We start from the raw sequence: 110,725 nt of genomic DNA, 5'->3' as shown, positions 1-110,725 counted from the left end.
CTATAATATTGTAAATGCGCTGATTCTGGTAATCTATGTTATGTCATATGTAAGCTCTCAATAAGAAATACAATGGAGAAATGTCATATTAGGAGTATGTTTGATGTTACTTTAAAAAAAAAAGTATGTTTATAATTTTTTAAAAAATAGGTTCTCTAAATATATATATATATATATGTGGTAAATTATCTAGAACTTGCTTTTATTAAAAAAAGATTAAAAAATATTTAGACGGCTACTTTTACAAGGAAAGAAAAAACTTTTTTTTTGCTGAAGCCAGAAAGAAAGAAAAAACTTTAAAAATCAAATTTGGGGGGGGGGGCGCTCTTAACTTTAGCGTGGGATTTCATAAATAAAAAAAAAACTTTGATGTGAGATTTGTATGTTATTTTATTTGACCCCTTCATAATCCATTCCACTCCTGTGGTTTGATTAGGTTATTTTTATTTTTTAAATTATATTAATAAGTGAATAAAATATAGCTCTAAAGAGTGGACCACCAACTCACTATTTTATATTTAAATCCGGTCAATTTTTACATATCTCTAGTTTGTCTTGTACCTACTTAGATAACACCAATAGGCTATCATAGCGAACTTTGTACTTGTTCATCCATCTCAACCTACTTTGATCTATAAAAATATATATTTTCTACAAATATTCTTTTATTCCTTGATTTAAGCATATGACCAATAAAAAAAATAACATATAATTAAGTTAAAAAAATGCTAACACAGCATGATTATTAAGGATCCCATCAAAAATATAATAGAAATTGCATCGAACATTAAAGCTACGCTAGATACATGGAGTTACAAGCACGCAAATGTTTAGATCTAATCAATTTTGTTCCCGTGTACAAAAATAATAGTTATTAGTTTCGTGATAGTTCAAACTCCGGCCAACTCATGCCCATCTCTAAGTCCAAGTTGAAGCTTGTAAAAAATATAATAAAAATTTCATCGAATATTAAAGCTAGTCTAGATACATGGAGTTGCAATCACACAAATGTTTAGATCTTATCAATTTTGATCTTGTGTGCATAAATAATAGTTATTAGTTTCGTGATAGTTCAGTTAAACTCAGAACTTCGGCCAACTCATGCCCATTCTTAGGTCCACGTCGAAGCTTGTGAAAAATATAATAGAAATTGCATCGTATGTTAAAACTAGTCTAGATGCATGAAGTTGCAAGCACATAAATGTTTAGATCTAATCAATTTTGATCCGGTGTGCATAAATAATAGGTATTAGTTTCGTGATGGTTCTGGTAAACTCGGAACTCCAAGCCAACTCATGCCCATGCTTAGGTCCAAGTTGATGCTGGTGACAATGATTGAATCATGACATTCCAAGCTAGGGATGGAGTATCAAACAAAAAAAGTGATATCTGAGAGGATAGGACCATGTTATGAAGAATAAAAGGAAAAGGAGACCATTCTCTGCCACAAAAGGAAAAAAATAGGACCACGTACCATGGTTTTCCTCGATGGTCTTTTTCATGCAGGCCCTTCGCGGCACCATCGGTCTCTCCCACCAAGGAAAAGTCCAAAGACTTTAATTAAACTAATGCGACGGGTGCAAAAATGATTTGCGTTCATTCACTACCATGGGAAGCTACCAAGAAACTTCTCATCCTATTTAAGTCGACAGCTCTGGTGGCTAAATTAGCCGCCGGAGAGCTCATGCTTTTCTCGTTTGTTCTCATCCAAACGAGGGCGGAGTCACGGCGAAGCTGGGTTCGGATGTCCGTTGGGTATACCGGAGCTGGTCTCGTCTGGACAGCGTAACGGGCCAGTTTTTGTCGTAGCAGTCAGGCTGGACGTAAGGTGGGGCCCGTGACAGAGGAGTAAGGTTCCACGAAGGCTGCAATATAGGATAACAAAGAAATCTCTCTCGTAGCCGAGCTAGTGAGCACTTCAGCTGATACGTCATCTAGAAATGACAGAGATATTTGGGGTTCTTTTTTGGCTCGTATAGCAATTAACTAGGTATGCGATGATATCGATAGTACCCTGGCAGCCTCACCCCCAATTTTTTTAAGGTGATTTTCGACGGCAATATATCAGATGGCGGCAGTAAAGGTGGCGTGGATTTTGTGATTAGAGACCAGGACTTCAAACTGATTATGACCGGAGGTCGGCATACATTTGGAGGATCCATTCCTGTGGCATAGCTGCACGCGGCGTGGGAAGATCTCGTTTGTGCTAGAGTGCACCTAGGCGCTCGGCGTATACTCCTATAGGGCGACTCGGCCATAGTGGTCGATTGAATCTGGTGCCGGCAGGCCGAGCCGGACCTACACCCTCTACTTCGGGATATTTGGCGCATAGTGGAGGAGCTCGAGTTATTTCGGATCTCGCATGTATTTCGGAAGGCGAACAGTACTGCAAACTGGGTCGCCTTCTATGCAACCCACCACTCCGGGTTTGTATCATGGGGTATGTCCGATTGTGTGCCGTAGGCATTTGATCGCGTTTTGTCTTATGATTGCTCTGAGCCTTCTCACGGTCATATGTAGTGAAACGCCGATTTACCAAAAAAAAAGAAAAAAGAAAAATGAAATCTCTCTCTATCTCTCTCACTCACTGCGCTGCTCTCTCTTAAATGAAAGGTAACAACAAAAAAAAAATCTCACACAGACAAGTTAGAAGGACAAGCTGTAGCTTTCCAATTTCTTCTCCTGTTGATAATCTGTACTGGATGTGGTATAGCTTTCATTGTAAGGGAAATGGAGAGAGATGCATTTATATTACAATAATTCAAATTTAATTTTTCGAGGATGCACTGGTTGCTAAGTAGAGAGGCGTAATTATTAGGACAGATTCTAATCTATCCGGATATGATGTAATTTAATTTTTAAGCAAACTGCGTATCTAATTTTAATTAAAATGTTCATTTTTTTATAATTGCTGCATAACCTTGATGAATTGGGATCGATCTTGCCTAATCTTTTTCAACAAATAAAGGGAGGAAAGAAAGTTGATAGTGAAAATTGGAGCGGGAAAGTTAGCTATACGGCTTTGTTCTGGTGTGAAATTTCTAGCACCGCTCAATTTGCAATTATCTTGGGGTTTAAACTTTACCGATCTTTTTTTATCATCAAGCAAAAGAACAAAAAACTTTATCCAATTTATTGAGATAAAGAAAGATGGAAAAAAAAGAAGAAATATTTTCTAATAAAGAAAAATAAAGGAACAAAGAGAGAATATACATCCTTGACTTCCTTAATTGAAAAAAAAGGACTCGGCTTTTCTGCAGTTTAAAGTTCTATCCTCTAAGAAAAGATGAAGCAATAGAAAAATAAAAGATAAAATTTATTTGATAATACTAAACTTGTTCAAGAAGATTCACTAGTTCATAATCTAATTCAAGATATAGGAACAATTATGGTATAATTTGATTAATATCTACAAAATATGAATTCTAAACAAGCTATTTTAAGTGTAGGAACAATGAAAAACTGAAGTAATGGGCATAATTTCTTTTATTTTCAGCTATGACCGGGGGCACCCTACTCTTCATCTCCCCATCTCTCACCACTCTTGTCATCTCATTGTACATTCCCCATGGCCTTTTGCTCTCACTCTGTGTTTTGATTCACTTCATCCTTCCATCAAAAAAAAAGACAAAAAGATTGGGGGCCCCCAAGATGGTTATAGCTGTTGTCATTTTAAATCAGGCCCAGGGACGTAGCTCTCTGGAATGGGGAGGTAGCTCTCAGCCTTAAAGCAGATAACCTAGATGGAGTTGATCTCAAGCTTTCGAAATAATATCGCTCTTCCATCTCAACTTTCTACTGATCTTAGAGTGCTCGGAGGTCAATTTGGTGGCATCATCTTTATCTGAAAAAAATGATGGCATCATCAAGCCACTGGTGTCACTGCCTGGACTCTTTGCTTCGTAGACTTTTGATGGTCGCTTGCTCTTGGGTGCGACCAAACAATCACAGAAAATGTAGCCAAGTATGTGAGCTTGCTCGGCCAACTATTTACTTAACAATTAACATGAGGTATGAGAGGATCAGTGTATGAGACCACTGGTGCCTCCATGTCCTCATGTTGGCATGAGAGGATCGGTGTAACTTGCAAGAGTGATGAAATATGTAGGAGATAGTTGAGTGTTGAATTGCCAAGCCAAGGTTTGATCAAACTTATTGTAAGGATCCGTGCGGACGTGTGTTTAGTCTCATGTCAGTTATTCGCTGGGTAGATCTTAGATACTTATACAGGATTAAGAAATCCAAATAATACCTTCCAGCTAGCCATTTTGGATAAGGTCCTGAGTTGTTACAAATGGTATCAGAGCGAACCTAGCCCATAACCTATGTGGATTAGGGGACACTGCAGCACGGATCTATTGGGGCTGACCATGGGCCGATCATGGTGTTTGTGATTAGATTTGAATAGATTTTGAACCCTTAACCTGACGAGGACGTCAGGGCTTGAACGGATAAAGTATGTGAGAACCCGTGCGGACGTGTGTTTAGTCCCACATCGGTTATTCACTAGATAGATCTTGGATACTTATACAGGATCAAAAAACTCAAATAATATCTTCCGAATAGCTATTTTGGATGAGGTCCTCGGTTGTTACACTTACATGCGTACTAACAAATGCCCAAAGCAAGTCTTTAATGTGCATTTTTTTTACTTTTCTAAGAACTAAAATAGAAGAAATTTGGGCAGAGATCGGGTGATGAAAGGATCAAACTTAGGTTACTTGGTTAGGGCAGATATGGTATATTGTTTGTGTGGGGAGATTTCATACGTACTACTTTCAAAAAAAATTCCATGGAGAGTCATGTGTTAAAAAAAAAAAAGTTAATATCTCCAACCAATTAGTCTCTTATATAATGTCAAGGCAATACTAGGATCTATCCTGGTTAATTTTTAGGTTGGTTCATGTTGTTGTCAGGTTGTAACTACGAAGTAACGTAGTACTGAGATAACATATATTAAAGTTTTTCTCAGATGGAAAACTCATCTCTAGCAAGAAGTAATGCAGCTAGTTCTCAATGAAATGGTAATGGAGACAATCAAGAGCGTGTTTGTCTTAGAAGACTGCCATCTCTAGCCCATCTTTATATAACAGTCAGATTCCTTTCTCTAGCTATGGTTGGTTCATCACACTATTAATAAAAACATATGGACTTAAAAAGGGCACTTGGATTCTTTTAGGGACAGCCACCACTGATAAAAACTGGGGCAAGTCTTCTTTCAGTCTCTTTCAGCGCTCAGATAAAAGCAACTGTCATTTATTGCTGTAGACCAATTTCATTGATCAATTCCTAGAAGAATATTTCTGCAACATATGAACCGACCCAAGTACTTGGACGTGAGACATATTCTTGGTGATAAGGCCAATCAGCTTTGTCTCAACTGATTTGTATGTCTATTCACCTGAGGAAGATCTAGAGTTTGAACTATGATTCTGCCACCCCCACCATATTTCTCAACTTTCTTTTTCAAAAAAAAAAAAATCTTGGATACAAGTAAACAGCCAAAGGTGGTTTACTTTCCTTGACATTGACCAAAACCCAAACACCAATTAGATTTGTGTTATATTTTTTTTTCTCATCCATGTATCATGTGATCTGGAAAAGCCCTAACATGCCATCAATCAACAATTACATAATGCAAAAATCACTATTTAAATAAATTATGGCAGCATGAACTATTAATAAATCTCTAACCTAGACAACCTCTGAAAGCAAGTGACAGAGTTGGATGGATGCTAACTTAATTAGGTGAATGACAGAGGTTTAGTTGTAAGTCCGGCATGTACCTATTTCAAGATTAGATAACCTTCTCTTTTGAGCAAAGATTTAGTTAATCTTTTCCTCGGATAACCCTATTTCACACCAAAATCATCTTAGTAAACAAATTAGTACGTACTGCTTTCACAAGAATTGAAACCTATTGATGTAGACTAAAACCTTTCTTCTTACAACGCAAGGCTGCTATACTCGTCTAATTTTCACAAAAAAAAACAAAGAAAGTAAAGGAAACAAAATACCGGGGGCAACCAAGTTATACATGACAAAGTTAATTGCGTGCAAGGCAGTGTCTCCCTCGTCAAAAAGCCTGAAATGGACTGATGGCTGATGCCCACTTGGAGAATTATACACCAAGTTCTTGTATGATGAAGTGTCCCTTTGCTCTCCCTTCTCCACCTCAGGAAGCCTTCAACAATCGCCCACTGATATAATTACTCCAAGCCTATTCATTACATGATCGTTATATTTAAACAGATAGGATGGATGTTGAATTATGATATACCATCAGGCAAATTTATTAACGTTTGACAAATCATTAAGATTCACACAGCGTGTCCTCTGTCTATATATACCTTAGGCTATTGTTTCAAGAGGTAGGAGGGTGGGGATCATCTGGTCCCCTTGGAAGATTTTAAGGAGTAGGTACACATGACATCTTGTCTTAATTAAGCCCTGTTAGGTGGCATTCAAGTTTGCTTGATATCTAATTGGCTTGGAAATTGAAATAGTACAGCTTCAGCCCAATCATGGCAGCCATGGTAAACTATTTTAGCTCTAATTTCGTTGACTGAATTCTCCCTCTCCATATATGTCTGTTTCATGTAGTATTTATTAGTATTTGGCCATCAAGCCAACATTTAGAATTCTATGACGCACTTTGAACAATCATGAATAGCTCAGCTAATGAACGTAAATTCTTTTTTCCCGTACATTTTTTGGAGTTAACGAATGAATGTAAATTCAAATACAAAATGGTGTGAAAATAATATTATAACATCTATAACTCCAACATTTTTTGGAGTTAACGAATTCTATAATATTTTTGTGGAGAGTCTACACGCAGCTAATATTGGGTATCTCTTCAATTAATGATGTGGAAAATTAGAGTTCTGTGTGCCCCTTGCGTTATGCCAAATGGTTCAAGCACATGGGCTGCGAGCAACTGGATTTAGCCGACAAGGAGCCATGGCGGCCGTGTGTTCCCTTGGGCCTTATCCATCTACCGTCCTATTAACCCAAGAATACGGCATCCACCGCAGCCCACCCTCTGATTCAAGCACATGGGCTGCAAGCAACTGGATTCAGCCGACAAGGAGCCATGGCGTCCGTGCGTTCTCTTGGACCTCATCCATCTGCCGCCCCATTAACCCAAGAACACGGCATCCACCGCACGTCTGATCGGTTGGTCTATTAGTTGGGCCCCTGAGCATGTCGTACGTGGTCCAATATTAGGATACATGTTCGCCCGCCAAAAGAGACGAAGAGCTCATGGTTGCACGAATTTTGAGTTGTCTTCCATCAGCCCGACATCATGTGGAAGTTGATAAGGATTTACATAAATTAGAGTATCCTTAGTCTACACACACACACACACACCCCGACCGTTTAAATCAGACATGAAGTAGGAATGAACCCAATTTTCTTCATCGCTTTGGATCTTTAATGTCTTAATATTGAACTGTAACAACTCGGAACCTCACCTAAAGATATTATTTGGGTTCCTTGATCCTATATAAGTACCCAAGATCTACCTAGCAAATAACCGATGTGGAAATAAATGCAAGCCCGCATGGATCTTCACATACTCCTTCCATTCAAGCTCTGACGTCCTCGTCAGGCTAAGGGTTCAAATCTAATCACAAACACCACGATCGGTTCGTGGTCAGCCTCAATAGATCTATGCTGCAGTGTCCTCTAGCCCACATAGATAATGGGTCAGATCCCTTTTAATACCATTTGTGACAACTCAAGACCTCACCCAAAGTGGCTAACCGAAAGGTGTTATTTGGGTTCTTTGATCCTGTATAAGTTTCCAAGATCTACCAAGCAAATAACCAATGTGAGACTAAATACGCGTCCACACGGATCTTCACACGAACAGTCTCTCCATATGCTTCCATATGTATATACATATGTACATACATACATACATACATATATATACATACATATATATCCATACATACATATATACATACATACATATATATACACTACTGGCTCTCCTTATTGCCTCCAAATGCCAAAGGCCTTATTGTATGGATAATTGAAGCCAAGGTTAAGCTCTCAAACCTCTTTCTATCCTGTCCCCAAATCTAGCCATTACTCATTAAGAGTCATTCGTATCTTGCTCTTCTTTTGCTTCCTATCTTTCGTCCTGAAGTCAAGGTGATAGCAGAATGTTTTAGTTAATTTGAGGATATGAAAATTGCCATTAGTTTCAAGCTTCTGAGTCCTTTTTGTTTTAAACTAATTCGGTGAGTTAGTTTGTTGGATGCAGAAGAAAGTTTGTCTGGAAGCCTCAGAGAACTAGCAGGCCCTCCATCAGATGCAGAATCACAAACTGGACAGCCATCTCAATAAGAGTCTAGCACAGTAGATAGAATGAAGTGATACTGATATTTAGAGCCACTTCATGCTTATTGTTCTTCTATTGAAAGTCACCGAAGTTTGTATTTGTAGATGAATGCTCCCTTTGCACATCACACGCACACAAAACCAGATACAATGCCATGCCCATGAAGTGTTATAATTAAGTAAACACAGTAGTCATAGAACAACCAATTTAAGCAAACAAGGAGAATGTAATAATAGAAAAACTTACAATATTTGTCTGATCTATAGTACAAACAAAGACATAATAGAAAAGAAATGACAGTTCAAATTGTATAGCAATATAGTCGATTCATTTGTTTTAGTTTTGATAAGCATTATTGATAGTTTCCAATAGCTTATTACTTTTTAGTGGCTTTGTCAAATGGAAATCCATTCCAGCGGAAATTGATTTCCTTTCTTCCTCAGGTGTCGCATGAGCAGTCAAAGCAATTATTGGGATGTGGAAACCATAATATTTTTCCTCTTCCCTTATTTTCCTTGTTGCTTCATAACCATTCATAATAGGCATCTGAGAGAAAAAGAATAAGATATCAGAAAACTGATTTAGTTAAATAAGACAATTATTGTGAAGGTACTGCAACATAACCATCATCCATTTTATATGAAATAAGAGAGTACAATGCACGATGAGATGCTTATGTGCAAGGTAAGTAGTAATAGCATTTTTAAATGGCTTGCAAGCATAGTGACAAATAAATACATCAATAGACATAATAACAAAAAGAAGATAACATAAAACAGAAATACAAGTCGATGCTTAACATGGTATTTAGTGCAAAACATTATAATATGTTATATATGCATGTGTGTGCATTCTAGCAGATAAGAACTATAAACATTAAGAAAAAAAACTGAAGGGACAAAAATCATCACAAACTTTGTTATTTTATTTTCAGAAAGACTTACCATAACAGGTGGAATTTAATGTACTTTCTATCTGAAAATCAATAAATAGATCCATATGAGCACTTATGTATTGATATTCGGTTACTCTAACGATGATTTCATATGCTGCTACTCAATATACTAAAACAATTTTATTTATTTGAGCAATGGAGTGGTAATGTGTTACCACCAAGGTTTAAATCCTAGACCTAGCCTAGGATCAAGCCCTTCGGAAAGGGGTATCAACATTGGACTCGAGCCCAGTTGACCAATACAGTCAAAAAGTTTTGTCATTCAAAGTCAGCCACTTAGATCCTTATTTTAACTTGGAGTTCTTTATAGAATTTCAAATCCAAGTAGTTACCTTCCTTTTGGACGACAATGATTATTACTAGTATAAATACATAATTGCTAAATTTTACCTCACAATCCATTAGAATAATATCATAAGGTAAAGGCTTTAAATCTCCTTGTGGTTGGGCAGTTCCATTGTGCTTATCAGATGTTCCTCGCAAAGCCTTTGTAACCAAGTCCACAGCATCCCGCCCATTTTCAGCATGTTCAACAGTTGCACCAAGTCTTGAAAGTGTGTGTTTAGCAACCTTAGATAAAATGGGCATATCCTCCGCAAGTAAGATGTTCATGCCACTTAAGGGTGTGTCATCATCCATACTGTATCTCGATCCAGATGTTTTGTTGGTATGTTGGCTTGATTGCGAAGCAAAAGAATTGGACAATAAAGTTTTATCATCCATAGAAGAACCAAGCTCGATAGATTGTTGTCGTGCTTGCATTGTATTCATAATCTGTATTCCTTGTGGATCATCTACATTTGTTCCTCCGAACTCTTGTAAAAGTTTCAGGAGTGCATATAAACGAGAACCATGTAATGGTTTTTGCAAAACAAGATCACATTTCTCCTGATTAGAACTACTTAAATCAGCGGCCGGAGTATTGAAACTGGCCAACCAAACAATCTTGCACTGGATATTATGAATGCTGCTAGTAAAATTCTTCAAAATCGAGCATATTTCTGACATATTTCCACTGCTCAAATCAATGACAATCAAAATGTAAGTTGGCAAACCACTAAAACTTAGCTTCTTCAGACGTTCCTTAGTGGTAAGAGGCAAAGTTTGATCAGCCACATCTACAGAGCTAGAACACCCCTCATTTTCTTTGTTATAATTGAGAGATGTGGTTCTGGACAAGGAATTGCTACGTGACACTGAATCGGGCTTTGCAGAGGCACAAAGGCTATTCTTGATCTTTTCGAGTGAAGGATAAAGAAGCTTGTGGTGGTCGATTGCCCATACCTTTACTCCAAGGCTTTCCATCCATCTTTGCATAATTTCTTTTGTTTCACCTTGAATCAAAAGTAGAGAGTGAATTCCTTCCATTTGAAGACCTCTTTTGAATGTCATGGCACGAATTTTTGATTGGGCAATCACATTTTTCCCAGCAAGTTGAGTACGAGCAACAGATGTATTTCTTGGATGCAACTGAGAATTGGTATTCTCTTCACCATCCAAAGATGCATCACTTGACTTGAGAAAAATGTTAAACCTAAAACATGTTCCTCTTTCACCAGGATCTTTCTCCTTAATGCAAATCTCACCACCCATCAGTCGCACCTAATAATAGTAAACGAAAGTAGGATATCAATTCAACGAACAGAGATATAATCAAGGTAAAGCATAGAAAATTTGCAACAAATTTGTAGGCAAAAAACACAGGAAAAAAACTTGAATATACGTTACAAAGAAGCAACAGATGTTATTTTTACTTACAAATGATTGAACTATTCCAAGTCCCAAACCAGTGCCCTCATGTCCTCCAGTAGTTGTTTCTTTGACTTGCACATAGTTCTCAAAGACAGAAGCTCTCTTTTCCTTGGGTATTCCCTTACCAGTGTCCTCTACCTCAAAAATAAATTCAACAGAATCTGGGCCATGCTGAACAGGATTAAGAATTTCCATATTAGTTTCATTCTTCCAAAGGCACCTTGTCAGATGGCTTAATATGCTAGGAAAGCGGAACTCATGGTTCGAAGAAAGTTTAAAATTTTCTAAGCTAGGCTTCTTAGCCCAAGCACGCACAACCACGTGTCCCTCGGATGTGAACTTCACTGCATTGCCAAGTAGGTTATCGAGAATCTGTTTAAGCCGTCGACAATCTCCTTTGACATTTGAACATCTAAGAATTGAGCAATCACAAGGATCCCAAATCACCTCTAGGCCTTTCTTAAGAGCGACAACATGGAATATATCTGCTGACTCCTCAAGCACTTGAGCCATATCAAATTCAACCTCTTCTAGTTGCATCTTTCCTGCTTCTACTTTACTTGTATCGAGAACTGAATTTACTATCCCTGTCAAAAAGGTTTCATCAAAAGAAATCAGTAATTTGTCTGTAGAATGTTTTCTTTCTGAATGTTACTAGAGTAACATGATAAATTACTAACAACATGAACTCCATCAGCACAACCCTTTAAGCTTGAATCAGTTGGGTATCGATAGAAAATTTTGATTTGAAGAGGAAGCTAACAAAGTTTTCCAAGATCAAGCATGAAAGAAACTAACAATGGACTACGAGCAAACATAAATGTTTTCTTTTTTTTTTAGGGGAAACAAAAATAATTTCTATACATGCATTTAGATTTATATGTATGTACATTTGTATGATGTTGAAAGTGGTTCTGTATTAAATACGCGTGTCGTATCATGAAGAACCAGATAAGGAAACTATATACCTAGAAGTTGTGATGCACAAGTACTCATCTGCTCCAAGTGCCTATCCAATTTGGAATTTGGGGTGGCATCAAGACGACAAAGTTCTACTAAGCCAGTGATGCCTGCGAGAGAAGTACGCACGTCATGGCTGGCACTAGCAAATGCCAAGCTCTTATTCATACTCTTCCGCTCTGCCTGTTGAATCGCCTCCTTTTGCTTGATGAGGCTCGCATATAGAAATGCTTCCTGTATTCGCAATCTCCTCAACAGTTGCAGCATGATGGAACTTCCGACAATCACACCGAGAATCATAAGTGACAGCAGTGAGACAACAACTATCTTCATCTTATGAACGAGGGGAATTACTTCCTTACAGGGAAAAGCAATTACATATACCTAGTAAATAACCAAAATTCGATCAATTTAGAGCAAGGCAAGGCATAACTATTAATGAAAAGGACTGAACTGAAAATGACATCATTTCATAAGAAGAAAGCATCAAAAAGCTTTAATTCCAGGACCAATATCCAATGCATTACCATTCTGATTCCAGAAACATCAAGATGAGCACAACCAAAATTGTATCTCTTGCCCCAAATGCTCAAATAGTTAGTATGAGATGGATCACTGCCTGTACCTTCAGGGTTATCAAGCTGGCATGAAAAATTATCATGCTTTTCAAGTGGTAAGGTATCACTCTTATCCATTACATGGATTGAAACTGTATTATTACCAAGCACATAGCGAGTATGCGGTGGTCCAGTCTCTGCTATGACATGCCCATCTTCTGTAGCTACATACAAGTGCCCGCCCCAAAGGTTGACACGAAAAATATTATCAACGAGATCTTTCATGGCAATTCCGATGGAAATAACTCCTGATCTGGCCACTGGAGCAGTGAAAAAGAGCATCTGATCCCTAGCTTTGTTCCAGCCAACTCCCCATGAAGCATACCTGCTCTTACCATTTAATGCATCTTGAAACCATTGGGAACCAATTTGTTGTGGAGAGCAAGGAATCACATCTCCATACACCATCCCAGTATCTCGATCTACTGATTGGCTGTACCATTTATGTGCAGCAGAATAAATGGAAGAATCTAAAATATTCGAAAACATCGTGCGCGCCTGGTTCTCATCATTGTAATAGGAGAGAAGCATTCCACCATGTATACCAACATAAGATATCTGTGATATCCATGGCATTGTTGCAAATGCCAGGAACAAATTTGGCGCCACCTGCAAATCGAAAACATCAATTCAGTACCAACCTACTCTGCTAATGGCATATTGCACTCTAATATCTACCTTGTCTGCGATGTTGGAGAATGCGGACAAGTCTCCAATGGAGCTTAGCACCCTAGTGACATGAAATACAGTGGCATTCGCCTGCATCAGGAGATCCGCACGGTCATGGACGTGCGCCAGCAACAACTTGACAGGATCATAAGGATCATCCCGCATGGCGGGCTTAATTTGCTGGGTCATGAGTACCATCACCGAGATCGCACTGACGCCCAGTGCCACTAGAACCTGCATGTGTTAATGATCACAGTAGCATCTAATTCCATTTTCACCTTATTCCATCTTCCAATCCAACAAGGACGAAGGTTATTTTTATAAGCATAGATTAATGGAATAAGACAGTATAGGGAATGCAACCACATGGCCAACTAATCCTATACAGAACCCTCTCCTAAGAGTATCTCATGAAAAAAAAAAGGAAAAATAATAAAGAAGAGAGATGGGAAAAAAGAATGATGAACAAAAAGAAGGGATTAAAAAACAATGAAGAAAATGATATTCATGAAAAAGAGAATGACATGAAAAAAAAAGAAAACAAAAAAGAAACACGATAAAGAGAGAAAGAATGATGAAGAACGAGAAGCGATCAAAAGAAAACAACGAAGAAAACGATATAGAAAAATCGAAAGAGAAGGATTACCAGAGGGAATATGATCCAGTAATGAAGAAAAGCGTTCATTTTCGCACTCATTCTTGCCTGCATGTCAAAAAGATCAAGAAGAAGAAGAGTAAGAGGATAACGCTGAAAGAAAACTAGATACGCAGCAAAGAAGATAAAGAGTTTTAACTCTCTTCCTTACGAGCGAAGGATTATGGATGCATTACCTCTTCTTGAAATCTTCTCTCTCTGCTCTTTTTTTTTTTTTCATGCACCTCTTATTTTTTTCCCTTCCTGCTTGTTTTGGAAATGTATAAATGCTTTATATAAAATTGATCACCAAAAACAACTCAAAGTGAGAATCTTCCCAGATTTTCTTTTTTTAGGTAACAACAGCGATAAGGCCAAAAACGATATTCACCTTCTTAAATATGTAAATTAAATAGGATACAGAAGCAAAACCCTAAGCAATGAGCATGAAATCGTTTAACCCTAGCGCATAGCAAGAAGTCGGTCCTTGGACTCCCGTTTAATTTTCCCCTTGACTCGTGTAGACCGGCAGCGAAAATATTTCTATTCATGCTTGACTCTGAGACGCTGCCACGCGACATGGAGCCCGAGCCCCCCAAACCGTGGGCCCCCACCGATTCGGTTGGAATCTTCGAGCGGCCCCCGAAACTAACGGACGCGCCGCGCGGCCTCCACCGGTTCGGTTGGAATCTTCGAGCGGCCCCCGAAACTAACGGACGCGCTGCGCGGCCTCCACCGTTGTTTTGGGCTTATCGAAAGCTATCCTTTCGCGCCTTCCCACCTCCGATCGGCGCCGGCCGGGGCACGGCGGCGGCCTCCGCGACGCGCGGAGCGTGTTCAGTGAAATGCCCGAGAACGCGCTACTCGCTGGCTGAGCCGAACAGAGCGGCTTCGCCGGTACGGTCTCGCCGGGTCTTCCGGGCCTAAGAGATTTTGAAGGCGCATATGCTCTCCTTCATGCATGATTGGATGATGCGAAGTCCAAGGGCGATGGTTTCTCTCTGCACATCAGAGGTAAGGAGTCATTGATACGATTCAGTCAATTTAAATTATAATAACTATATTAGTTCTTCATTTGAAATGTTTTATGACACATGGCAAGTTTGTAGGTTGGATCTTGCTGTGCAAATCATTTCATATCTTACCAGTCTTAAATTCTGTATGCTTTCTGTTTTTGCTCTTGCGTCTAGGTGCTTGTTTCTCAAATTTTGATGTTGGCTTTAGAAAATAGCATGATCCAGCTTAATTATTTTGAAATGTGCATAATTTTGCTTCCCTCACTTTGTGTACCTGGAAGAATTAAAAATTAATTTGGTGGGAAAATACAACTCATCATTCCATGCTGATGCTTCTATGTGTTTGAATTAGATTTTTTTATTAAAAAAAACTTGAGGAGACAAGGAGGATGCGCAATACTCCTCCCAAATGATCTTGACATCAATTGATGGTCAATCTCTAGGATTCAATGTCTGAGGAGGACTTAGTGATTTGTAATGAAAACTAAGTACTTAGGAGAGACAAGTGCGTCACGAATTGAATTTTTTTGTGTGTGTGTTTGTGTTTGTTGTATGATGATGAAAGCTTCAATAAATAAGCTTGCCCTTCTACTCTTGCATCAAATATGCATGTCTTCAACCTCGCAATTGGGCAACATGCCGTGTTTTGCGGTAAATAAGCACCTCATTAAGATGCAATGACCCCTCCATGCCTATATTTTCGCACATGAACTAATCGCTAATCAATTCTACGTTCCCATCATATGCCATATTGAGAATATTAATTTTTCATGGAAAGGATGCAGTATTTCTTTTTATTATAGCTTAAACAAAATTCACATGTTTGGATTCTATGTTAGTTCTATAATATATACCTTCATAAATGTGCGATAATTATCTATCAATGGGGGTGCAATAAAAATCATGCATGCTTGTGCACTAAATGCAGTATAATAATGCTGCAGGTTTCAACTCTTTCATATGATATCCATCATAATGCTAGCTTGTGCGCATTTACGACAATTACAAAAAAGTAGAAGTGTTGACTAGTTGGCTAGAGAGAGAACTTTGCATCTAACGACTTATATTTAGCTTCTCATTACCGAGTTCCTTAACTTGTGGATGGCTAATATAAGAAAATAAAAAATATTCAAATTTTTCAAATATCTATTTTAGAATTCTCATATCGAAGTTTTTTATCTTAGAATTGAAGAGAGGGGATTATATCTTATATTGATATCATGCACTTATAAATATGATATATCTAGAATATTGGTCCTCGTGCTTATCAATCTAATATATCTAAAATTATCATTTTTTATTATCTAGGTCAGTATAAACAAGTATATCTTAGAACATTCACTAATATATTTTTAATAAAAGTCGATCAAAATTTTTCAATCATATTCTTTTTACTATCTTAAATTAACTTTGACAAAAATATATAAAAAAAATAAATGTCCAATGATTGAAATATCAATTTTTGGTTTCCATCTAATGCTAGGATCTACAATTATCTTGTTTCTTTTTAAAATTTCTCCACCTTCCAACTTTCATCTCAGCCAATATATTCGTGATATATCTTGATATTGATCACTATATATAATGAGAAAACCTGGGCTCCCAAGGAGTGTAACCGCCTGAAAAGTATAGAATTTTTGGTAATAGAGTGAGGCCCATATAAGAGAGAGCATAATTGAAAGAAAGCAAAGAGAGCGCAAATTCTCTCTGCCAATAACAAAAACATGATTAAAACCCAAATCCGAATAATTTTTATCACCGGAGAAATCATCTTATAGGACTTGGGACATCTTTTATTTATATTTATAGAAATACTCATGAAAATAAAATCAACAAAATGGAAGACCATCTTTTTTAATAGAAGAACTCTCTTTTTATTTATTAAAATCTAAAAAATTTTGGAATCGTATACAAAAAAAGAAAAGAGAACTTTGGAAAGCCACCCTTTTTATCAATCTATTTGGCACATTCAATGCACCTGTCAAGATCCAGATCTCAACCTTTAAAAACCCTAGCCCTTGCTCTCTCATCTTGTTCTCCTGTAAAATCTCAAGCCCTTTCTCCTAAAATGACCTAAGGTAAGTCTCTCTAAGCAGGCAGGCCTCATCATCGTAAGTTCAACTAAGCTTAGTGTTTTTGGTCCTCATTCTTATCTTTATTTTTGCATACTTCGTGCTCATAAAACTTATGTATTCAAGCCAAGGTTAGCCTACCTTTTGTGTTCCTGCATTTAGCTTATGCATCATTATTTTATTTTAAGGAATAATATGGCGGATTCTGCTTTGCATTTCCAATATGGTGACAAAAGATTGAAAATTTACCTAGGCAAATAGATTGTTGTGGGAGTACCCTAGGCATTGAGAGGTTCTTGTTTGCTTGGCAATAAAGAGTGGTAGATCCCTGCTCTAATTTACGATTGTTTGGGTATTTTCGTAAGAATAACTTGCAGGAATCAAACCTATTAGACTTCCCAGCCTGCAATCTTTTTAAGTGCCCACCTAGGTCCCAGCCTAAGTCCCAACCTGTGGAACTATTTGGTTTACAACAAGAAAAGAAAACCTACGGAGGTCATTTTATTCCTTCTACAAAATTTGCTTAAAGAAAAACATTCGATTTGCTTAAAGAAGAATCTAAAACTAAATATTCTTTAGAATAATAATAATTAATTGCTACTTTGGCCTCCTTTGGATTTTTTTTTCTTATTATCTTTCTATTTTCATAAAGAAAAATTTATCCTGTCCCCTTTCGTTCAATTTTCCTCCATTGAGAAAACTATCAAGAATGGATGGGCATTTAAGTGACTCCCATCTATCCATAAACAAGAAGGAAAATAATAGAAGATGACATGACCCATACCAAGAAAAAAATGTTTCACATACTAATGAAAGGGGAAGTATCATAGTTGCACAGTCTGTCAACTTGAATAAAATAAAATTCACCGACATTTTCCTCAAGTTTTACAAATAGAAGTTCGCGGCATTCACTTTTCTCATTTCATTTTGAAAATAAGACATTGAATTCTTTATTTGAACTTTTGTTCAAAAGGAATTATTCTCACTCAAACCTCTTTTTCATGGAAGAGTTGTTCATAAAATCCCTTCAACGCACTTGACTTACCCCCTAACCCCAACTAATGCTCTTTTAATAAAAGATCCATACTTCACCATATCCTTAGACCTCAGGTATGAAAAAGATCCATTTTTTTGATTATGTTTATCGTTATGCGACCGAAACCTATCATCATGATGCAGCTAAACTATGGTGATTGAGGAGACTCTTCACTTCTATCCTCCTACTGCATTTGTGTTACGAGAAGCTTTCCAAGATATGAAGCTTGAAGACATTTGCATTCTAAGAAGGCATCACTCATAAATCTTCTATGTGTTACGAAACTGGTTTTTGCTGCATCCAACATAACTCATAAATCTTCTATGTGATTTAAATAAATGCACTGTGGATCAAGAACTTTGAGATCCATGAATGAGAGATCAGTGAGTCTGCATCTCCCCATGGAGTTATGATAAAGTATCCTATGTTTTTCTTTTGTTTTTAGGAAAAGTTAATCTTTTAAGCGAAACAACAGCAAGCCACCTAATACTTATTGATAAATGAGATCGAGCAAGAGAAACATACCAAAGGGGGATTTTAAAAAAAAACGAAAAGAAAAGGAAAAGAAAAAGAAAATGAAGAAGAAAGAAATGAAAAGAAAAAGAACATACCTTGCATGAATACTAAAAGTTCGGTCCAACAAAAGATGAACTTATAGATTAATCAAACTTGTCCATAATTTAGCATATCTCAGATTATCATAAAAGACCGGTTACATCCTAATTGATGACCTAACCATATTTCGAAATTTGAAATCTGAATTTAAAATTTTGAAATTTGAAATTGAAAGATTTGTCCACCGAGCAACCTATATATCAATTGGATTCATCCAAGATGAGAGGAACATGCAAAAGGAGAATTAGAAAAAGAAAAAAAAAAGGACAAGGGCAACATGGAAAAGGAGAATTAGAGAAAAAAAGAAAAAAAAAGAAGGAAGAATTGAAAGGGGCAAAGATGATATCTAGCCTAAATACTAAATATTCAGTCCAACAAAAGATGAATCCATAGATCAATTGGACTCATCCATGATTTAGTATATCTCAGTTGATCATAAGACCGGCTAGATCCCAATTAATGACCCAACTACATTTCAAAATTTAAAATTGGAAGACTTAGTCCACTAAACTTTGATTCTCCGAAACTATACACCATATAGCAAAAGATCGGCCTATAGATCAATTGGTTTCGTCCATAAGAAGAAAAGAGCAACATGCAAAAAGAAAATTAAAAAAACAAAAAAGCAAAAAGCAAAAAGCAAAAAGAAAACAAAGAAGGAAGAAATTAAAAGGGAAAAGATGTTACCTAGCCTAAATACTAAATTTTTGGTCTAACAAAAGATGAATCTATAAATCAGTTGCACTTATCCATAATTTAGTATATCTGAGCTGATCATAAGATCGACTAGATGCCAATTAATGACCCAAATACATTTTGAAATTTGAAATCTGAATTTAAAATTTTGAAATTTGAAATTGGAAGACTTGTCTGATTCACCGACTATGGACACCAATATATTAAATTTGGTTTAGAAAAGGCCAACCTATAGATCATTTGAATTCATCCATAGTGCAAGTCTATCCTAGCTTATTCTAAGATCGGACAGATCGCAATGTAACAACCCAACCATGCTCCAAATTTAAAACTTAAAATTTGAAAACATGTTTGGCATTACCCTAATTGAATTTTACCACCAACACACTAAAGTTTGGTCCAACAAAAAAACCAACCTATAGACCAATTGGATTCGTATATAATTTAATTCTATCGATCCTATTGCAGGACCAACTAGATCCAAATCTAACAACTCACCTATATTCCAAATCTAAAATTGAAATCTAAAATTTTGAAATATGAAAACCTATCGCTAAGCTCCAATTATGTAATCCTTTCACTCTAGCGTCACCATGTCACCCCAATGACCCTATTACATTCCACATAAACACAAGGCGCTGCCTAAATGAGTTTTCATTAATAAAAATATCATGCCCTAAATTCGACGCTTGGGTCTTCTGTATGATAGCCATATTACCTATAGGGTATAACCTTATAAGTATGTAAGACCTGACACTTAATAATAGAAGATAAGAAAATAAGATAAATTAAATATTATTATTAATTACAGATAATTGAAGTTGTCCATAATACAAGGTCAGATATATTTAATATGAGATATAGAATTTGATTGATATTTTCTAACCAGAAGTTCCAAATCAAACTCGTGAAACTAGGCATCCTATGGCTCTAAAAAGGAGAAATAATGGCATGACAAGAATAAACACCCACATATTCAAGTTCGGGCTAATGAAAAATCAACCTATAGATCAATTGAGGTCATACATAATTCAAGCCGATCGGAACTCGGTTCAAGACTGGCCTAATCACACTCCAAATTCAAAATCTAGATTTGAAATTTGAAATTTAAAAACTTGTTTGGCCACCTTTGAATTTGAAATTTTAAAAGGTAAGTTTCTTCGACATTACCACCTCGATATCCTCGTGTCACTCCAAAGGCACTACCTAACTAAGGGCGTGTTTAGATATTTCTACAGGATTGGGCTAAAAATCCTTTAGGATTTGTCAATTGGACTGTCCATTTAAATATGGCCCTGTATCAACTAAATACCACCTAATCTAAATTCTATGGGAAGAAAAAAAATCTCCATAGATCTTATTTGTTTTGTAGTCCAAAGCCTCGAATCTGAGCTGGATTTGGATAGGCTATTAGCAAATACAAAATGGATGATCTAATGGATTCAATTTCTACAAAATTTTTAGTTTAATTCTGTAAAAATATTCAAATAGATCTTGCGTAAATATACTCTATTATCTCTCCTTTATCTCCTTCTACTTAAATTAAATGCCAAAAGCGGAGAATAAGCTCGTCCTTTCTTGGATATATGGATAACTATTTTAATAAAATTAACTTAAACAATGAAACAAAAGACAACCATCTCTTTCAAACAATTATAGAATTTAGTATATATTAAATACATATATTTATCCTTTATATTTATCTCTTCAATGAAATATATAAAATTTTAATTCTGTAAAATTAATTTTATTTATTCAAACTTATTTAGATAACTTTTTTATGTCCTTTCATAATTTATTTTGCAATGGAACTCTAAAAAAAACATTGAACATATTAAATGTTAGTACTATATTTACCTCTTCAATAGAATATATAAAATTTGAATTCTATAAAATAAATTTTATTGATTCAGACTTATTTAGATCACCCTTTTTTTGTCCCTTCACAATCTAATTTGCAACGGAACTCTATATAAAATATATGTTGAATGCTAGTATTATATTTAGCTCTTCAATATAATATATAAAATTTTAATTTAATAAAATAAATTTTATTGATTCAGACTTATCCACATAATTTTTTTTCTTCACAATCTAATTTACAATCGAACTCTACATAAAACATTTGTTGAATGCTAGTATTTTATTTATATTTTCAATAAAATTTTAATATTATAAATAATTTTTATTTTTTATATTTATCTGGATATTTTTTTATCTTTTTATAATCTATTTTGCAATGGAACCCTACGAAAGACAATGCTCGTATTAAATGCTAGTATTATTACAGATAATGATTACGACAATTTTTTTTTACTAAAATAGATGTATCATACATTAACCCATCCCTTTCAAACAATTATAGAATTTAGTATATATTAAATACATATGTTTATCCTTTATATTTATCTCTTCAATGAAATATATAAAATTTTAATTCTATAAAATTAATTTTATTTATTCAGACTTATTTAGATAACTTTTTTATGTCCTCTCATAATTTATTTTGCAACGGAACTCTAAAAAAAAATATTGAACATATCAAATGCTAGCACAATATTTACCTATTCAATAGAATATATAAAATTTGAATTCTATAAAATAAATTTTATTGATTCAGACTTATTTAGACAACCTTTTGTTTGTCCCTTCACAATCTAATTTGCAACGGAACTCTACATAAAATATGTGTTGAATGCTAGCATTATATTTACCTCTTCAATAGAATATATAAAATTTTAATTTAATAAAATAAATTTTATTCATTCAGACTTATCCACATAACATTTTTTCCTTCACAATCTAATTTGCAACCGAACTCTACATAAAACGTTTGTTGAATGCCAGTAATTTATTTATGTTTTCAACAAAATATATAAAATTTTAATAATATAAATAAGTTTTATTTTTTATATTTATTTGGATATTTTTTTGTCTTTTTATAATCTATTTTGCAATGGAACCCTACGAAAGACAATGCTCGTATTAAATGCTAGTGTTATTACCGATAATGATTACGACAGTTTTTTTTTACTAAAATAGATGTACCATGCATTAACCCATCCCTTTCAAACAATTATAGAATTTAGTATATATTAAATACATATGTTTATCGTTTATATTTATCTCTTCAATGAAATATATAAAATTTTAATTCTATAAAATTAATTTTATTTATTCAGACTTATTTAGATAACTTTTTTATGTCCTCTCATAATTTATTTTGCTACGGAACTCTAAAAAAAAACATTGAGCATATCAAATGCTAGTACATTATTTACCTATTTAATAAAATATATAACATTTGAATTTTATAAAATAAATTTTATTGATTCAGACTTATTTAGACAATCTTTATTTTGTCCCTTCATAATCTAATTTGCAACGGAACTCTACATAAAATATATGTTGAATGCTAGTATTATATTTACCTCTTTAATAGAATATATATAATTTTAATTTAATAAAATATTTTTATTGATTCAGACTTATCCACATAACTTCTTTTTTCCTTCACCATCCAATTTGCAACCGAACTCTACACAAAACATTTGTTGAAGGCCAGTATTTTATCCATGTTTTCAATAAAATATATAAAATTTTAATATTATAAATAATTTTTTATTTGACATATCTATATACTTTTTTGTTTTTTTATAATCTATTTTGCAACGGAATTCTTAAAAAAAATCTTGACCATATTAGATGCTAGTATTTTATTTACCTCTTCAATAGAATACATAAAATTTTAATTTAATAAAATAAATTTCATTGATATGTGTTGAATGCCAGTATTATATTTATATTTCTAATAAAATCTATTTTTTAATATTATAAATAATTTTTATTTTTTTCACATTTTTTTTGTTTTTTTTATCTTTTTATAATCTATTCGTAATGGAACTCTCCAAAAGACAATGCACGTATTATAATATTTTTTCTAAAATAAATGTATCATACGTTACAGATATGAATACAACTAAAAAAATTAAAAAATAATAGATTTTGGAGTCAGGTAACCCTCTCGCCTCCACCCAAAGGTTATGGATCAGAGATATGAGATTCCCTTGCTTCCTTCATCTGCTGCCAACCGTGCAGAATGGAGCCTTTCGCTTGTATAGCCCTGCACCCCCATTGTCGGGTATATAAAGCTTATAGATCAGAGAGAACATAAAGAGCTGAGGAGGAAAAAGGAGAGGAAGAAGATGGAAGGTGCTCAGTGGGACACTTTGCTCCCATTCTTTGTTGCAGGATTTGTGAGCTTCGCTGTGTTCTACCTCTCTAACATCCTCTGGCTAAGGCCAGAAAAGATCAGAAACAAACTGAGGAGCCAAGGGATAAAGGGTCCTTCCCCTTCCCTCCTCTACGGGAACATATTAGATATGAGGAGGATCGTCAAGGAGGAGAAGGAGACCCAAAAGGGTGGCAGTCGGCATGTATCAGCCAGTTATACCTCTGCTCTGTTTCCTTACTTCATTACGTGGAGGAAGGAATATGGTATGGTGAAAAACTTGGAATAAATTGCATGATATCTCTTTTTTTTGGGTAAAAATTGCATGGTATCTTTTGATTTGCTCAAGTATGTATCTTTCTAAAAAAGAAATAATTAAGTTTTTTTTCAAGAATTCTGGTTCTACTTTTCTATTTGGAAGATTTAGCAAGGGAAAATTAGATGTTATGATTAGGGGAATAACCCATTAGATCATCTTCTATAAAAGATATCTTCTTTTTTTTAAGTAAATGATCCATTAGATTTGTTGTTTTTCCTGGAATAAGAAATAATATCTGTGTAATTTCATCGTTTATCTTGAGTACAAATGGAATAAGATCATGCTATTCATTCCACTAAGAGGTTGAAATGATCCTATAGTGTTTCTTTGTTGCATTCTTTTATAACACTGTGGAAAACTCAGGCAGCTCCTTAGTCACTGCTATTTGCTTTTCAAATCTTGCCTGAATAAGAAGTTTGGAATTGGTAGGTCCAATATTTATGTACTCAACGGGAAGCATACAACTATTGCATGTAAGTCACCCTGATATCGTGAAGGAGATAAGCCTCTGCAAGTCTTTAGATTTAGGGAGGCCTTCATACATACAGAAAGAACGCGGAGCTCTTTTTGGTCGGGGCATTATAGCATCAAATGGTGCTGTTTGGGCTCACCAGAGGAAAATTATAGCACCAGAGTTCTTCATGGACAAGGTTAAGGTAAGTTCAGCTCTTATTGGTATTTTCAAACCTTATTTGTGTTTTTGCACAGTTCATGCTCACAAAACTTTGGGTAATTTGGAGCCAAGGTTAACCTACTTCTTTAAGCCCTGACTTTAGATACTGTGGCATGGCACTGAAGCTGAATTTTCGGGCTTTTAGACATACACTGCTAATTGATCATGTGCCTAGGCTTAGAAGAGCGGCGGATTCCTGATAAAATTAAACATGTTAAGAAAACCACTAAATTGTTTGGAAAATTAGTTTGAAATTTTTCTCATAAGCTATTACCTTGTTATGCTTATACTATATTATATTGGTTGGCTATGATAATGTCAGACATTCAAAGTAGGGATTGGTAAATAATGGTGCCAAACCTTATCCATGAGATGTGCACTATCTCCGATCACTATGCAAATATATACTGTGAGCAGCGCAAATTCAGTTTTTCCTTTGATCCCCTCTTGTTTACACTCCATGTCCTGCTGCTCCCAGCCTCTAAGTGGTGGGCACATATAAACGCTTGCGCTCTTTCTCAAAACCTTATAAAGTCCTATTAACCAACCATTTCATGAATAGTGTCATAAAAATCACTTACATTTTGTTTATTTACTACAGCTGTATGCTTGTAATCCCTTTTCATATTGCTAGTATAGATATGTCTTCAGTCCTTTATGTTGACAGATTCCAACTCTGGTTAGCAACAATGTCAACCCCCACACAAGAGCCATATGAAACTCATGTATTCATGTATTATAAATGTAATATGAGATGTGGACAAGCAGAAGTTTAATATGAAATTGATTGTGAGAGAACAACTGTGATGACTAGCTATGAGTCCCCCCTCCCCCCCCCTCTGTCATCTTTCTTCCCGAGCTCTAACCATTTTTAAACCACATATATGTCATCACAATGTAGAGTGCACATATTTGCAGCACATGGTGGACTTAATTGTGGAGGCCACAATTCCATTTTTGGAGTCATGGGAGAGCCTGCTTGAGAGTGAGGGAGGCACTAGAGAAATTGTAGTGGATGAAGATTTAAGAAGCTTTTCAGCAGATGTAATCTCCAGAGCTTCTTTCGGAAGTAGCTATGCTAAAGGTGAAGAAATATTTTTTAGACTTAGGCAACTTCAGAAGGCAATGTCCAAGTCAAGCATACTTATCGGGATTCCTGGCTTAAGGTAATTTGGACCCTTCTGTTAAACTTCTTTTTAAATGCTTAAGCATGCTGAGAAGGGAGGGTCCGAGGGAGGGTCCGAGGATGACCTCGGCCGTGAAGGGAGGGTCCGAGGATGACCTCGGTTTGGGGCCCAAACAGAAAAAAAACATCATGAAATAAAGGGCCAAAAGAGGCTTACCGGTGCTCGACGGAGGCGGCAGGAGGGAGGTCTCGGCTGCAGCTGCTCGATCCGGTGGTCACACGGCGGTGGCAGCGGCGCTTTTCCGGAGAGGAAGAAGATTTCAAAACAGGGGAGACTCGCGACAGGGTTTCGGACAGCACTCGGCCGGGAGGGCACGCCGATCACCAAGGAGAGGAGGAAGAGGGAAGGAGGGAGGAGGAGGAGGAGCTTGGAGGTGCCCTAGGGAGGAGGGCTTGGGGGGTTTTATCACCCCCTTGTATCGGCTCTCCGCCGCGTGAATCGCGGCGGATTGATCGAAGGGGGGGGGGTGCCGCGGGATCCCTGCGGCGCCCTTGCCTCGTTTGTCCCCGGAGGAGCCGGAGAGGATCGCAATCGCGATCCTCTGTTCCGGCTCTTCCCAAAAGAAGACGCGGCTGAAGTCGGCTGGGGCTGCCGACTTCAGCCCGTATCTCACATGGGGGTCGAACAATACATGCGACAATAAAACCAATTAAGGATCCTGATATTGTAGCCATAATGACATTGACAGGAATATACCACCTGCATTTCCAACTTTGTTAGTTAGTTCCATGCTAGTATATAATTTATATTTTCAATTCAAAAATAAAGAAGCTATTTTACAAATTTATCATACCAAAACACCATCACTGGAAACACATCAAATAAAAGAGGAGAAATGACAATATCATAAAATCTATAAATCACCTGCTGTTACAATGTTAGGCATTGCATATTTTTGAAAAAAAAAACAGAGCATTAGGCAGGAACAGAAAAAAGGAGCATTCACCATCAATATAAAGATTATAAATAACTTTATGTAGGCTGAGAAAACACCTAAGTCCAGAAAATTGAAAGGGATGAAACTCAGAAAAGTAAGAACAAGCCCTCAATGCTAGAAAATAATTTCTTGGCCAATAGAAGTTACAACAAAAATTTACAAGAAAATACCTAGAAACATCGTGTCATGTCAAATGCTTTATGTCCAAAAGTAATTCCTTAACATCAACTTTCCCTCTTGAACCTCCCCATCCCAAAAATTCCACCCCCAGGAAAGAAGGAAAAAAAAATACTAGCATGCTTCTACAGAGGGATGGGTTTTTATTCCTGCTAATGGTCTTTTATATATCCTAAATTACCTTCGCCATGACTTCACACTAGTTCAAACTGGGATGACACCAATTTTAAGAGCAGAAAAGGTTCTAGAAATGTTATAAAGCATTCAGTGCCCTATGTAGCCGACCACCTAATGACTGCTTAAGACTTACCATTCTACCTTAAGATTGAGATATATTTCTAAATTTGTGATATTTGGCATCATCCTCTCTCACTTACTCTAGCACACGTGTGTATGCACGCAGTTATTAGAAGATCCATAAAAAGGCCTACTAAGAAACTTAATATTTCACCAACAAATCAAGAAAGATGTTAAAGGACAATATCACATACTATCACAGTTTGCTTTTCAAACTTAAATATATTAACCAAAAATAAGTCAAGAAGCATTCTTACCACTCCAACAAATTTTCTAGAGTAATTGCTCTTCCAAGTTGAGAAAATATTAGACAAGGAAGGAGGAGAGAGAAGACTAGCTGCACAAATATCAAAACAGGCTGTTAACAACCCCACTGGAGAACTTGGAAAGAGATCAAAAGTAATTGACAAATTAACACGATTCCTTTTTTTATTTCCAATTGCTCAAAAACAACAGTCTAATCAGCATGAATTATGAAGCAGAAAAATAACACCTGCAATAAATTCGGCACTATTTGTGAAAATCAAAGCACTAAAATGATCTCATACGCTTTAACCAGACTTGCTACACGTGCCAGTGCACTTCTCATATGGCCTTAAACTAACCACGGTCACGTTTTCAGCCCGTGACGGGGCAACCAATATCTCATAGTTAGTTTAGAGCACCACATCCATCAGTCCAATTATGTAGGTGTAAGTTATGCGCATGCATGCATCCATCATAATACCAACCACAAGCGAATACGATCATAATATCAACCACAAGCCAACACGATCAAAATATAATTTAATATAAAACTATTTTTGATTTATCTGGATTATAGCATATCATACATATCTAAGTATAAAAATATTATATCATGCAGGATTGGCGTACAAGGATCTTTACCCTTTATTGAAAACTCAGACAACTAATCACCCGCCCTCACGGCGATCTATGAACCGGAATGCACAGGACTCTGCTCAGCGTCCTCTCGTCCGATAGATTGTTCCCCTACAGAACCAAATCATCATTAAAATTTATCAAAGATATATGACGTTCTAGGACTCCAGTTTAATCCTCTAAAGGGTCTTCTAAAATCTAGCATCCCAAAACTATCTAGAGTCCTCAAAGCCATGATCTCCCCGGATCCATGTGTAAGGAGAGAACCCAATAACAAATATTATAATAAGAGGAAAGTATAATGAGAGAAAGGAAGTGGAAGGACCCTCTCTCTTTCTCTCTTCTTCTTTCTTCCCGACGGAAAGGGGAGAAGGGGGCTCGGCCGTAGGTGGCCCACGGCCGGCGACGTTCCCTGGTCGTCGGCCTGTGTGGTGGTGCCGGCGGTGCCACGCCCGGCGATGGCCGGCCGGAACGAGAGAGGAGAAGGCCGAACAAGGCATCGGCTTCTCCATCAACCCGGCGGCTTCCCGGCTACATTCCCAAGGAAACAGGGGCCAAAAGCGATGGAGGAGGAGGAGGAGATGCTTACCTTGCCTCCGGCGAGGTCCTCCCGACCGGATCGACGGCGAAAGCTCCGATCCTTCCCGCGGCAAGGTAGAACCCCGATCTCTTTTCCCCTTTTTTTTTTTTTTGTGTGTGTGTGGACGGCTCTCGACGGAAGCCCTAGAAAGAGGAGGAGGTCTCGGCCCGAGATTGCTAGGGTTTTTATCACCCTAGGATCCTCCTCTCCGGTGGATTCGGGAGGAGAGGGAGGATTTTCCGGAACAGGGGAGGGAGAAACTCCCTCCCCCTTTTCAGGCGTTGGGCCGTCCTTTCTCAGATGCCGGCCCAACCCAACGTGGGCCTTCACAGAATCTCTCAACCCAGAGGCACAAATCTTTACGCATACACCGCAGCAGCTCCCAAATCACCAACAGAATCGTGAAAAGTTGTGGAATTCAGCATTCCACGAAAAAAACTCCTCCAAACCCGTAGCTTTAATAGAACCTATTGTAATGCTTATTCCTGCAACGAACAAGAAGAGCAGGCAAAGTTCACTCTTTTGTGAAACATTTTTTTTTTAAAAAAAAGCACTTTTTTAACTAATAACAAGTTTAGCACGACATATTAGAGAAAAAAATAATACATTGAAAACTTACGTAAAGCTCAAGAACGTAGATAAAATAAAGATAATTCTATTAATGCAAGACGATTTCCAGTAACATATTCCTATTTCGTTAGAAATTCACGAAGAAAGGGGTAGAAAACCGCAGAAAGAAACCTCAAATCCTCCAAAGAAATCTCGAAAACCCCAAACAGAACCCTTCATTCATTCTCGAAAGGATTTTATCCTCTTCTTTTTTATTCTCTCTCTATCTCCTTTTCAGAGCAAAAACCTAAATATCAACCCCACCGCCAAAAAAAGAACAAGAAGATAAGCAGACCACCAAACAAAGAATAAATAAATTGGGTCCATTCTCGAGAATTCTCAGTAAAAAACGTCATTGCCGGACATAAATCCTTCACTAATCAGACGCGGAGAAAAACTAATAAAATACCAAAATTTCATAACTCTTCTCCAATTCTTGAGTTCCAAACCCATTCCTCTCCCAAAAAAAATACCTGGATTCTTCCAAACAAGAATTCAAACCAGAGCACAAAAATCCTCTTCCAAGTCCAAGATTTAAAGAATGCTCGAATATTTAATCCACTCCAAAGCCCTTAAGATTTGGGAGGAAACTTCGAAGAGGCGGGAGGAAGGGAGAGAAGAACGAGAACTCTTTCGAAGATTCGAAGATTCGCCTGCTGGCTTCCGGCGAGTTCCGTCCAACGGCCTACGACTCTGCGACTCTTTAAACCCGAGGATCGTTCCGTATATAAAACAAATACGGATCCGGTCAAAAGTTCTGGATTGCCCCCGACGTTTGGGAGAATAACGATGATACCATTCCGTACGAGAACAACCGGCCGCCCGCATAATTCTTCACTTCTTTGAAAGTACGAGCCGTGGGACCATGCAATCTCTCTCTTACTCCGGCCTGCCTGCTTGCCTCGCTGACTTTAGGAAGCTCTCCCTTCAAAGTTGGGAAGATTTTTTTTATTTATGATATCCTAAATTTCATACCATTTTGTGCAAGTGTAACTTGAAAATCTTACTTAAAATAGTCGTGTTACTGCATTTAATCGAGAATCTTCTTTGTAAGGACGTAAATTCAGTTTTAAATGTGACACATAGGGGATTTTGTAGTTTAATGTGGGTTGAAATTACCAACTCCATTTTTTAATGATTTGCGGCTTGTTTAGAAACTTTTCTTGAGAAAACAAAGCTTTTTATAAAACTATAATATTGTAAATGCACTGATTCTGATAATCTATGTTATGTCATATGTAAGCTCTCAATAAGAAATACAATGGAGAAATGTCATATTAGGAGTATGTTTGATGTTACTTAAAAAAAAAAAAGTATGTTTATAATTTTTTAAAAAATAGGTTCTCTAAATATATATATGTGTGGTAAATTATCTAAAACTTGCTTTTATTAAAAAAGATTAAAAAATATTTAGACGGCTACTTTTACAAGGAAAGAAAAAACTTTAAAAATCAAATTTGGCCTCCATTGCCAAGATCACCACCGGTCTCCTTGGCCTCGAGCTGGAGCCCCAGTTCGACAACCCCTTAGGCGCCTCCTCCCTTCAGGACTTCTGGGGCCGCCGCTGGAACCTCATGGTCTCTTCCATCCTCCGCCCCTCCGTCTACGACCCCGTTCAAGCCCGCTGGGGGCTCGACGCCGGCATCCTCGCCACCTTCTTCGTCTCCGGCCTCATGCACGAGCTCATGTTCTACTACCTCACCTTGGCACTTCCCATCGGGGAGGTTACCGCGTTCTTCGTCCTCCACGGGCTGCTCACGGTGGCGGAGAGGGAGGCCCGGAAGGCCGGCTGGTGGCGGCCGCACCCCGTCGTGGCGGCGCCGCTTGCACTCGGGTTGATCGTCGGCACCGGGTACTGGCTCTTCTTCCCGCCCCTCCTGAGAGGTGGGGCCGACGCGGTGGGGCTGGCGGAGTTTTCTGCTGTGATGGGAGTTTTCCAAACCCCCTCCAATATCCCATGTACTTTTTGCTGATGACATGCAAGTAGCAAGGGCGATAGTAAAGGATAGAATTCTACTTAAAATTCCTTGTTGATGCTTGTTAATTATAGCCGGCCAAGCTATTAATACATCTAAATCCCATCTTATCTTCAGCCCAAGAACCCCAAGAGCAATTAAGTCTAATATATGCAAGGTTTTTTCCATGCAGGAGAGCAGGGGGTGTGGAAATATGTAGGGGTTCCTCTATTAGGTATGCCTCTGGCCTCTTTGAATTTTAATTTTCTATTGGATAAGGTGGCAACGGAGATTGCAAGTTGGAAATGGAAGGCTTTATCTCTGGCTGGTAGAACAACCTCACTCCAACTTGTGCTTTCATCTATTCCTATCTGTTGTATATCCTGTGTCAGTGTGCCTTTATCTATCAATACAAGACTTGACAAGGAGCTTTCGGGCTTTGTTTTATGGGGACATACTTCTGATAGGAGGGGTCTTCATCTAGTTTCTTGAGCAAATGTTTGTATACCAAAAGACCATGGTGGTCTGAGTTTGTGTTTATTGGCGCAAATGAGGTATGCTTTCTTATGTAAGATGGCTGTGCATGTAGTCTTGAAACCTGACTCTTTATGGGCGAAAGTGAAACCTGACTCTTTTTTTTTTACTAGTTTTTGTTCTATCATTGCATCTCCAGAGTCTTTCAGAATATTTCGTCTAAATCATTACATTTTTTTTCATAATCTATAAAATTTGGATTTATAGCTGTACGTTGTCTATTTTGTGTTAATGCTTTTTGGTGGATAGCTATATTCTTCCTTAATTCCTGGGATTTTCTTCATTTACTTGCTGTTATCACTAGAATCCGAGGATAAAGTATGGGCTTGGATGTCTCACATCTAATTCTATGTAATTCTCTTTTTCTTGGAGTTAACCTTTTCTTTTGTTGCTTTTTATTGACCGAAATTGGTCCATTGTATTGTTATTGCTTGAAGGTCTTTCCTCTGCTCTTTTGGTGTGCTTTTGAGGTTTAATTATTTTGGGTGGGAAAAATTATGTTACAAGCTCATGATTAATAGATAACAAGATTGTTCTCTTGTATTTCCCTCCTTCCCACCATTTGTGTTACTCGATCTATTGTTCTGCTTCTTTGTTTAGCTGACTGAGCTCTTTTTGCTTATTTTTCACTGAAATTGTGCCTCCCGTTATTATCTTGTTTAAAGCATTACTGAATGTTTTGAACTCTGATTTGATAACTCACTGGTGATATGGAACATTGAATGGAGATTTGTAGGAGATTTTTGGCCCAACACATACTCGTATGTTGACAGGGCTTTACACATATGGTGTCTTTTTATCCTTATGTTTGCACCAATAATGTGGCTTACATGTTCTTCATGTGATCTAAGAACTAGATCAGTTTCATATCATCTCCAACATGGCAATCATGATTGTCATGCAGAACAGCTTTACAAGCTGATTCATTACATTCAATGCTACTGTGCCTTTTCCTTGTCTTCTTTTTTTCAAGGAAATTGCTTCTTAGTACTATGACTTTATCTATAATCATATGTTTACATGTGTTCTCTTATGTTTATTGATCACTTCAATTGGACTCTATCATCTAGGTACCCATCATACTGTCGACCAAATATATGGCCTTCCATTTCTTTGCCTGAGCTTGAACAAGGTACATGGGCATCTCTCGTCTGAATCCATATATGTGAATAATACTGGAGAAGGTTCTTCAGTCTGTTGGGTAAATTGTATATTATCATCTTCATGAGATTCCTAAGAGGAAGTTATATCCATCACTGTGAGAACTTTGAGAATATGGTCCCTTCCTTCTTTTTTGCAAACCTACTTGCTTTGGAGCAAAGTTGCAGGAGACACGAGATGGATGTCACTGAATATACCAAGTTTCTGGATGCCATCATCAACACCTCAAGAGATGTGGAGTTGCTTCACCGGGAAGGGATCATTCAACCGCATATTGGAGATGACCAGGACATTGCATAGTGGAAGTACATTGCAAATGTAAATTGACAGTATGAATGTAATTTGACAATATGAATGTAATTTGACAATATGAATGTTTTGATAAATATGTTTGATTGTGCTATGAGTATAATCTCGTTTAGTGTGAATGCCTTTGATTTTGTAAACAGAGTTTTAAAAAAAAATTAATTTTTTTTTAAAAAAAATCATACTCTAACGACGCTTTAAAGCGTCGTTAAAATCCCGGTGTTTTAACTATTACCGACGCTTTAAAGCGTCGGTAGGTTTGACTTTAGCTAAAAAGCGTCGCTAGTTACCGACGCTAAAAAGCGTCGCTAATGACCGACGCTTTTGAAAGCGTTGGAAAATGTTTTATCCACTGTAGCATAGGCGACGCTTTACCGACGCGTGGGATAGCGTCAGGATGGTTTTTACCGACGCTTAAAAGCGTCGCTAATGGCCAAAAAAAGCGTTGCTAATGCCCAATTTTCTTGTAGTGTTGAGTTCTATTAATGTGAAATTTATTCCCATGATAGAACTGTTTATAAAATTATTTCATGAATAAATCAATGAATTCATTGTTCAGAAAATCCATAGACACCGCTTACTGTTGTTAAAGTACAAAAAGATCCATTGTTTGATGGTTTTTCTTCTCATGCAAACTAGAATTGTCACTGAAAATGCAGTTGACTATGGTGATCAGAGAGACTCTTCGCCTCTATCCTCCAGCAGCGCTTCTGGTACGAGAGGCTTTTCAAGACATGAAGCTTGGAGGCATCTATATTCCAAAAGGCATCACTCTATCAGTCCTGATATCAGTCCTGCACCATGACCCAGAGTTCTGGGAACCCGATGCTGATGAGTTCAACCCCGAGAGGTTTGCGCATGGCATCAGCAGTGCTTGCAAATCTGCTCATGCATACATACCATTTGGTATCGGGATTCGCACGTGTGCAGGTCAGAACTTTGCTATGCTAGAACTGAAGATTGTCCTCTCTCTTCTTCTGTCAAAGTTTAGCTTCTCTCCATCGCCAAAATATATCCATTCTCCAGCATTTAGATTGACTGTAGAGCCTGAGTTTGGTGTACCACTTATTGTAAAGAAGTTGTAACTGTCATAATGGTATGGTGTTCGAAGGTCATGACTCTTTAGCGAGCCTGTTTCGCTGATGATTTCGGGTATATATTTCATGAACATTTTGGTCTTGATTTGATAATCAACTGAGTTGATAGAAATAGTCAACTATTTAGCTTACAGAAAAGAAAAGGTAAATTGCTGATTTATATAGCTAAAGCAAGCTTGTGTTTCTTGTAACAAAATCTAGTATCATTTGTCACATGCATAACCCAAAACTTGGGCCTAAAGTATCATTCATATTTACTGGGAAATTTTTTCATTTATTCAGTTGACGCATAGCATGGCAGATATAAGTGATTGTTGTTGTACTGTAAGCAAACTTTATAACTTTGATTAAGCTAAGGTAATTGGAGATCAGTGTCACTCGAGTAATATTTTGCTGCTTGATGAATTACAGACCTTCCGTCATTGCTGTGCTTTTATTTGCAGAAACGATAGGTCTCTAACCATTTCAAGCCAGCAAATTTTAAGATCTGAATATGGTTCTCTGAAAGATTTTTCAGTACATCACTGAACATATGATTTTATTTACAAATCTCAAACTCTGCTATATATGGTAAGAAGGCCAAAGTGGGAACTTAATTTCCCCTCTGTAGAGGACCCAAACTGCACTTTTCATCAAGAATTGATCATTAATGCATTATGAAAGGATGCTTGCTAAATCAGGATTTCTATCACAAGAGATTCAGTGAGATCCACCGAATGAGCCAGGGTGGCCTGAAAGGCTCAGAGACACAACTCATGAGCCTAAGCTAGACTTTAAAGCTCCAAAATCTGATTGAATATGAAAGACAGGAAGTGCTTCCAACATCTGGCTCGTAGCCGGCTTGGAAAACTGAAAGCAGCCTTCCTACAGATTTTTCAATGCCCTGCATAATGTTACACTCATTCAAAATGTTCGCAAGGGTGAATTCATCCAAGCCAATCCGATCTCAACGCATCTCCTGAATAGCTAATACATGCACGACTCATGCATCCTAAATTACGAAGAAGAATAGTGCAACAAAATATTCCAAGACATTTTCCATGGCAAGAAGGCAAGTTAGGTGGATATACCTCGTAACTCATTTTTTGACTGCATCTTGGGCTGGAGTAGCTTTTCCAAGTAATAGGGCCTAGGTACTGATCTCATCTTCTGTTCTACTGACCTTGGGTATGATAGCAACAGCTAGTTCTTCAGGTTGATCACTATGATGTGGGCTCCCATGTTTTGACACTTGGTCCGCCTTCAGAGATGGCTGTTTGTGAATAATTTTGGATTCCATTTTTGGAGGTTGGGTGTACTAGTACACACTGTTCACGTTGCATTGTATGTAGATCTTTCTTTGGTTTCCACACTGGTGGGTTTGGTGGTTTGTACCCGAATTTTGTGGGGTTACGTGCTCTGCTTTTGCCAATATCTTATTCTTAAAGGGAGACTCTTGTTCTTTGGTGTTGCATTCCATTTCCTCGACGCTGAGGAGGCCTAATATATTTTTAAGTAAATTACAAAAGTTCTTCTGAAGTTTACGTTTATTGTACATACACCTAATAGTTTGAGCAAATTTATAGCGAAAAGATGGAAAGTTCCTGCTTTCATTTATTTACAAGTAAGAGAAATATGAACCCAATGCACCAATTTAATGCCAGGGATGGTACACCATTCCAATACAAAAGTAAGCTCAAGCAGAACCAGAAAGAGGAGTGAAGAGAGGAGATGGAAGGAGCCTCCAGGGAGCTCCTGCTTCTGCTCCTTGTTTCCAAACTGGTGGGCTTGGCTCTGTTCTACGTATAACATTCTCTGGAGGGCCGGAAAAGAACAAGAGAAGCGGAGGAGCCACGGCATAAAAGGCCCTCGGCCTTCCTTTCTCTAAGGGAACATAGTGGAGACGAGGAGTCTCCTTGAAAGAGAAGACGACCAGAAGAGAAGGCACTGGGCACATCATCACCGGCCAACCATTCCTCAACTCTGTTTCCTTTCATTAAATGGAGGAAAGAATATTGTACGTGAGAATGTGTGTTTCACGCACTACATATTAATGTGAGTCATTTGTTTTGCTAAAACTCCACCTAATTTTCTACATTTTGGGAACCTTTCTTTTCATCCAAGTTTAACCCAATTGTTTTCTATATAAGCATCTAAGATTTACCCATATATCCGATATTGTATTAGATGGAATTAGGTCAACAGAGTTCATTTCATTCTTTCGATGAAATCAAACATGAGATTTAAACTCATTTCTGTTCACAGAAAAATCCAAATAATACCTTCTTTTTGAGTAAGGTCTTAGATTATTAGAAATAGTATTAGAGCAAATCTGATCTATAAACTATATGGACCAGAGAACACTGCAACATGGGTCTATTTAGAATGACCACAAGTTAATCATGGTAGTCATGATAGGGTTTATAGTACTTGTAATTGAATTTAAATGGATTTGTATTCTTAGCCTGGTGAAAATGTTAATGCTTAAATGGAGGATCATATGAGGATCCGTGCGGACATGTGTTGAGTCCTATATGGGCTACATATTATATAGATCTTGTATAATTATACAGGTCAAAAAAAATTAAATAACATCTTACTAGTTTTTTTGAATGAACCCTTATATTGTTACAATAACTAAGGGACAAATGCAACTCTCACCTACTTCATCCACAAGGGATCTAATACAATCCATCATCAGAAATGCCTCTTGTCAACAATGGCTATCGTGGCCCGAGCGATGACTTCATTGTTGATAATTGCAAGAACAACTACTTTGCAGGGCGCAATTCAACTGCAATCACTGCTACATGGTGCTTGATGCCTCTGTATTCACACAAAGAATGGCAAACTCATGACCGTGATGTAAGTATTGGAGGTCTGTCAGGGAGGACCACCCAATGCTGACCTGCTTTATAGGCTGAAAACGGTATGTAAAGGGGGACATGGCCTTTTCACCCTCCCTAAATTATCCCCAGGTTCTTAGATGAACTACTGGCTTTAATGGGAATTGGATCATCTCATGTTATTTCACTGAAGTTTGAAAAGAAATGGGGTCTTGCTATAGAACAATCATTTATTTTTACATTATTCCTTCTTTTTGATTTTGTTTCCTCTTATGTTCCTCCCTTTTTTTTTTCCCTTGTACCCTGTCTGTAAAGAAAGATTTGCCTGTCTCTGTTTATTTCGTCTCATATTTATGTTTCCTTGACAAAATTGTTCACAGAGTTACTCAATAAGAGTCAAAGTATAGATCATCCAGAAGCAAGCTAGAAGCAACGATCCCAGAGTTAGTCAATGTAGTCCAAATGTTATTAACCACATAAGCCGCCACCCTATCAGCTTCATTGTTGATTTTTTTATAAACATATGTCATCTCAAAAGAACGAAAAAATAGCAGCCGTACATCAATAATCCTCTACAAGAGGATAAGAACTAGCAGTCTCTTGATGTCGTGCCAGTAGCCACCGTCTCTTATTTGATAGCAAGGAAATAAATAGAAAAGTTCAGAAAAAGATAAACCCACTAAAAAATTAAAGAAGCAAAAATAAGCTTACCAAATTTATTGATTTTTCAATTGAAACAAACAAATGGAAAGCTAATTTTTCCATGAAAATAGGTTTTCCAATTACTTTTCCATACAAGAATATACATATAGAGCATGATTAGGAATAAAATTGAAAAGCAAAGAATATTGTTTCGGAGGCTATAATTAGGGGAAAGAATTCAAGAAGCAAGTTCTTCCATAATTGGAGTCCAGCTATAGAAAGTTTTTTGAGTTATAAAAGAAAAATTGTCATAGAAAGCTCCTCTCCTATTTTGGTAGACCTGATGTTGGCTGGTGCTTCTTTGGGATTACTTTCCTTCCAGACTAATCTGGTTCTAATTTGACTCTGTTTCTTGCTTGTACACAGTTAGTACTAGCTGTGTATTCGCATTATGGAAGGAACACAATTCTAGAGTAATCCTAAAGAAGAAGACAACTCCTTTGAGGCTCGGCGTGTTTTTGTTGGGCTAGAGTTTCTGATAGCCATGTTCTCATTGTAATCTCTTTAAAGACTATTTCCTTGATCTAGGATGATACATCTTTTTTCCTTCTTTGCTTACGCTCAATAAGTTAAGGGGGGTATTTTACCCCTCTGCTCTCCTTAAAAAAAAAAAAAAAAAGAAAAAAAAGAAACTTCTCAAATTAAAGACATAAAATAAAATTAAAAAGATAGATATTTATAGTGAGAATTCCAATCTACCATTCTTCTATTATATTGGTTCTACACCACCTTAAGCATTGTTTATAGCTCTTTGATTGTCACATCATGCAGCATCCATTTTAGTTTTCCATGGTCCAGGTTCTATAGTCTTTAGAATTCAAAATCTCCATCTTACATATTAATCCAAGTCAGGATGTGACAACTTTCTACCCATCAGGCTCACTTTATGGGTGTTTACTAGCTGGCATGACCATGCTAATGCAAGCATTCCAAACCAATCCTCTCTCTCTCTCTCTCTCTCTCTCTCTCTCTCTCTCTCTCTCTATATATATATATATATATATATATATATATATATAAGCTACAACCTGAGGAGATTCAGAGCTTATTTACAATCGCCCTGCCCTGGTTACTAGCTTTTGTAGATGAAAGGTTATTTCATGAACGATTAGGTGCTATGGTAGACGGCTACAAAAATGAAAGCTGTAGCTTACGTACATGTCCTTCTAGGGGTAAATTGTGCAATGGATTGGTCCCACCAAGACTCTTTGACCTCAAGGGATGTGATCATTAAACCACCGTTGGTCCGTGATTGTTAGATCAAAAGGGAGACAACCTGCGTCTCCCTCTGTAAGGGGAGGTGATTAGATTGTTTGTCATGTCGTAAGGTCCTTAATATCTATGTACAGCTGATATGACAATCCATATCTAAAATATATGCTTATGTTCCATGTCAATTCGCTTTCAAACAATGAATCCTGTCGATTCTAATGAATCATATTAATCCACACGTCACACGGGATGATAAAACTTTTTACGCGACTAACGCCCAACTCCCAGCATTGGTTAGCTCTACAACCAAACAAAAATTTCATCCTAAGTTCAGCATCAGCCATCTTGGTACCAAGGTTCATGCAATGCCAGCCATTATGTGGCCCATCGGAGCTTGATTGTAAAAATTTATGTAGACTTATATTTAGTCCCATATCGATTATTTGTTAGATAGATTTTGAGTACTTATACAAGATCAAAAAATCCAAATAATACCTTTCGACTAACTATTTTGGATGAATTTATGAATTGTTACAAATGATATTAGAGCGACGGCACAGATTTAATGGGATTGAGCACGGCCTATTAATCTGACGAGGACGCCATCAAAATTATTATTTACACCTAGAAGTCAATAATCATAGTCGCAATAATAATAATAATTTTTTCACTACTATTCCTATTATAAAGAAAGGCCGTCATCGAATAGCCTAATATTATAACACAAACGGGGGGCTTTGGAAAATTATTAAAACAGCCTTTTCAAAATAAACAAAGGTTGATATCGCCGCGCCTGGGAACCAGGATTTTTTTTTCTCATGCTTGTTATCCCTCCCGTCAACTGCAGGCTAACCAGCAAACGCCTCGAGCCCAGGATTTGTGCATAAAAGCAAGAGAAAGGGAGAGAGGAAAGGAAGAGATGGACATCACGATACAGTACTTCTACTTTGTGGTCTTGATAGGTTCTTGCAGTTTGGCTGCATATTTGTATACTACCGCATGGCTGAGATTCTATGGTATCCAGAAGCAGCTCAGGAGGCAAGGGATTGTAGGCCCTCCCCCCTCGTTTTTCTTGGGAAATATCTCGGAGATGAAGAAGATGGAGGTGCCGGCAAAGATGGCTCCAAGAGATCATGGTTCCTTGCTTGAAGACTGCACCAAGACTCTCTTTCCTTATTTCGATCAGTGGAGAAAAGATTATGGTATGTTTCTTCTTCTTCTTTTTCCGTATCATAAATGACTCAGCTTTTTCTATTTTCATGTCCCACATTCTTAATTCTTAAAGTAAAGGGGGGCACAGTAATACAAGAATTACTTGCATCGAATATGCGAGAATTAAAACACCTTTCAAGATTCAAATACGAAATCTCCTTGGTTTGGAGGATAGGCGCCGCAGCCATCAGGCTGTAGCTCAATTCGTTTTAGATAAAAGTTTGAAGTCACGAATAACAACACATGCAGGTGATTAGAGATACAAAACCCATATCACAATTCCCAGCAACAATAATCCTAAGCATTCCTCCCCTTCTTTTTAAGAAATTTTAGTTGTTCTTGGAAATCCAAGCCCTTTCCTTCTCGTGTTAATCCAATGTTTTAAATCTCAAAATTTGGAACTGGTACTTGGATTTCAATTAATCATATGTACAATCGGATTCACAAGTCAATGAGATAATTTGCAGGTCAGTATCAAAACATGTAAATTAAACAAGTAAGATAATATAGTACATATATTAAATATTCCGAAAACATTGAATCAAAGATTTGACCTTTTTTTTTGATAAAACAACATGGAACTATTATAAAAAAAAAAAAAAACAGAAATGTATTCTGCTACGTGCTGAGCTTTGTGTTGCTGTTTGCATCACCAAGGGGAAGCCGAGCATATCTAGCGTCCAATCCAGCCAAGATTTGAACCAATTTAGTTTGATACGGCAGTCCCCAGGCCGGTTAGTCTTGATGCAGCACTACCTAGGTTGGACCACCGAGTTCTGCCATGCATGGTACATAATAGCTGACAACAGTCGGGAGCCGACCGTTGCCACAAAACTCGTACCTGCATGCTTGCTGACGGGGAAGCGTTCTAAGTTGTAATATATTCTTCTCCGGATCTTTTGTGGTGCACATTTTGCACCACATCATCCGATCATAGAGATAGATAGCTATCGCATAGAATATGATGTACAGTATACATAATGCGTCATGTATGACACGCAATGTCCATCTCGTTTGATAACCATCCATCAATCGGCTGATATCTGAGGTTGCGCTCAGATCGTAGAGAGTCCAAACTCGTATATGTCTACCACATTATATATATATATATATATATATATATATATATATATATATATATATATATATATATATATATATATATATATATATATATGCAGATACAAACATTGGAGATAAGATAGGAGGATTTGGATATAGCACTGATCTCCATTTGAATCTAGGAACTAGGATAACAAATAGGAGGCAGGGGATCTTTTTTTTTATGAGGGATATTGTATAGTTTAATGGAGTGCGTTGGTATTTAGCTTTTACATATAAATAAGGCAAACCCTGCTAGAGTTTTGCTAGTGGCCGTTCTTCAATGGACTTTTCTCTCTTTCATGGTATCAAAGCTTGTCTCGGGTGACCAAGAAATAAAAATAAAAATGGACCTTTTTTTTATACTAAATAAGACCTCTTTATATTGCATGCTAATTCCTTTCACTTTAACATTCCCAAAGTCAGAGTCCATTTAATTAACTTGTAGTGCTCCTAATTTCGTCTCCCATCTTGATGAAAGAGAGTGGATTGCCGCTGAATTCATGGAGGACTGTCTACAAGATTGGCGATCTATGGAGTTTACTAAATAGTGTAGTTATTTAGTCAAAATCTTCTAGTTATAAGCTTACCAATACGTCGAAGTCTTGGGAGGGGGTGTTAATCTTTTTTTTTTAAAAAAAAAAGAAGAAGTTAGATACTTCATATCTATTTTCCAAGTTGACAGCATTAGAATAACATACACTGAATTTTGTGAGTTAGGTATCCCCCTCACTTGGGAGTGAAAGATTCAAGTTATATTACCTATGAGATAAACTTACTGGGTTTCAATCCAATAATGAAGACAACTATTTATGCTGACATACCATGAGAGCATTGGTGCAATTCAATGTTGTTAGGCAATTCAAGAAGAGGTAGCCAAATCAAGATGATCAAGCAAAAACCTACAACACTTTGGTTTCTAATACGTGAGCAATTTTGGTGAGTTCTATTTTACGATCTCACCAATCATGAAGCAACCACATGCAAGGTCAAACTCCTAGGTTGGTCAGGCATATTCAAGGATTGACCTTTGGTTCGATCTTATGAAGGCAGCGGCCATTCTAAATATGTTATGTATTAATGAAATTAGACATAGTACTAACTGGTGTAAAATATTTATGGCATATTTGGTTAAAGGAAATTGGGCTTTGGAATAGGAATGGAAATAAGTGACTCCCATTAGGAGGAGTCTCATTCTCATTTCGAATTCCCGGGAGAATGGAAATACCTCAATCCTCCAAAATCTAATATGGATTCTCACCTCGTATTCAAATCTCATTCTGATTCCAATTTCAGTCACGAACCAAACATGTCAGAGAATATGACCATTCCAATCTATTCTGATTCCAATTCTAGTCGCGAACCAAACACACCTTTGAGAGAAATGAGCATTTGATCAATGATTTGCATTCCCATCAACCATTCAAGTCTAAGGCATATTTATCTAGAGTTTAAATCCTTGATCTCTAGTTGAGGATTGAAAGGGAGTGATCTAGTTCTAAATCACATTTTGTCCTTACTTTGCAGAACCAGAAGAGTAGATGATTAATTAGGAGTTGCAGTCCATGTATTGCAGAATAAATTGATCTGATTCAATCACAAACCATTCTGCAATACATATAAAATCTATAATACAAAACTTGACCTCGCCAATTCAACCACAAATTTGAACATAAATAACAACTCAAGAAGCCACTTGTTACACTACATGCAAACATAACATGGCTGGCAAATAGCAGCTGTTTCAAGAACTCTAAACAATCATTGCTATCTAGCGATTCTCTTGTTACATCAGTCATCAAATGACATAAATAAAGATCATCATCTGCCCATCTTGGTTCATGAATACAAATTAATATTTAAAAAATTCAAATTTCATGCCAGCTGAAGAAACTTAATCGTTCAGCAATGATTTGAACAAGCAACAATATTGTAGCTTGCTCAAGATATTAGTTTTCAGCAAAGAAAAAAAGCTAAAAAGTCGAGTTCAACATTCATGTGCAATTTTTTGTCTATATATATATATATAAATGTTTGTTTGATACAGGTCCAACATATCTGTATTGGATGAGAAGGAGACCAGCATTGTATGTGACCGATCCTGATCTAGTGAAAGACATAGGCATCTGCGTATCGTTAGATTTCGGGAAGCCCAAACATCTTCAGAAGGTGCAAGAACCTTTATTTGGCAGTGGCATTCTCAAGTCAAATGGGTTAATTTGGGCTCATCAGAGGAAAATCATAGCTCCAGAGTTTTTCATGGACAAGGTCAAGGTAAAACCTCCTTAAAATCTCTCTCTCTCCCTCCCTCCCTCCCTCCCTCCCTCCCTCCCACGCACACGCATATACATACACGCATTTAAACTTGTATTTAAGGGGTAAAATTAAGTTTGATGATTACTGATTTCAGTCTCAATGTTTGTAGGGCATGGTGGATTTGATGATAAAGTCTGCTGCCCCACTCCTGAACTCATGGGAAAGTATGATTGATAGTGAAGGTGGCATCGCAGATATAGTCGTTGATGATGACTTTCGGAGTTTCTCTGCAGATGTGATATCAAGAGCTAGCTTTGGAAGTGATTATTCCAGAGGCAGGGAGATGTTTCTAAAGCTTAGGGCCCTCTCAAAGCTAATATCAAAGCCAAGTCTGCTATTCGAAATTCCCTACTTGAGGTAAGTTTGATAGCATCTCTAGCCCCACACATTCCAGATTGCGGTTGAACACCACTGAGCGCTAGCTCGGATTGTATTACCTCTTTCCCAAGTCTCGAGTTCGGACGGAGGATGTCGGCCTCATTTCAATCCTAGATTAGCAAAGTCTTGCTTTTACAAGTTTTGGCTTGGTCCACTGGAGGAGAAATTATACCCTACGTCGTATGCACTATATAGCCATGCACCACGTCAATCACCTCGTCTCCTTTTAGTGGGTTCCATTCATCATGCACTTGTTTCAGTGATTGGCCCATATGAAGGAGACGAGCTGATTGGCATGGTGTAGAGCCACATTAATGCATGCAATGTAGGGTATAACTTGCTCTACCTCGGAGCCTAGACTCTATTCCGATATAGCATGGGATGGGTACGAGATATAGGGTAGGGTTAGAGCCCCTCCAAGTTTTGGATACTTTAGAAGAAAGAGAAGAAAAAAAGCGAATACAAACCAGTAGGGAATCAACAACTTAACACTAGATTTCAATGTGTTTGCCATTCATACTATTTGATTTGCCCATTGAAATCACTAAATATATTTATGTCGGTTTCTTGGTTGTTAAGGAACCCATGCAAAACATTATTTGCGGCGAAACATACTCAAGCATGCTCTTAGGAACGACAAGGACCTAACATAGAGTTTCCAGACAACTTCGTTTTCTTATACTCATCATTGTGTTTTTTCCCTGTGCTGCCTATATAGTTTTCAACATTACATCACATCATTTTCGATTGGGACAACTATGCTTTCAATCAAGAAAATTATACAGCTAACTAGGGTTATGAGCCAGATTTTTGCCAACAAAGAGCAATCAGAAGATACGAAGACTGGAGCGGGAGATTCGATCATCGATACTAGATCTAGTCAAGGAACGCAAAGAAAAATCCAAGGTTTTAATGGAGAAAGATCTATTACAATCCATCCTAGAGAGCGGCAACATCACTCAGGCCAGCTCCGATTGCTTCGTAGTGGATAACTGCAAGAATATCTACTTTGCAGGGCATGAGACCACTGCGGTCACAGCCACTTGGTGCTTGATGCTACTTGCCTTGCATCAAGAATGGCAGGACCGTGCTCGAGCCGAGGTGATGGAGGTTTGTGGGAGAAGACTGCCCGATTTTGACATGATCAACAAGATGAGAACAGTATGTGTGCCTCTTCTTCTATTGCTTCAATTACTCAACCTTTAGTGTTTGTTAAGGATCTCGTTGTTTCTCTCATGACCAGGTCCTTTGACATCCCTGATGCTTATTGGTTGGGTTGACACCAACGCCTCTAGGAATGGGCTTTTTCACAATAAATAGAATGGGCCTAGTAATTTTGGGGCTAGATTGGGACTATTAAATATGTGGAGTACTAAACAAAAGCCCACGAAGATTTAACCATCTGGGCCCAATTCTTAACTTCTAACATGGGAAGAGAGAAAAAGAAAGATATTAAGAATTGGATAAATTAAATTTCTAGAAATTAGAAATTAAATTCTTTGATGCAGGGAGTTGAAGTCCACGCCCCTCTCCTTTTCTTTTGGATTTTTTTATCCTTTTTCTTTTCACACGTTTGCTTTGAATGTCCTTTGCTTGTTGCAGCCTATTTTTTGACATTGTTAGCTTGGATATTTAGTCCAAGCCTATCAAATATCCTGCCAAATCCTCTGTATAGTTCGTTAGTTACGGCACCTTTTCTTGTTTTGATCGACGTTCTTTCACCAACCATGCTTGAATTCTTGTACAAAAGACATTTTTAAAAAAAAAAAAAGACTTACCTAACAACTCTACATGAAGCTTTCACATGTAGTATTCTTTAGTCCTAAAGTACTTCATTAAAATGATGAAAGAATATTCCATATATACTAGGGAAACATCTTCCAAGGTTTGAACATAAGGTCTCCTCAAACTCGAGGGGTTTCAAATTAGGAAATAGCATGTATCGCAATTTCTCTCTCGAGGGTGTTTTAGGTTTAAACTAGACTACAAGTCAAGTCAAATCCAATTCTAGTTTGGCTCAAATTTGGTTCATGCCGCTCTTTAGACCTACATCTAAGACATCACTTGGTAGGTCCAAACCTCCTTGAGGTTGGGTCCAATTAGATCTTTTCAGGCTTAATCAAGTAAATTCCAATATGACCAAATTCTTAACACTCAATTTATATGTTGCGTCCCAATTTGCAAACATGACTAACCAATACGTACGTTCTAACCATTACGCACCCCACCCAAAAATTAAAAAAAAAAAATCTATCAAATTTTTTGCATTGGCTACTTGTCATCCATGATTTTTTTTTTTTTTTTTTTTTGTGCTTGCAGTTGACAATGGTGATTCAAGAGACTCTCCGGGTCTTTCCACCGGTTACTTTTGTTGTGAGGGAGGCGCTTCGAGACATGAAGTTGGGCAACCTCCACGTGCCCCAAGGGGTCAATCTTTGGATCCCGGTTTGGACCATGCACCGCGATCCAGCCTTGTGGGGACCGGACGCCCACGAGTTCAAACCCGAGAGGTTCGCGCGTGGCATCACAGGTGCATGTGGGAACCCACACGTGTACATGCCATTCGGCATGGGTGCTCGCACGTGTGTGGGACAATATTTCGCCATGGTAGAGCTGAAGATTATCCTCTCTCTGATTCTGTCCAAATTCGCCTTCTCTCTTTCTCCAAGGTATCGTCATTCCCCAACTTTTAGGTTGATCATTGAGCCAGAGTTTTGTCTGCCTCTCATTATGAGGAAAGTGTGACAAATTGGCCTCTCCTGTTTCCTTGAAGGATTGATACAACGCAGTTCTCTGAAAGAGTTCAGATAAATCTTATATGCACTAGTTTCTAATGGCTGATGTTTTTCTTTACACTATGAGAGTCTCTCGTCTCATGAAAATTTAGTAGAAATGCTTGCTTAATTGAATAGTGATGGTATAAGATATCATTTTATTCTATTGTTAGAGGCTTTTTTTTGTGCGAAAAAGTATTAGACGGATTAGGTCCACCATGGACCCCATCAGTATAATCATCCTAGCACATACTGCTATTACACATTTTAAAAAAAAGAGAGAGATTAATTTCATCCTAGGTTTATGATAGGCCTGATTCATCTAATAAATTTTTTATATATACTTAAATATCTGCTATATTTTTTTTAAAAAAAGAAAGTTTTGAGCATGGAACTCTAAAATTTGGGGGCAATATTTTTATAGTCACTACTCCTTTAAAGGAGATTCGATCGTTTCCACTCATGCGCGGTAGCTATAGGCAAAACCGCATATGTATCTCGTCCCTTGCATGCTTTTGTTGGAATTATAATTGTGTCCCATATTTCCTCGTACGATATTAAGAACGCATCGTTTGGTGCAATTTCGTGGTACTCTTCTAGTTCAATAAACACGGCATGTCTTATTTGGCCGTACCAATCAACACTTTAGAAATGACCAAGAATAAAAGGTAAATCAAAATTTTCCAAGTAACACCAGAACTAAATGCCTAATAAGTGAAGTGATTAATTTGTTAATAAGGGACTAAGGAAAATTCTTCTACCACATAGTCAGAATGACCTAAACATCCAAGATTAGATGTATAAAAAAGTATATCACCCTGGTATACATAATTTACTGCCCCTGAACCTCAAACCAAAAAAAAAAGAAAAAGAAAATAACGCTTCCTGAAAATTTAATGCATGGTGTTGATAATGATGATAATAGAAATAGAATATATATATATATATATATATATATATATATATATATATGTTGTAGTGTCCTGGGCTAGGTTGGATGTTTGGGTTGACTTATCGATTTATAGGAATAATAGAATGTAATTTTTTTTTGCTTGGGCTTGTCAACTGTTCGCTTAGGAGAATTTTTGCTTGCTATGCCCTTTCTTATATGTGAAAATATTTTATTAGTTATTATTGTTGAATATAACATAAGTTAGTAATCACAAATAAAGAATAATCACTCTTTGATTTTTGAAAGACCAGAGCATTAAGAAAGTAACCATCATCAAGTCATATCTTGGTCTTGAAATATGGATCCTGCTAGTGCACAACAAACTATGACTATATTCTGACACACCGAGAGCATGTCTGGATATTTTCACAGAAAATTCTATAAGAATCGGGAAAGAAAAGAGGTGTAGAGGAGAGGGAAGAGGAGAGAAGAGAGAGAAGGTGGAGGATTGGTGATCATAAAGAGATAAAATGTCGAAAAATATAGGAAGAAAAAAAGATCCAGGGAAAGGGGTATAAAGTAGATATGGGCCATACTAAATAAGTTGTCCAATAGTTACTGAATTTTCAAAATAGACCGTAAATGTATTGTCACTTGCATGATAATGGACTATAATCTGTCATTAAATTTGGTTTTAAACTCAATAGGTATAATTGTTGAAAAACCATCTTGGGTTCCAATAATTCCTTTATCCCTTTCAATATAATTATCACTTCATTTGACCTGCAATCTCTTACTTTCCGTAACATTATCCAATAATATTCATAGATATATCAACGGCGTTGTGATGGTACAAACATGAAGACCATAAAGACAACAAGCGTTTCAAGGAAAGGGCAATCAAATAGCTCAAGTGGTGAGGGTATTCGAAGCAGCTTTAATATAGTGCACTTATAAATGATAGCATCAAAAAGTTCAGAAAAGTCAGGATGGCCGAGTGGTCTAAGGCGCCAGACTCAAGTTCTGGTTCTCGTGAGAGGGCGTGGGTTCAAATCCCACTTCTGACACGATTTTCCAATTATTTTGTCAAAATAACAATTAGCTGATTTCTTTTCTGACATTTTGTCAAAATGGTCATTAGCTTAAATATTTTTTAATAAAATGTTAATTATGTAACATAATTTTTTTTGTTAAAATGGGAATTAGTTGACTTATCCAAAAACTTCTAATTTTTGCAAATTTATATTGCATTGACTAACCCTTAAAGAAACATATCGTCCCTACTAATTTTTTCAAAGAAAAGCACTTATTTCTATTACTTTATATAAGAAAGGATATTTCAAGAAATGAAATTTATAATTGCTCTTATGCTTAGTATTTTGATTCAAATCCTTCTTTGGACATCATTTTAAACATGATATAACATGGAAATTAAGTGAGGCAAAAGTTTTCAAGTTTGTGGAAATCTTTTACTTTTTTCCAAATTTTATGCAAAAGATCTAGTAAGAGCAAGCATATATACATGTGTGTGTACATATATTATGTGTCTATAGGTATAGATGGATATAGGTATAGACAGAGATCGTACGTTCTAATTGGTTTATCAAAAGTAAAGCACTTTTCTATAATATCATATTTATGTCACTTTTTATAAGAAATGATGTTATAAGAAAATTGAATGTATTTTGAAATTTATTCTTATATTTACATTCCATTTCACAATGCATTGCAGTCCAACTTAGGCTAAAATATTTTGGCCTACTATTTTGCTCTGGTAGATTTCAGCCAAGACATACATTAACTGAAAAAAATCAAATTTTAAATAAAATATATAAATTAGAGAACATGATAGATATGGAAAATACATGCATTAACTTAAAAAAATCAATTTCTAAATAAAATATATAAATTAGAGAACTTGATAGGTATGGAAAATGAAAATTAAATAAAAAATCCAGCTACACATAACCTAGAATGCCAATGGAAAAAAGACAGTAACCCAATGTTTGTTACAATCCAACAAGCAGTTGGAGCATCAATTTGGGACCAAAAGACCAAATTATGCCTATTAATGATTTATTTCTGATTCCAATTTACTATTAATTATTATTACTGATGGGTCATTTCATATTACAAATTAGTCATGTGAAGGGATAAACAAAAGAAGTTAAAGATCTTGCAGATGTTTATTCATAATAATGGTATATATACAAGGGATTCTTTTTTTTTTCTCAATAACTTATTTGCTTGCTACACCACCAACAAGCAACAAGGTCTGCTTTAAAAAACTAGTAGTCAGGTTGAGATTAATGGCTAAAACCAACACTAATATTTAGTCCAGGCCAAGAGTGCACATATTCAAGCAAGCTTATTTTGTACCGGAGAAATTAAACCAAGTGGTGAATCTATCGTTCGTTGTCATAACCACCAAGTGACATTTTACAGTGGACTATTGCAGCGTTTACCGACCCATCCCTCTCCATGACTCTTTTTTCTCTAACACTTGTGTGATATGATGACTGCAAAATTGAGCTTGAGTAGCCCCCAAAATTTGGATTTCTCCTGCCTAAATTTGAACTAAGAGCATTGAAAGCATCTAATTTCTCAGCATCAGAAATCATTAATTTTCTTGCATGTTGGTTGTGGCTGTTGTTAGTTTTGTTATCGGCATTGCTGCCCTTCCAAGGTAGTATCCATTTGTAAAATGGAAGAGCAAGTTTCCAACGCCTAGGACTTCTTTTCTGGTTCATATAGTTGCTCCCTCTCTTAGCAGGGTGGTGGAGAAAACAGTATGACTTCATTGTAGAGATAAAAGATAATCCAAACTTTTCTGGTGGCAATTTGATCAAGAACTTCATTATGCCACCATTGAGAACTGATATGATCTTAGAATGTTTCCTGTAATAATGTCAAAATTAGATTTGCTCATCAGGCCGAGACTGCAAAAGATTAATATATGTAATGACTTTGCTGCATGTGATAACCAAAAGTACAACCATCAAGCTTTCGACTAAAATTTGGGTTGGCAATAACTTCGCTGCATGCATTTGAAAAGAAAAAAATACATATATTTAGAATTCATATAAGTAGGTAAAACGAAACGACTTCATATCATACTTGATAACTTGAAACAGAAGTTCAAGCCATATATATAATCAGCCAAAACAACCCAAAGACAGAGCCCAAGCACATTCTTAACCATGATAAGGATCTATAAAGAACAAAAAAGTGCACACATAAAACCACAAAAAAAAAAAAAAAAAATCACTGGAATATGAATTAAGAGGGGTTTTGACCATTAACCAAGTGCAAGCTAGAAATAGGTTTTGACCATTAATTTTCCTAAGTTATAACTATAGACCTTATCGTTACTTCTTACAAGGGCCAGAATTAATGGGTTGACCAAGCCAAACCGAAACCCCTAGAATTACGGCTTGAAGCTTGACCTAGAAGTTAGAAGGTTTGAGGATGCCACCCAGACCATTGCCCTTCACCAGGCAAGCGTCAAAAGGTGCCCTTCCTGGGTGGGAGCAAACAGAGTCCTGACTGACGAAACTCTGAGAAAGCGCCAACGGCTATCCCGCCGTTGACAGGTTACCGACGTTCACAACGGCTAGTATCCCGCCGGAGCACCTTCCGGCGGTGTGCTAGGCGACGGGGTCTCCCCGGTGTTGCGAGAGGCCAGCCGCCTAAGGTCTTCGGGCGGCGGGGCGAGCGACACGACTGCTCGTCTCTGAGAAAGTGGCCCTGAGACGAGGCCGGCGCAGCGGACCAGGGGCACTGAGAAACCGACGAACCCCTCGGCGGTGTGCTAGGCGACGGGGGTTCTCTGGTGTCGCGGGAGGCCGGCCACCTAAGGTCTTCGGGCGGCGGGGCGAACGACACGAACACCTCGGCGATCCCTGGGCTGCTACTACTTACTCTCCTCTTCCTTGCAGGGCCTCCGATGGATCCGAAGGGGAAGCAACCGGCGGGGACGGCAACGGAAGGACCGGCGAGAGGAAAAGGTAAGGGCCCTAACGCTTGGACGAGGCCGGGGCCGTGGGTGACTCAGTGGCCCACGGCTGCGGAGGTGGAGCGGCTGAGCCGCTGCTTTCCGGAGGTCTTGACTCCTCCGGAGGAACCGATTGCGGCGGCCCGGCTCGAGTGGGAAGGGAGGGCGGCGGTGGCCCGTAGCTTCGGCCGCCGCGTCCCAGCAGAGTGGGTGGCGAAAGATGTCGCCGCCCGCTCAAAGTTGAAGGAGGTGGTGGCCGTCCCGCTTGCGGACGGCTACCTGGCCCTGAGGTTCCAGCGAAGGTGGCACGCCGCCGGTCTCCGCTAGCCGGTGGGGGGGATGGGCTCCCGGCGCTCTCCTTCGGCCCCCTCCAAGCTGACTCGGACGATCTCCTGTCCGAGTTGGGGGACCCGGGGCCGAGTCTGTGTCTCGGCGAAGGCCCGAGTCGGGCCGATCCGGAGTCCAGCCGGGCGGCTGCGGCCCGCGTCCAAACCCAGAAGCGGCCGAGGCCGCTGGCGGGCCTTGGCCCAGCTGGGGAGTCTCGGCAGGGGGCCCAACTGGCCCTTACCGTTGTGGGCCGGGGCCAACAGCACGGGCCAGCCCAGCGCGCCCGGGCCCAGAGGGCCGGGCGTCGGGGCCGGGGCCGTGGGCCGGTGGGGGCGGCCCAGGATGGGGGCCGTGCGCTCGGCGCGGCTGACGCCGTTGGCGCGCCGCGCGCCGCTGTCGCGCCGCGCGCCATCGGCGCGTCCACATCCAGGGACGCACCGCCCGGTGCTGTGGTCGCGGGGGCCCAGGTTCCGCTGGGCCCGCGCGACGTTACGCGCGGCCAGCAGGCCGCGCGGTCTGCTGTGGAACCGCGGGTGGTGGGCCTTCCGACCCAGCCCGCGGTTGCATCCTTGGGCCAAGCTGCTGCTGGCCCAACGGCCCAGCCAGCTTCGGGCCCGGGGAGTTGCGCCGTACTCGCGGTGCAGGGCCTGGGCGAGGAGTCTGCTGGGCCTTTTCGGTACAGCCCCCTCTCTCGAGGAGAGCACGGTGGCCACGCCCCCCTGAGTGAGGTACAGCCATGGGCTGTGCAGGGTGGTACTGGCCCCGATGGAGTCTTCCGGTTTGGCCCTCTGCCCCTGGTTGCGGATGAGCAGGGGGAAGACTCCTCTAGCGGGAGCAGGGCCAGGGATCACCTCAGGCCTTTTCCGGAGGGGTGTCAGGCCGCGCCACCGAGACCAGGAGAGGGTACGGACCACATGACTACCGTGCAGCGTATCAGGGCGGCAGTCATGCCGTCCACTCCTGACGAGCAGGGGATGGGCCCAGGCATCGTACCTGAGGCTGGCCCCGCTTACCAGGGGGAGGACGGGTCTGAGGCCGACTATGTGGACTGTGATCCATGAGGATCCTAGCTTGGAATTGTAGGGGGGCAGCCAAGCCGTCCTTCATGTCTTCCTTCAAACGGTTAGTGCAAATTCATTGCCCAGAGATCTGCGTCCTTAGTGAGACCCGGCTATCTGGTGAGGGGCTTGCACGTCTGAGACGACGTCTGGGGAGGGACTGGGAGACATACGCAGTCGAGTCCCAGGGGTTGTCGGGAGGTATCTTGCTCCTGTGGAGGCGTGGGGTGGCGACTTTTGATGTCTTCCACAACTGCTCTCAGCAGGTAGTTATGGTTGTATCGGCACCTGATGCTCCTCCGTGGGTTTTGTGTGGGGTGTATGCGAGCACGAATCACAGGGTCAGGAGAGTCCTCTGGCAGGAGATTGCGAGTCTCACTGCCCAGGGTGTCCCGACAGTTGTAGTTGGTGACTTCAATTGCATCCTGAGTTCGGGTGATAAGAGGGGAGGGGCAGCCTTCACGGATAGAGTGGACAGGAGGGAGTTCCGGGATTTTGTGTCACGCACGGGCCTGGTGGACTTAGGTTACTCAGGACCTCAGTTTACTTGGTGCAATAATCAGCTTGGCAGTGCTAGGGTTTGGGAGCGTCTGGACAGGGCCTTTGCGTCCCCAGACTGGTTTCTTCTCTTTCCGACCTGCAGGGTTACTCACTTACCTCGGATCGCCTCGGACCACTGCCCCCTGCTGATTTCTACATCACTGGGACCCAGGCATCATAGCCCCTTTCGCTTTGAGAAGGTTTGGCTATCGTACCCCCAGTCCTGGGATATTGTACGTGATGCAGGCGTCTCCCGGTGCGTGGTGACGCTATGCACCGGGTGTCGCGCAAACTAGAGTTGGCCAAGAGGCGTCTCCGGCGATGGAACCGCGAGGTTGTGGGCGATATCTTCTGGAGAGTGGAGGGGGTTGAGACCGCGATCTCCGAGTTGCAGTCGAAAGAAGATTTGGAAGGCACGCTTTCGTCGAGCGATATGGGTGACCTTCGGGGGCTTCTAGCGACGCACCACTCCCTCCTACGACAGCACGAGATCTTCTGGCGTCAGAAATCTCGAGTCCAGTGGGTGCGTGAGGGTGACCGCAATACTAGTTTCTTTCACCGGACTACGATTATTCGGAGGCAGTGGAGCACGATTCACTCGCTGCGAGATGGGTCGGGACATCGGGTGGAAGGTGAGCCCTCCATTCGTCAGACCTTGTTGGATTTCTTCCGCACCAGATGGACGGAGGAGGAGGAGTCCGACGACAGTGATCCCATCCCTCCTCCGCGGGTGGATGTGAGGATCGAGGATGATGAGAACGTAGCCCTGGTCCGACCGGTGTCGGCACAGGAGGTTCAGGAGGCAGTCTGGGCTTTGGCTCCAGACAAGGCTCCGGGACCAGATGGGTTTCCCCCGTTTTTCTTTCGACGTTATTGGGGTATTATTCAGACAGCGGTGGTTGAGGCCATTCAGTGCTTCTTCTCCCAGGCGGTGATGCCGGGGGATTGGAAGGCTACCTTCATCACGCTCATTCCGAAGCGTCAGGAGGCGGCCGAGCCCTGTCACTTCAGACCCATTAGCCTGTGCACTACCTTGTATAAGGTAGTGGCCAGAATTATGGTTTGGAGGATGAAGCCCCTTCTGCCTGGCATCATCAGTTAGAAGCAGGGGGCGTTTATAGCTGGCAGAAACATTTCCCATAATGTTCTGCGGGCTCAGGAGATGATGTGGGACCTTCAGCGAGCATCGAAGCGACATAGCCTGATGGCTATTAAGCTGGATATGGAGAGAGCTTATGACAGGATCAGATGGAGATTTCTTCAGCAGACACTGGAGGCGTACGGATTCCATAGGCAGTGGATCGACTGGGTGCTGGGGTGTGTCAGGGGGCCAAAGTTTTCGATTTTGGTCAATGGCACACCTCCTTTCTTTGAGTCTACGATGGGGCTGCGTCAGGGATGCCCTTTATCTCCTTACTTGTTTATTCTTTGTGCTGATATTTTGTCTCGTGATTTGCAGAGGGTGTGTGCCTGTAGGGAGCTGGAGGCCTATGTTCCCGCCCCGGGGGCTAGTCCTCTTTCCCACTTACTCTTCACTGACGATTGTCTTCTTTTGGCCAGAGCGCGGGTTTCTGATGCACGGGTCCTTCGTAGGGTGGTAGCAGACTACTGTATGGCGTCGGGCCAGAGAGTCAACTTCCAAAAGTCAGCTGTCCGCTTCAGTCCGAGTACGGAGAGCAGGGTCAGACAGGAGATTCGTGGGATTTTGCAGATTCCTGAGCAGGAGGAGACATTGACCTACCTGGGAGTTCCCATCACAGGCCGCAGATTACGAGTGGCAGAGTGCTCCAGCCTGGTGCAGCGGGTGGAGAGCAGGTTGGAGGGATGGAGAGCAGTTTTCCTATCTATGATGGGGAGACTGACTTTGATCAGATCAGTGTTGGGGTCCATGCCAGTTTATCTCATGGCCAACACTGTGGTTCCGAAGACGACCTTACTGAGGATTGAGCGACTGTTGCGGTGCTTCCTGTGGGGGTCACATGGCGGAGGCCGCGGGGTGCATCTGGTAGCCTGGGAGCACGTATGCCGGCCTACCAGCGAGGGCGGTCTCGGGGTGCAGTCCCTGCTGGAGCGTCGCGAGGCCTTCATTGCTCGGCATGCAGCTCGGTTCCTGCTAGAGCCACACGGGTTGTGGAGTCAGGTGATGGCCGCCAGATATGGACGTGACGGCTCAGAGGTGGCATGGAGTGGGCGGCGAGTCTCCTTCATGTGGCGTGAGATTGGGAGGTATGTGCCGACGGTGTCGGCAAATACCAGGTGGATAGTAGGCGATGGGCGGAGTATTGATGTGACTGCGGACCCATGGGTGGACACTGTCCCACTGAGGTGCTGGCCGACCATGATTGATACTGCGGCGGCGGAGGGACTGCGGGTTTTTGATCTTCTGGCCCCAGGAGAGTCAGCATGGGATGTGGCCAGGTTACGTCAGCTGTTCGGGGTACATCTAACTGAGAGGATCCGGTCTCTTCCGGTGCCAGGCTATGGGGGGCCTGATGTTAGGGTTTGGGGCACTTCCTGCCGATCCAGGGTCCGACTGGGAGATCTCGCCGGTGTTATCCAGCAGGAGCATGAGCCAGGGCCGGACTACACTTGGATCTGGAGGTCAGGGCTTCACCCGAGGGCTGCACTTTTCCTATGGAAGGTGGCATGGGACCGTCTCCCGACGAGAGCAGCGCTGAGTAGGCGAGGATGTGAGATCCCTGCGGAGTGCGGGACATGCAGTGTGGAGGAGTCGGTCGACCACGTGCTTTTCCAGTGTTCGTGGGCGAGGTTGGCATGGCAGTGGGCAGGGTTCCCGCAGGAGGTCTGGCATGGGAGGCCTCAGTTTTTACAGACGATGCAGCAGTGGTTGGTCCGCCCTCGGACATGTCAGGAGGCTATTCGAGCGACTTGCACAGCACATCAGATCTGGCTGGCAAGGAACGCTCGTACCCTCGGTGAGCGCAGGGTGTCACCGAGGTTCGTGGTGGAGCTAGCGCGCGTACAGGCATTGGAGATCAGATCCTCTTCAGATGGACCTCTGATAGCTCGGGACACCTGGGGTTCTCTTTCTGCTTCGGCAGCTTCTCAGATGGTGTTCTTCACCTGGGAACCCCCACCCCCGAGTTTCCTCAAGGTCAATTTCGATGGATCGGTTTTGGATGGAGGTGCGCGAGGCGGTGCGGGCTTTGTGATACGGGACCCGCACTCCAAAGTCGTGGCAGCAGGGGGCTGTCAGCTGTTCGGCACGTCGGTCCCCGGGGCAGAGTTACGAGCTGCCTGAGCCGGTCTTCGATATGCGAGGCAGGCTTTGCAGGCTGGCTCGATTGTTTTGGAGGGCGACTCAGCCACAGTCATCAGTTGGATTCAGAAGGGGCTGAGGGGTGAGGGCTCAGACCACCCCTTGGTTCGGGACATAGGGATGATGTGTGGGGTTGGGGTGGCCATTCAGGCGAAGCATGTATTTCGAGAAGCCAATGGGGCAGCCGACTAGGTGGCTGCCTTCGCGGCTCATCATTCAGGATATACCTTGTGGGTGGGGGAGGGGGAGCTGCCTCTGGCTCTCCGTGAGCTAGTATTTTTTGACTTTATTGGGTGTATTCGTACACGTTTTGTATGAAAACCCGCTTTTAGCAAAAAAAAAAAAAAGGTGCCCTTCCTAACCTCCTATCTTTGTCTAATTTGTGTGGTGCTAAAAGATGCCCTTCCTAGCTTTTCTCTGTTTAGAACTTTGAATAGCATTAAAGATGCCCTTCCATGCTTTTCTATATGTATCCATCTTTTTTGTTTTTATGGTGAAATTGAATTTATTAAACTAGCCTATAGTAAATACATCCATGAAAATCAGAAAATAAAATATCCAATAAATTAGAAAGAATATCTATCATAGCAGTCCACAAAATAGTCTTCGTGAGATTGCTCAGTCTATCTATTCGAAGAGTGTTTAATGGTACCCTTCCTAGCTTTTTCTCATAGTCTATTTTCTGCGTCTATTTGTTCAAAAGTCCTACGTAGGGCAAGGTTAGCATAGCATTAGCCTTTGTATTTCCTAATTGACCTTCAAAAATCTGGCACCCTTTCAAATGGTGCATTTGACCTACCAAGGCCATTCTGGCCGAGACCTTGAATCATAGGCCAATGCTGACCGGTCAACGGGAAAGATGGAAAACTAGCAAGCCATGCATCCCTTAATCCAAAAGACTATCAATCAGACTTTCTGGAGGATTCTTCCTTGGGTAAAACTAATACATCATTAATGTTGACACGAAAAGTAACAAGCTGTTCGCATACCTGGTTTGAGCTGTCTCCTCCTCCTTGAACTCGCCGACTAGCCGCTGGTTCTCACCGCCGGCTCCATGGTTATCGGGGCTCAATTCCCTGCATCTAAGAAGCTCGACAGTAAGAATATCCATAGAGCTATAAGCAGTAGAAAATCTAGCCCTAGTATTTGGAGCCTGCGAGCTCTCTTTGTTGACAGTATCCATGTTCTCGAGTGGAACTATTTGCCCGTCAGGGAAGAGCTCATCGGCCGGGCTCTGATAGCAAGATTTAGGTGAATATTGAGATGAGGAAGAGATTTGGAACTCAAACTCATCGGATCCGATGTCTCCCTCAAGATTAGGTCGATGTAAGAGTCTTCCTCATCATCGACGAACTCTATTAGCACAGTGTCTGACTCATGAGAACTACAAGTGATGCCTTCTTTGATACCTTGAGCTTTGTTGAGGTCCATGAGGAGGGTGGGTGGAGAGAGAGAGAGAGAGAGAGAATAAAAAAGAAGGGACGTTTGTTTACTGTCGATGAGAACAAAGGAAGTCAGAGAAGAAGGCGGTGGTTGTTATTATACTTGTTGGTTTCGTCCGCGTCTACATTGTCTAAGCTCAGGGAATCTACACAGTGCCATTAGAAAAATTTGGGACATGAGACGAAACAACATCAGATGCTGATGAATTGATCTCTTGATAAGGCATTCCAATTAGTTGATCAAATGGACTTTTGAATGGATCATCCAAATGGCAACGTCGACCAACCTACCAACCTTTTGGAATGGCTCCATTAATCCATTGAATGGGAGGACAGGCACTCCAAATTAGACGACTTCTTAGCGTCAGTTACTGGAAGTTATACTATTTTCAAAATCTGGATTAGAAATTTTCTTTATTGTTTGGCCTGCTTTGACCCAAAGCCACGCCGGTGGGTGATTTGGTAATCGACAGGTGCGAAGGTGGAAGTTCTCGAATAATTCCACGGCAACGTGATGCGGAAGGTGGCAGTTCTTGAATAATTCCACGGCAACGTGATTGCTTCATGATGCGCGCGTATGTATATATATATATATATATATATATATATATATATGTATATATATATATATGTATATATATATATATATGTATATATATATATATGTATATATATATATATATATGTATATATATATATATATGTATATATATATATATATATGTATATATATATATATATGTATATATATATATATATATATATGTATATATATATATATGTATATATATATATATATATGTATATATATATATATATATATATATATATGCGCATATACTAATTTATTTGAGCAGTGTTGGACCATTGGTGTATAATTTTATGATATTTATGTTTATTTTAAAATTCATTAATTGCTATTTTCTATTTTTAAATTATTTATATTAGCATGGATATGTGTAAATTTTTATTGAGCTCTCATACTATCTCTTGTTTTTTTTCAAAGTTCCAGGATGCTTAATATTTAGCTATGGTTTGGAAACCTAATAAAAGAACGAATATTTAGAACGTCACCGATACTAATCAAATAATTAAAATTTAGAATTAAACAACTTATATTACTTATGAATGATGGATTATTTTATTTTTTTATCAAATAATAATAATATATTGTCTAACGATAGAGAGGTTATGATGATTTTATATGTCTTGCATATTTTTGTGGATCTTACTCAAAAAATTATGTGGTTGCATAAAGAATAGAGCCCGGATGTAGCAGACACTTGAAGCTTATTTTCCCCGTGCAAAAATTGGTGGATGTTATTGGTTAAATTGTCAAATTATTGAGATGTTTCGGAAATAGCAGCCGAGCCAGGTGCATGTGCGTGTGTAGTCACCACCCCACGTAGACATTGTGAAAGAGACTTTCCATTTACGTAAAAAGACTTGCTTCCACGTCTTAGACAAAATTTTAAAACATTTGAAACAATTAACAAATGGGGTAAGATTGGTTTTTTTTTAAAAAAAATCTAAAATTAAAATTCAACCTCTACTCTTGTGTATAAATGTGCAATTTGTGATTTCTAATAACTTGGATGGAGCATTGCCCCCATCTTTATTTTTCTTTTCTACTCTTATGTACAGGTTTTCTTGGGCTTCCAGAAGAAATTAAAAGTTTCTTGTTTTTGTAAAAGTATAAAAAAATAAAAAAAATTTGAGGAAAGATTTATTAGGAGGAATAGGGTGACTCCAACCAATGCAATCACATATGCTCGTATGGAACTTCTTGGGTTCTTCTTTCCTTTTATGCTTCTTCCTTTTTTTTTCTTCATGCTTTTTCAATTTTGTTAAAATTTTTTTATTACTTTCTTTTCTTATAGCATTTTTACTTGCCATTCTTTGTAATTATTTCATTAGCTAAATAAAGTGATAATGCTTATTCCCTATTTTTCGGTTAAAAATAAAATTATTACAATGACACATGTTCTCTCCGGACAAGAATATTTCAATGGCATATGCTCTCTTACATCATAGCCATCAAGCAATCGGCAATCCAAATCAAATAATGCAAATCCACAACAAACGTAATTGCACATGCATATTGAACAGTCAAAAATTTAGTTTTATAAACGCTAGATCTATACAATATAAACCACAAGGAGAAACATACGTCATGAGGACTTGAAATGAAAGCCTTACGCTAGAACCATCTTTAAAGTGCCCTTATCATTACGCGGTCTATGATTCACGCGTTATGGACGACTTTTAGCCCAGACGCGGTAGCAAAACCCCAGTGCTGCTCGTACGATTCGTTATCCGTCCCACTTGTGATAGAAGAAAATAAAATATTCCGACGTCTTCTTTAATTAAATCTTCCGTGTCGGGCTTCGATCACAAAAATTACTTTCTCCTCGGGCGACAATCACTTTAATTTGTTTTCCAAAAATTATAAGCGAGCCAAACCAGCCCAAAATTTTATAAATTTTTTTTATTCCGTACCGCGGTCTTCCCACTTTTTAACCCCATAATTAACTCCCAAAAAACGCTCCAACCACCTTTAAACCCATTTATTAACTCCTAATTAGAGCTATTATATTCTAAATTAGCAACTATCCGTCCACGTCCCCGCCCCCACCCCTGTCCCTTGCCTCTCCTATAAAACTCTCTCCCTCCCCCTCCTCCAACCCTAACGCCCATCTATTGCTTCCAATAACAGAGAGAGAGAGAGAGAGAGATTTTTTTTCTTGTCCTCTCCTCGCGATCCGATCTCGATGGCGAACGCGACGCCCCCGCCGATCTCCGCGCAGCTCGCCCGGCCGTCGCCGTCCTTCCGGCTCCGCACCTCGAACCTCAACAACCTCCGCCTCCGGCGCGTATTCGACCTCTTCGACCGGAACGGCGACGGCGAGATCACCGTCGAGGAGATCTGCCAGGCCCTCGACCGCCTCGGCCTTGGCGCCGACCCCACCGAGCTCGCCTCCACCGTCGCCGCCTACATCCGCCCCGGCGCCGCCGGCCTCGCCTTCGACGACTTCGAGGCCCTCCACCGCGCCCTCGGCGACGCCCTTTTCGGCGCCCCCCCCTCCCCCGCCTGCGAGGCCGCCGAGGAGGAGGACATGCGGGAGGCCTTCAACGTGTTCGACGAGAACGGCGACGGCTTCATCTCCGCCAAGGAGCTCCAGGCCGTGCTCGACAAGCTCGGCCTCCCCGACGGCCGGAGCATCGACCGGGTCCACCAGATGATCTGCTCCGTGGACCGTGATCTCGATGGACAGGTGGATTTCTCCGAGTTCGTGCACATGATGCGCGCCATCACCGTCCAGTCCAGCTGATTGATTAGTATTAATGCAGCCAACTCCTTCTAATTCATCCTCAGCATTAATGCATCATATCTCGCTGCTTTGGGTGCGTGACATGTTATTTAAATATGCTTGCTTGTTTTGATGTTTTGACCAGTTAATGGGACGGGGAAAATATTGTTATGTTATTAATTTTGTGATTAACTCCATTATGTATGGACGAATTGGACAAGTGGCAACGGAGTTTGTTATGTTTTGGATCAAAATGATTGATTTGGATTGGTCAATGTTGCTTCTATTTTGGTTGTTTAAGTTAATCACTTTGTGTTTAAAAAATAAATGTTGTTCATAGATTTAAACGAGGTAAGATGCCAAAGCTTACTCAATTAGTGCAGAAATGGATGAATGGTTATTTTAATATTAGGACTGCCGTTGTACCGATTAGAGAAGGCTTCCATCTATTTGGTATTTTGCACATCTGAGTGCACATGGAGAACATATGGATGGCTGTGATTTACAAAGCACGCCGATCCCTATCCCGGGCAAAGAAGCATGCTTATGCCAATAATAAGGCAGAAACAAGTGCATGTGCCATGGAGAATCTAGATATTAAAATAAAAAATTATAGAGATGTTTCTTCAACTTTGTGCGAGAAACATAATTGCCTCTTTCATTCTCCGGTGATGGAGGGCTCCCACCATTTTAGTCTTTTTTTATTAATATATACTTTTTTGGGGGGTCTCGAGAAAGCAGCCGTCAATAGAATTTTTCTAATTCTTTTGAAAGGAAGAATGTAAAACTATTTTTCCTTTCTGCATGGACAAGAAGATCTGATCTAGCCATAAAAAGAACACTCCGTATAAATAACTATTCATCCTAAAGTTTTAGTTTTTTTTAAATTAGATTTCAAATTAAAATATAGTCCCTCCATCAATAGCAGAGCAAAAAAAAAAAGAAAAAAAATGAAGGCAAGTTTGTTCCAAAGCCAGATTGGAGTTTGAAGACAGAAAAGAGAGAGAGGAAAAGAAATAAAAAAAAGATAGGAAAAGATGATGCCTTTTTTAATTATGATCCCTTATTTTCCACTATACTGGGCAGCTCCTTCTCGTTCTTTTCCCGTGAATATGTAAATGTTTGCACTATTCTTTTTTCTTTTTCTTTTTTTTTATTGAAAAAAAAGAGTAGGGAGGAGGAAGGGACAAGTCCACTCCCGCGTAGCAGCCCCCACTAGGCCCCCGCCCCGCCAAGAGAATGTTCTCTAAACCGGTTTTACGCATGCCTTCCCCATCCTGGGGCCCGGCTCAGCTACCCCTCTGGCTACCATGAGGTTAGAATCCCCGCCCAGTACCACCAAGGTACCACCTTGGTGGTTTTGCACTATTTTTTTCCCTTCAATAAAAAAAGGGTTTTTTGCATGGTTACCCTTCTAAATATCAGATATTTCGTGAATACCTTTCCAAAATTAATATTTGCATGTATACCCTCGTCAAATATTTGTTTTGCTATTCTACCCTTTTTTATTCTTATTTTTGCATATGTACCCATGCCATCTAATGCCGTTAAAAAATTAACGGTTTTAAATTAAAATGACTAAAATACTTTCAATGGGTAGGAGTGCAAATAAAAATTTTTATAAGAGTATACAAGCAAATAGTAATTTTATAATGATATTCATATAATTTTCTATATTTAGAAGGGTATATACGTAAAAAAAATTGATTGTATCTAACTTTACCTCCTGCAATTAATTTAATGATGGGATTAATATCATGGGCAGTGAGTCTACCGACTAAAGGTTTTCAATCATCTTAGTTTTTGTGACTTGACGTGTTGACCAACCCTGAGACTCACCTGTTTTCTGCATGTATCAGATTGCAGCTGATAGTTGAAGAGTTGACAGAAAGGCCATATATATTGATGGCATACATGATTTATTTTTTAATTCATACATCTCCTTAATCAATTCTTCAGAAGTTTTTTTTTTGTTTATCCGAGAATGATTCTGCTTTTAATCTCCTTAGGAGTATCAGAAGAAAAAAAAGGTCATATTTCAATATTCTGAAAAGAGATGATCAGAAATATCCTGTTTTCCAGCCAAAAAACTTAACATTTTATGAACCAGACTATCAGTATTAAGGGCTACATATGGACTAATATGAGAAAAATATCGGTCATCAGAAAGATCAGGCAAGAACAAGGCATTGGTTAAAAAGAAAATAATAGAAAATCGATCGTTTTGGGGTTAAAAGAAAAGTGATCTTTCAACAAATCTTAAAAACTCTAAATCAATCACAACTCTCACAAACACGATGATGGATGGATTAGGATAGAATTCATGTCATAATAAAAATCTACCAATTTGCCCGAGCAATCACATATTACAAGAAATTAAGATACAATAAATCATGAGAATTCAAATACAGAAATCAAAGCAGATCGAGTTCGTATCATGGCATTACAAACCTGGCTGCGTAATTGGAAAATTTGTATGCAACAATCCAACTCTGATGTGCTGAAAATTCCTGCAAAACACACAGTAACACAATATCACGTTTTAAAGATCCATACAAACAGTTCTGATTATTTCAGCAATGGTTGTTCTTTCCTGGGGGGATTGGTTATAAGGGCCAGATTCAGCAAGATTTAAGATTTGAAAAGAGCCTAATAGAAGCGAGCTATCTTTCCAATCAAGGACAGTCTTCTGCAAAACTCCATGATCTTTAAGTTTGTGGAAGATGATTTCATAACTTGTGAATAGTCCAAGAAGCTTGCAGTAGATTCTCTTGGTCCAAAAACAGTAGAAGTCCCTTCATACTAGTTGGCACGCTGTACTCGACACCCAGAATCGGGCCCTTATCCTATCAAGCACAGGTCACTTCATGTTCTGATTCTTTTGAACGCTTGACCCATCCTAAAGCAGTAAAGTGAACACAGTGTGGTTCATTCTTATCAAAAGCATGCTGCTGAAACTGTGATCTTATCTCTAAAAGCATCATTATATGCACTAAACGATGATAAGAATCTCCACTAAGAATCCATGAAGTGAAAGGCGTAGAGCAACCTCCCTCCGTTCTTTCTTAACATCCAAGTAAGAAAAGATCTGCGCACAGGGCACTCGAAAATTTAAAATCCTGTTCAGAATGCTCTGGGCCACGAAAGGGGAAGCATCGTTACAACACCCTACAAAACTAGGAAAGGTGGCCCCTTTTTTTTGAAAAAAAAGAAAAAACGAAACCACATTACCAAGGCAGTCCAATCTCCAAGCTCAAAACAATCTAAAGAAAGAAAAAGAAGTTAATCCCCACTCCCAGACCCAGCAGTCCAAGAAAGAAAGCAAGCAAAGAAGTAAGAACAATACCAACCAGTCTGAGAGAGAGAGAGAGGAAAAAGAGGAGTTGAGATGGCTGTGTACCGATTCAGCAACACGGTGATCGGATACTTGAACCTTTTGACGCTACTGGCGTCGATTCCGATTATCGGAGGGGGGCTGTGGCTGGCGCGGAGCTCGGCGACGTGCGAGTCGTCGCTGCAGACACCGCTGCTGGTGCTGGGTTTCGTGGTGGGGAAGCCGGACGCCAGGGGGAAGCCCGCGGGGGGTGGGGAGGCGCCGGGGGTGGGGAAGCCCGCGGGGGCTGGGGAAGCCGGGTGCCCGGGGGGAGGGGGGGGGGGGGGGGTGGAAGAGAGTGGGTAATAATATCATTTCATATTTTAATTTTGTTTTTAATTAATATAAATACGATTTTTTTAAACATCGTTAGAACATCTGTACAATAATAGAGTTTTACGAGGGTATACATGTAAATATCAATTTTGGAAGGATATTCACACAAAATCTAATATTTAGAAGGGTATCTATGCCAAAAAAATCTATAAAAAAATAAAGAAAGCGACACGAAAGAGGAGGAAGGGATGCTTCTCCAATGAAGAGATGGAGAAGCCCTTCCACTATACTAATGGGATTAATAAAGGAATGGCTCCCATTCCTTGTACTTTTTTCTCTCCCAAGGCAGCCTTGGTTTGGATTTCCACCATCTCCACCGTCCCCACTCCTACTACTCATCGTCATCCTTTTATTATACTTTCTAGCTAATAATTCTGAAGATGGAAGAGAAGGTATAAATTTTTAAATATTTAGAAAGCTTGTTAAGAATCGGTCATTGACATCGAGGCTGCGATCGTCATCCAGGTTGAAGAGTTTGAGGGTGTCGAGAAAGCGGTTGGCGGTGGCGGCATTGGAACGGTGGGCAAGAAGAAGAAAAACTTCTCCATGATCTTGAAGATGAGAGCCTGGTCTAATATGGATCAACATATGACAAAAAAAAAAAAGGTCAAGTTTTAGGATCTAATTGAAAAAAATTAAAGGTTTGGGGTGAATATGTTTCTTGCCCAAAGTTAAAAGGGTGTGGTTGTAAATTTCTCTTAAAATAATTGGTAGGAAGGATATTATAGATATGTCGTGGTCCAGCTATCCGGTACCAGAATTACAAAAGATTCGCATTATGCAAAACTGGAGTGCTGCACTCAGCATCTGGAAAGATAAGTACAATAAAGGTGCATGAAAACAGGATTTCTTATTTTTTTATTTGGGTGGGGTTTTTTTTAGTAAAGCACCAGAATTACACAGTCCGAGAGTAAATACAATCAGAAAAATTGGAGAACAAAGTAACATAGAGAGGTGGAGATGTAAATGCAATAAAATTCCAAATCACAGGGTGAAGCCTTTTTTCAAGGTCTTCCCTTTGAAACTAGTCTTCCTATATATATATACATACACACATATATACATGTATTTATCCATGAGTGTTTTTTTTTTATGAGTATATAACAATAAACCCTGCACTCCAATCAAAATCTTCAGTAGGATAGCAATGCATGAAATGGGTAGACTCAAGTCAAATATGAAATCATATTCAATCACACATTTTATATCAGCGTATGTTTACATTCCATTAATTTTCAGATATAATAAAGATTTAGTAACATAATTCTCAAACAAATAAATAAAAATCTATAACAACTTATATCAGTCAAGAAAAAAAGCAATAGAAAGTTATTCAATTGTCGTGCAAATTCATTTTGTAGGATTTCATGTTAGTAATCAATAGAAAAATATCACAAATGTTCTTTTTTTTTTTGGTACCTCATAAATATTTCTTCAAAAAAAAAAATTTATAAAAAAATTATATTGCAGATGTACCATCTTTCCATTGCTCCTTAAATTAATAGTTTGAATATAGTGACAACTTTATAGGAGAGTTACACATGAAATACTTATGTGAAATTTTTTTAAATCAACGTAGGGTCCATATGATTGCTATAAAAGTGTACATATGTATGCCATATATGGTTTGCAAACCTCTAAGCTAAGCATTAGTATTTTTAATAGAAATCTTTTATTCCATTCCATGTATCAAATTTTAAAATCATTAACTCTTAATATTCTTTGTCCTCATACTTGATAAGTACAAATGCATTTAATAAAATCAGAACTGTCGTCATTTTAATCTCCTGACCGTAGATAAGAAAAATCCAACGGCAGGAAACGGGGTTGCCGATAACTCTTTATCAGCTGTGCGGTATCGCTGAACAGAGTTCTTCTCTTTTCTTTTTGCATTGGAAGCGACTCTGAACACAGTTAATTTCAGAAAACTATTGGTGGACGCGAAACGCGGTAGTTTCCCATTGGCTGAAAGCGACATGAACGGATCCCGAGAGACAGGTTCAGTCTCATCCGTTAGATTAGCAGGCTTTGCCGCGTTGGTGGTCATAAAATCATTGCCACTTCCGCGGTTTTTAGAAGCTCCGCCGTCTTCTCCCGCCATTCCCAAAAGGCCAAAGCCCCATTCTCTCTCTCTCTCCCCCCCTCGCCTCTCCTCCTCCCTCTCTCTCTGTTTCTCTTCAATCTTCATTCTATGCAATTAGCCCTTGTCTAAAGGTACGCTTTCTGCTCTCCAATATTCCTCTTTATAATGCTTTCCGAGGTATTAGAAGTCGAATCGATCTGTCGAGGTTTTTGTGGGGTTGATGTTGTAGAAAGTTAGGTTAGGGATTAGGCTTTTTGCTAAGAAATGGGAATATTAAGGTCCTTTTTTTGGATCAAGATTGGATTTTTTTTTATTCTATGGTTATGTGAGTCTTGTTTGCTGGATTTCGTGATATAGATGTTTTACCAGAAATGTTGGGTTAACAAGGTTTTTGGTTGTTTTTTAAAGATTTCGATCGGTTCGAGTTTAAAAGTTCTATTTTTGAACTGATTCTAGGGTTTCTGGTGGAAAAAAAAAATCATCGGGTTTCCGAGGTTGTTACATTTTATGTGGTTTCTGAGGTGAAAGATTTGTTTTGTTCTTATTCTTAGGGCTTTTCTTGGCGAACGGATATGATTATCTCGTGTTCTGTTGGCTGATTTGATGGGAAGATTGAGAGACTAGGGTTTTGATCTGCTGTTCTTTTGGCTGGAGTATTCTGGAATTGAGGACTGGAGAAGAGAGAAATATAAGTTTCAGCTGCGAAAATAAGGAGAAAGAAGAGCTCAGGAAGAAGTTTTCTTCCTGTATTTCATGTGCAAAGAGAAAGCTATCGTTCCAGAAAAAAAAGCATCATCAAGATTCTAGAGATGGAAACTGAACTGATAGATGGTGTAGCAGACTCCCAGTCTTCCAAGGTCTCCTGCTTGGAGAAAGGTAGGGTTTTGGAAGGCAACGATATTGGGGATGGAAAAATGGGTTCCGGAGTTAAGGTGGAGAAAGAGGAGAATGGAGTTAAGGTGGAGAAAGAGGAGAATGGTGAAATTTTAGTTTCTCGCCAAGCTCCCTGTTCGAAGAAAGTAAGTGATTCAAAAGGTGAAGTTGCTGGGCTCCTCAAACTTAGCAATGGAAAATACCTCGGTCCGGCTACCCCTTTTATGGATAGAGAAATAATAGAGATTTCATCCTCTTCTGATAAAAATGAGGAGGAGGATACTGTTCTGGGCTGTGAAACTCCAACTGAAAGCATATTTGATCCATTTGCTCCCGGCCCAGAAGATTTGATGCTTGCACCGAAAAAGAAGATAATGAGGGAAAGTAAAATCCCTCTTCGCCGGCAGCTAAAATTTGACTCCAGTGAATCCATGGAGACTGCAGAAGCCAATGCCTATGAAGATGCTGCAGAGGAAGAGCGCCTCTTGGAATGTATCTGTAAGTCGTTTATTGATCTGATTGTTTCAAGTGAGGTCAGGGAGATATCTGCTCAGATGTTGCCTGTTGAATGCAATCCTTCAGAAGGTTCCAAGACGCCCACTTCTTTACCTGTCCTAACTGGCGTTGCAGAGACATGTCCAGCTGCACCTATTAGGCCACCTGCTTTGAAGGCAAGGAGGCTTAGCCCGGAAATATGTCAAAAGCTGGACTTTGGAACTAAGTTGGGCGGAACCATGTAGCCTTTCTCATGGATGTCATAGGTGGGGGATGGAAGAAGGATTCTGTTACAGAGTTCTTTTTGCTGTTAATGTAAATAATTTGTTTTAGATACAGGATACTAGTGTCTGGTGAACTTAAGTGTCAGTTCAGTGTTGGTCGATTGTTGCTATACCTGTCTGTTGCAGAGGTTCTGTGCCTGGAGGATTGTCGTTTCCTGGGTGAAGCTTTCAATTTTATCTGCTTTGGAGTATCTGTGTTGGTGGGTTTTATTTTGTCGGCTAATGCCAGGAGCAGCATGTCCGTGATCATGTCCATAGCATTGATCTTGTTGACTTTAACCAGGCTTTGAAGTCATAGATGTGGCATAATGTCTAGTTGAAATTATAGATGTCTTTTGCTTTCACCTGTGAAACATCCAAATGTTACAACTCTTTTCGGTGTTTATAAGTATACTTTTGTGTTTATGATTTGTCTCCTTTTTAAATTATATCTTTACTTTTGAAATTTGTAGCAGAATTGCATATCTTGCTGTGATATGATGATCATCTTTTGTTATCTTTGCCTTTTTTGTTATTCTTTATTATTGGTCTGACTTTAATTAAACGTTGTCTTGTCTCTCTGGATTACCGTTAGGAGGAAAGACACGGACAAAGGTGTTATCTGTCGGGTATCCATTTATTGCTTTTTCATGATGAGTAAATCTAAGAGTTATTATATCAAGGGTGCTGAAATTCCCATGGTGGCAGCTAATGATTTTTAAGTCATGTGGAGAAATTCTGTGCATACATTTCCAGTTATGTTTCTTTTTTAAAAACATATAATAATAAATTATGATGATATTCTATGATCTTGTCCTTTGGCAGTGATCGTGTTTGGTGCACTTTGTCATCTCTGTTTCAGTTCTAGAAGATGGTCTTTTGGTTGCTTGCATGGAAACAAGCACCAGGTGTAGGTATTTTGGCAGGCTGAGTGTAATATCTGCAAGCTTTAGCTACTAAACTCTCAAAGCCGCTCATATAAACTATTTGAGGTTGTTGAAAGCCCTCCATTATTTTTGGTGTAAAGTCTTATGCAATGGGAGATGCTAACAATATCTCAAAGCTTGATTTGTACTGTTGCTTCAACCAACTTGTCATTGTGAGGTGGAAGTTGATTTTTGGATGGCATCTTCTTTGTCTATACCTTGTCACTTTCAGCAATTTATTCAGGAATTTGACCATTGAACATGAATGTTGTTTAGCTGGATTTCTTTATGTTGTTTTCTGGTTTCTTTTATGTATATTTATTTATGGTCTTGCATGAGTGTTTCAGTTGCAATTTACCAGCCTTTAATTTTTGATAATGATTGAATGTATTTGTGAGAATGACATGCATAATTCTACTTTAGCATTCTTGCTGATTAAGTTGAATGTAAAGCAAGACCAATAGCAAGTCCCTAATCAGAATTCCTGTTGCTTGCTAATACTACTTCTTCTGTTGCCAAAGGAAAAAGTTATCTTAATTATGTTATTGATTTTTGGAATTTAGATTCCTGCACCTTTATGATAGTATTAGTATCCTTATTCAAGTGAAATGAATTAGGAATGCTTGCTCATTCTTGTAAATGTTGCTCTCTTTTATACTAGTTTTCAGATGTTTTGATATAGCAGCCTTCCTCATTCCGATTTGCCTGTCTGACTTTAATGATCTCATTACTTTATATTGAAATGTTTGTACTATTTCTTTGGACTTCAGAATTTTTTCTATTCTTTACCAAAATTAGGAATAGCGCAAATAGAACTGCTGAATCTACATGTGTGTTTGTAAAAAGTTTGTAGATTTGCTGTACACCACATCTGCCTTGTTTTTATCTAAGTTCCACACCAAGGGACAGGTAGGTCCATGTATCAAGCTTGCATTTGTTGACAAATGGAACGTATTGCTGGCTTCCATGTCCACGTAGGTTTAGCATTCATACTTATTTGTGGTCAGATGTGCATGTAAATTATATGTGCGTATATATTATTTTTGGAATGTTATACTGATTTAGTGATCTATTAGATCAGTGTAAATGACAAAACTGACTTTAAAGTGGAAATCTGTTTATTAAATATTTAGACTGCTTAAATAGTGCAGAGCTGAATTTTGAAAGGCTTCCACCAGGGTGGGGTACTGCCGGATCTTTTAAAAATGGCAGCATAATGATGTTTTGTATGTTCACCAAAAATTTTCTCCATCTAAGGAATGAGTTGAGAACAATCTAATTGTGGAAGATTAATATCTTTTAGATTATATGTGATTGAAACTCTTTTGTCTAGCTATAAATGTAATAAAACCCTCATTTTCTTTTTGCCTATTTTGTCATTATGTATTTGGCTCAAGTTTCTTCTTTTTGCTTAAATGGATGTTTTATCTTTAAACCATGTTTTGGTAATTCCATGTCTAGCTTCAATAACCTCTTTAATGGATCATGAAATTGAGGGGTTTCACACATCAGCTGGAATTAGGGAGGTCAGCTTCTGTCAAGAGTATACATTATCAGTGCTAAATGAAAAAGAAAACTTTATTGGATAGAAAATAGTACCTGCGAATCCGAACAAATAGGTATCCATCTGTTCCTTTTCTTTTATTGGATAGAAAATAGCATCAGCTGCACATGATCCTACATCCACCTTTCTGATGCAAAATTTGCTCATTATGTTCACTCTAGATCCTCGTCTCTGTCTCTCTATTTCATATTTGTTTTTTTACTGGGATGTGAACCGCTGATGCTTTTATAACTGGTGTTTTTTCACAAAATCCTAATTAGGATAGTTTTGTAGCCTAGAAGTATACTAAATGTTCATTAGCTGTCGTTTGTTACAAAAAAAAAAAAAAACGAGATTTAGCTAACAGTTCCTAATTAGGATAGTTTTGTAGCCTAGAAGTATACTAAATGTTCATTAGCTGTCGTTTGTTACAAAAAAAAAAAAACGAGATTTAGCTAACAGTTGATGCTAATCTTGTTTTTTCTGTGAGAAATGAGTAACATGTCTTGTAGACTGCAACATATTGGATGATCCATATTGACCCTATTTTACGTGCTCAAAGTTTATACTTACATTTATTTTGAATTTGTCTGTTGAATGTTATTGTCTCTATTTACTTGGATACAAAAGTAGTGGTTAAGTGGTTTGTGGTGCATCTTTGTTCCTGGTTCTGAAGGATATAATTTAGGGGTCTACTGTTTTAGAGCAGAAGTTCATGACTACCCGATAATTTTAATGACTATGATCTTTGATATGCTGTCACTCCTTCCAAGCATTATTTAATTCATGCTGTATAGAAACTGTCAAATACTCTGAATTTTTGAACTCATATATCTTCCCATTTGGAGTTGGTGCAATGGCAATCTGTCTTCGATTTTCAGCAAAGTGATACTCATGAAGATTTAGTTTGTATCAGTTAATATCAAGTGATAGATCTTGACAACTCTCATAGATTTTCTTCTGGTTGGAGTTGGACATGCATGATTGTGAAAATGATTTTTATTTATATGGCAGCTGGCTGAAACAGTAATGCAGAATATTGCTTTCAAAAGATGAGGGTCTAGAAATAGTGCATCTTTTGATAAATATTTCTCTACTCTCATATTATTTGCTCTCTCTCTCTCTCTCTGTGTGTGTGTGTGTGTGTGTTGGATGAAAGTCATAACTATTGCTTGACTTTTATGAAAATGGAATATAGTTTGCCAAGGAAAGGAAAAAAAAAATACTACAAGCTGCCTGTAAGGCCACATTTGCAATTGAGTGGCCAAATTTGCATTGGTTATTACATATAAGTATGACTAAGGTCCTATTTGGGGGAGCTGTTGGCAGTAGAGCTTTTATAAAAAGCTGTTTGTTGTTTGGTAACTATATTTCTAAAGTGCTGTGCCACTTTAACATGTGTTTGGTAAACAAACTGAGAAAATACTTTTGTGTAACAAAATTACCATAAAAAATATTGTATAGTATTATATGATATAGTATAATATTACTGTAATGTAATATGATATTATTGTAATATAGTAATATAACATTGCATAATAATAATTTAATATAATATTAAATTATTTAATATAATATATCAATGTATTATGATATAATGTAATATAATATTATATTTATAGTATAATACAATAATAAAGTATAAAATATTATAATTATTAGTGTACATTAATTTTTCATAATATAACATAATATTAAATTACTTAACATAACATATTAATATATTATGATATAATGTAATATAATATTATATTTATAGTATAATACAATAATAGGAAATAAGAATACCTTTTCTTGCACGGAAGGGAGTCTGATCTACGGCTAGGGTTCTTTATTAGGGCTCCAGTAGATTTTTAGGTTTATAAAGAGACAAAGTATGTAATATTTTATTATGGGTATTTTGGTAAAAAAATAGCTTTCCGACAAAGCTCAAAATAGCTTTTTCGGAAAGCTCCAAAATGGAGCTTCTCCCAAAAAGCTGTTTTTAGCTTTCTGGAAAAACTAAAATAGCTTTTTAAAATTTTTACCAAATACCCTTTTTCATCCAAAAGTGCTTTTGGAGGGTCAGAAAGTACTTTTTGGCCCTCTACAAGCTCCCCTAAATGGGGCCTAAATTATCTGCACAAACCTGTAGATTTGGACTGATTTTACGGTTGCAAAGTCAACCCCAACTGGCTTCTGACAGTTGAACTTCTACAAAGGTTGCTGTGCTGGAGAGCAAGAAAGGCCGAGGAGTTGGTATGTCTGGAGGACAGTGATATGTTCCATCTGGGTGAACTGAAACTTTCAGGCTATCCATCTCAACTGCAGTAACATAGTGATCTATGACCTGTGTATTGCCTCCAAATTAGCCTGTTAAATTTTTCCATTTTGCACAATTATTGGATGAGGATCCAATGAGCTCAATGTTTCTTTCTTTATTGTCTTAGGTGGTCCAGCTTGCTAATAGCGAGGGTATCCCCTTAGAGTGGGGAGAAGGCATATTGAATCCCCTGCATAAGATATGTTGAGATCATCCAGGTTATCAATTCAGCAGATTCAAGACGGTATCTGTTGCAGAATGCTGATGAGATGGCCATTGGAGGAGGCTACTACATCGTGTATTGGAGAGGTCTAGTCTTGCAATCATGGCTCTTTGCATAATGTGCGACGGTTGTGATTGATTATGCCAGCTCCATATATCATATAATGTGGTCTTATTTACGACTTGTAACTCTTTGTACACTGTGCGATGGTTGTGATTATGCGAGCTTCATGATATCATGATGTGATCTTATTTACTATATGGATTTCATGCAATCATGACTATAACATCTGTTATGGCATATATGAATAATTGAGCTGTAATTGTAGAGGATTGGATCAGAGACTCTAAGAAAGTTGCTTGCAATTCCCTCCACGTGTAACAGCCACCAACATCTCTTCCCTGAAAAAATAAGTCTTGACTTGACCATTAGATCATCAGATTATGCATTCCTATCCGTCCGATGGGCGTACCATAAAGGAACCTCGCCTTTGCTGGGTTTAGCTTCAGTTTCAGGCTTTGAGAGCAAATGAGAAGGCTTTGGTTGATGGATTCTTTATCGGTAAGATCTCCATATTTTTTTTCCAATTCTTTTTCAGTGATATAATTTTGCTTCTACTTTATATTTTATCAGTTATAACAAAGTTTGGTTGATCTATCCTTCTCCTTTCTTTTCCATTTGACTCCACTTTGTTCTGCAATTCTTTAGCATTCCTTTTAAAATTTAGAAGATCTTTAGGGAAGAATGGCAGAATCTACAGCTGAGGAGACGATCATTGTGTACAAAGATTCATCGTCTTCTGATTCTGAAAGCGAGAAGGCCCTATTCCCGGTTTTTAAAAAGAAACGGTTGTTTGGGAGGAAGGAACCGGGTGCATACCATCCTCGGAGGAGGAAAATGTAATGCCTTTTCGGAATTCTCGTATCAATTTCTTTACTTGTAGTCCTATTGGTGTAAAAATATTTTTTACAAGAAGAGTCTCGGAATAGCTACTCTGAATTTTGATTGTGTTATATTTGTAGGTTTTTCTTTTTATGCTAAGAAATCCAATCTCCAAATCTAATATTCTTCTCTTTTTTTTTTTGAGAATATTTTTCTATGATTGGATATTTAATAACTAAATATTAAACATGCAACTGTAGCATATATTGAGCATCTTTTAAGCTATATGGGAAATATTATATAAGCACTGCTAAATGTCCCTTCTCTTTTATTTGTTAATAGCTTTTTTCTTGGGAATTTCTGATTTAGCTCATAGTATTTATGAAGATTTCTGTTTCATTTAATCAATGTATTGTAGTTAACCTGGCTCGACCTTATGTTCTCCCTTGTATCTGAATTGCTAATCATCATCTTGTTGGATGAAGCTTCCCCCCACCTCAGATAATAAATAAATAAGCAATTATCAGCACCTGTTCTGTTTAAATACAATTTCTGAATTTGTAATGAGGCTATCCGGAAGCTTAGCTTATGTGACTTGACTATATCTGGTTATTTGGGCATGTAAGCAGTACAAGTTCATTCTCCATCCAGAAGAGGGTGGTTGCAATGGAGTAGGGATGTGAGGGAAGGGTAAAGGGAAAAGCAGAGTGAATATGGTTCACTGTGAAGTGTGAACCGAATAAGAGGTTCTTACTGCCTTCTCTTACAGCATTTGGTTGTATTTAGTGGATTCTCTCGATGAATTGGATGGGTTTCCCTCCCTTGTTATCAAAAAAGGAAGAAGAAGAAGAAGAACCAGGGAGGAGAGCATTGACAGCGGAATAGGTGGAAAAGAAGGTGGGGTTTGTTTTTTGTGGGATGTCATTAGAGAGTATTGAAGCAGCAGCAAAATTTTGGAAAGCCGAAATGGATGACAGTTACTGATCTGGAAAGACAGCTTGATTTGGTAAGTGACAGTTGTGAATTTCAAAAGAAAATGTTTGGACATCTATGCTGAGCTTAGAAAACCATTTTGTAATACATAATATGATGAGAGATGCTCATGTCTTCATTGCTGGTTCAGCTGTCTATATAAAACAACACATGAACCTAGTGAGTGATCTATTACAGATACAGCTGGACATGAGGGCCCTGTTGTCCTAGCCTTGCCCATATGCCGCTTTACTCATGTTCTCCAGTCATGATCTAAAGTCCGTATTTGTTGTGCCTGAACTTTCCGTGCGATGATGATTAATCCATGCACATTCAAATCTAAAAAAGATGATGTAAGTTCTTCTGACATATTAACTTGTGATCCACATGTGTAATAACAAATTTACTTGCCCAAGATGGCATTAGGCATTTGCTTCTGTATCTTGTTTTTTCAGAACTAGGACAGGAGAAAACTCGGCCTCAATTAGGTGCAGGAGAGATTTGAACCATCTCACTGGTGTCCGACAACCAGTGACTTTGCCTGAACTTTCTGCATGATGATGATTCCGTGAAAATTCAAATCTATAAAAAATGATGTAAGTTATTTTGAAGTATTAACTTTCTGATCCGCATATGTCATAACAAATATTACTTGCCTAAGATGCCATTAGACATTTGCTTCTATATGTTGTTTTTTCAATAACTAGGATAGGAGAGCTTTGAGGAAATCAGGTGGGGGGGAGATTTGAGACATGTCAGTATGTCACTGGTGTCCAACCGCCGCTGACTTTACCAACTGAACCAGTTGGCACCTTCCATTTGCTTCTATGTTCATCATATCTCATGTATCCTTCACTGCCACTATGAGAGCAAGATTTAATAATGACGATTGGGTAAATGTAGACAAATGATGTCTAATCTGTATAGTTTGTATGGCATTTTTCTTTGTTCCTAAAAATATATTATTAAGAATACAATTTATGCACTCATTTGGATGTTTTTCATCAACTGAAGCTTGTGATGGGCCTTATTGAAATTTTTTGCACAAAGCATTATTTTTAATTTATATTTGATTTTTTTTTAACAAAAATTCCTTTTTCTTGGCTTTGATCAATATAATGTACAACGTACCATTTATATTTGGCAGATGTTGGAAAGAAATCTCCACCATTTTGCTTTAAAAATAGAAAGATGTTGGGAAGGCAGACAAATGCTCAATGAGTTGCTTAAGTTTCTTAAGTTCTCTACTCCATTTTAGTATCTATTTTGTTGCTTGTAGCATACTTTGGACTGGTCGCTTAAATTGATAAATTGACATAATCTTTGCAGTTTATTTACCATATATCAAGTCTCATGTGATCTTTAAATCTTTCATATACCAATGCTGTTGCTTGAATTTATAATTCTTTTAACCCCAAATTTCTATAATAATGTATGAGAATGCTTTTGCTACGTTAAAACAACATCTAGTCGCTGATTTGTTTGTTCTGATTTCAGCTGCCGATATCATATTATGGAGAAACAAGCAAATGTCAGCGAGTATTCTTGCTGCTGTTACTGTTCTCTGGCTTCTCTTTGAATGCATGGGCTATCACTTTCTCACTTTTATCTGTCACTCTGTTATATTTTTACTGGTAGTATTGTTTTGATATTAATTTGATATATTACTAAATAGTCAGTTTGAGAGAATTGGATATTAATTTAACAGATTAGTAAATATTTGCCATAAATAATTCATCTACCTTCTTTTTACCTACTTATTCATAAAAGCTACATTACTTTGAAACAACATGAACGTAACACATTCTCTTCATTGTTGCCCCCTAGTTTACTAGCTGATGGAAAGAAAGTTGATGTAAGCAATGCAGTTTTCTGGTTGCCATGCAGCAAGCTTACATACATGTATATCAATTTACAATGATACAGTTTCCAGTTTATCATCTACAGTGCATAAATTAATTCCACTATTTTACTTATAAAATTCAGGTCCCCTCCAAATTTTTTGGAGGTTATCTTGCCCAAGGACGTGTTCCTAACAATAGTTCATTCAGTGAGCCATAAAATCAATGAAACTTTTGCGATTTTCAGATTTGTTGCTTCAGGAAAGGATTTGAAGAAATTCCACACAGTAAAGCTCCAACAATTGATCCTTGTTTTGTGTAATCTATGTTCAGTTCTCAGCAGGGAAAATTGTCATGCAGGTGATCACTGGCTTGTGGGTTCTTTCTGTAATTGGCAGTTGGTTCAGTTTTTTTACTCTTTTCTACATTGGTCGGTTCCATTTCATCCCTCCCTGCTTTGATGTTTTATGTTTTGTTTCATCTAGGATCCTTTGTTTCCTCCAATGCATACCTCATCTGTCCGTAGCTTGGAGGTCTAGATAGTTCCATCCATGGCATCTGTTTGAGAGGCAGGGTTGTTAGATAGCGATGTCCTTGGTTATTGATATTTATCATTCAATGAAATTAATACATGAATGGAGTTAGCTACATGTATGGTATATGAATATATCATCTTCTAATTATAGAGAAAACATGATCACAGGTGTTCATCAAGCCAGCACAGGTGCTTATCTATTTGTTGTTTGCAATTATATTATGCGTGCCTTTTTTTTGATTACCAGGATATCTCTACTTGACAGAAGTAGAAGTTTCAAAAATGCATTGACAGCTGCAAAGATACAAATACTTGTGGGATTCTTCACTTATTTCCACCAAACAAAGAACCAATTTTATAGGAATTAATTGAACTATTTTAAATGAATGTTATCAGAAGATTGTACTGAATTCAAGGTGGAAGCCTTTTTAACATGCCTTTTGCTATTCCTGTATATATATTTACTACTGCCTGTTCCTGCTCAGCTGTCAATTATTTGGGGCCCTCATACGCTCACTGGCTTTGGAACACACTGGCAATGAGGTTTGGTCAAAAGAATGATGATGCAGTATCAGTGTTCAGAGAAGCTGATACCTGTACCTCTTCTTATTATTTTCCTAATTGCAACCCCTAGATTACTAACACATACTGAAGAAACATGACACATAATGATGAAAGGTCAAGAGTTCTGTAGATATGAACATGGATGCTAGTTGGAATTCTTTTGAATTTCTTTTTGGTTGATTGATTTAATCTACAAGGAATTTTCCATTTGTGGTTGACCAATTTCAAGACTGTCTTCATGGTAACTATTTGACTGATGAATGTTATTTTCTATCTAGTAGTCCTTTTATATCAATATAACAACCAGTATCTTTCTCGGATAAGCATAAATTCAAAAAAAATACACATCGCCAAGAACTGTCAACTCTGTTTGGTGGCGCCTCTTCCCTAAGAAGTTGCCATTGCAGGATATCCAGGGGTTCAAAACCTGGTTATTGCTGGAAAAAAGAAAGATAACTATGTTTCTAAATCCTATATATGAGTTTGAATAATCTGAAATCTTATAAATCCATGCTGGTATGCAAGACAGTGGATATCTTCTTGACCATCAACTAGCACTAGAAACGCTCAAAACAATAGGGAAGTATTCAATTTTAGGTTCCATGGATATATTTCTCAGACTGCACTTGGCCTATAACATGTTGTCCACTCAACTGATGGACATTATGCATTAACCATATAATTATGACATACAGACAAATAGATATGGATCAACATTTTGGCCATGCTTGCTTGCATAGTTTTGGACATCTCCTAATGTAAATGGTGAGTCATTGCTTTCTTTATCAAAACTGTTTTCAGGAATGCCTATATCTAGAGAAGTATCCCCAGAGATTGACAGGGGGTTGCAGAATTAATTTTTCAGCTTGTTACTTTATTTTATTGCACTTTTTTTTTTGTAACAGATTTCCTTATGATCAGGGTACATTTTTGTGTCCGGAAATTTGTTAGTTGCCAGTAATGCATTACATAAATTTTAACATGTTTATCGCATAATTCTTTGCAGTTTTTGTGCTTCTGTATTCCTTACCTGCACTTTATGAGACAGATGAGGATCAAGTCAGACACAGCTGCTGGGAAGGCAATGATTGAAATGAACAAGCAATATGCTGTTTTAGATAAAGAAACTTTTGTGCAAAATTCCCCGATGCCCATTCTCTGATAAGAAGCAGCAATGAAAAGTGAACTCATTTCCTTGTCCATAGAATTCCAGAGCTTTCCCTCAAGCTTTAGTGTCTTCTTATGCTGATTGTTGGTTGATAATTTTATAAAGGGCATCCAGATAAAAGTTTATGGCTTGAAACGTTTGTAGATGCAAGTCATTGAGGAAGCTAACAATTTTGGGGACCGGTAGGTGGGTATCGTAGCCTTTTTATAACCCGTCCTATAAGAAGAGCTTTCTGGATTATTTACTGATTGGAAATTATGTTGTAGTTGTTTTATCAACAATCTTCTTTTTAATTGGTGTACTAGCTGTAGCTGGATCTGTTTTAATCATAATTTAATATTTAAGCTTCTAATGAGGGCATTTAGAATTCAAGGACCTTCTGTCACGACTCTGTTCTATTCTGTTCCACTCATAAAAACTTTCAGCCTTGGCCTTGTTTTGTCACAAATTTAGTTAGTTTATCCTTGTATTGCCCTAAAACACTTGTAATTAAGGTCACAAAGCTTTAGGTACAGAGTAGAGAAAGGAACGAAACATTGAACTCAACTTTTCTAGCCTTTTGATTCACAAAGATGCTACATACCTCGGAAAGATTATTGCAGCAGTTGCTGCAGGCTTTTACATGCTCTTCTAAGAAGCATTATTTTCATTCCAGACAGCATATTCGGACATCTAAACATATCAACAACTTGCAAGGATAAGAAATCAAACAGTAGGTGAGTTGATCTTTCTCGAACTGGCTGTTGACATTCTTAAATAAATTTCATGTGTTCATGCTTGTGTTGGTACATCCACGGGGATTGTAGGTGAAGAGCCCCCTTTTTCACCCCTTTCACCGACACTGTTATCTGCAAACTTTAAGCTTGCTGAGTGGTAACCTTTCTCTTTCTCTTTCTCATTCCATTCAGCTGAATAATATACTTCTTCTGTTGCATTTGGTTTCGGGCCACAGAACATTCCACCCCACTGTGGGAAATAGATGAGCATGATGGGTAGGGTGCAGCACAGGATCATGATGCCCATGAGGGTGATCCCTGTTTCCTTTGAGTATTTGGAGCCTCTGAAGAATATAAGCTGAGTTATGACTGCTCCCAGACTGCCACCTCCTCCTGTCATCCCAGAGATCAATCCCAAAGACCTGCACAAACATATCTTTTATCATGGTTGCTGGTTTTCATTGTTTTTAAGAAACTAATATCTATTCTTTCGAAAATTTTGAAAACTTGAAACTTGTTAGGGGCGGATATGGCCTCTGGTGAAAGAAATTAACATGTCTGAAACCCAGGACAAAGATTGTGCTAGAAGTTTTAGCCATCCATCCTTACCTTCTGGAGACGAAAGGGACGACACCGAAGGTGAGCCCACAAGCAGCCTGAACAAAGAATGAGAAGAGCACCATGACCACAATGGACGCACTGAGGGTGTCCATCCTCCCTAACATGATACAGAGAAAGCCACCAAAGCTCTGCACCACCCACAAACTCCACAACCTCCCCCTCATCCCAAACCTCTCGGACATCCGATCCGACAGCCACCCGCCACCGGGCCTCGACACGATGTTCGCCAGCCCGAAGCTCGCCGCAATGATCCCGGCAATCTGGAGATTGACACCAAATCTATCATAGAAATACTCTGCTATAATGTTGTCCACCGTCAACTCCACCCCAAAGCAGTACCCGTACGTTAAGGCCAGTATCCATCCCCTATAGTTTGAGACTCCATGGTAGAACACCTTATGGAAGCTGTCCTTGGGCTTGTTTCCGGCCTTCTCCAGATTCCGGTAGTTGCCGTCGGGCATGTCCTGGCCTGAAGCTAGGACGGCGATCGCCGACAAGGTCTGCATGACCCCCGGGATGAAGAATGCGACACGCCACGCAGTGAAACTCGCAGTACCGGTGTCGCGGATGAGGTCGTAGACGAGCGGCATGATGAGCTGGGTGGCGCCGCCGCCGAGGTTGCCCCAACCTCCGGCGAGGCCGTTGGCGACCCCTACTTTTGGCGGGGAGAACATGGAGCTCATCCAGAACTGGCAGGAGACGAAGGTGGCGATGGAGAAGCCGGTGAAGAAACGGACGAGCAGGTAGGAGGAGGCGGAGTTGATGATGGCGGTGAAGTAGACGGCCGGGGTGGTGAGGAGGATGAGGGAGGCGGAAGCGAGGCGGGGGCCGACGAGGTCGCAGGCAGTGCCCATGGCGAGGCGGGCGAAGACCACGCCCGAGACCGAGGCGATCCCGGCGTTGCCGATGTCGGTGGTGGTGAGGCCCAGGCTGTCGCGGATCACCGGGAGTAGTGGCGGGGCGGCGAACGTCGACACGAAGCAGCAGAAGAAGGAAAACCAGGAGAGGTGGAAGGCGCGCATGTGCGGCGCGGCGAAGGACAAAAGCCGGAACTCGGTGGCCTTGTGCTCCGAGTCGACCGGAAGCTTGAAGTGCGTCACCTCGGACTCCGGTAACTCCACTTGGAGCGAGGATGGTTTCTTTGAATCCTCCATGTCTCGCTCCTTGGGCTTCACTCGGTGGTGAATGGTAGCTGATCAGGAACTAAAAGTTGCACTTGTTTTTATGTAACTGGACCAGTCCAGACGAGTGTATTTGGGACTCTTGAGGGAGCATGGCCTCCTTCTCTGCTAGATAATAGACATTTAGGGGTTTGGGAGTTGTTGAGGGAATAGCGGAAAGGCGCATGCAGAAGAAAATTCTGTGTGTCATGGGAGAAAAGGAAGAAAACGAAGAACAAATTGAGGGGAGAAGAAAAGCTTGTGGACTTTTTGGTATGTCTTCCCCCCGCCGCGGTTGTGAAAGGGCAAGGAAAGAGAGAGACGGCAGCGGGCAATCAAAACGCCGCTTGGTCGCGTTTTTGACTTTGGAATCTTCAGCAACTCCAAGGGGACTGGAACTAATTCTTTTCGTGGAGAAAAATATCCTCAATCCTCCCTTTTTAAATTAGTTAATTACGTTAGGACACTATGACCCTTTTAAGTTGTTTTCTAATTGTTTCTAAGGTTCCAGCTTACAAACTCCAGGCTCGAATCATGCCTTCTTAGGGTCTTAGTCTTGCCTTCAATATGGTTGCAGGTGCTAGCTTGGAACAGGGTAATTTAAGTTTGGGTGCAGCAGAAATCCTTTTTAATTTCTTTGAGGACCTACGAGATTTTGCCAAGTATTGGTTGTAGGAATTTTCTATAGTGTGAGCTGCAGGCCTGTGGCTGTGAAGGATCCTGCGGCTGTGACAGCCATTTATGTTAGTGGCAGTCATACCTAATGTACCAAAAAAATAATGGATGTACCATTTTTTTTCAAATGACTAGAGTATCCTCATTTATAGTTCTATAATCCCCAAGGAATGTCAACAGCTATCTAGGTGGGTCAACATTACAGAGGTGATTGCTCCACAAAAGCTGAATTTTGATTTCAAGAGATTTACATTTTTTTTACAGAACCAAGAGGAAAAAAATCAAAGTCAAGTAAGAGAAGGATTCAGGCCATTGGTATTAAGCCTAATAACTTTACCAACCATTAGTATCTTTACAAAATATTTTTTTATAAAAATGTTCCATTTTTTTTTTATCGTAGCAATTAACTTCGATATGTTTGGCCTAAAATTACACTATTGCATAAACACCGGATTTGACGCAATCTGAATAGATAGGAAGAACGACAGAAGCAAGCAGCCTAAAGGGAGAGGGTGATGTCTCCATAGGTAGCAAGAAGCGAATGTCAGTCAAGCGGGCAGGCCTTTGTATCTAAGGGGGCTTGAAGAGAGAAAGGGTGGAACAGTGCAGTCATCTTGGATGAGAAGAAAGAGACCGACTTCATCGACTTCCAATTTTTTTATTATATTATGTGTATGTATTCATCATGCCTAGGTATATAGTCCAAAAGCAGTTAATATAGCTAATTATAATAATTATAAAAATAAAATATTTTTTATATATAACTTTGCCGGATGATGTTTAGTATTGGAGAAATTACATCCTATACTATCAATTATAATTGCTCGTTTATCAGACATGTTTTTTTTTGATGCATTGTTATAGGATTTTTTTTTCCTCCCTTAATAAGAGGCTAGTTTTGTTATTGCACACCGAGTGCTCAGTCTCTGTATCTCAGCAAGCCGGGCCTCAGTTGAATAGACACTCGTCCTGGGGTCTGGGGAACTGGGAAGGTGTCGTTTTCCGAAACATCCAAAGAGTCCAAAGGGCGCTGGTGCCCAACGTTGGCCTTCCAACCCAAGCTTTGGGCGACCACCCTTTCAGGTGAACGCGGGGATTCGATTGCAAGCCCTCCTTTCAACCCAGACGTACGTAGAAGCGCGGGGCTCCGTTCGAAAGCCGGTGCCAAATAATAATAATCATAATTACATGATATCTCTCTAATTTTGGACCAATCCCAATAAAACTTTCTCGGTTGCTAAAAGTTTCAAATGGACCTTAAGCTTTCAAACGGTTTCAAATTGATTTCACCATGCATCTCTATTAACATTAGTGATGTCACATAATCATCACATAGGATCATTCATCGCATAGTGGTGTCAAGACTCATCACGTACATATCTCAAAGTGCTCCAAACTTCTTTATCTATTCATCTGCACATATCTCAAAATAACCAATGCATGACCATAATAGATGATTTAGATTATTCACCTATCTGTACAAATCTCAAAACTAACATCTATAAATATAGCTAAATTTATCATATATATATATATATATATATATATATATATATATATTGGTATCTGCTGACCTCGTCTCTACCCAACAGGCCACTGTGGTGTTGCATGGGAAGCTGTTTAGGGACTTTAAAGAGGCTTGTTGTGGAGTACAGCTTAAACTATTTAAATACCTGTATTCCGTGAACTTCAGATACGATCAAATTAAAGAAGAAAAAGTTTGGTTGCTTCTTTTGTTGGTATCCTCAGTCTCTTTCTTTAATTCCCACAAAACTCGAGTCAAAGTCTTCCTTTTGAACAATTCGGATAAAAAATCCAAGTCAAGGGCCAAAAAAAGTGCACTAGGGGACGGAGCTGATGCTCCTTGAACAAATATATTGATTGTTCTGCATTTTGCGCATCTCATTTATACATAAATATTATCTTGGGTTGCATGCATGACTCAATCGTTTGACCAACCATCCCTTTTATATTGCACCCATTACAGGAGCCAATACTGTTTCCTTTAGACATGACGCTGGTGTGGCAACTCATAGCTCAACCAAATCTCCATATATTGTATTAATTTTCTATGCGAGTCACACCAGTCTTCTCATATCGCATGGTTGTAGAAGCCTACTCACGCAACTAAACTAACAAATACCGACCCAAGCTTTTTCCACACCCCATGGAGGTGGGTTTTTTCTTGTTTTTTTGGCTCTGAAGGAATAATGGAGGAGGTAAGGAACTTCCCCCAACTTTATTAAGAGAAAAACTCCATAGAGCACTTCTTTGGGCATTTGACATGTGGAAAGGTTGGAACCAAAAGGGCCAAGAGGCAATGACTCAAGGTCCACTATAGTTGAATGACATGAGCACTCCACAAGAAAGACATCTCAAATGACGCTCGCGGAGGAGTAGATTGCAAGTGGGGAGGATTGGCAGCTTCCTAACCAAATAGGCTTGGGGTCGGACAATTTCGGATCATGTTAGACCTAAATTTTGAGAAATTATATCCTGCATCGTGCCAATTAGATTGTTTCATTTCTATAGGATTCATTCATGATACGCTCATTTCGGTGATTGATCCACAAAACTAAGATGATATGATACATAATCTTATTGGTGTATATGGTGCTGGATATACTTTACCTTATATTTGAGAGACTATATTGGATTCTTCTTTATAAAATTCATTCGCTTGTATCATCAGGTACAGAAGGATTTGATCAAGCGTCTGCTAGGCTGAATTAAAGATCACACTGTAGTCCATCTGATCTTAAATTATGAGCTCAACTTTAGGTTCGAAATGAACTGCCCCGGCCTACTTGATCCACTTGCTCCTCTTATTTGAAGGTGTGAGGCTCGGGGATGCAATTTGCAGTCCTCGAATCGGTTGGCCACGCCATGAAGTTGTGGCTATTAGATGTCACACACATTGAAGGCTATTTCATAACTTCTTCCATGTACCAATCAAATCTATTAAATTCCAGGTGTTAATGCAGTGATAGCATCTCAAAATGGGCAAGAGGACTTGCACTATCCCTTTGATAAAACGGGCTGCAGATTGTCCAAGTAATAATCAACCAATATTCCACCGAGCTCTGGAGGGCTGCTCTGCTCGGATGAGGACTTCCTGTTGCGCTGCGAAGCAGAGGTCAGACTCTTTCTGGATGTTGGCGTCACAAAAATTCCGATTATCCTTAATCTACTTTTCTATGAAGATGAAGTGATGGAGCCCAGGCCTTTTCTATTAAGCCTCGCGTGTTATATTATGAGGTCAGGGCCATAATCGAGAGCTTATCAACTCTAGGCTTTCATCATATCAAGATTAACTTGTTTTGTCATGGATCGATAGAGAAGGGTTGCTTGGGACTTCTTGCAATGAGATTGTGAAACTAGTGATATGACAAGTAGTTTATGGAACAAATTCCTGTCACTAACGTCTATGGCAAATCAACCCTCCATGGAGAGGTTTTCCATTAGATGCATGGATACAGATGGGGAATGATTATAGTTATGTTCTGTCACAGGATTGCCGGCTACAACTTCAGGAGTCGTTGGAATTAATGCAAACGTACACCTTCGAGAAGGAAAAAGAATTTATGTCAAACATTGTCTATTTATATCAGTCTAGAACACTATATTTTCTCCTCCAATGGTTAGGTGATTTGATAAATATTTGTTTACGTATATTTGATAAATGTGCTATTCGGATATCTGCTTACAGAGAATCAAGAAGTGCAGTTATATTATAAGAAGATGTGACTGTAAGTAATTTAATGCCTTATCCTCCTGCATGACTTTATAAGTATGAAATATGCTTGTAAAGAATGGTAGGTGGGCAATTAAGCATATTTTGTTGCCTGGTTCACAGGCATTTGTGACAACAGTACTTGTCATTATGACTTCACAAGGCCATACGATTTTTTTTTTATTTAGTAAATCAGACAGAATTCAAGCGAGACTTGGGTCAATTATAGATTCCCCTTCTAATATTTTAAAAATATATATTCAACTATTTAACTTTTGCTATGTACATAACACATAACCTCCTACTATTATTTTTCTATTAAATAAGCTAATGGACTTGCTGACATCCTCACTCTCTAACCTATTTGAGTCTTAAGATATTTTATCTTTTTTATTTTTATTATTTTCTTTCTATTCCTTTTGTTATTTGAAATCCTTTTCAAACTTCACATTTTTTATGTTTAGCCAAATTATTCCTAAATGTGGAACTTGTGATGATGATTAGAACTCCACCAAAAAAAGGTATGCTTATTAAAATCCAAGATATTTATATATAATTTACCAGATTTAGACTTTGAGAGCCCAAATATGTTAAGTGACTATACATAGCTACTAGAATTTATAGCTAGAAGCAAGCATAGCCCATCTCAAAGCCTTAATTTGATAAATTATATACAAATATCTTGAGTTTTAAGAAGCATACTCCTTAAGTTGAGTCTTAATCATCGTCACAAGTTCAATATTTGAGAATAATTTCGCCAAACATAAAAAAAATCCAAATTTCAGAAAATTTAAATAATAAATAAATAAAGATTATAAGATATTTAACAGGAAGATAACAGTAAGAAGTTTATATTCCCGAAATGTTGGATAGAAATCTGTAACTGCCCTAAACCTTGAGAGCTTTTTTTTTTTTGAAACATAAGGAAAGTCCAGCCAAAAATGATTACATCATTGAGGTAATGTTACAAAGGTGAAACAAAAGGAAAGAATAACAAAAAACAAAATATTGGTGACGAGAAAGTGGAAGTCAAACAAACAAACCAAAAAAACAAGCTTCTTTCAGGCCCCTACAAGACTTTGTAGCGAGCTTCTGATGCAACAGTTCGGCTTCTTTCTTAGAAGAGAACTATAACAAAAATAGTTTTTTTTTTCTTTCTTTTATTTTCCTTTTCAAAACAATTATTTTGTTACCGAGAATACGCTTCCCAGCAGCACGGAGAAAGAAGATGCCATGCTGCCGAATCCTAGCCGTTCGATTCCATCACAAGGACCACGCACGGACCCAGGACTCCTCGCTGGCTTCCTCCGTCGACGGTCCTGATGAAACCACGTCACCAGACAAGCCCAACCTGGCCTCCAGATCCGCGAGGATCCGCTTGAGCACCACGAGCACCTCCGTCATCTGCGGCCGCTCGTTTTTATACGGGCGCACGCACCGGCACGCAAGCTTGAACGCCGCGCCCACCGAAGCCCGGTCCCACTCCCCCAGCCTCGGGTCAACGATGGACCCCACGCCTCCGTCACCGTCCGATCCGCCACGCGTCGTCGCCTCCTGCGCCTTGTGAACGATCGACTCCGCCCCGCCCGTTGGCGTGGGGACCACCGCCCGCGTCCCCGTCACTAGCTCTAGCAGCACGACGCCGAAGCTGTACACGTCCGACGCCTCGGACACGTGCCCGACGGAAAAGCTATCCGGGTCCACGTACCCCATGGTTCCCCTCACCTCGGTCGACACGTGGGTCCCATCTGTCGGAACGATCCTCGACACGCCGAAGTCGGAGAGCTTGGCGACGCCGGACTCCGTGAGGAGGACGTTGGTCGGCTTCACGTCCCGGTGGACCACGGCCCCCTCGGGGAAATCGTGGAGGTACGCCAATCCCTCGGAGACGTCGACGGCGATCCGTACCCGACGGTGCCACGTGAGCTCGCCGTGGAACAGCGCGCGGGAGAGGTTCCCGCCGGCCATGTACTCGTAGACCAGCGAGTGCTCACGACTCCCGAGGCAGTACCCGACTAACGTCGTTAAATTCCGGTGACGGAGTTTGGCGAGGATCTCGACCTCGCGGTAGAACTCGGGGAGTTTTTTCTCGCGGTAGATGCGTTTGATCGCCACGGGTTGGCCGGAAGGGAGTTTTCCCAGATAGACCCGCCCAGCGCCACCCTCGCCGAGAAGGAGGCGATCGTCGTAGCCGCCCGTCGCCTGGCGGAGCTCTGCCTTGGTGAAGATGTAGAGGCCGTCGGTGGGGAGCGGAGATCCGATCGTGACCGTCCGATCCGCATCGTTGTCGGTGGATCGCCGCCGTCGGGATCGGTGGATCAGGACGGCGAGGAAGACGATGGCGGCGATGGAGGCGACTCCCGCGGCGGCGGATCCGGCCGCGATCTTGATGGATCTGGAGGATGAGGAGGAGGGGGGAATCGGGGAGGCGGAGGAGGACGGCAGCCGCGGAGGGGGAGGGGAGGGGAGGAGGTTGCTGGTGCCGAGACTGCCGACGTTCTCGAGAATTTGGAGCATGCAGAGGGCGTAGGAGCGGAAGCGAGGGAGGGGAGGGGCGGCAGGGGACCAGATGCCGATGGTGGCGGCCATGCCGCAGGGGACAAACTCCTTGCTGTTGGTGATGTTGAGGAGGTCGAAGGTGGCGCCGACGACGGCGTTCTGGCAGTCGGCGCAGGCGGACTGGTTGGTTGAGAGGTCGGATTGGAAGGTGGCGCAGAGGCGGGTGGCGTTAGAGAGGTTGACGGCAGAGCGGATGGCGGAGACGGTGGTGTAGAGGCAGGGGCGTTTGCCGGCGGCCAGGTCGCCAGAGAGGTTGCAGGAGTCGCTGGAGTTGAGGAGGGAAGGGCGGACGAGGCCGCGCCTGATGAGGGAGGCGGAGAAGGCGGAGGCGCAGTCCGAGGCGGCGGGGTCGGGGAGGAAGGCGACGACGGTGTGGTTGGCGTGGCGGATGGCGGCGTAGATGTAAGCAGCGAAGACGAACCAGCAGCATCCGGTGGTGGTGGAGCCGGCGGCGGTGTCGGTGGCGTTGGCGTAGCACGTGGCGGGGATGAGGGGGGTGGCGGAGTCGAGGTCGTAGGGGCACGTGGCGTTGGAGCCGAGGATGGGGAGGAGGAGGAGGAGGAGGGAGAGGTGGTGGCAGTACCGGCGAAGCATTCTAACGGTTGGGGTGGGGGGTGGAAGAAGGGTGGATATGGGAAGGAAGAGACGATCAAAGAACAATTAAAGGGAATTTCTTCGGCTCGTCGCCAAAGATTGGGATGAGGAGAAATACTTTGTTCCCTGGTGGTCGCTGTTGACCGGCGAGACTGAAGGATTTGACTCCGTTTTATCAAAAAAAACCGCGAGACCGAAGGATTTGACTCCGTTTTATCAAAAAAAAAAAAACTCTGGACTAGTATTTTGATATTTTATACTCTCGTAAAGGAACTCAGCTATTTTTAGGTATTATGCCCCTGCCATCTTCAATGATATGTTATTTACCAAAAAAAAATGATGTGTCAACTATGTAATTGCGTATGCAAAATAATTTAACATCATCATGCTTTCCAACTCATATCAAGGGCACTATATTTGATATTTCATAAGTTATGTCAATCCTATGGAGCTCTTATTACGCGCATATAAACAATTCTCTGTAGCAAAAGAAGATTGGTATTTAGGCCGGTTGATCATCGAATTACCAAATCAGTAGTTACAAAATTGATGAACATTTCGTGTGCATACGATAAGAGTTTTGTTTCATGATTTTTGTTGATAGCTTTTACTTGGATAATGGTCAAATAGACTGTTTCAATTAAGCAATCTTAATCATGGTTTTTTTCAATGTCATTAGATTGAATATATGGACTATCATCATTCCGAGTGGTCCTGAAATTGATTTGGTAATGATTGTTGTTTAATACTTATGCATTATAGGTTTTTGCTTCGGATTGGTATATACTCTGGCGCACTAGTAAGCACTAAATGTAGGCTTCTCTACGGTTGTTAATTGGACAAGCTGGTTTAAAATTAACTAATGTTTGTCTCAACATGTTTGACTCGAAAAGGGCTATTAAATAGTGGTACACTTCTATGTAGTGCTTCTATAGTGGTGGATTAGTGAATGTTAAAGCGGGTATAAATTTGTCTCCCCCGATACCAAACACTAGTCCAAATATCTGCAACTTAAAATATTTTAAAAGGGATTTTTTGCAGGAATACCAATTTTGCATTAATACCCTTCCAAAATTGATATTTGCATGTAGACCCTCGTAAAACACTTATTTTGTCATTCTACCCTTTTTTTATTTTTGTTTTTGCATATATACTCATGCTATCTAACGATGTTAGAAAATTAACGGTCATAAATTAAAATGACTAAAATACCTTTAATGAGTAAACATGCAAATAGATTGCGATCCCAATAGCAGAAAAAAAAGACAGAGACAATAGCGTAATTTTAATATTTTATTTTAATTTTAATTAATATAAATATGATTTTTTTAACACCGTTAGAACAATCGTTATATTACATGCATTTGTATAATAACAGAGTTTGATGAGGATATATATATATATGTAAATATCAATTTTGGAAGGATATTCATGTAAAATCCGATATTTAGGAGGGTTTCCATGTAAAAAAACCCTATTTTGAATATGATCAGTATAATATAAACATATTAGCTGATATTTTAATCACTTTTTAATATATTTTAAAATAAAAGATAAAAAATTATTTAGTATGATAATTATTTGGAAATATTATAATTATTATATTAGAGATAAATGATAATTTTACTTTTCCAAATAGAAAGATTATCTACTTCTTTCAAGTTCAAAATCAATAATAAGATAAATAAATCGAAAATCATCATGATGTATTACTAAAATTGTTTACAAACTAAAAAATCAAGCATTTCGATAGTTTCTAGCCTATGTATCAAGTGGGTGTAGAAAGAAATGATTAAAGTAATGTCAGATCATGTTTTCCTTGTAATCTAAATATTAAAGTTTATTGATTTTGAATCTATATGTATATCCTGATTAATATAACGGATTCTCAATTTTAATGCTTTATCATGTATTTTAATAACTAGCACGACAAAAATCATTTACATTTACATCTATGTGTGATATAAATTAGAGACTACAAAAACATATGATATTTGATTTCTACATATTTTTTTGTGGTATATATCATAATCGTTTTCGATATAAATGCTCTATTATCGATCTTGGACATGAGAAGAGTAGTCTTAACCACCTATTGGGAGACTGAGATCTCAGTCATCAAAAACCTTCCTGTATTTGTAAAAATACACTTGGGGTATGGCAGCCCAGCTCCAATCTAAGTCAAAGGCTCCGGGCCCATTCAATCCTTCTTGTTCTCTGGAAAAGGCCCATTAAAGACCCACCCCACAACGTTCCTTCTTGTCCCAGAAATAGCCCAAAGCTTTGCTCACTTCGAAGATGTTGCATCCACAAATAAACAAAGAAGAGAGACGAGAATGAAGCATATGAGAGCAAACAGGAAGTGTTCCGATCAAATCCAAGGTTTCAAATAACGATGGTGTAACGGGTGAAAAATAACGGCAATTATAATGCATAAATTAGCATTATAATGGTCAGCAATAACACAAATAATGATCATTATTTTTATTTGCACATTTCTTTGAATAAAATATTAGTCTTTGTAATTTTTATATTATTTTTATTACATTTATCTCTAAAGTGATTGTATGTTGCCATTTTTTTTAATCTAATGAAAAAGTGAATAAAAAGATAATATCGCCATCTTCTTGTTATAACAGCCATTAAATAATTGTTATTTTAGTATTTGAAATGCTACTCTTCAAGACAAATCACAAATAACGTCTATATTTCAGTATTATAACAGTTAATAAAGGTGTTGAAGGGTCCGTGTAATGCATTATTTAGAAGCTCGATCAAGTCTACTCTAGAATCTAAACAATCTTTTTGATAAAACTACATATATTGCAAATGCCAAAACTAATTAGTCGAGATACAAAGGGTTGACCAGCTTCGCATGATGTAGAAATTGTTAGAGCGATTCTCTTCGGGTGTTGTTTTCGAATATTTTTGCCTGCAAATTATCAAACATTTGTCCAGAGCTCAGGATTTTCAGGATCTGAAGAGTCTGGATAGTTTTGGAGAATAGTAGGGTTTTAGAAAGTAGATCCAAAGGATCCATATTCCATGGGGGAACTCGCGTGGACAGGAAAGCGCTTCTTCTTGGTCCTCTTTCTTTGTCAAATTGACATGAATATTGTAGCTGCTACTATGTGCTCGATGTATGGATCATTTAGAATGAGATGACTTTTCCAGTGTTTCATCAATAATGATCCATCTCAATGATCTTTCGAAGCACAACAACTTATATAGATGCTCATGCACCATAAAACCAATCTAGAGTTTCACATTTCATAGAAAAACATGCTATGTATGTGCTTCATTGCTTTGATTGTAAACTTCTCCTTTGACCATACTAATTCTTTCACGACAATAAGCAAAAAAAATCTCTGGAGCCTTTAAACGAATGCTGATGCAGCTCTTCCATCCTCCATGCGAGATTCATGGCGCTATCCAGTCAGTCATTACTGACATAGTAAACCTTGGATGAAAAGAATTCTCTCACATCTTTAGGCTATATGATAGGCCTGAGCTGGCCCCGGCCGAAGTCCTTGACTGCAAGCACAATGCTCCTACTTGTCTTCGTAGCTTTTATAACACGGCCAATCGATTACCTTGGTTAATTGTCTCACCGATGTTTTAGTAGCAATCATGTGGGTGCCGATACGAGACTAATAGCAGAATCAATGGAAGTCCGATTTCCTTGTGGAACCACTTGGCAGGCCTAGTATGATGCATCTGGCCGGGGGTTGTTTTGCAAGACTTTAACTGGGGGTATGCTCCCCCACCGGAACCATTAAAGATCTGTTTAGAAAATTCAGAAAGATTGAGTTGGATTTCCGTTGGATTGTTATATAATCTATTTAAGTAAGGCACATCGAGCTCAAATCCTTAATTGCCTATGGACATAGAATGGCTGCTTCCTGCTTGAGTTTTGTTCACTGAGTGTATGAGTTCTTTATTCTTCTGGCACGCGGTTTATGGTTGCTGCCTTTTGTTTTGGACTAAGTCTGATGACCGTTAAGTACTTATGTACTGTGAGGATTGGGCTCACTCTGTTTTGTGGCATATTTTGTTTACTGTGTATGACCTAAACTTAACAACTGCTACTCTGTTACTCTGTGGTTAGCCTCCTATATACTCCGTGGTTTTCCACGGTTTTGCTATTTCTTTAATCTTTTTTGAAAAAAGAAAAGAAAAGTATTGAGTGCAAATTCTCCATCTTGCTAAAGATTAGAATCAAGTGGTTATGTATGTTTTGCAGATTTCCAATTGCAATCCAATGAATCTATCTTGTAATCTTTTTGTTGTTCAATGTTTACTGTAAGGCAAGGTAAGATAATTTGAATTTTTGGACAAAAATCTGCCAAATTTCTTTTAAAAAATTGCTCATTTTGTATAAATGATTTATTCTGAAATTCCTTATACTCCCACGCCTCTGTCCTCATGTCATCAACAGCCAGAACCATGATCATGAAGACAGGGGCAGAATAGTCTGAAAAGCTTAAAATGGATCATTCCTGGTAAAAGCCAAATAATCAATCCTTTTTACGAACACATCATTTCTATCTGAAAGAACGAGATAACGATCGTAACTCGATAACAAACTTTTCTTTTTTGCTGTTTTGAGGAAAAACCTGGGAATCTCACCACCCTTCAAAGCCAAAGGGGACTCAAAACTTTATTTAGATTCTTCTTTAATTCCTACTGCCAAACTGAACTAAAAAACCCCAAATAATGTCATCTTTGTTATCAGAAATAGGAAGTTATATATAAGACTATCGTGAGTTCCCCCTACGGAACAAGAATCGAAATATAGTTTATATCTTCCTGTATCGATAAATAAAGAACACTCGTCATCTACACGCGTACATAGAGGTGTCAACTAGACAAATCTCTATCTAGATATGGGAGCTCCGTGGCCAAGAGTTATTGAAGAGATATATTGAGACCCGGCACCGCCTGGTGATCAGAGCTTGGTCTTCTGGGTGCAATCTTGGCTCTTCACCCCGAGGTCCGGGACCCCAATGACCACGTTGCACTCGGACTTCGCCACCGCGTGGAACTTGATGAACCCCAGGAAGGTGATCCGTCCGGGGACCCTCGTCGATGAGTCGAACGGTAACTCGCCGGCGGCCACGTCCGCCAAAAAGCTCCCGAGCTGCGCCGTGAGCCGGTCGCCCAACACCCGGAGCTTGAGATGCACGTGACTGTCCCCCCGCTGCGCCACTCGGCCGGGGGCCACGTCGGCGTCGCCGACCTGGGTCCCGCGGTATCGGAGGATGGTGTGGCCCTGGCCGTGGTCGAAGGAGGCGCGGTTGGGGTTGTGGACGAGGACGTCGATGTCCAGGGTCATGTTGATCTCGATGCGGACGGCGGGGAGGGTGACGCGCGGGGAGACGCCGGCGACGCGGGTGGACACGATCTGGATGGTGGGCTCGCGAGGCCTGAAGAGGGTGAAGTAGAGGACGACGACGACGACGCCGAGGACGATGAGGAGAAGGAGGCAGCCGCCGCAGCAGATGAGGCGGCGGCGGCGGCCGCGGCGGTTGGTGGTGGAGTCGCCTGATTCCTTCATGATGGGTGGAGGAGGAGAGAGAATTTAGAGAGAGAGAGCTGGGACGGGGAATGCAATTACGGAGCCTCCATTGGCTTATAAAAGCCTTACGGAAAAGTTTATATAATATGTTTGAAGAAAAGTCTGAGGGCTGGGAAGATCGGCCCCTAAACCCCATAACGCGGGCACATCGATGGTATCATGTAATTAAATTCTATTAATCTGGCATGGATCGATTTTGATTCAAATTATTTGTTTATACAGCAAAAATCCCACTTGATGATGAAAAATAAGCAACTTAACTCATCACCACATGACCCGTCGGTGAAAAATAGAACAACGTCATATTTGTAGGTGAGGTTCCGTTATATCAAAAAAAAAAAAAAAAAAAAAACTACTTCTTTGAGTTGCCTACCTTTTTTTTTTGACACGGCTGGTTTTACTCCTGCATGATTAGTATGAGCAACCAATATACCAAAAAAAAATATATAGAGCAATTTAATACCCAATTTTTCTTTAGCCCAATTTTAACACATGGTTCCTTAATCAGTATTATTTAATTTTTAATTTAGTATATATTTATGCATAATTAGCACACACTTACATTTATTATACATATTTATGCTAGTTCTTATGCATATTTATATTCTTTTTGGATACATTTATTATGCTCATGCATACGGTTGTTTGCAATTATGTACGTATTGTATAATTAATTTATACTACTAGATATTAAAGAAACTTTTAAAACTTGAGACGAGTCCCAAAGACTAAAAGTTATAATTTGGTCAGCGGGGGGCCGGGTATCAATTAGCTGAAAAAATATTGTAACGGACTGTTTGCGGGGAGCAAAGCGGATTTAACTCTTGACAAACTAGCATCAGAAAATCTAGTATACGATTTGCTGATTTATTTTGATCTGCATCCAAGAACTACCGTGGTAAGCTTATATATGAATATAGGAAAACATCCTACAATTAAAATCCAAATCAAGTGTAGACCTCCGGGACAGGAACCGTTGGTTTGGCGGCCAACAAATAGTAAAAGGCATAAATGTGATCGTGTGTCAGTTAGAGAGAGAAAACGGCAGTTGAGGGTCGTGCATTCTCGAACTTATTATTTTTTAATTTTTTTTATATGTTTGTACCCGCTATGCATGATACAACTGTTTTAGTAAAAACAAAAAAAAAAGAGTTCGTGCCGTCGTGGCTCATGGGTTTATGGATACGAGTATTTCTCGTTTAAATCAATAAGAAGAAGTATTTCAATCACAAAGCACTCTTTTAAAGGCTTAAAAGGTGCTAAAAGAAAGTACATTGATTTATATATTAGGACATAAAGCTGTATATGGAGGAGCACCCTTAACTAAAAGTAATATTTCTAATTAGCATCACTTTTATTTTTAAAAAAAAATAAAGTTATAAAAATAGAAGATGTCAATCATATCCGATAGAATACATAATAAATCAAAAATTTATCAAACTGAACCTAACTTATTTATTAAACAAATAATCCAAACCGATATAATAAGTTAAATCAAGTTAAATAGATTAAACAGTTAAGTATTACCAGTTCTAACAGAAATTGAGATAAAAAAATATGTTTCATGTTATTATTTTTATATTAAAAATAATTTTATTATTTTTTAGTAAATAAAACTAAAAAATCTTAATTTTACTATTTTTAAAAATAAGAAACATTCTTACCACTACCACTGGCATCATCTCCACGTATATATTATTTTTATTGTCTCAACTATTATCACCATAATTATTGTAATTATTGTCACGTCTACCACTATTAATTGACGGTAATATTACTATTGTTGTTTATATCACAATTGTCGCTGATGAAACTATAGTCACTCCCATCATGCTTTTTGCAAATCCTCGTCATACTAATCATTATCGCTACCATATAATTTGTACCTCAACTATTCATATGCAGCTACCTTCATTATATTCATCATCATTATCATATTTTCGGCCATCATCATGCTTATATTTTTTAAAAGTGATGCGAAATGGCAGCTAGATATCCTTTCTTGGTGGTCGACGGGATCTTGGATAGCTTAGGCAAGGAAACGAAAATTATGGGATAGGTCCAATTCAGTTTACTGTCGTTCTTGATGGACATCGACCCAACTGTCGCTTTGATTACATCTTCTACCGATCCATCCGCAAGCAACCGGTTCTCGGGAACTGATCAGAAGGTGGTCTCCACTACCACACTGGGGAGTGATGCATGACACGTACTCCCATTTTTTGAAAGTGGGGGACCTGCGCCCAGTACACCTTGTGACGATATCATTGAAGTCTTGGAGATTAGGAGGAAGGAGGTTGTTTTTGGACTTACAAAAACGATCCAAAGGATGATAAACCATGAATTATTTAATTCCAACGGCCACCCGGAGAAACAGAAGAAGTGTTTTACGAGAATATACATGTAAATATTAATTTAGAAGAATATTTATGTAAAATTTAATATTTAGAAGAATATTCATGCAAAAAAAAAAAAATTATACAACGACATGGCATTACTATAAAGAAGAGAGAGAGGATTGGAAGAGTATACGGATGATTAACGAAAGAACTTTGGATTTCTCATGATTCATGCCGAACCCAAGATAGATGGGCCGATTAGATTCAAACCCTGCTGCACTTGAGGTGGCAAGTTAATTTCTCTCTCTCTCTCTATACACACACATATACATACATACATACATAGAGAGAGAGAGAGAGACAAATAGAAGAATGGTGATTTAAGAACAAGCCAGCTACACTGCAAATGAACAAAAACTTATCTAATTGATAAATAACTAGCTTTAAATCTATAGCTAGGGAAAAAGACCTTTCATCTTTTTCCTGAGAATTTTTTTTTGGACCAGTTGGAGATTGACCGGTAGATTAAACATAATAAAAAACCGAGATGGCGTGTAATTATCTCTACGTATAATTTTCTCGATCTTGAGCGATCATTGCTTGCAATAATTTTGGTCCTCAGCACGCGATGTTTTCTCCTTCGAACAATTCAAAGTTGTCATTAGTGATGACCGTATCTAAAAAAATTTAGTCGCATGGCCTTTTCTTCTATGGCTTATCTTTAGCGAGTATTTATGCTTGCTCACACTCGGTGTACTCATGGTCTCGCCAACAATTAAACTAATATATGAAGATATGCTAACTTGTCAATAAGCTAAATATCATCACCCTAATTTCCCGTCGCCTTCGTCTAATAATAATATGCTAATGGTGCTTTTCTCCATTCTCACACGAAGTCATTGTGATATTTTTTACTGCATTCAACTTTTATGCTGGTCATTGGTTGTTTTCACCACTTGCTTTCATATTATACTAATTCTTCTCTTGTTAAAGACCCGAAAAATCTAAGATATTTGATATATTAACTATTCAAGATCTATTGAGAGTATCCTTTACCGAGGGGTGGTGGCTTGGGTTATTCCTTGCTTTGAGACATCTGGATGATGGTGAGAGATCGAAAGGCTTTCCAGACCAAGCATGTATTTAGAGAGGTTAACGAAACTGTAGATCAGGTAGTTGCCTACGTGGTCAGCCATTCCGAAGACACTTTGTGAGCCGGAGAGAGGGAGTTGCCTCAGGCATTCCGTGATCTTTTGGTTTTTGACTTTATTAGGTATATTCGTACACGTAATGTATGAAATACCTACTTCAACACACAAAAAAAAAGCATTTTCACACTCGTCATTTTACATCTTTCAGCATGCGCAAATCTAGCACTGCACCTTGATTTTAACATTTCATCCTACACATCTTATTAATGTCACAAGCTAACATTATTTTGATAGAAACCATCTTTCAACTACCTCTTTCATGGACCTTTTTCCCTTTCCATGTTAGAGATAAGCCACGTTCGTGGACTTCTCTCCGGTTTGGCCAAAAAAGCCCTTCCAATTGGTAAGTAGTTCCACCGCGGAGATGATCAAAGGCTACTGATTCGCAATCAAGAAACTGGTGTAATTTCAAATTGCAGTCGCCAATTCTTGCTCACATCCCAATCTTTCCCCCGTCTCGTGCCTGATGGTCACTGAAACGGAGACTTTTCTTGGCTCCAGCAAAGCAGCAAATAAGAAGATTTCCACGTCTGGCTTCGAACGGGCGCACATATTTAAAAGCCTTCGGTTGGCCTTTCCTATGTCAAGATGTATCATTTTCGTTGACAAGTGTAGCACCGGAACAAATCATGAGATTTCTTCTTCAGCAAAGATGAAGTGGATGAATTTTCTTGACATAACATGACATGACCATTAAGCAGGATTTGAGCAATTTTGAGCTGGAATATTTGAGTCGCGTAATGTGCATTCTGGGTTAACAGTTGAAAGGCATCCAATGATGCATGTCAAAGTCTTGGGCCGAAAATCTTGTCGAATGATACATCCAGGCATAGGCCGGAGGTTTCAGCCCACCTGACTCAGCCCGATCTTTCTGCGCGCATGCATGCCCAGGCCAGGCTTGTGTTTACCAGCCTACTTCTCTCGAAGTCTGACTTAAGCTTCAAAGAATTGAATTCTTGTGAAAATAAGAAACTATTTGGATGATTAGGCTGAAAATCCTACAATATTCATAGGTTGAGATATTACAACTAATAAAATTATAGAATTTCAAACTGGGCTAAGCCTATATTCATAAATACCTAGGATTAATTTTACAGTAGACTGGTTCGAATTCTATAGGAAGAAAAAACTTTGAGAGCAAACTTTCTTGGCTTGCATTGGGTGGTATATGAGTCACTGGAATATCGTATCAATTAATGTCAAGGGGATTGAAATGAACCCATTAAACCGAACTGCGAAAAAAACCTAACATTTTAACAGCTAATAAAGCTGCTGCGTACTTGTGTGAGGAGATGGAAAGCCCATTCGGGCAAATATTCCCTGGCTTCGGCAATGATAAAAGAATAAAACTCAAATTTCTGATTGAAGATATGATCGTTCCTTTCTTTCCACATTCTTCACCAGAGCACCCGAACTTACAAATCCCAGCCCTTCTTGAAAAACTTATTTAATTCATATATATCTCTCTCCAATCTTGCAGTAAAAGGGAATGTAGCTAACCGAAGGCTCGTAAATTAAAAAATTAACCAAAGGCTGATGGCGAATACCCGTTTCTTTAGAAGAATCGCAAAGAACACAAGACAGGGAATGTTGTCGACAATCGCCGAATTAGAAGATTTTGATCTTGAGAGGAGCACCAGATTCCCAGATGTGACCAAAACCAACGGCCAAAATTGATACACAACCTTATTCCTGTTTTAAACCTCTTCTACTTTGAATTCATTCGATACGTCTATCAAGAAATAATTGGTCTGTAAGACTGCTCATGAATCGATGTGGTTGTGAAAGTTAAGGTTAGAGATCAAGCCAATACCAGCTAATAGGTTGAAGGCAACGAGCATGAAATGCCAGCCATGGCTGCATGGTTGCAAACATTCACTAATGGGCTGCAAGCAACAGGCCGAGTGCTCGTCTTTCGATCTCTTGTTTCCAAACTCAACTTGGTGTCTACTTTACTACTTTGAGTTTGAGGAAAAATGTTAGGATCATCATAGGACATTGTGCTAAACTTAGTCGGCCTTATCAAATTTCGTCCGTGCCAAATTTAGTCGGCCTTACCAAATTTTATCAGCTTTCTAATCTATATAAAGGCTGCTTCTGTACATTATAAACCCAGACAGAAATACAATTCTCTTTCTTCTTTATTTTTTTTCAACATCAGCCATGGCCGCATAGAACAGTATGTTGTGCTCGAGGAGTTTTTTTTTTATTATTATTATATATTGATGATAAGGGAGGCCTGGAAAGGGCCACCTGAAAGTTCTATTGACTGAAAAATATTTACAGAGGGCAGTAGCAAGGTGACTTCCTAGAGTGCTGTCTCCAGTTTAACAAGCAAACAGCCATCAAGGAGAACAAAGAAAGTGAGGCTAACCGTTACAGAGATCATCATAATAGGAAGGGGGAAGTAACCAAGTGGTTGAACACGTTCCAGGAGGCAGAGGCTCTAATCTTAGACATTGAAGAGCATCGACAGCAAAATTCCATGCCTGTCCGTGAGTTCTTCAGCTACCGAGGCTATGATGGTGTTCAAGAAACCTAAAGGATAGCGTTGATACTCGAGATGTAACTGTGGCACCCCACCAATACTCACACCTTCCATTGAGCTCTCCTCCTCCAAGCTCAAAAAAGAGAACCCTTCTCGGTTTTGCTTGCAGCCCAAATCCTTCCAAAATCGGCCCATTGTTTATCATTGCACAAGGAAGACCATTCATTAAATAGCGAAAGACTTGGGGAGCAATCGATCAAATAGAGGTGTGTGTGTGTTGAGAAAAAAGATTGCATGTTGTTGTAACCACCCAGGATCTCATAAAAAAAGACTAGTCATAAGGTATTATTTAGGCTTTTAGGTGCTACATAAGTATCCAAAATATTTCTGACAAATAACCAATGCAGGACTAAAAATACACCCATATGGATCCTCACAACTCGTATGGATCCTCATATACTTCCCCATTTTAAATCCTGGCATCCTCACTAAGCTAAGGGTCCAAATTCATCAAATCCAATCACAAAACATCACGATCAGCTTGTGGTCAATCAAATGAGCTCATGATGCAGTATCTCCCAATCCACATAAATCATGGGTTGGATTCTTTTTAATACTATTTGTAATAACTCGTGATCTCACCCAAAAAAAATAGCTGGAAAGTACTATTTGGGCTCCTGAGTCCTTTATAAGATCTCCTAGGGTCCTCACATTCGTTCTCTCCAACAAGTTCAAATCATTGCACCAAGAAGCATTAGGATTATAAGTTGAGTGGATTTGCCAAAGTTTTTTTTTTCTCCAATCCAAGCCGAGGTTTTTCAAAGGTGAATTGTGAATGAAGAACTCGAGGAGAGGAGCATACCGCCTCCAAATAAAAGAGAAGAAATTGTACATGGAAAGAGATATCTATTGATTCAAATGAATTTCGGCAAAGGACACAACCTCCAAGGATTTTTCCTAATTTTTTTTAGGGTGTTTTGCATGGATACCCTCATAAATATCGAATTTTGCATGAATACCCTTCAAAAATTGATATTTGCATGTATACCCTCATAAAGCACTTATTTTGTCATTCTACCATTTTTTTATTTTTGTTTTTGCATATGTACCCATGCTATCTAACGATACTAAAAAATTAATGGTTTCAAATTAAAATGACTAAAATACCTTTAATGGGTAGACATGCAAATAGATCGCGATCCCGATAACAGAAGAAAAAAACAAGGACAATAGCATAATTTTAAAATTTTATTTTATTTTTAATTAATATAAATATGATTTTTCTTAACACCGTTAGAATAACCGTTATATTACGGGTATTTGTATAATAACAGAGTTTTACAAGGGTATATATGTAAATATTAATTTTGAAAGGATATGTATGTAAAATTCGATATTTAGAAGGGTATCTATGCAAAAAACCCTTTTTTTTATAAAAGCATTACTATTTATTCAGAAAGCTATATATCTAATATGCAATTTCTTTCTTGCCCCTTTCAGACGAACATTGCACAAGATGCTTAAATGAGGAGTGAGTAGAGATTCAAATCTTTTCTTATAATAATTATTTATCTATATATATATATTATTTTTATAAAGACCAAACCTCTTTAGATCAAATGTGATCAAAATAAAATTTCCCCATGATCCATTGTATGCTGCTAGTTATGTTAAAGTAATTAGGAGACTTATCTTTCTAAGATTATTGGGATCCATTTCCATTCCTATACTTATGTTCTCTACAATTATGAGATTATTTTTTTATATCTTTATTAGGCAACCTAGTCAAGCACATGCTCTTTCATCTCTCCATAATCATCAACATCCATTTTTGGATTTACGTCCTCTACAATCATGGGTAATTATTGTGATCCATTTCTATAGTTGCGCTCTCTAAAATTATGAGATTTTTTTATTGTTGACTTCTATTATAATACATACCTTATGGTTCTTCCAACAATTATGGGATTTCTATTTCCAGGTGTCTCAGAAATTATGGAGTTTGTATTCTATGAGATTATATATTTTCATGGAGATATAAAAATAGACAGGATCAACTTATTCTTCCCAACCAATTTTCTTAAGGTATTGGAAAGGGATATCTAACAATCCATCTCCTCTCCATTTTAATCTATATCATATTTTTTTGCTTCCTATCACCACAAGCATGTCAAAAGAAATTGCCCCCAACAGAACAATGACAATAATATGGAATTTGACTTCAACTCCTCCTATTATTTCACTCATATTGATAGTTAAGGGACAATATTATTTCAAAAATGATATTTGCATGTATACCCTCATAAAGCACTTATTTTGTCATTCTACCATTTTTTTATTTTTGTTTTTGCATATGTACCCATGCTATCTAACGATACTAAAAAATTAATGGTTTCAAATTAAAATGACTAAAATACCCTTAATGGGTAGACATGCAAATAGATCGCGATCCCGATAGCAGGAGAAAAAAACAAGGACAATAGCATAATTTTAAAATTTTATTTTATTTTTAATTAATATAAATATGATTTTTCTTAACACCGTTAGAATAATCGTTATATTACGGGTATTTGTATAATAATAGAGTTTTACGAGGGTATATATGTAAATATCAATTTTGAAAGGATATTCATGCAAAATTCGATATTTAGAAGGGTATTTATGCAAAAAATCCTTTTTTTTATAGGAGCATTGCTATTTATTCAGAAAGCTATATATCTAATATGCAATTTCTTTCTTGCCCCTTTCAGACGAACATTGCACAAGATGCTTAAATGAGGAGTGAGTAGAGATTCAAATCTTTTCTTATAATAATTATTTATCTATATATATATATTATTTTTATAAACACCAAACCTCTTTAGATCAAATGTGACCAAAATAAAATTTCCCCATGATCCATTGTATGCTGCTAGTTATGTTAAAGTAATTAGGAGACTTATCTTTCTAAGATTATTGGGATCCATTTCCATTCCTATACTTATGTTCTCTACAATTATGAGATTATTTTTTTATATCTTTATTAGGCAACCTAGTCAAGCACATGCTCTTTCATCTCTCCATAATCATCAACATCCATTTTTGGATTTACGTCCTCTACAATCATGGGTAATTATTGGGATCCATTTCTATAGTTGCGCTCTCTAAAATTATGAGATTTTTTTATTGTTGACTTCTATTATAATACATACCTTATGGTTCTTCCAACAATTATGGGATTTCTATTTCCAGTTGTCTCAGAAATTATGGAGTTTGTATTCTATGAGATTATATATTTTCATGGAGATATAAAAATAGACAGGATCAACTTATTCTTCCCAACCAATTTTCTTAAGGTATTGGAAAGGGATATCTAACAATCCATCTCCTCTCCATTTTAATCTATATCATATTTTTTTGCTTCCTATCACCACAAGCATGTCAAAAGAAATTGCCCCCAACAGAACAATGACAATAATATGGAATTTGACTTCAACTCCTCCTATTATTTCACTCATATTGATAGTTAAGGGACAATATTGATTCCACAAGTTCTTGCTGGAGACAATTATGGTACTTAGAGATGCGTAATTATTGTTGTTCTTGGAGCAAAAGATAAGTTATGTTTTGTGGATGGTCTCTAACCAAACTAGTTACACCTCGCTCTATTGTCAAGGCATGGGAACGATGCAACCATATGATTATGTTCTATTTACTCAATGTTCTCGACAGAGATCTTGCTGACAGTGTTGCTAGCTTCTTCGAGACTGCTCAAGAGTTGTAGGTAGATCTTAAAGATCTTGTTTCTTTAGAGAATAGGCCTAAAATTTATCAATTAAAAATGAAACTTATAACCACACAACAGGTACAATCTTTTGTGCATGCCCCTACCAGGTATGAATTTGGAATGAGTTAGCCTCCTACCCCAAGATACCACCTTGCATGTGTAGTTCTTTCAAAGAACTACGTACAGAACGAATGCAGTGTGGAGAAGGTATATCAATTCTTAATGGGGTTAAAATGAAGTTTTTAGTCTTTATAAAAAGACATTTGCAGCCGTCACCAACCAAATTTGTCACAGTCCTCTCCCTTCTTGCTATTACGTTTGCAAAGAAATAGCAACTTCTTTAACTCGACATGAACGTCCTCTTTTATAAAAAAAATCTCTGAGAGGAAGTCTATATGAAACTACTTCCTGGGGAAACTTATGTTTGTAAACCACAAAAAAACATTCTATGATCTTAAACAAGCTTCTCATACTTGGTTAGAGAAATTTGCTCGAGCTTTTCATTGAGCATGATTTTAACAATCATATGCCAATTAATCCCTCTTTATCTCCAATAAGAGTTGCATGTTCCCTGCAATCATTGTTTACGTGGATGACATCGTTGTTACAGGGTCAGTGCCTCTATCACTGCCTTTCTTGATAACTTTCTATAATCTCATTTTCCTGTCAAGGATCTTAGCCTTTTGAAGTTTTTCAAAGGTATTAAGGTTGCTCAGTCTCATGATGTCATTTCATTTAACTAAAAAAAAAAAATGCATTCTCAACATTCTTTCCGAGATCGGATTTCTTAGCTCTAAACTAGTAGCATTTCCAATGAAGTAGCATTACTATTTAGCTAATGACACCAAATGGTTATTATTTGATCCTCGTCCATATAGTCAACTTGTTGCATGGTCGGTCTATTTTAGATCTTTTGCCTAGACACAGGGGCGGCCCAATACATTTGGGGGCCTTAGGCGAACTCATTAGAAGGGGCCTTTTTTATTATTATTTAAATAATAATTTTTTTAATAAGTATAAAAATATTTTAAAATTTTTATTTAAAAATAATTTGCCTAGCTTTTTGAGAAGCAAAATTACTAATTAAACTTTTATACTCAAGATCCATTAAAATTGACATAGTTGATCGCAAATAAGATTTTATCAACTTTAATTTTGAAAAACTTCTTTCAGCAGAAGCAACTGTTACAGGTATTGTTAATAATATCCTATATGCAATGCATGCATTTGGAAAAGAATCTGTTTTTTTTATAAAGCTTAAAATATCAATAGGGGTACTAGTTTCTGTTTGTAAAAATTCTTTTAAAATTTTTAACTCTGAAAACAGATCAATACCATCAATATCAGAATATTCACCATGCTTTAAAAAGTTTTCAAGATTAAGACAACACTTTTTCAAATCATCTTCATTCAAAGATTTTAACTTTCTAAAATTAAACAAAAAACCAAAAACATTTTCATATACGATAAATTGTTCAAACCTATTTTGAATTGAAAAAATAGCTTGATCTACTATATATAAAAAGTAATCAATTCTAAAAGATTCTTCAGCTGATCTTGTTATCTCATCGTCATTATTTTCATCAAAATATTTTTTTCTACGGATCACACGTTTTTCACGAAATATAGGTTCTATTTCCATTTCATTTGCAATTTCTTTAGATGAATTCAAAGCATTCATGAATCCATTTTCCCTATAACTTTTCAAATAAGAAAGAAGACCTTTTAATTGATCTATAGCAACATCAATATGCATGTCTTCAGATTGTAAAATCTTACTAACTGAGTTAACAGCAAACAATATATCGTACCAAATATTCATGCCTAATAAAAATTCAAAATTTTCAATCTCATATGTAGCTAAACATGTGGCTTCACTCTTTATTTTAGGATCTTCACTAGTTTCCGCTAATTGAACTAAAGCATCTCTTATTTTAGGAGTTTGGTTTTTAATTGCTTTGACACTTTCAATACGACTTTCCCAACATGTTTGTGACAAGGGTTTAAGAGTTAATGTGGATATATTATCTTGTAAAATTTTCCATCGTTTTGTAGAAGAAGAAAATAAGGTATAAATTCGTTGTATCACTCCAAAAAAAGATATAGCTTTAGGACACGAGTTAGCAGTATCACATAATACTAAATTCAAGTTATGACATCCACATGGTGGGTAAAATGCTCTAAACTTTATATCTAATAATTTTCTTTGTACACCTTGATGTTTTCCTTTCATATTAGATCCATTGTCATACCCTTGTCCTCTTATATCATTAACCTCAAGTTTATGTTTTTCTATTATATTTATAAGTTCATTAAAAAGGCCCTTTCCAGAGGTATCATCTATTTCTAAAAATTCTAAAAAATATTCTTCTACTTTTACTGAACTTGTTGAAGTATCTACACATCTTAAAACTAGGGTCATTTGTTCCTGATGGCTTGCATCAGGAGTGCAATCAAGTATTACAGAAAAATATTTTGCTTCTTTAATTTACAGCAAAAACAATATACTCTATCCAAATCTTTCGAATACACTAACCATTTTCTATCATGTTTTTCACCATTAGGTAACTTACGAATATAATATATCGTAGAAAAGTGTCTATTGTTTTCATCCTTAGGAAAATGAAAATCATAATCCCTAATTGGACCTCTTTCTACTATTAGATCTCTAAATTTTGTATCAATCATTTTTCATTGACCAGGATCATATAAATTTGTAGGAATAGAATTAGTTTCACAATCTTTTTCCTTATTTATCTTATCTCCATCTGATTCTCCATTGTGTTCTTCACTAGATATTGTTTCACTAGCAATCTCATTTTTTAACTCTATTTCGGGTGCCTGTTCTATTGCTAATTCTTGAGTTGAATTTGATGTAGTGTTATGTTTGTTTGTAACAACAAATCTATCTAGAGCTCCTTTTTGAGATTGTATGAGTTTATCGATTTTTCTTTTTCTTTTGAGTTTTTCATACCCACAGTCATATTTTCTATTAGACATTTTAATCTATAAATAATATTATCAAACTAAGCAATTAAAAAAATACCACAAACAAATCAAAATATAAAAAAGTTAAAAATGATAAAACTTAATTGTGTCAAGAAAAACAAACTCGGGTTCCGACAAGTAGTGCCGAACTTAATTGTGCCGAGAAGAGGTGGAATAGTTCCGAACTCGATGGCGAGAAGAGGCCGAATAGTGCCGAACCGCTGAAGTAGTGAAGTCACAACCAATCTACAATTGGATCAAAAAATAACCAATTCTAAATTAATTACTTGACTAAATAAAAATTAATTAGACAAAAAATTAATTAATAAACTAAGTAATACAGTTACTTACTAACTCACCTGCCTCACAGGCTCACACTCACAGTGAACCGCGATTCGCCGAACCGGGGGTCCGGGATCAGTGGGAACAGGGGAGGAGGTCGGGAGGTGGGACCGACCGTGGCAGGAGGTCGGGACTCGGGAGTCGGGAACCGGGAAGTCGGGAACCCCGAGGAGGCCGGAGCGGCGGAGGAGCTGAGGAGAGGACGGGGTCACGGGAGGAGGTCAGAGGCTCGGAGCGGCGGAGGATCGTGGGTGGGGGCCCTCCCTGGGCCGGGACTCGGGAGTCGGGACTCGGGAGGAGGTCGGAGACTCGGAAGTCGGAAGAGCCGAGGTGGAAGTCAGAGACTCGGAGTCGGAACTCGGAGGTCGGGAGGCCTCGCCGCCTCGGTCGCCGCGGAGCCCGGAGGTCGGAGGAGCCGAGGACGGCGACTCGGAGTGGACGAGGAGAGGACGGGAGGCCGGAGACTCGAAGCTGAGGAGGCCGAAGCTCGGAGCCGAGGAGGAGGCTGCACGGACGCACGGTGGACCAGAGCTCGGAGCTCGAAGGCCGGAGCTCGGAGGCTCAGAGCCGAGGACGGCGACGTCGGCGAGGAGAGCTGAAGAGGACTGAGAAGGGTTTTTGCCGTTTTGCCCTCGCCGCTCTGCAAGCCGATTCTGCCGAGAACCGGAGAAGGTTCCGGCATTAAAAAGGCAGGCCGCAGGCGGCAGATGGGCAGAGAAGGGGGGAGAGAAGGGGGGAGCCGGGGAGGAAATGCCCGTTGGACTTGGCCGTTGCGTTGCCCGTTGCTTGTCGACGACTCGACCGCTCGACGCCTCGACGTTGCCGGTTGCCCGCCCGTTGCTTGTCGACGACTCGACGTTGGCCGAAGGGACGCACTGCAGGCTGTAGGCGTGTAGCGGCGTACGGGCGGAGCTCGGTAGCCGTCGCCCGTCGCCAGTCCGTCTGCCAGACCGCAGACGCTTCACATCCGTCGCCGCCTAACTACTGCCCAAACCCACTCCTCGTCTGCCATAGCGCCATTATGGAGCAATTAAAAAAAAAAAAAAACCGTGGCTGGGTGGGGGCCTTCCCTGGGCCGGGGGCCTTAGGCGACCGCCTCGGTCGCCTAAGGCTCGAGCCAGCACTGCCTAGACATCGTTTTACACATCTTGATGTTGCTCATCAGGCCTCGCAGTACTTGAAGGTTTAAGGAATCTTACTACATTCAAAATCCAATTTACAACCTACTTCCTATAATGATTTGGATTGGGCCAACTATCCCATGTGTTGGTGTTTGGCAATTGATTATATTAATTTTCTTGGTATCAGTTTTATTGCATGGTGAATGAATGAACAAAGCACTGTTTCTCGCTCTTTTGCCAAAGTAGAGTATTGGGACATGATTTATGACTAGAATACTTGCTATTGGGTCTTGTTATTGCTCTTATATGAAGCTGGATATTTCTACTCTCTCCACAGGCTTACTTGAGAGGAAGTATTAAGCCCACCTTATATCTCTACAATCATCAGTATCTATTTTTATATACTTCAATTATGAGATTCTTTTTTCATATCTTTATTAGACAACTTGATAGATCATATGTATTCTTTTCTTTCTATAATTTTTGAAAATTATTTCCATATTTATGCTCTCTGTAATCATGAATAATTGTTGGGAACTATTTTCATATTCATTGCTATAATTGTTAAATTTTTTATTTCAACTTCGATTGTTGTACATACTCTATAGTTGTTTATAAGATTATATATTTTGTATTTTATGAGATTATATTAATTCAAGGAATATGATAGATAAGATTAAGTCATTGTTTGCAATCAATTTTATCAAAATTATTGCAATATGCAAGCAAAAACATATACTTTGAAGGATAATATGGATGGTATGGAGC

At 38.9% G+C, this 110,725-nt stretch overlaps 9 protein-coding genes, 3 long non-coding RNA genes and 1 other non-coding gene across 13 annotated transcripts; 8 read left to right on the top strand and 5 right to left on the bottom strand.

Annotated features, from left to right (window-relative positions):
• Window positions 1-8,562: 8,562 nt before the first annotated feature.
• Window positions 8,563-13,299, bottom strand: LOC120110123 (probable histidine kinase 2). Its single transcript, XM_039124060.1, has 6 exons — window positions 13,291-13,299; window positions 12,509-13,249; window positions 12,032-12,407; window positions 11,070-11,650; window positions 9,702-10,913; window positions 8,563-8,902 (listed from the first exon to the last, which is right to left on the bottom strand). The coding sequence occupies exons 1-6, from the start codon at window positions 13,297-13,299 to the stop codon at window positions 8,693-8,695; spliced, it is 3,129 nt and encodes a 1,042-aa protein (XP_038979988.1). The 3' UTR covers window positions 8,563-8,692.
• A 9,996-nt stretch (window positions 13,300-23,295) lies between these two features.
• On the top strand, window positions 23,296-34,487 carry LOC103697824 (cytochrome P450 714C2-like). Its single transcript, XM_039124059.1, has 5 exons — window positions 23,296-23,875; window positions 24,358-24,584; window positions 25,520-25,767; window positions 28,372-28,735; window positions 33,886-34,487. The coding sequence occupies exons 1-5, from the start codon at window positions 23,584-23,586 to the stop codon at window positions 34,309-34,311; spliced, it is 1,557 nt and encodes a 518-aa protein (XP_038979987.1). The 5' UTR covers window positions 23,296-23,583; the 3' UTR covers window positions 34,312-34,487.
• LOC120110293 lies at window positions 26,456-27,938 on the bottom strand. The gene is made up of 2 exons (XR_005511170.1): window positions 27,457-27,938; window positions 26,456-26,487 (listed from the first exon to the last, which is right to left on the bottom strand). It is a non-coding gene; the product is annotated as an uncharacterized LOC120110293 (long non-coding RNA).
• Window positions 31,467-33,341, top strand: LOC120110294. Its single transcript, XR_005511171.1, has 2 exons — window positions 31,467-31,779; window positions 32,830-33,341. It is a non-coding gene; the product is annotated as an uncharacterized LOC120110294 (long non-coding RNA).
• Window positions 34,488-39,833: 5,346 nt separating the features above from the next.
• Window positions 39,834-46,927, top strand: LOC103700438 (cytochrome P450 714D1-like). Its single transcript, XM_039124880.1, has 5 exons — window positions 39,834-40,264; window positions 43,423-43,649; window positions 43,801-44,048; window positions 44,876-45,230; window positions 46,389-46,927. Exons 1-5 carry the CDS (start codon window positions 39,982-39,984, stop codon window positions 46,812-46,814), a joined length of 1,539 nt encoding a protein of 512 aa, XP_038980808.1. The 5' UTR covers window positions 39,834-39,981; the 3' UTR covers window positions 46,815-46,927.
• A 1,791-nt stretch (window positions 46,928-48,718) lies between these two features.
• TRNAL-CAA lies at window positions 48,719-48,802 on the top strand. The gene has a single exon. It is a non-coding gene; the product is annotated as a tRNA-Leu (tRNA).
• A 2,879-nt stretch (window positions 48,803-51,681) lies between these two features.
• LOC120110122 lies at window positions 51,682-57,126 on the top strand. Its single transcript, XM_039124058.1, has 5 exons — window positions 51,682-52,019; window positions 53,140-53,733; window positions 53,901-54,696; window positions 54,814-56,568; window positions 56,941-57,126. Exons 1-5 carry the CDS (start codon window positions 51,682-51,684, stop codon window positions 57,124-57,126), a joined length of 3,669 nt encoding a protein of 1,222 aa, XP_038979986.1.
• Window positions 57,127-61,063: 3,937 nt separating this feature from the next.
• On the top strand, window positions 61,064-62,022 carry LOC103699813 (probable calcium-binding protein CML27). The gene has a single exon (XM_008781816.4). It carries the CDS (start codon window positions 61,148-61,150, stop codon window positions 61,706-61,708), a length of 561 nt encoding a protein of 186 aa, XP_008780038.1. The 5' UTR covers window positions 61,064-61,147; the 3' UTR covers window positions 61,709-62,022.
• A 5,434-nt stretch (window positions 62,023-67,456) lies between these two features.
• Window positions 67,457-69,556, top strand: LOC103717868 (unknown protein 1-like). Its single transcript, XM_008806409.4, has 2 exons — window positions 67,457-67,610; window positions 68,031-69,556. Exon 2 carries the CDS (start codon window positions 68,289-68,291, stop codon window positions 69,090-69,092), a length of 804 nt encoding a protein of 267 aa, XP_008804631.1. The 5' UTR covers window positions 67,457-67,610; window positions 68,031-68,288; the 3' UTR covers window positions 69,093-69,556.
• A 4,064-nt stretch (window positions 69,557-73,620) lies between these two features.
• On the top strand, window positions 73,621-80,124 carry LOC113463440. Its single transcript, XR_003387660.2, has 2 exons — window positions 73,621-73,912; window positions 74,009-80,124. It is a non-coding gene; the product is annotated as an uncharacterized LOC113463440 (long non-coding RNA).
• Window positions 78,542-82,598, bottom strand: LOC103717870 (high-affinity nitrate transporter 2.3-like). Its single transcript, XM_008806411.4, has 2 exons — window positions 81,392-82,598; window positions 78,542-81,204 (listed from the first exon to the last, which is right to left on the bottom strand). Exons 1-2 carry the CDS (start codon window positions 82,555-82,557, stop codon window positions 80,838-80,840), a joined length of 1,533 nt encoding a protein of 510 aa, XP_008804633.2. The 5' UTR covers window positions 82,558-82,598; the 3' UTR covers window positions 78,542-80,837.
• Window positions 82,599-88,234: 5,636 nt separating this feature from the next.
• On the bottom strand, window positions 88,235-90,124 carry LOC103717896 (proline-rich receptor-like protein kinase PERK3). Its single transcript, XM_026808764.2, has one exon. The coding sequence runs from the start codon at window positions 90,122-90,124 to the stop codon at window positions 88,235-88,237; it is 1,890 nt and encodes a 629-aa protein (XP_026664565.2).
• Window positions 90,125-95,072: 4,948 nt separating this feature from the next.
• On the bottom strand, window positions 95,073-95,681 carry LOC103717897. Its single transcript, XM_008806455.4, has one exon. The coding sequence runs from the start codon at window positions 95,679-95,681 to the stop codon at window positions 95,073-95,075; it is 609 nt and encodes a 202-aa protein (XP_008804677.1).
• Window positions 95,682-110,725: the final 15,044 nt, after the last annotated feature.

The sequence above is a fragment of the Phoenix dactylifera genome, chromosome 3, assembly GCF_009389715.1.
Source record: "Phoenix dactylifera cultivar Barhee BC4 chromosome 3, palm_55x_up_171113_PBpolish2nd_filt_p, whole genome shotgun sequence".
Lineage (NCBI taxonomy): Eukaryota > Viridiplantae > Streptophyta > Magnoliopsida > Arecales > Arecaceae > Phoenix > Phoenix dactylifera.
Note: the sequence above shows the minus strand (reverse complement) of the source record. Positions and strands in the feature narration are given on the sequence as shown.

Excerpts from the sequence above, each read along its gene's own strand:
- LOC120110123 (XM_039124060.1), bottom strand. Across the intron at positions 12,408-12,508 it reads TGGAATTAAAGCTTTTTGAT|GTATATGTAATTGCTTTTCC; the intron begins GCTTTCTTCTTA and ends GTTATTTACTAG. Across the intron at positions 8,903-9,701 it reads TTATTCTAATGGATTGTGAG|ATGCCTATTATGAATGGTTA; the intron begins GTAAAATTTAGC and ends TTTTTCTCTCAG.
- LOC103697824 (XM_039124059.1), top strand. The coding sequence starts at position 23,584 with ATGGAAGGTGCTCAGTGGGACACTTTGCTCCCATTCTTTGTTGCAGGA. Across the intron at positions 23,876-24,357 it reads TACGTGGAGGAAGGAATATG|GTCCAATATTTATGTACTCA; the intron begins GTATGGTGAAAA and ends TGGAATTGGTAG. Across the intron at positions 25,768-28,371 it reads ATCGGGATTCCTGGCTTAAG|AGGAAAGTATAATGAGAGAA; the intron begins GTAATTTGGACC and ends TATTATAATAAG.
- LOC103700438 (XM_039124880.1), top strand. The coding sequence starts at position 39,982 with ATGGACATCACGATACAGTACTTCTACTTTGTGGTCTTGATAGGTTCT. Across the intron at positions 40,265-43,422 it reads TCAGTGGAGAAAAGATTATG|GTCCAACATATCTGTATTGG; the intron begins GTATGTTTCTTC and ends TGTTTGATACAG. Across the intron at positions 45,231-46,388 it reads TGATCAACAAGATGAGAACA|TTGACAATGGTGATTCAAGA; the intron begins GTATGTGTGCCT and ends TTGTGCTTGCAG.
- LOC120110122 (XM_039124058.1), top strand. The coding sequence starts at position 51,682 with ATGGATCCGAAGGGGAAGCAACCGGCGGGGACGGCAACGGAAGGACCG. Across the intron at positions 52,020-53,139 it reads GACGGCTACCTGGCCCTGAG|GGGGGCAGCCAAGCCGTCCT; the intron begins GTTCCAGCGAAG and ends TTGGAATTGTAG. Across the intron at positions 54,697-54,813 it reads TGTGCACTACCTTGTATAAG|GAGATGATGTGGGACCTTCA; the intron begins GTAGTGGCCAGA and ends CTGCGGGCTCAG.
- LOC103699813 (XM_008781816.4), top strand. The coding sequence starts at position 61,148 with ATGGCGAACGCGACGCCCCCGCCGATCTCCGCGCAGCTCGCCCGGCCG.
- LOC103717868 (XM_008806409.4), top strand. The coding sequence starts at position 68,289 with ATGGAAACTGAACTGATAGATGGTGTAGCAGACTCCCAGTCTTCCAAG.
- LOC103717870 (XM_008806411.4), bottom strand. The coding sequence starts at position 82,557 with ATGGAGGATTCAAAGAAACCATCCTCGCTCCAAGTGGAGTTACCGGAG. Across the intron at positions 81,205-81,391 it reads GTCCCTTTCGTCTCCAGAAG|GTCTTTGGGATTGATCTCTG; the intron begins GTAAGGATGGAT and ends ATGTTTGTGCAG.
- LOC103717896 (XM_026808764.2), bottom strand. The coding sequence starts at position 90,124 with ATGCTTCGCCGGTACTGCCACCACCTCTCCCTCCTCCTCCTCCTCCTC.
- LOC103717897 (XM_008806455.4), bottom strand. The coding sequence starts at position 95,681 with ATGAAGGAATCAGGCGACTCCACCACCAACCGCCGCGGCCGCCGCCGC.